Source organism: Heteronotia binoei, chromosome 14, assembly GCF_032191835.1.
Source record: "Heteronotia binoei isolate CCM8104 ecotype False Entrance Well chromosome 14, APGP_CSIRO_Hbin_v1, whole genome shotgun sequence".
Taxonomy (NCBI): domain Eukaryota; kingdom Metazoa; phylum Chordata; class Lepidosauria; order Squamata; family Gekkonidae; genus Heteronotia; species Heteronotia binoei.
The window spans coordinates 67591325-67727238 of NC_083236.1; the positions used below are offsets into that span (position 1 = coordinate 67591325).

Genomic DNA, 135914 nt, shown 5'->3' on the forward strand with positions numbered 1-135914 from the left:
ATACCACCGTATTAATTAAAGCCCAGCTTCGATTTCTTCTTCTCCCGACAAGTTCCTTTTACTTAGAGCCAGTTTGGTGTAGTGGTTAAGTGCGTGGACTCTTATCTGGGAGAACCGGGTTTGATTCCCCACTCCTCCACTTGCAGCTGCTGGAATGGCCTTGGGTTAGCCAGAGCTCTCGCAGAGCTGCCCCATCAACCTCACAGGGTGTCTGCTGTGGGAGAGGAAGGGAAAGGAGATTGTAGGCGGCTCTGAGATGCTGTCCTTAAAAGGGCAGCTGCTGTATGGGCTCTCTCAGCCCCATCAACTTCACAGGGTGTCTTTTGTGGGGGGGGGAGGTAAAGGAGATTGTAAGCCACTCTGAGATTCAGAGTGTAGGGTGGGATATAAATCCAGTATCTTCTTCCAATATCTTACTCATAACAGAATTACTGACCCAAGCAAGGACAGAAATTTCACATGACCAGAATTCAACACACCCTTGATATCCCCAATCCTCCTGGAACTTACAGCCCTGTAAGCTCTTGGAGGACTGGCTACATCAGGGGTGTGTGGCCTAATATACAAAGGAGTTCCTGCTACAAAAAAAAGTCCTGTTCACAACAACAAACAGACAGCAGAGGAGGTGAGGAGGAGGAGAAGAAGAAGAAGATGATGATATTGGATTTATATCCCGCCCTCCACTCCGAATATCAGAGTGGCCCCCAATCTCCTTTATCTTCCTCCCCCACAACAGACACCCTGTGAGGTGGGTGGGGCTGAGAGAGCTCTCAAAGCAGCTCCCCTTTCAAGGACAGAGTCTCAGAGCGGCTTACAATCTCCTTTATCTTCCTCCCCCACAACAGACACCCTGTGAGGTGGGTGGGGCTGAGAGAGCTCTCAAAGCAGCTGCCCTTTCAAGGACAGAATCTCAGAGCAACTTACAATCTCCTTTATCTTCCTCCCCCACAACAGACACCCTGTGAGGTGGGTGGGGCTGAGAGAGCTCTCAAAGCAGCTGCCCTTTCAAGGACAGAATCTCAGAGCGACTTACGATCTCCTTTATCTTCCTCCCCCACAACAGACACCCTGTAAGGTGGGTGGGGCTGAGAGGACTCTCACAGCAGCTGCCCTTTCAAGGACAACCTCTGCCAGAGCGATGGCTGACCCAAGGCCATTCCGGCAGCTGCAAGTGGAGGAGTGGAGAATCAAACCTGGTTCTCCCAGATAAGAGTCCGCACACTTAATCACTACACCAAACTGGCTACCAAACCACTACACCAAGCTTAGGGGATTGGCGGTGAGCCACTCCGGAACACCTGGACCTGAGCAGATGGTCCCCCCTTCTAGGCATTCCGGCGCCAGCCTTGTTACACACACACAGGTTTGGGCTCGATCTGTAAGATTCAAGACACAATACAAGATGAGTCAATGGGAATGGGGGGGTTTATTATTATCTTTCAATGGATCATAAACCTGCATTGCCCAGAGGCTGACAACGATCTTGCAAAGGCTTTTGTATCTGCACATCTCTCTGCTAAACTGGGAGATGGCGTGATAATTTCCCGCAGACCATAGGCTTGCTCGTGATGTATGTTGCAAGCTTTTGAACTCCAGAACCTCCCCGCAGGAAGATCAAGACAAAAACACCTTTTTTTAAAGGCGAGGTTCCCCTCCTCTAAAGCGTTGCGCGACTTGGAACGGTCCTTTTCTATAAAGCAAGCGACGAGCGCTTGCTGGGAACGTGTTGGGCTCGTGGTTCTCACAGGCTCTTGTTTTGCCGAGGCGATTCCTTTGAGGCAGCCCCAGCACTGATGTCAAAAAGGATGCTGGATGTGAAATGCTGGTGACTCCCACATGCAGGGTTTAATTTTTTTTTTTTAGCAGGAACTCCTTTGCCTATTAGGCCAAACCCCCGATGTAGCCAATCCTCCTGGAGTTTACAGTAGGCCCAGCAAGAAGAGCCCTGTAAGCTCTTGGAGGATTGCTGAGCAGACAGGTTAAAACGGATAAAAGGAAGTACTTCTTCACCCAAAGGGTGATTAACATGTGGAATTCACTGCCACAGGAGGTGGTGGCGGCCACAAGTATAGCCACCTTCAAGAGGGGTTTAGATAAAAATATGGAGCACAGGTCCATCAGTGGCTATTAGCCACAGTGTATGTGTGTATATAACATTTTTGCCACTGTGTGACACAGAGTGTTGGACTTGATGGGCCGTTGGCCTGATCCAACATGGCTTCTCTTATGTTCTTATGTTCTTATGATTGGCTACATCAGGGGTGTGTGGCCTAATAGGCAAAGGAGACCCTGCTACAAAAAAAGCCCTTATTGTTGTTATAGTAGCCTTTTTGTAGCCGTACATATTAGGCCACACCCCCTAAGGTAGCCAGACTTGGGGCTTACAGTAGGCCCTGTACTAAGTGCCCTCTAAGCTCTTGGACGATTGGCTACATCAGAGGGTGTGGCCTAATATGCTGGAGGTTCCAGGTTCAATCCCCAGCATCTCCAGTTAAAAGAACCAGACTGCAGGTAATGTAAAAGACATCCACGAAGACAACTTGGCTAGGTTCATTGCAATAGGCGCTCTTCCCATGGCTTCTCTCCCTTCCCAGTCTGTGGCTGATTTGATCAGCACCTCTAGAACCAGAGGACCAGGTCTTCCCAGAGCAGCCACGGGGCCAGAGAGGCTGGGTGTCCCCCCACCCCTGCTTGCAATCGTCTGTGGAGCGAATGGAAAACGAATGGCAGGACCAGATCTCTGCGATAACTCCGTGGCCTTTTTAATCTTTCCTCCTTGAGCTAATTATAGCGTGTTCCAACAAAAGGGAAATCAGCAGCGCTGCCCCAGGGTTCAGGCGGCCTCACCAAAGGGGTTTGCAGGAATCGTGCGCTTTTCTATTGTTGCCGCCCAGGTCCCTTCGCCATCCAATGTTTGCTCTGGATATCTGAAGTTTTCTCCAGGACAGCAAGTGGCAGGACCAGATTTCTGCGTTGGCAGCACTCCCTTCCCCGTGTCCCTGGCACAGAAGAGAACACCCAGGCAGAAGACGCAAGAGACGGGGGTGGGAGGAGGGCGGCCCACAGTGAGACAGGCTGTGCAGAACGGAGGGTGAGAGACGGAGAAAAGAGACGTTGGCTCTGCAAACAGTCCCACCCCCAATAAAGAGATTGAGATCGAATGGCCTTAAAAATAGAGGCTGGTTGAGCTTGAGAACCTAACAGAGATTTACAGGGTTACATTTAGGTAGGAAAACCCCAATGAATGGTTATGCAATGGGGGAGACTTGTCTTTGCAGTAGTATGTGCGAAAAAGATCTTAGGGGTCTTAGTGGACCATACGCTGAACATGAGTCAGCAGTGTGATGCGGTGGCTAAAAAGGCAAATGCAATTTTGGGCTGTATCCACAGAAGTCTAGTGTCCAGATCACGTGATGTGATGGTATCGCTTTACTCTGCTCTGGTAAGACCTCACCTGGAGTCCTGTGTTCAGTTTTGGGCACCACATTTTAAGAAGGATACAGACAAGCTGGAACGGGTCCAGAGGAGGGCAACGAAGATGGTGAGGGGTCTGGAGACCAAGTCCTATGAAGAAAGGTTGAAGGAGCTGGGCATGTTTAGCCTGGAGAGGAGGCAGCTGAGAGGGGATAGGATCACCATCTTCAAGTACTTGAAGGGCTGTCATATAGAGGATGGGGTGGAATTGTTTTCTGTGGCCCCAGAAGGTAGGACCAGAACCAATGGGTTGGAATTAAATCAAAAGAGTTTCCGGATCAACATTAGGAAGAACTTCCTGACAGTTAGAGCGGTTCCTCAGTGGAACAGGCTTCCTCCTCGGGAGGTGGTGGGCTCTTCTTCCTTGGAGGTTTTTCAACAGAGGCTCGATGGCCATCTGACAGCAATGAGGATCCTGTGAATTTAGGTGGAGGGGTTTGTGAGTTTCCTGCATTGTGCAGGGGTTTGGACTAGATGATCCTGGGTCCCTTCCAACTCTATGATTCTAACCTTTGGAAGACATAAATCTGGCAAAAAGGGGAGGTGTCATTTTAATCCATTAAAAATGACATTTCCTGTTCCCTCCATTATATCCCAAACCCAGTGGGACGAGATGTCATCTAAAGGCCATAAAGGGCCTCTGGGGCTGTGACTCACACTGCATGCGGTTGACCACGCATGCAGCTGAGTGGCTGAATTCCCATCTAGGAGATGTCCTTTCCCATTTCGTTCCTCTGCCTGCTCCATATTCAGGCCCTTCCTTTCGCTGAGGATGGGGGAACAAAAGCCCGGCCATGTCTGCGTTGCCAATCTGCAGTTGGAGACAGGAGATCCCCTGGTTTGGAGGCCCTCGCCCCGCTTTAGGGGGGCTTCAATAGCCACTGGGCACCCCGCTATACCCTGCAGAGACCGGTTCCTATACAGTATAATGGAGAATCGATCTGAGGGTATCTGGGGCTCTGGATGGGCTGTTTTTTTTTAGGTAGAGGCTGCATATTTTCAGCATAGCAACTGGTGCTTCTCTGCAACCTGCCCCCCCCCCTCCGCCAAGTTTCAAAAAGATTAGATCAGGGGGCCCAATTCTATGAGCCCCAAAAGAAGGTGCCCCCATCTCCCATTATTTCCAAGGCACTTAAAAGGAGCATGGTCCCTTTAAATGTAATAGCTAGAACTCCTTTTAGAGTTCAATGATGCTTGCCACAACCTTACTTCTGGCTCCACCCCCAGGGTCTCCTGGCTCCACCCTCAAAGTCCTCAGATATTTCCAGAGTCGGACTTGGCCACCCTTGGCCAAGTTGAGTGGCCTAGCTGGCATGCCGTGGGCACCGGTCTGCTGCCCATAAGCCTCACTTGCAAAGCCAGCCAGTATCCTGAGTTAGGGTTGCCAACCTCCAGGTGGGACCTGGAGACCCCCTGGAATTATAATCCACCTCCAGAACACACAGATCTGGACAAAACGCCTGCTTGGTAGGATGCACCGTATAGCATTATACCTCAATGAGGCCCCTCCCCTCCCCAAAACCCACTCTCCCCTGGCTCCACCCCCCAAAGCCTCCAGGAATTTCCTAACGCGCAGTTGGCAACTTTTGCTGCGAGGTGTGGCGCTCCCTTTCAGCTCAGCTGCTTGACTTTTGGCTTCCCTCTGCCCGCCTGTCTCCTTGCCCAGGTGTGGGCCACGCCTTGGTTCTCTGGCAAGAATGCCAAGGGTTGCGTCATTAGCCAAGCTGCAGCTTGCCAAGGAGCGGCCGTCGGATTTGAATCTCAAGTCTGATAGCTGAAGGTCTGAGGATTGCAGCTCTGGGGATTGGGGGAGTGGAGTGAAAGCTACCTCTCCAAAGGCAGGTGGACCAGATCTTCCGAGCCACTGTTTCCCCCAGAGACACGGCCTGGAACCTGGCAGAAAGCCCCCAGTGTGAGAGAAGAAGAAGAAGAATTGCAGATTTATATATCCCGCCCTTCTTTCTGAATCAGAGACTCAGAGCGGCTCACCATCTCCTATATCTTCTCCCTCCACAACAGACACCCTGTGAGGTGGGTGGGGCTGAGAGGGATCTCACAGCAGCTGCCCTTTCAAAGACAATTCTTGTGAGAGCTATGGCTGACCCAAGGCCATTCCAGCAGGTGCAAGTGGAGGAGCGGGGAATCAAACCCGGTTCTCCCAGATAAGAGTCCACGCATTTCACCACTACACCAAACTGGCTCTCCTTGGGTCTGCCATAGCTCTCACAGAGTTGTCTTTGAAAGGGCAACTTCTGTCAGAGCTCTTTCAGCCCCACCTACCTCACAGGATGTCTGTTGGAGGGTGGGGGGAGAAGATACAGGAGATTGTAAGCCGCTCTGAGTCTCTGATGCAGAGAGAAGGGCGGGGTATAAATCTGCAATTCTTCTTCTCCTCTCTGGTTCCAGAGGTGCTGATCAAATCAGCCACAGGCTGGGGGAAGAGATACCACCACCAGATGGAAGCCCTTCTCCGCTTCCCAGACTATTGAACTTAGCGTTGCCAATCCCCAGGTGGGGAGAAAAAAGTAACAGCTTCGTGCACAAGGTGCCTCTACTCAAATAGCCTTTCTTTCAATCCCAATAAAGACCACTTCACCAGACATTCTTTGTAAGTCCAATTTCTTTACTAATGGCAAAAAAATTTGACAAACCCAGGTTTGCTCAATGTATGCAGGGGATACTTCAATGCCGGTTTGAAGCACCAACGCCAGTTTACAGGCATAACCGGTAAGTGTTTGGAGGGAAGTGCAAAAGCAGAATACTTGCATGCCCTGCCCTCCCCCCGCCCCCGACTCTGCAGAAGGAAGAAAAGGCCCTCATCCAGAAGCCCTGCCCCTCTTGCTTTCTGCTGCTCCCAGGGAGAGAAGAACGGAGAATCTCACCTTGCTATGGAATCAGCAGGATTAGAACTGGCACCCTTGTCTTGTAGGGTTGCCCGCTCTGGGTGGGAAATTCCTGGAGATCTGGGGGTGGGCCAAGGTTTGGCGAAGACAGAGAGAGCTCGGTGGCTTAGAATATCATAGAACCACCTCTCTCAAGCAGCCAGCTTCTCCAGGGAAAGTGTTCTCGGTTGGCTGGAGACCAGCGGTCCTCCCAGGAGATGCCCAGGCCCCGCCTGGAAGGTGGCAACCCCACTCATCTGTCTCCATGAAGGGGAAGCAGAGGGAAACCAGGAAGATTCACCACCACAACCATCATTTCAGTTGGGCAGCCATGTTGGTCTGAAGCAGCAGAACAAAATTTGAGTCCAGTGGCACCTTTAAGACAAGAGAGTCTAATTCTGGATATAAGCTTTCCTGTTCATGCACACTTCAGACTGTGATTTGTTACCCAGAACTGAACTTTGTTGGTCTTAAAGGTGCCACTGCTCTTAAACTTCTTCTTTTTCTTCTTCTTGTTGTTACAGTATGTGTTTAGATAGTGCTTCGTGCTCACATTCTCTGGCTGGTTCCATTCGCAGCCAGCTCCCCAGTAAGAGATATGTAGATTTCCCTAATTGTCAATTTAGGAAGGTTCATCCAGCACCCAGAACCTCTCCCCCACCTTGTGTTTCTGAGGTCAGTCACATTTTTATCACTCTTTTTTCTTTCCTTTTAAAAAGGGCAACCAAATCTTTGCTCCTTGTTCTTTGCCAGCAGAAGGCAGCCGCCCGCCCCCCCTGCCCCCGGGTGTGAGATTCCTGGCAGCGCTTCAGTTCTCCCAGGGCACAGCTGCATTTTTTCAAGAGCCTCTCTCAAATACCTCTGGGAAGCCTCATATTGTTTTCCTGCACCCATGTGCTGAATTCCCCTCCAAGAGGTGAAAAAGCTGCTGGCACTTCCTTGCTGAACTGCACCACGGTGACATTCGGTCCACAGGTGGGGCCACGTGAGCCACAACTTGCCAAGAGTGGAACAGACGGTGATCCAAAGGCCCAGGGGGCAACTCACTGTAGGCCCCAACTGTACAACCATTCTGAGGTGCCCACCCAGCAGTTTGGCATACTTGTTGCCACTCATTCTAGGGTTACAGGTCCTCCCTGCCACCAGTGATAAGGAGGACCTTTACAAGATTTTGGTCAACACAAAAGGACAGAATCCATCTCTACAAGATGGAGGAGGAGGTGGAGGAGGAGAAGAAGGAGGAGGAGAAGGAAAAGGAGGAAGAGGAGGTGGAGGAGGAGGAGAAGGAGAAGGAAGAGGAAGAAAAGGAAGAGAAGGAGGAAAAGGAGGAGGAGGTGGTGGAGGAGGAGAAGAAGGAAGAGAAGAAGGAGAACGAGGAGGAGGAGAAGGAAGAGGAGGAAAAGGAAGAGGAGGAAAAGAAAGAGGAGGAGGAAAAGAAGGATGTGGTGGTGGAGGAGGAGAAGAAGGAAGAGAAGAAGGAGAACGAGAAGGAGGAGGAGAAGGAAAAGTAGAAGGAGGTGGAGAAGAAGAAGGAGGAGAAGGAAAAGGAAAAGGAGAAGGAGGAGATGGAGGAGGAGAAGAAGGAGGAGGAGGAGGAAAAGGTGGAGGAGGAGAAGAAGGAAGAAAAGGAGGAGGAGGAAAAAGAGGAGGAGGTGGAGGAGGAGGAAAAGGAGGAGAAGGAGAAGGAGAAGGTGGAGGAAGAGGAGAAAAAGAAAAAGGAAGAGGAGGAAAAGGAGGAGGAGGTGGTGGAGGAGGAAGAGAAGAAGAAGGAAGAGAAGAAGGAGAACGAGAAGGAGGAGGAGGAAATGGAGGTGGAGGAGGAAAAAAAGAAGAAAGAGGAGGAGGAAGTGGTGGTGGTGGAGGAGGAGGAAAAGGAGGAAGTGGAGGAGGAGGAAAAGGAGAAGAAAGAGAAGAAGATATTGGATTTATATCCCGCCCTCCACTCTGAAGAGTCTCAGAGCGGCTCACAATCTCCTTTACCTTCCTCCCCCACAACAGACACCCTGTGAGGTGGGTGGGGCTGGAGAGGGCGCTCACAGCAGCTGCCCTTTCAAGGACAACCTCTGCCAGAGCTATGGCTGACCTAAGGCCATGCCAGCAGTTGCAAGTGGAGGAGTGGGGAATCAAACCTGGTTCTCTCAGATAAGAGTCCGAACACTTAGCACTACACCAAACTGGCTCTCCAGAGGAAGAGGAGGTGGTGGTGGAGGAGGAGGAGGGAGAGGAGGAGGAAAAGAAGAAGGAGGTGGAGGAGGAGAAGAGGAGGAGGAGAAGAAGGGAAAGGAGAAAGAAGAGGAGGAGGAGAAGAAGGAAAAGAAGGTGGTGGAGGAGGAGAAAAAGAAGAAGAAGCTGGACAGATAATGCTCTGCATCTCAGATGACAAAGCTAGGAGACGCCTTTCCCTGGGATCCTGGAGAGCCGATTCTAGCCTGATTCTGGGTCTGGTTGAAGATGAGACAGCTTTGTGGGTCCCTGTAGCCACTGGGAGACTATATGTCTGGATCATCCCCCTGAGATATGGGGAGACACGACTTTCCATCAACACCACAGGACTACCTGAGAACCAGATTTAAGCATGTCTAAAGGCACCTTTCCTGGGAACAGAACTATTATGGAGGAGGAAGAGTTGGTGGCGGGGAGAGGCTGGAGGAAGGAGACGGGCCCGGCATCAGCCAGAGAGCAATCAGATCTGCACATCTGAAGAAAATGGGGAGGGGGGACCCTGATCCTCACTAAACATTTGCATTGCCTGTTCATTAAGAGAGCGTGGGGTGGAGAAGCAAAACAAACAACGACCGAGGAGAAGGAAATGCCCTTTAGTGGCAGCTTTGCTTTGCCTGTTTTGCGGATGGGACTTCACTTGCATAACCGGCACCAGCTCTTTTATCTGGGATGTTTGTGTTTTCTTTGGCTCCATGAGAAAGGGCCCGTTTGTGATGACAAGGGGGGTAATTTGTGAGCTGCGGGACTGGGTGGGGGTGGCACAGAGCCAGCACACAGGCCAACCCAAACAAGCTCCCGGGACTTTGACGGCAAACAGCGGTGACATCTGCCATGCTTACCCAACGAAGGTAATCCTTTTCTACAACTAGTTCCAGCCTAGGTTCAGGTGGTATGTCAAGACAGAGAGCTCACAGGTATGAATAGGCAAAAAATATATATATTCTAGAACACTCTGTGAGGGTTTTTACTAATGCATGTAATACCAAAACAATTTTTTACTAAACAATATTCAATAGTATAAGAGCCCCGTGGCGCAGAGCGGTAAAGCTGCAAGTACTGCAGTCGGAGCCCTCTGCTCACGACCTGAGTTCGATCCCAGCGGAAACTGGTTCAGGTAGCCGGCTCCAGGTTGACTCAGCCTTCCATCCTTCCGAGGTGGGTCAAAGGAGTCCCCAGCTTGCTGGAGGGAAAGCGTAGATGACTGGGGAAGGCAATGGCAAACCAACCCGTAAAAAATCTGCTGTGAAAATGTGAAATCAACGTCACTCCAGAGTTGAAAACGACTGGTGCTTGCTCAGGGGACTACCTTTACCTTTAAGAGCCTCATGGCGCAGAGTGGTAAAGCTGCAGTACTGCAGTCGGAGCCCTCTGCTCACAACCTGAGTTCGATCCCAGTGGAAGCTGGTTCAGGTAGCCGGCTCCAGGTTGACTCAGACTTCCATCCTTCCGAGGTCAGTCAAAGGAGTCCCCAGCTTGCTGTGGGGAAAGTATAGAGGACTGGGGAAGGCAATGGCAAACCACCCCGTAGAAAAGTCTGCTGTGAAAATGCTGTGAAAGCAACGTCACCCCAGAGTCAGAAACGACTGGTGCTTGCGCAGGGAACTACCTTGACCTTTTCACTCAATAGTATTCCAAAAATTCTTTTTTATAAAAAATTGTACAATATTCCCTCTTTGTCTGCAGAGCTATACAAAGCCCAAGAAATTCCAAAACAGATATGACTGCTTCCCAAACCAGGTGTGGCTGCAAATGGATTGCACTTCTGTCCTCTTTTCGGAGTGTCCTTCTTCAGGCAGCTCACCAAAAGGGTAAATTATTTCAATTGGCTGTGCTCTTGTCTCCAATGGGTCTGGCTCAATGCTCCTATTAGCCCTATTCTCTTGCAGTAGTAAAAACCTTCACAGAGTGTTCTATATTTTTTTTGCCTAGGTTCAGGTGGTGGCTGGAGAGCTCCTGCTATTGTGACCGATCTCTAGGCGCCAGAGATCAGTTCACCTGGAGGAAATGGCTGCTTTGGGAGGTGGTATACCCCAATGAAGTTTCTCCCATCCCCAAACCCCAGCCTCCTCAGAGCCAGTTGGGTATAGTGGTTAAGCGTGTGGACTCTTCTCTGGGAGAACCGGGTTTGATTCCCCACTCTTCCACTTGTACCTGCTAGCATAGCCTTGGGTCAGCCATAGCTCTGGCAGAGGTTGTCCTTGAAAAGGGAGCTGCAGTGAGAGTCCTCTCAGCCCCACCCACCTCACAGGGTGTCTGTTGTGTGGGACGAAGATATAGCAGATTGTGAGCTGCTCTGAGTCTCTGATTCAGAGAGAAGGGCGGGGTATAAATCTGCATTCTTCTTCTTCTTCTTCCTCAATCGCACAGGAGCTACAGAGCAAAGCCTCTATCTTCTCCATTGGCCGAGGCCTTAGGGAGGAAGGCGGGGAGGGAGAGCTTGCTTTGCCATACTCTCTCAATCACACAGCAGAGCTACTGAGTTAAGCCCCTCTTCTTTCCGAGAGCCAGTTTGTTGTAGCGGTTAAGTGTGCGGACTCTTCTCTGGGAGAACCGGGTTTGATTCCCCACTTCTCCACTTTGTTAAGCCAATTGCTCTAAAAATAGGATTTGGGGGGATTTAGAGTGGAGGGCAATCAGCTTTCCAGCGAGATCTAAAACCTATTTATACAGAATAACTTGCAGCTGCTGGAATGACCTTGGGTCAGCCATAGCTCTTGTAGGAGTTGTCCCTGAAAGGGCAGCTTCTGTGAGAGCTCTCTCAGCCCCACTCACCTCACAGGGTGTCTGTTGTGGGAGAAGGAGATAAAGGAGATTGTAAGCCGCTCTAAGACTCTGATTCATAGAGAAGGGCAGGGTATAAATCTGCAGTCTTCTTCTTCTTGTTGTCATTTCCTCCTTGAGAGCCAGTTTGTTGTAGTGGTTAAGTGTGCGGACTCTTATCTGGGAGAACTGGGTTTGATTCCCCACTCCTCCACTTTCAGCTGCTGGAATGGCCTTGCATCAGCCATAGCTCTGGCAGAGGTTGTCCTTGACAGGGCAGCTTCTGTGAGAACTCTCTCAGCCCCACCCACCTCACAGGCTGTCTGTTATGGGGGAGGAAGGGAAAGGAGATTGTGAGCTGCTCTGAGATTTGATTGTGGAATGTAAATCCAATATTTTTTTCTTCCTCCTCTTCTCCACCCCAAAAATCTCCAGGTATATCCAACCCAGAGCCAGTAACCGTAGTGGGAACTACAATCCTAGATTGTAGATCATAAAGATCACTTTTAATCTCTAGGAGGCAACTGGAGACCGTTTCATTCATGATGGCATTTGATTAGCTTCCATTCTTCTGCCCAGCAGCAGTTTTAAATGGGTGAATTAAATTGATTTTGGGGTGTGTGCGTTTCATTGTGTTTGGTCGCTGGTTGCCTTGTAAACTGTCTTGAATTCCTGTAAGGCGGAAAGGCAATGATTCAATGCTTTCAATAAATAAATAAAATAATAAAACCCCTGCCTTCAAGCTCACACAGCTCTTTTTTGGCAGGAGGAATGAGCATGGTTTGAATTATTTCCTTCTCTGAGCGTGAGAGGAAAAATGGGCATGCCCTCAGGATGGGCGCAGACAATGAGGAGCCAGAGAAGATGGCCAATATTTCTGACTCTGTTGGGAACAGCGTCATGGGGAAAAGCTCCATACCAGGGTACCTGTGTTAGGAACACATGTGCTCATGTGCGTTCTTATACACTGCTGCTAGAGCTGCCCCAGTTTGGAGGCCCTCCCTCCACTTCAGGGTCATCAGAAAGCTGGGGGTGGGGAGGGAAATGTCTGCTGGGCCCTCCATTTTTCCCTATGGAGACCTATTCCCATTGGGTATAACGGAGAATTGATCTTCGGGTATCTGGGGTCTTGTGGGGGGGGGGCTGCTGTTTAAGATAAAGGCACCAAATTTTCAGCATAGCATCCAGTGCCTTTCCTCAGAATACCCTCCAAGTTTCAAAAGGATTGGACCAGGAGGTCCAGTTGTATGAGCTCCCAAAGTAGGTGCCCCATCCTTCATTATTTCCAGTGGAGGGAAGGCATTGAAAAGGTGTGCAGTCCCTTTAAATGTGATGCCAGAACTCCCTTTGGAGTTCAGTTATGCTTGTCACAGCCTTGATCTTGGCTCCACCCCTAATGTCTCCTGGCTCCACCCCCAAAGTCCCCAGATATTTCTTGAATTGGTCTTGGCAACCCTATCTGTTACAAGTTCCTTATGAAACTTTAAGACAGTTGTGACGCCTGAATTAGTGCTCCTGAATTTCTGGGATAAGTCTCATCTAAATATTGTGCACCAAGATTTAAAATTTTGCTTATAGCTGTGGCACATCTCACAATAGCGTCAGCTTGGAGATCTCTTTTACCGTCTTCCAAACAAGAATAGCATGATAGAATAGGGGAGCATTTCATGATGCACAAGATCTCCACCTTTGTAAACCATACTTTTACCAAAAAGAGACATAACAAATTTATTTCAACATGGACACCGTTGTTAAAATACATGACAGAATGTAATCTTCTCCCTTCCAATCATTCTTTTCGCATTTGGTTACATATCTAACTTTATTCGCCCAGGAAAACTCACCTCTGAGTATTCGTCTTGCTTCCAAATCTTTGCTCTCGTAGATGGCTTTAATAAGCTTATAGATAGATTTATACGTTTTCTTTCTGAGATGTAATAATTTTCAAGGTGCTCTTTGTACAGTGTTTGGTACATGATTCATTTACCTTGCCTGATAGGTTACTACGTTGTTGTTTTTTATATTTTGCTTGTATGCATTCATCAGTTTATCTCAATAAAAAAAATATTTAAAGGAACTTAAGACAGTTGCTGGTTTGGGGGGCCGGGGTATAAGGCAGGGGTCCCCACCCTTTTTGAACCTGTTTGGAATTCTGACACAGAATGGCGGGCACAGCCACAAAATGGCTGCCGTAGGAGGAAGGGCCAGCCACAAAATGGCTGCCAGAGTTTACCGTCAGTCATCTAGTGAAGAACCTCGTGCTATGGTGGCAGTTGCTGACAAATCAAAAGTTTAAAAAATCTGCACAGCCAATCAGAAACTGTGCTGGGCAAAAGCCCCCCGTGGTCCTATCTACTTTCTAAAAATATTTGACAGACACCAGGAATGCTGAGGGGGTCAGGGCACCAATAGGCATTGTGTTAGGGACTTTGGTGTAAGAGAAATACTGTCTTTTTTGAAGTCACTCATCAAAGGGAAAATACAGGATGCAAACATAACATCCAAACGGCAAGGCAGTGTGGTGGAGTGGTTAGAGTGTTGGATGGGGTCTGAGGAGATTTCAAGGCCTCACTCAGCCATGCCACTGGATATCCTTGAGCCAGGCTACCTCACAAGATTGTTGTGAGAATAACACAAAGGAAGGAGAAACAGGGGCCACCCAGAGCCTCTTGCCAGAAGAACAGGACAACATACAAATGCAAATCTGCGCCGCATCAGAACGATGCAAGGATCGTGCCAGGGACAGAACACCTTTGGTGACGTCTTGGAAATATTGGCCTGGCTTTTATGTTGCAGCACTAAACAAACTGCATAAGGGTGCCCCACTGCCTGGCACCGTTCCTTTGCCACAAACAGCCTCCCGAACTCTCTCACCCATTGCTGGAGACGATCTTTCTTCATTTCGTGGAGCAGGTGGCATTTGTATGCAAAAGGTGGTTCGGAGTGGCACAAAGAGCACCTGTTTAAACGTGTGTGTCTTTTAGCACCTGCGTCAGTTTGCCTCTTTCCCACCCCCCACCCCCCCAACAGCGTGGTCACACCTTTTCTCATCTGCAAGACTCTTTGCCCCGATAAACTGCAAAGCTCTGAATTCGAAGTTCACTCTTTGCCCTCGTGGCTCAGTTCTCCACAAACTCAGGCCCCTCTTCTCTCGTCCTTTGCCTGTCGCTTGCCTGGCTTTGGCACGCTGCTTTGCGGTTCGCCTGCACACAACACCACGAGCAGTGAGAGCAAAGAGCTCACAAGGGGCCTGTTGCGAGGAGGGGAAGGAAATTATAAGCTGCTTTTAGTCTCCTCAAGGTAAAGAAAAGCAAAATATAAAAACCTCCTCTTCTGCTTAAGGCTCAGTCCTCCTCTATCCTACTCACTATTCATTTTGCAGCCTTGGGCCAAACGAGATGGCCCAGCACATCTTGCGTTCATCTCTCTGCAGCAGAAAGCAGGTTCTTATGGCCTTCTTGTCATTCATCGTGGAGAATAACTAGCAAGAAACCTGCCTCCTGGACTAGCGACATGCCTAGTGATTATTTGGTTGCCTCCGGCTGCCCACGGCTCTTCTGCTATCCAGTCATTTTACTTGTCCTTCCGCAGGGTTTCCAGAGGCAACCCCGAGGGAGCAGGTAGAAGCAGCTGTCTTTTGATGGCTTGCTAGCCTTTGATCTCCAGGAAAGGAGAGAGTTCTGACCTGTGACTGATCTGCTAGGAATTTTACAGACAACTCTCTTGAGTAGTCTTGCTAAGACGCTCCAGAGGAGTTCAGACAAACCTTGTCACAGTGTATGCGATGGTGGTAAATACCTATGAATCGCAGCTGACTTACAAGACCAGGGGTGTCAAGCGTCCTTTGGTTTCTAGCTGAATTTCACCCCTTTAGGACTTGGCTCTTGATCCTCCCAACGCTATCCTCGTTGCCTTAAATCAGCCGATGACAAGTTATGTATCCACACAAGCAAATGTATCCTCATTTATTATGAGGGCCAGATCTGACATGAATGAGACCTTGTCGGGCCGGGCCATGTCGGGCCGGGCTGTGTGTGTTCCTATTTAAGATTAGGTAACAGAGATAGAAACTTGATAAAAGACAGACAATTAAAGATTTTAAAAAAACCCCTTAAAATATGCTTTAAACGTTAGCCCTCGCAGGTCTTAAAGGTGCTTTCTTTGTATTTCTCCCATGGGATCTTGGGAAACTGGGCAAAGGAAGCTCGGGCTCTTTCCTTCCTTCCCCAGGGGACCAGGAGGGGGAGGAGCTTCAGCCAATAGAAGGAAGAGAGGCTTGGCTCAGTAGCTCTGCTGTGCGTTTGAGAGAGCCTGGCAAAGCAAGCTCTGCCTCCCCCCCCCTTTCTTCCCAAGGGAGGACCCTCAGCCAACAAAGAAAATAGAGGTTTTGCTCTGTAGCTCCTGTGCAATTGAGCAAGCCTGGCAAAGCAAGCTGAGATGCAGAAGGAAGCAAGAGAGAGGGAGAAGGAAGCAGATGGCAGCCAGTTGCTTGGGGGGCTGGTAGAAACCCTCCTGGGGGCTGATTTGGCCCCTGGGCCACACGTTTGACCCTCCTGCTGTAGGGCTTTCAAGGCCTCTGTAGATGCTTGGCCATTGCCTACCTCTGCGGAGCGACCTGGGTTTTCCTCGGTGGTCTCCCGTCCAAAAAACCTAAGCAGCTTCTGAGACGGAATAAGATCAGGATCCCGAGCCACAGTTTGGCCACCCGTTCTCTAGGGTGCTACCAAACTGGAAACCAACATGGCTGCCCTCTGAAATGCACTTTATCTGTGCAGCTCCTCTCGCATAGCTTGACCTTCCACGCCTCTCTTTTTTGCTTGTGTGGATACATAACTTGTCATCGGCTGATTTAAGGCAACGAGGATAGCGTTGGGAGGATCAAGAGCCAAGTCCCAAAGGGGTGAAATTCAGCTAGAAACCAATTGCCACCATTGCCGAAAGATGAGAATTCCAAACCACTGGCTGTAATGCATTTGGCAGTGGAGCACAGGACCTGCGGGCCCAGGGAACACCTTTCTTCAAGGAGGGGGGGCGGCTGTTTCCCAGGCTCTGCCGTTAGATTGGAATGGTGCCTCTTCACTGCTTCTGGCATCAGATAAGTTGATCACCGCAAGAGCTTGGGGGTGTGGGAACCAAAGCTGCACTCTGCAGAGTGTCAGATGAGTGCGTGGCAGAATTAACTGGGCTTGGATGAGCCCCAAAAGGTGCCCCCAGGTGCTCTCAATTGCCTTGCCAGTTTGGTGTAGTGGTTAAGTGTGCGGACTCTTATCTGGGAGAACCGGGTTTGATTCCCCACTCTTCCACTTGCAGCTGCTGGAATGGCCTTGGGTCAGCCATAGCTCTGGCAGAGGTTGTCCTTGAAAGGGCAGCTGCTGTGAGAGCCCTCTCCAGCCCCACCCACCTCACAGGGTGTCTGTTGTGGGGGAAGAAGGTAAAGGAGATTGTGAGCCGCTCTGAGACTCTTCGGAGTGGAGGGCGGGATATAAATCCAATATCTTCATCTACCTCACAGGGTGTCTGTTGTGGGGGAGGAAGGTAAAGGAGATTGTGAGCCGCTCTGAGACTTTTCGGAGTGGAGGGCGGGATATAAATCCAATATCTTCATCTACCTCACAGGGTGTCTGTTGTGGGGGAGGAAGGGAAAGGAGATTGTGAGGCACTCTGAGACTCTTCGGAGTGGAGGGCGGGATATAAATCCAATATCTTCATCTGCCTCACAGGGTGTCTGTTGTGGGGGAGGAAGGGAAAGGAGATTGTGAGCCACTCTGAGACTCTTCGAAGTGGAGGGCGGGATATAAATCCAATATCTTCATCTACCTCACAGGGTGTCTGTTGTGGGGGAGGAAGGTAAAGGAGATTGTGAGCCGCTCTGAGACTCTTCGGAGTGGAGGGCGGGATATAAATCCAATATCATCATCTTTTTCTTCTTCTTCTTGCTGGCCCTTTCCTTCCAACTTTTTTGGGGTATTTTTAAAAATACGTGCATGTGTAAGTGTGAGTGTGCACCTGGACGTCATGGCGACCTCTGGTGACAGACCCCTACTGGAGGATATTCAGAGATCTGGTTCTCCACTTACAGCTGCTGGAATGGCCTTGGGTCAGCCGTAGCTCTCGCAGAGCTGTCCTTGAAAGGGCAGCTGCTGTGAGAGCCCTCCCAGCCCCACCCACCTCACAGGGTGTCTGTTGTCGGGAGGAGAAGATATAGGAGATTGTAAGCCGCTCTGAGACTCTGATTCAGAGAGAAGGGCAGGGTATAAATCTGCAGTTTTCTACTTCTTAGAAAGGCTGCCCGCTGCCTCCAGTATTCCTCCTATCTGAGCACTTGCCACAACTTACTCTGCTCGGATAAGACCTCACCTGGAGTATTGTGTTCAGTTTTGGGCACTACATTTTAAGAAGACAAGCGGGTCCAGAGGAGGACGGGTCCAGAGGAGGACGATGAAGATGGTGAGAGGTCTAGAGACAAAGTCCTATGAGGAAAGGTTGAAGGCGCTGGGGATGTTTAGCCCGGAGAAGAGGCGGCAGAGAGGTGATAGGATCACCATCTTTAAGTCTTTGAAGGGCTGTCCTTGAGAGGATGGTGCGGAATTGTTTTCTGTGGCCCCCAGAAGGTAGGAGCAGAACCAATGGGTTCAAATTAAATCAGAAGGGTTTCCGGCTCAACATTAGGAAGAACTTCCTGACAGAGAAGTTCCTCAGTGGAACAGGCTTCCTCCTTGGGAGGTGGTGGGCTCTCCTTCCTTGGAGATTTTTCAACAGAGGCTAGATGGCCATCTGACAGCAATGTGAATCCTGTGAACTTAGGGGGAGGTGTTTGTGAACTTCCTGCATCATGCTGGGGGTTGGACGAGATGACCCTGGAGGTCCCTTCCAACTCTATGGTTCTATGCTTAGCTTCCAAGATCTGACAAGATCGGGCTTGCCTGGGCTATTCCAGTCAGAAGGACCCCTTCCCTCCACCTTGATGTGACAGCAGCCACTTCGGCATTAGCAAACAACAAGCAACCAGGCCTGGAACTAAATGAGACCATTACCGTGGAAGAACAAACTGGCCCCAGCATGTGGAAAAGAATTAAACCAAAGGGAGACCAGGCTGTGGTTTGCCTGTTTTTTGATTAAAGGACTGACAAACGCTTTGTAGGGGCAGGGTGGAGGGGCTGAGCATGTGAGTGCACCAATCCGTTCCTCTCACTCATTTCTCAACCCCCCCTTTAATATATGTGACATTCCAATCTTGGGCCAAGAACACTCTGTGACACAGAGACACCCAACGCTTCACTTTGCAAATCAAAGAGAATTTTCGAGGCTGGGCTTGGTGTTCAACACCCCTGTCCCCTCCTCCACACACTCTCACAGCAGAACCATACTTTGGAGGGGCTGTATCAGTAGGTTCAGCCGATCTTCTCAATCTTTCTTGATGCAGGGCAGCCAAGATGTCTACACACCATGTGATGTGTGTGAGAAACCACCACAGGTACAAGCTGCACATGGGGCCCACTGCTTTCCCATAGAGCCAGAAACCCTTGTGTGAAAAAGCCCTCTAGAATTTGTGTGCATAGGAACATAAGAGAAGCCATGTTAGATCAGGCCAACGGCCCATCCAGTCCAACATTGTGTCACACAGTGGCCAAATAACCCAGGGGCCATCTGGAGGTCTACCAGTGGGGCCAAGACACTAGAAGTCCTCACACTGTTGCCCCTCCCAAGCGCCAAGAACACAGAGCATCACTTGCCCCAGACAGAGAATTCCAACAACAGGCCGTGGCTAGGAGCCCCTGATGGAGTTCTGCTCCATATGTTGATCCAATCCCCTCTTGAAGCTGGCTATGCTTGTAGCTGCCACCACCTCCTGTGGCAGTGAATTCCACATGATAATCACTCTTTGGGTGAAGAAGCACTTCCTTTTATCAGTTTTAACATGACTGCTCAGCAATTTCATTGAGTGCCCACGAGTTCTTGTATTGTGAGAAAGGGAGAAAAGTACTTCTTTCTCTACCTTCTCCATCCCATGCATAAGCTTGTAAACCTCTACCATGTCACCCCTCAGTCCATGTTTCTCCAAGCTAAAGAGCCCCAAGTGTTTTAACCTTTCTTACAACCCTTGAATCATTCTAGTTGCCCTTTTCTGTACTTTTTCCAGTGCAAGGTGACACTATGTGGAAAAGAAGAGATTTTGCTACTGAGGGCCAGAAAGGATGCTCACCAGAAGATCTGGGATGCTTCCTCCAGAGCCTTCTATTTTATTGTCAAGCAGTGGCCTGTTATTCTATTTCGACGCCATTTCCCCAGTCAAAATGGCCTCCTCATGAGAGGTGCACTGGACGGGCGTGAGATGGGGAAATATCCATTTTGGCCAAGCGAACAAGGAATCATAGCTAGTCTTGACTCTCTGCATGTGGCTAAGGTGTTGTGTCCGGGGTTTTGTGCGCTCCTGCTCAGTGGAACTGGCAACTTGAGCTTGGGACTATACGGACAAGGGAGAACGAGAATCCTGTTCCTGCGCTTTCCTGACCTATCATGGGTTCCCTGGCTGGTTCAAACTGGCCTATGGCGCGCCAGTGCAGGAAACCGAGGTGTATATAGTTGACCCTTAGTCCTCAGTTCAGTTCATGCCTAATATGCCGTTATCACAATAAAGAGATGCCAAGAGCCTCGTGTATCAAACCCAGCGTTTAACATGTTAGACAGATTCATGGAGGATTTATTAGAGAGATTCGTGGAGGGCAGGTCTACCAGTAGTTACTAGCATAGTGGCTAAAAGGAACCTCCGTGTCCAGAGGCAGTCAGCCTTTGAATCCCAGTGCCAGGAGAAGGCCTCGGCCTCTCTGCCCTGTTGTTGGGTGTCCAGAGGAACTGGTTAACTACAGTGTAAGACAGGATGCTGGACTAGATAAGACTACTGATCTGATTCAGCAAGGCTCTTCTGATGTTCTGCCGAAGAAGAAAAAGATTTATACCCTGCCCTTCTCTCTGAATCAGTCTCAGAGCAGCTTACAATCTCCTTTATCCTCTTCCCCCACAACAGATATCCTGTGAGGTGGGTGGGGCTGAGAGAGCTCTCCCAGAAGCTGGCCTTTCAAGGACAACTCTTGCGAGAGCTATGGCTGACCCAAGGCCATTCCAGCAGCTGCAAGTGGAGGAGTGGGGAATTAAACTTGGCTCCCAGATAAGAGTCCGTGCATTTAATCACTGCTCCATACTGGCTCTTCTTTTGTTCTTAATGCTTTCAAAGCCCCTTTTATTGTGTTCACCATGTTTAAGTGTACTCCTAAGCAAGGAATGCATAAAGGCAGCGTGAAGCTGGGCATCCAATTTGTCACCTGCTCTTTTTTACTAGGAAGGCAGATTGGGGAGGGATGGTGGCTCAGTGGTAGACCATTTGCTTGGTAAGCAGAAAGTCCCAGGTTCAGTCCCCGGCATCTCCAACTAAAAAGGGTCCAGGCAAGTAAGCATGAAAAACCTCAGCTGGAGACCCTGGAGAAAGAGCCGCTGCCAGTCTGAGTAGACAAGACTGACTTTGATGGACTGAGGGTCTGATTCAGTAGAAGGCAGCTTCATATGTTCAAGGCAGATTAGTTCAGAAGCACCAAGAGGCAAGAACTGGAAACTTAGAAGCGAAAGATTGCTTTGGAAAAAGAAACAAGCAAACAAAAACAGGGTTTAAAATGAAAAAGTCTGTGAGCCAAGAGAACCAGCAACAGCAGAGTTGTAATTCAGAATATTTCACTTAAAATAAAATCAGGAACATTCAAAATGCAACAGAACTGGTTAACCACAAGCAATGGAAAAGAAGGGGGAGAGGAGGAAAGAGTCCAAGGGAAAAACGGTTAAGGAACAACAACAGAAAAGTACATTGTATTATACATCATTTTACGCAGCGGCATTGACCGAGTTCCCTACGAAAGAAAACTCATGACAGAAACCAAGAAGCAAAATCACAGATCTTGACTTGACTAAAAAATGAAAACGACGCAATAAAAACCGAGCTTTCTGTACTGAAACGCTAAGGGTTTTAGCCGTTTAAACATCTAACCACAACTGTTAAATTAATAAAATATCTATTTTTTTTACAAGTATAACAAAAACCATTTAAACTCTTCTTATGTTAATTAAAAAAAAAAACTATGTTAAACAAAACAATAGGATTTCTAAGGAGCCAAACTGTTCTCCCTAGGCATAAAAGTATTGGTTTAGGGAGCCCGGAAACAACGTCCACCCAATGGCTTTTCATTCCCATTTTGAGAGTTCAAGATGGTACCCCCATCTTCCCCACTGCTGACCTCTGGACAGAAAAGGAAGGGATCGCCTCTTCCATACTGAGGGACCCTGCTGAGACGATGTTTCCTAAGAACCTTTGGAGATGCTCCAGGGGCTGGTTCTATGGGTGGAGCCCCGTCCCTATCTAGGCAATGTGGAGCGCCGTGCTCAGCGAACACAAAACAGGGATCCCCCACTGTAACGGCGAAACAACCAAAACTCGTAAAATGCAGCATCTGATATGCAACGAGGAATGTGGGTATTCCCCAAGGGCTGCCACAAGGTTCTATCAGCCGAGGAAAAAGGAAAGGTCCCCTGTGCAAGCACCAGTCGTTTCCGACTCTGGGGTGACGTTGCTTTCACAACGTTTTCACGGCAGATTTTTTACGGGCTGGTTTGCCATTGCCTTCCCCAGTCATCTACCCTTTCCCCCCAGCGAGCTGGGGACTCATTTGACCGACCTCGGAAGGATGGAAGGCTGAGTCAACCTCGAGCCGGCTACCTGAAAACCCAGCTTCCGCCGGGGATCGAACTCAGGTCGTGAGCAGAGCTTAGGACTGCAGTACTGCAGCTTTACCACTCTGCGCCTAAGGAGACGTTAAATTCCCCCTCAGCGCTCCTTGGGTCAAAATCACAATCTCAAGATCTAAAAGTATTTCCCACCCCCCCCAAAAAAAATTGCAACTCCCCCGCCCCCATTCCAGAATGAGTATGCATGAGAGTCATTTTCTGAGATTTGCAGAAGATGACTAGGCTAATACATTCCAAAGAAATATATATAACATTCCATAGATATATATAATTTTTGTTCCTAGGCACAGGAGTAATTTGGTGGGCACTCTCGTCTTTGAAACCAAAAGCACACGGGTCTTTAAGCATCCGAGCATCTCAGAACAGCCGCAAGATGAATTTTGTCCCAAAGGGAATTAAATTAACATAGATTAAAGCTGCCAAACTTTAAATCTTTAAAAATATTCTTCTTCCTCTTGGAAAGCGCTTAAATTAACGCTAATACAGCTGAAGACGGTATCCTCGCGAGACATGTCAGTCACAGAGGGACTAGAAAATTGAACAGGAAGCGTGGCTTTTGCAGCACACATAAAACAAGTCTCTCTTTTCCACAGAACTGATTCATTTTGTCAACTTCCTCCACCCCTACCCACCATCCAAGCTCTTTAATGACTGCCTTATATGTAACGGGTCTGGCCACTCATGTATTTGTTTAAATAAATGGAACTTATGCAGGATCAAACCCATATTCCCAAATAGTGTGGCCCTCAGGCAATGGCAAACCTCCCCATAAAAAGTCTGCTGTGAAAACGTTGTGAAAGCAACATCACCCCAAAGTCAGAAACGACTGGTGCTTGCACAGGGGAACTTTCCTTTTCCAGGCATTTTGGTTCCCAGGACAGAAAAGTCTTAACATGGGATGCGGTCCAACATAAAGGTAACTTTCTAGAAACTTGCAAGAGTCCAGCAGCATCTTCAAGTCTAACGAAAATTTGTGGTAGGGTATGAGCTTTCGTGAGTCACAGCTCACCTTTTCAGAGCAGAGAAGGAGGAGGAGAAATTGGATTTATATCCCATGCTATACTCTGAATCTCAGAGTGGCTCACATAAGAACATAAGAGAAGCCATGTTAGATCAGGCCAATGGCCCATCCATTCCAACATTCTGTGTCACACAGCGGCCAAATACACACACACACACACACACACACACAGAGTGGCTAATAGCCACTGATGGACCACAATCTCCTTTACCTCCCCCACCCCCTGCAACAGATTCCCTGTGAGGTGGGCAGGGCTGAGAGAGCTCTCCCAGAAGCTGCCTTTCAAGCACAACTCCTGCGATAGCTATGGCTGACCCAAGGCCATTCCAGCAACTGCAAGTGAAGGAGTGGGGAATCAAACCCGGATCTCCCAGATAAGAGTCCGCACACTTAACCACTACACCAAACTGGCTCTTTCAACCACCCTTTCAAGGACAACCTCTGCCAGAGCTCTGGCTGACCCAAGGCCATTCCAGCAGCTGCAAGCGGAGGAGTGGGGAATCAAACCCGGTTCTCCCAGAGAAGAAGCTGAGCACTTAACCACTACACCAAACTGGCTCTCAAGAAAGCTCCTCCCCGTCACAAATTTTGTCAGTCTTTCAGGTGCTCCTGGACTCTTGCTCTTTTGTAACTGCTACAAAAAGACCAACATGGCCGCCCATCTTGATCTGTCTCAGAAACTTCCACGAGAGGTTCCTGGCCCACTGTGTCCTATGGGGCGGATCCTCTCACTTTCCACTCCGCCAGCCTTGACAACCTCTACACCCAAAGCGAGGGAACACATCTTAACAGCTGTTGTACAGTAGATAATTTTACACAGGTCTCCAAAACGCAAGACAAGATCGCTGTCTCGGCCTGGAGGGGATCCTGTTAAGGGTTACCAAACCAACAGACCAGAAAGACTTTTAAGACGTCTGTTCCAGCTGAGGGAATTAAGAGCTTCCTCTCTTTGGTGCCTTCTTTAATAAAACTTAAAAAGAACCCAAAAGAGAAGTTATTCTCTTTCCCCCCCCTCTCAATTCAGTTTAATTAAGACGTTTTTGTGGCTAATTAGCCTTCATGTTCTGATGTGGTTGGGGGAGTGGAAGAAAGGAAGATAAGTTATGCAAGACTTCTTATGGAAGAGTATTACCAAACAAAGGTTAACAATATTCCACTGTAGCCGAAAAACAGATGTAGAAGGGTCCAAAAAAGAAAGAGACACCGCTTGAAATAACCACGGCGCTCTACAAAAGGGGACTTTCACAAACTAAATGGGCAAGGTATTCCAAAATGCTAGGACAAATTCAGACCCTGTTATTTGCTTCTAAAAGAACGCATCCTGGAAGTTCTCTGTTTCCAACAACTCACCTTAACCTTCCCTGACTCAGGCTCTTTCAGTAGCTGTGTTCCTCCCCACTTTAAGTGGCATGCAATATCACTGGCTCCTCTTCTCGCAGCTTTTTACAACGTGCATAAAGCAAAATCCAGAAAACCACATGGGGTTTCCGTTCCTATTCACCCATTCTCCCGTCCAATCACAACAAAGGGCCCTTTCTTGCTTACATAAAGGCAAAGAGGACCTATTAAGGAAATGTGTGTTGCTTTTACAGATGAATATGACGAGATTTGGGTGGATACCCGTATTGCTTCGAAGCAGCAGGACGAAGTTCGAATCCGGTGGCTTAAAGAATCTTAAAGGCGCCACTGGACTGGAGTTTTGGAGATGGCCAGCTGAAGCTTCCTCGTATCAAGCTGGATGGTTCGGAATGGTGAAAACACACAAGGACTTCCAGGGAGACCCAAAAGGAAGCTTTCAGGCAACAAAACGGTGGATGTCAGTTAAGTGCAAAGCCACGCACATCGGGGCAAAAAAGAAATAATAAAACCACTTAATTTTATGCACAGATCTATTGATCCTGAACTGGGGGTGACAAATCAGGATTTTAAAAAGACCTTGGAGTGTAGTGGGCATTTTGCTGAAAATTCTGGACTTGGTACCAATTTTTAAAGAGTGAATTCCACGTGGGAGATCATCAGGGAAAGGCACAGAGAACAGCTAGTATAATAAGTCCCTGTTGAAAGTCCCCACCGCCCCGTGGATTCTGCCTGGCTCCTGCCAGAAACAGGGCGAGGCCTAGACTAATCCTGGCATGGCTCTTGGCGTCAGAGGACAGGTAGCATCTCTCTAGCACACAGGGATGATACCCCACTGCCCATGCCAGCAGATCTTTTATTAGGATATGCCCGAGACCAAAGTGGGACCTCCTGAAACCAAAGGCAAATTCCCCCTCCCCACAACTAAGCTGTGGCTTCCTCACCAGGAGGCAAAGAACCACTGTCTGCTACAGGGAGAGACAGTCTGGTGTAGTGGTTAAATGCGTAGACTTTTATCTGGGAGAACCGGGTTTGATTCCCCCCTCCTCCACTTGCAGCTGCTGGAATGGCCTTGGGTCAGCCATAGCTCTCTTATCTGGGAGAACCGGGTTTGATTCCCCACTCCTCCACTTGCAGCTGCTGGAATGGTCTTGGGTCAGCCAGAGCTCTCTTATCTGGGAGAACTGGGTTTGATTCCCCCCTCCTCCACTTGCAGCTGCTGGAATGGCCTTGGGTCAGCCAGAGCTCTCTTATCTGGGAGAACTGGGTTTGATTCCCCCCTCCTCCGCTTGCAGCTGCTGGAATGGCCTTGGGTCAGCCATAGCTCTCTTATCTGGGAGAACTGAGTTTGATTCCCCACTCCTCCACTTGCACCTGCTAGCATGGCCTTGGGTCAGCCATCGCTCTGGCAGAGGTTGTCCGTGAAATGGCAGCTTCTGTGAGAGCCCTTTCCAGCCCCACCCACCTCACAGGGTGTCTGTTGTGGGGGAGGAAGGTAAAGGAGATGGTGAGCCGCTCTGAGACTCTGTCCTCGAAAGGCCAGCTTCTGGGAGAGCTCTCTCTCTGCCCCATCCACCTCACAGGGTGTCTGCTGTGGGGGAGGAAGGGAAAGGAGATTGTGAGCCGCTCTGAGACTCTTCGAAGCGGAGGGTGGGATATAAATCCAATATCTTCTTCTACACTGCTGACCTGGGAGCCCCGTAACATGTCAAGTGCACATTCAGACCCATAGTATTAGAGGAGGTGTTACTGCAGGCACCTGGAAGACAACACCCACTGTCTTTGCTTATACTTGCAGATCCTAGTCCAAATAAGACCCAGGACTCTCTGCTTCATATGTGAATGCTTGCCCCCCCCCCCCCCAATACCCATGTCCAACTCGGCCCCAACGTTTTAATAACTGGCTTTATAAGCATGCCCGTGTGAAAAGGGTCAAAGTGGCACCTTCTCCCAGAATCTAAATCGACCATTTCAGCAAAGAAGGGAAGGGAAAGCACAGCTCGGGTGCCTCTTTGCACCAGCCGGGTTTCCTACCCCCTTTGATTGGGTGCTAAGCAATTTTCGAGACAGGGCTCTATATTCTGCCTCGGCCTCAGAAACTAGTCTAATTGCTCCAGTACTGATGTGGGAGGCCCAACAGGTTGCAATTACGAGAAGCGCCACGAAGATGTGAAATCTGCCACAGAGGTGACAAGCTCTCTGCCCGTCAGAAATATGCCAAGTTGGCAGCTATCTGTTTCCTCAAAACTGAAAAACAGCAAAACCACCAGAAGTCGTTTTGCAATATGGAATGCAGATGGAATATCTGCTACAAGGCCACCCCCACAGATGTATTAACCAAGTCAGCATGGAGAAGTGCACCCCATAATAATCCTATTTGCACACACACATTCGAATCTGCCCTTCTTACCACCAGAATGGCCAACAAGTGAGTCTATGAGCTGCCTTCTCTGTTCTGCTAATTTAGCACAAGTCATTGAACTGCTTTGAGAAGAACACTTTAAACAGTATTTTCAACACTGCGGGAGAGTCTTTTACAAGAAAAAAGTTCCCAGAATCTATGACAAAGACTAAGGTTTAACCAAGGTCCCCAGGTGTCCTGCCGCAACACACAACAGGATAGCCTTAAAACACTAGGAAGGAAGTGCCACTGACCATTCCAAAGAACCTAATCCCGGTGGGCCTCAAATTAGCCTCACCTTTCTTCCCGGAGGAACAAAGTAATCATGACGCTGTCCAAAGCAAGAGAAACAGCTCATCCATCTGGACCTTTGCGTCTGCGCACTGCTTCATTTAAACTGGATTGTCCCCCACCCCTGACCAAAGCAGGTACATGCTTCTAACATCGGTGGCACAGCCCCAAGGGGGAGTTTCTCAGGCACAAGAAGTTCACCTGGGTGATGGCAGATGAGTCCGCTGCAAAGAAGACGACGACTTCAGATTTATACCCTGCCTTTCTCTCTGAATCAGAGACTCAGAGCAGCTTACTATCTCCTTTATCTTCCTCCTCCACAAGACCCCCCCGTGAGGTGGGTGGGGCTGAGAGAGCTCGCACAGCAGCTGCCCTTTCAAGGACAACTCCTACGAGAGCTATGGCTGACCCACAGCAGCTGCCCTTTCAAGGACAACTCCTACCAGAGCTCTGGCTGACCCAAGGCCATTCCAGCAGCTGCAAGTGGGGGAGTGGGGGATCAAACCCGGTTCTCCCAGAAAAGAGTCTGCACACTTAACTACTACACCAAACTGCCTCTCAAACTCAAAACAAGAACATAGAGATAGCTTGGATGGTCCACAAAGATGAAAATGGAAAGACCAGCGACAACCAAGAGGTCTTTCCTTAACGGAACGGGCTGGATCGGCAGTCCCTGCTTTTATTTCCTAGAAAAGGCAAGGCTGTTTTCCATCTTGATCTACAGGAGGAGTTGGCTCTCTCCCTAATTTGAGAACATGCAGAAGGGCTCTCCAAGCTCAGTCTTGCTTTGGCCTTTTCCCTCACCGCTGCAACATCTCAGGTTGTTTTGCAACACTCCTTGCCCCCAAATGACAGATGCATGAGCTGCCATAGGATACGGGACTGATCTCCTACTGCATGTTTTGAAAAGGAGATATGGTATTGTTCATGAAGCTTTAACCGATGGCAACAGAAAGGCTTATTTTAAACAGGCACTCTCAACGGCTGAAGGCTAGCCGCATCGATAAAACATGCCAAACGCCTGATCTAAAACCAACGATTCTCCCCGTACGCACCCAAAATACCAGCACCAGCAGTGCAAAAGGGACTGATGTGTTGATTTCTGTTTTGGACATCTGGGCTTATGAAAAGAAAAGAGAAAAGCTGCTTTAAAAGGCTGAGATATTATCCCTGTTCATTAACGATAACAAGCTGTTAATATGACAGCGGAATAATACATTCTTCCTTACAAAATAATCAAGGGTTTCCAGGATACTGGAATGACTGGATTTGTTGAGGGCTCGACCGGTTCAGCGAAGACAGCGACACGGTCTCTCAACAAACATTCCCGTGGGCCAACTTGTTGGCTTACATTCACTTCTAGGAAAGGGCAAAACTTTCTCAACAACTCAAGGCACGTCTACCGTTAACATTTCCCCAACCCCTATGGCTCTCGACGAAGATATCCTGGGACCTGTAGTTCTGTGAAGGGGCTGGGGAGACGGACCCTTCTGAGCACCCTCACAGAACTACAACTCCCAGGGTGCTTTGCGGCAGGGAAGCCATGGCGCTCACATTGGGTTGCCAGCTTTGCAGGGCCAAAGTGATCGAAGGAACCAAGGTTCCTTTAGGATGACTCTGGTCGGCCGGGCTGTGGGCACACAGAAGTGAAACGCAACTGTTTCTGAAGGGGAAGAATTACGGCCTATAGAGGCTGCTCCAAGAAACCACGTTTCTCTCCTCCCAACGAAAGCACGGCTTACCCTCCCGACACCTACTACAAACCCAGGTGAGCTACGGATACTCAGAAGAGAAAAACACAACAGGGCTGCTTCCATGTCTCGAAAACACCTGTTAAGTCAGCCCCAAGGACCAAGTTCTGACGGAACTTTGTGGGTTAATGAGCTTGGGACATACTATGCTCCGGATGGCAGAACCGCCGAGCGGAAGGTCAATTCCAATACTGACGGGTGTGTGGTGAGCGGTGTTCCCTCTCAGCTGAGTAAGCGTGAGCTCGCTCACAGATTTTTAGCCTCCAGCTCACACATTTTTGTCTTAGCTCAGGAAGGATGACCCCCAGAGCACACTCATTTATACAGCAGCTCACAACTTAAAACGCCGGTGGCTCACGAAGTAGTATTTTTGCTCACAAGACTGCAGCTTAGAGGGGACACGGGCGGTGAGACGGCGTTGAAGAACAAAATGAGAGGTCCAAGCATTTCCTCTTCCCCAGGACAATGGAGCAAAAATATTACAATCCTGGTGTACGCAAACCGCAGTTCCTAGGAAGTGCAGATTTCTCCCCCATTCTAACTTACGTGGTCCCAAGTCTGGTGGCAACAAGAAGTAAAGCAAGACGGCAGTTACTAAGAAGAGCAAAAAGAAAAACTACCGTAAGCAATTGCATCGTAACATTCCAAGCCTTTTCTTCTTGCTTATAAGAACCCGCAGTGAGCCTGTGGGAAGGTAAGCATCATGCTCTGTGCATGCTCGAGGCGATGCAGGTACACATTGCTGCCACCGGAAGCAGCCCCCCACCCCTTTGACTTGCCACACATTTTCACTTCCCCCTACCCCAGAGCCTTCTGGGTTGACCAGCGTACAGAAACTTCGTCCCCCACCCACGCCCCAAACCTCCACACCAAGCTTACTGATTGCGTTTAAATTATTTGCAGTTATTTAAAATTTTGCATTCTTCATAGGGAGAAAACGAACAGAGCGCAGGTCGGATTTCTCTTCCGGTCACCAGAGCAAGGCAGCCCGCCGGCACGCAGATCTCAACGGCAGCCACGTCCTTGTGCGTTTGGAGCAAGTCAGGAGGAACACGAGCTTTTTCTGCCGGCGTGCCCGACGTCGACCGGAACCGCTCTAAACAATCGTTAACGTTGCGGACGACATACAAAACATTTATTGCAAGTTGATAACAAAGCGGAACTACATGGGAGTCTCAAAGGGGGGGGGGGAGTTTTTTTTAAAAAAAGAAATCTCTAAAAAAAAAATAACAATAACAACACAAATAAAGAAGTTCGTGTTGGAGTAGCCAAGTCCGTCTGGACTGGAACGATATATCTGCGCTGGTCCGCAAGGCAAGGTCCCATTTTATTGTATTCTGCGAGTCCCCGTCTGTTCGTGTTCAGGAGCGTAACGCTTAAGAAAAACCGTTTTTTTCCCCTGGCATACTCTGCTTCAGCAGGTAAATCAGTAGCCCAGGATATTTCTCTTTTGGCAGATCTGGAGGGGCGTGTGGAATGCTGGAACCTCGTTTTCCTTGGATGGAGAAAATTTAAACTGCTAACAAAAAAGACGAATGACGACGACGAAGAAAAGCCCAATCAAGAACTGACCTAAATGAGCGTAGCCACTCATGTAAACGTTAACAGAACGGATTCTTGTTGGGCCCTCCGGCTCTATGACCGATTGAGACCTCGCGGAGGTTTCCGGCAGACGCTTCTCTTCACGCGAGATTCAAGTTTGTACCCCGAAACTTCTTCTTCTCTGCATTGGTCAGCTGCCTGGAGTGATGTGGATAAGAAGCAAGGGACGGGAGTGGGGTTCGGGGCGCGAGGGCTGTGGAGTTCCAGGGGCTGGTTCCCTCGGAGGCCCCCGACTTGGATTTTTTTTCTTTTTTCTTTTTTGACAAGGAGTCGGAAATACTCGCGTTTTCAAAACTAAAAGGTTGTGCGCTGGCTTCAAACCGTACGCGCAGACGCTTCTCCGGTTCTTTTAAGACTCTTGGGGGACCACTTCCATCAGTTTCTGGCAGAGAACTGTCGTGGAGTCTGGCAAAGGAAAAAAAGGGAGAGAAGGAAATGGGAAGCTTTTTGAGAACTGTGAAGCTCTTTATGCCGCAAAAACACTTCATGGTGTGAAGCTCTTTTGATCTGCAAAGTTTGTTGGTTCCTCTCAAAGCCCCCTGCCCCTCCCATCATCTACATCAGTGATCCCCAATATTTTTTGTAGCAGGGACCGGTTTTGTGGAAGACAGTTTTTCCACAGACCGGGGGGAGCAGAGGGGGGCAGGGATGGTTTTGGGATGATACCATTGTGCACTTTATTTCTATTAGTTTGGTGTGGTGGTTAAATGTGTGGACTCTTATCTGGGTTTGAATCCCCACTCCTCCACTTGCAGCTGCTGGAATGTCCTTGGGTCAGCCATAGCTCTCGCACAGCTGTCCGTGAAAGGGCAGCTTCTGGGGAGAGCTCTCTCAGCCCTATCCACCTCACGAGGTGTCTGTTGTGGGAGAGGAAGGTAAAAGAGATTGTGAGCTGCTCTGAGACTCTGAAATTCAAAGTGGAGGGCGGGATATAAATCCAATGTCGTCTTTATTTATTTATTGATTCGATTTGATTTATATCCCGTCCTCCCCGCCGAAGCAGGCTCAGGGCGGCTCACGACATAAAATCCCACAAACAATTAAATTAATGAGTATTAAAATTACACATTCAGTAATAAAAACAGCTATACAATGATTAAAACAGTCAAAACAACAGAAAAACAGAGTTGGTGCTATTCTGGTGGCGACGGCCTTCTTCCACTTCCGGTGCCAAGTCAATTGAATGTCAGCCAAAAGAGGACAGTCTTGCAGGCCCTGCGGAACTGCACAAGGTTCCGCAAGGGTCTCACTTCATCTGGCAGTTGGTTCCGCCAGCAGGGGGTCTTCTTCTTATAATTACATTGAAATAATGAAATAATTATACAATTCATGGCCCAGTTGCTAACAGGCCACGGACCAGGACCGGTCCATGGCCCGGGGGTTGGGCATCCCTGATCTACATTCATGCATAAAGAAGGGCTGGAGAGGACAAAATAGGCACACACACCCCGCCCCCACATTGAACGGCACAGTTTCAGATGCCTCTGCCATCTGAGGCTAAATGGGACGGCAACCCAAGAAAGGACTTCCAAAAACTCTATAAGACCCTCCCCGCAGGGAGAATCATCGGTTTCCTTCTATTGGTATCTTCCACCAGCAGGCAAAGACTTTTTCGTTTTGTTTGGTATATCCCCCCCCCCCGCCCCGCCCAAAAATAACAGTTCCTGGCTGTCGTTCCTGGCTCTGGTTGTTCCTTGCTGGGATGTCATTGAATTGTTTCGTAGGTTTAAATTATTTGCAATTGTTCAAATGTTTTCATTTTTGCCGCCTTGGGAACCCTGACCAGCTGGAAAGGCGGCGTTACAGTATTGCAAACCAATAACATAAAACGGCACTGTGGATTTATCCCTGGTTAGTTTGTTTGCTTGGGGGGGGGGTGCCTCTCGTTAATCAGGTTTTTCAGGAGTGTGTTGTTTCAGGTATTTGCAGCCCTCATTCTAGAAGCTGCCTGACGCTCAACCAGACCCCTGGTTCATCAAGGTCAGTTCTGTCTACCCAGACTGGTAGTAGCTCTCCACAGTCTCTGCCATGATCCTGGGCCTAGTGTGGCCTGCAGGCCCCAGAGAAGCCTGCTTAGGAGTTACTGGGGAAACCCTACATTTCCCAGGATCCCTTCTGTCCCTCTGATTGGGTGGCAAGGTTTTGGAGGGGCGCTAGCCCAGAGAGGGGTGGGACCTGGGAGGAGAGCATAAAAGGGCCAAGCCCAGACAGGGTGTGTTCTTTCCTGGAGAGGCTGCAGGCAGGGAGGTTCTCTGTCTAGAGAGGTTGCAGGCAGAGAAGGAGGGCTCTCTGAAACAGATCCCTTACCCAAGCGGGGGAGTGTTGGTTAACAGAGTAGGGACTGTATAGTTCAGGGGCAGCCAAACTTGCTTAATGTAAGAGCCACACAGAATAAACATCAGATGCTGGGAGAGCTGCAAGACATGAACGTCAGATGCTGGGGAGCTACGAGGCAGAAGGAAGGCAGGTAGGCAAATAAATGGGGAAGGGAGAGAGAGGTGCAAAGAAAGCAACTTTAAATGCATTCCCCAATCCACCGACTGGCTTGGCGAAGTTTTTTTTAAAGAGACAAATGCCTTCTCCAAAGAGGCCAGCAGGGCAGTGGGAGGTTCAAGAGCCACACAATATGTGTGGAAGAGTCACATGTGGCTCCCGAGCCACAGTTTGGCCACCCCTGGTATAGTTAAACGTGCCAGGGCTTTTATTTCTTTGCACCAACATTTACTGTTTTCATATCCACTTCAGCGCTAAATCTTTGCTACCCACTTATTGTTTAAGAGCACTAATTATAAACTTCTTTTTGTTGTTATACTGCCTGGATTCTCACGTCTCCTTGGTCACAATTAGGAGGTATTTATTAATACGGAAGACAAGGGTTGTTGGGTGCTCTGGTCCCTCCATATAGACCCTTAGCAGAGTGGTGGCAGCCAATAGAAAGCCCTGCTAGGCCCCTGCGATGTGAGTCTCGGGCAGAGAGAGGTCTTTCCCATCACCTTTTGCCTGGTCCTTTTTAACAGGAGATGCTGGAGATTGAACCTGGGCATGCCAAGCCACTGCCACCGAGCCAGGGGCTCAGGTCAAGGTCTTTCTTATCACCTCCTGCCTGGTCCTTTTTAACAGGAGATGCTGGGGATTGAACCTGGGACCTTCTGCATGCCAAGCAGAGGTTCTACCACTGAGCCAGGGGCTCAGGTCAAGGTCTTTCTTATCACCTCCTGCCTGGTCCTTTTTAACAGGAGATGCTGGGGATTGAACCTGGGACCTTCTGCATGCCAAGCAGAGGTTCTACCACTGAGCCAGGGGCTCAGGTCAAGGTCTTTCTTATCACCTCCTGCCTGGTCCTTTTTAACAGGAGATGCTGGGGATTGAACCTGGGACCTTCTGCATGCCAAGCAGAGGTTCTACCACTGAGCCAGGGGCTCAGGTCAAGGTCTTTCTTATCACCTCCTGCCTGGTCCTTTTTAACAGGAGATGCTGGGGATTGAACCTGGGACCTTCTGCATGCCAAGCAGAGGTTCTACCACTGAGCCAGGGGCTCAGGTCAAGGTCTTTCTTATCACCTCCTGCCTGGTCCTTTTTAACAGGAGATGCTGGGGATTGAACCTGGGACCTTCTGCATGCCAAGCAGAGGTTCTACCACTGAGCCAGGGGCTCAGGTCAAGGTCTTTCTTATCACCTCCTGCCTGGTCCTTTTTAACAGGAGATGCTGGGGATTGAACCTGGGACCTTCTGCATGCCAAGCAGAGGTTCTACCACTGAGCCAGGGGCTCAGGTCAAGGTCTTTCTTATCACCTCCTGCATGGTCCTTTTTAACAGGAGATGCTGGGGATTGAACCTGGGACCTTCTGCATGCCAAGCAGAGGTTCTACCACTGAGCCAGGGGCTCAGGTCAAGGTCTTTCTTATCACCTCCTGCCTGGTCCTTTTTAACAGGAGATGCTGAGGACTGAACCTGGGACCTTCTGCATGCCAAGCAGTGGCTCTTCGACTGAGCCACAGCCCTTCTCCAAGAAGTTTGTGTCCCCCTTTTGGCTCTTTTGCAAAGCACCCCTTCCTTCTAACCAAAAGCCTGTATGGCCAACCGCAGAGCTTGTGGCGTCAGTCTCTGGCTGCCCCGGGACACAGAAGAGGGCTGGTCGTGTGCAGTGTGGGACACAAGCGGCCAAGAGGGCTGCGGGTTTTGCGTTAAAGCACGTAAAAGACATCTGACGCCGCATTTCCTCGAAAACTCTCTTCTCTGCAGAAGCAAGCTTGCAGAACGCAGCACTGTGATCTAATTTGTCAGCCGGTGGCTACAGAAGTGGCCGTTCTTGGAACGGAGTGCAAGAACCTGAAATGGGAAGAAAGGAAGCAAAGAAGCCCAGAGTTCTGGAGGGTAGTTCTTGTGTGCTTCAACCCCAAACAGCTGAGAAACTCGGGCTCTTCCGCTGGCCTGCATTTCTTGGCCAGCCCCTTCTGATTGTCTTGAGGGCGCCAGAGATAGATGGTGTCATTTAGTTAGGGAGACTTTTTAAAAAAAAGAACTGATTCTGCCGTTCAAACGAACACAGTTTTCAAGGCTAAAGAGAAGCCACATGGGCCATGAGCCCATGAGAGGTCTGCTCTGGAGTGCACACACATAAACTGTGTTGGATTGCTCATGTTTTAAATGTTCTGCCTCTACTGGGAATGGAGATTGCAAGGAGAGGCCCTACTGAGCGTCCCATCCAGGGGTGGAATTCTAGCAGGAGCTCCTTTGCATATTAGGCCACACCCCCGATGTAGCCAGTCCTCCAAGAGCTTACAAAAAAGAGCCTTGTAAGCTCTTGGAGGATTGGCTACATCGGGGGTGTGGCGTAATATGCAAATGAGCTCCTGCTAGCATTTCACCCCTGGTCCCATCAATCAAAGAAGCTCGCTTGGTGCATGCGCGAGACAGGGCCTTTTCCATGGCAGCCCCACAATCCCGGTACAACCTCCCCAGGGAGGTGGGCCCAGGCCCCTCGCTTTCAATCTTTAGCAGGCAGCTGAAGACGGTCTTATACGGCACCACACTTGATCAATGCAGTCCTAAACTGTGGTTTTTTAAATTGTGGTTTAGATATTTTAATGTACACGTGCTATTTTATTTGTATGGTTAAGTCGCCGTGAGCTCTTGTCAGGAAGAAAAGCTGGGTAAGGAACGTTCTAAATAAATAAATAATGGAGTTAATTACATCTGCAGTTTAATTGCATGCATTTATTGAGTTGGATTTTTTTTCCTCATAATGCCTTTTCAGGAATCTGCCCAAGGCGACCTAAGAATTAAAAGAACCAGCCCCCCGCAAATTTTTTTTAATTAATTAAGATTAATTAAGATATTTTAAAAAGGTCAAGGTAGACCCCTGTGCAAGCACCAGTTGTTTCCGACTCTGGGGTGATGTCACATCACGACGTTTTCACGGCAGACTTTTTTACGGGGCGGTTTGCCATTGCCTTCCCCAGTCATCCACACTTCCCCCCCAGCAAGCTGGGTACTCAGTTTACCGACCTCGGAAATGTGGAAGGCTGAATCAACCTGGAGCCGGCTACCTGAACCCAGCTTCTGCTGGGATCAGGTCGTGAGCAGAGCTTGGACTGCAGTACTGCAGCTTTACCACTCTGCGCCACGGGGCTGCTAGTTAAGATATAAGGTAAAACTAAAACCGTAGCTTTTGCTGTTTAGGAATTGTGGGCAAGGTTTTTCCTTTGGTTCTGGAAAACCGAACAGCAGCTTGGAGAATCAGCTACAAGATCTAGGATATTTAGGCCTCACTAATGCCTCAAAGTCAGTTGGTGGCCTCGGACACGCCACTCTCTGCTTCACATGGGGATAACGATAGTGGCCTCCCTTAGAGCTGTAAGTAGTACACTACAGGCATGCACCCGAAGGGTTTTAGATACTGCATAAATGCTAAGTCAGCCAGCTTTTAATGCAGTATGTCCAAGCCTTGAAATTGCACTGAAACCCAAAAGGGGTCTTTTCTGTACACTCTGAGCCAGAGAAGTTGAACTCATTTGTAATGAGGTCCGGATCTGATATAAATGTGACCATTGTCGAGCTGGGCCATGAGCGTCATAAAAAAGAGCCTTGTAAGCTCTTGGGAGGATTGGCTACATCATGGTAATGCCAGGTAGTCGAGATATAAAAGAACGCAGACAAACACAATTAAAGATTTAAAAAAACCCTGAAAACATGCTTTAAAACATTAGCACTTCTTGGTTTTAAAGGTGCTTTCTTTGTTTCTCTGCCGTGTGATCCAGGGAACTGGGCAAAGGAAGCTCTGGCTCCTTCTTTCCTTCCCCAGGGGACCAGGAGGGGGAGGAGTCTCAGCCAATAGAAGGAGGAGAGGCTTGGCTCAGTAGAAGAAGAAGATGATATTGGATTTATATCCCGCACTCCACTCTGAAGAGTCTCAGAGCGGCTCACCATCTCCTTTACCTTCTTCCCCCACAACAGACAGCCTGTGAGGTAGGTGGGGCTGAGAGAGCTCTCCCAGAAGCTGCCCTTTCAAGGACAACCTCTGCCAGAGCTATGGCTGACCCAAGGCCATGCTAGCAGGTGCAAGCGGAGGTGTGGGGAATCAAACCTGGTTCTCCCAGATAAGAGTCTGCACACTTAACCACTACACCAATCTGGCTCTTACACCAAACTGTGCGATTGAGAGAGCCTGGCAAAGCAAGCTCTTCCTCCCTCCCTTCCTCCTCAAGGGAGGAGCCTCAGTCAATTCGAAGAATAGAGGCTTTGCTCTGTAGCTCCTGTGCGATTGAGCAAGCCTAGCCTAGCAAGGCAAGCTGTGATGCAGAAGGAAGCAGATGACAGCCAGTTGCTTGGGGGGCTGAGAGGAGCCCTCCAGGGGCCTGATTCAGCCCTCAGGCCACATGTTTGACACCCCTGATTGAGGTTACTGTTTGACCCAATGCCGGCACCCTAATTCAGAGCACAAACTCATTCACCTTGAAATCACGTGCCCCCCTCCCCGTGTGTGGCCCCCTGACCCGCGAGCCCCCAGCTGTACTCACATATCAGCTGCAGCAGCCACTTTGGTTTGTTTTGCCACCAGACGCCAATGTAGTAAATCGGGAGCCCGCTGAGGACAATGGTGAAGCCGATGCCGCACTCCTTGGGGGTCATCCAGAAGGAGACCACGATGAGGAAGACGCAAGCCAGGATGAAGAAGATGGGCAAGGAGAGGTTGACCTGCGTGTGGGAAGGCAGCGAGGGAGAGGAGATGAGGGTCCGGCTTGGGGAAACGTCACCCCTCCACCCCCAATTCCCCGTGCTATTTCACACAGTTTCCCATGCCCTGGGGCTTCCTCCACAGAGAGGGGAAGGAGAAGGAAGGAGGAAGAAGAAGAAGAAGAAAGAAGAAGGAAAAAGAAGAAAGAAGGAAAAAGGAAAAAGAAGAAGGAAGAAGGAAAAAGAAGGAAGAAAGAAAAAGAAGACAGAAGGGAAAAGAAGACGATGACATTGGATTTATATCCTACCCTATACTCTGAATCGCAGAGCTGCTCACAATCTCCTTTACCTTCCCCACCCCGCAACAGACACCCTGTGAGGTGGGTGGGGCTGAGAGAGCTCTCCCAGAAAATGCCTTTTCAAGGACAACTCCTGCCAGAGCTATGGCTGACCCAAGGCCATTCCAGCAGCTGCAAGTGGAGGAGTGGGGAATCAAACCTGGTTCTCCCAGGTAAGAGTCCGCACACTTAACCACTACAACAAACTGGCTCTTTCAACCACCCTTTCAAGGACAACCTCTGCCAGAGCTCTGGCTGACCCAAGGCCATTGCAGCAGCTGCAAGTGGAGGAGTGGGGAATCAAACCCAGTTCTCCCAGGTAAGAGTCCGCACACTTAACCACTACACCAAACTGGCTCTTTCAACCACCCTTTCAAGGACAACCTCTGCCAGAGCTCTAGCTGACCCAAGGCCATTGCAGCAGCTGCAAGTGGAGGAGTGGGGAATCAAACCCGGTTCTCCCAGATAAGAGTCCAAGCACATCACCACTACACCAAACTGGCTCTCTTGGATCTAACTTTTCTAGCTGCAAGCGCAAAACTCTTGACTACTACACCTTTATGGGTCTCTCCAGCTCCGGCTTCTTGTAGCGCAGCCACAGCATGCCGATGATCGCCAGCGCCACGCACAGCCAGTTGAAGAAGCTGAAGAAGTTGATGACGGAGAAGATGTCGTTGGAGAAGGCATACATCAGGGTCATGATGCACTGGAAGGGAAAGGAGAAGGTAAGCCGCTCTGAGATGCCGACTGAAGGGCGGGATAGGCATCCCATCTCTTCTTCTCTTCTATGGCCGGAGGTGGGAGGCAGAGAGAGGAGCAACGGTTGAAGCGACTTGCAGCAGGACGGCTGGAAGCAACCATGGCGTGGAGCACGGGGCTCGAATTCATTTGTTATGAGGGCCAGATCTGACATAAATGAGACCATGTTGGGCCGGGCCATGTGCGTACCTATTTAAGATTAGGTAGCAGAGACTGAAACTTTATAAAGGACACAAACACAAAGATTTTTTTTTAAAACTTAAAATAAAACATGCTTAAAACATTAGCACTTGTTGGTCTTAAAGCTGCTTTCTTTGTATTTCTCCCATGGGATCTTGGGAACTGGGCAAAGGACGCTCTGGCTCTGTCCTACCTTCCCCAGGGGACCAGGAGGTAGAGGAGCCTCAGCCAACAGGCTTGGCTCAGTAGCTCTGCTGTGGGATTGAGAGTGCCTGGCAAAGCAAGCCCTCCCCCCCTTTCTGCCCAACGGAGGAGCCTCAGCCAATAGACACTTTGCTCTGTAGCTCCTGTGCAACTGAGCAAGCCTTGCAAAGCAAGCTGTTCCGCAGAAGGAAGCAAGAGAGAGGGAGAAGGAAGCAGATGACAGACAGTTGCTCAGGGGCCTGATAGGAGCTCTCTGAGGGGCTAATTCGGCCCCCGGGCTGCATGTTTGACACCCCTGGCCCATAGAGGATCCAGGTTCAAATCGCCATGGAAGCTGCCTAAGGTTAACTGGGGCCAGCCCCACACTCTCAGCCAAGCTTCTTGCAGACTGTGATGAGGAAAAAAACAGAGGGATCGGTTTTGCCTTCCACAAAACCGATCCCTGGTGCCAAAAAGGTTGGGGAGCACTGTCCGAGGGGTTTTTTTTGTTTTTTGTTTTAAATAAATTTAGTCGTGTTTTTCTGTGTCCTTTAAAAAGTTTCTATCTCTGCTACCTAATCTTAAACAGATGGCCCGGCCCAACACGACTCAGCCTGGCCCGACACGGTCTCATTTATGTCAGATCTGGACCTCATAACAAATGAGTTTGACATCCCTGCCCTAAAGACTGGTAGTATATCTCGTAGGGCCTAGATCTCCACGGGGAGCTGATTTCACCGGGTCAGGGCCAGGGCCGAAAAGGCAAGTCAGACATCCTTTGGGCCAAGGATGGCCAAAAAGTGTTGATTAGCAGATCGCAACAATCTTCAGGGCTCGTATGGAGAGAGGCACTTTATACACAGACGGCACTTTATATACCCTTTATACACAGACCGTCAGGGTCCCCGCATCCCGGTGAGCGTCCTTACCGTGAAGATGAGTGAGGGGAGGGGAGTGAAGAGCCGAGGATGGATCATGGAGAGGAGGGAGGGCAGGTGGCCTTCGCGAGCCCCCACGAAGAAGAGCCTGGAGAAAGCGTGGAAGAACCAGCATCAGTGAAGTGCCAACCAGCTGCGCTTTTGGCACCGAGTTACAATGCTGCAAGGGGCGTTTGTTAAGAGCCAGACCAATCCCGTTCAAAGGGAAAGGGTGGTGACTTCTTCACCCCTTAGAAGAATGCCTCTGTCCGTCGCAGGAAGGAGCCCGCCACGCTGGGCCGTTCTCACGTACCTCCCCCTTCTCACGAGGAAGGCACTCCAGTGCAAAGAGCACGTGTGAACACAGGACAGAGGGCAGGCCAACGTTCTCTGGAATTGCCTGAAGTATTTTCTGCTGGAGCCCTTTCCTTCGGAAGGTGAGAGAAGGCAGAAGCGATTCCCTCACGCCCAGCCCCAAGTCTTACCGAAAACCCCCTCTTCGCATGCGTATTTCGCAAATCAATGTTTTTATGCTAGGTTTTAAGTGCCCGTTAGCCAATCTTCAGTTGAAACGTGTGGGGAGGTGTGTGTTCAAATTTCAACTATTGAAATAATTCCCATTCTCTGATCGCTCTAACCGCCTCGGCTCACGGCTGCGAGAAGCCTACCTGGACGAAGTGAAGAGGGACCCATTGACAGAACCAAAACACGACAAGCCGACAAAGACTGGGATGATCCACGCCATGACTCCCAGGTGATAGTTCCCAAAATCCTACAGCCAAAAAAGAGGGAGAAGAGCACGTCAAGTTTCCTAACAACAAAATCGTGTGTGTGTGTGTGTGTGTGTGAATATGGAAATGTGGAAGAACAGGGACAGAAGAAAATGAGTTGGTTTTATACCCTGCCCTTCACTACCCAAAGGAGTCTTCGAGCGGCTTACAATCTCCTTCCCTTTCTATTCCCACAACAGACACCCTCGGGCTGAGAGAGCCAGTTTGGTGTACTGATTAAGTGTGCAGACTCTTATCTGGGAGAACTGGGTTCGATTCCCCACTTGTCCACTTGCAGCTGCTGAAATGGGCTTGGGTTAGCCACAGCTATCGCAGGAGTTGTCCTTGAAAGGGCAGCTACTATGAGAGCCCTCTCAGCCCCACCCACCTCATAGGGTGTCTGTTATGGGGGGAGAAGCTAGAGGATACTGTAAGTCGCTCTGAGTCTGATTCAGAGAGAAGCATAAATCTGCAGTCTTCTTCTTCTGAGAGAGCCGTGACTGACGCAAGGTCACCTAGCTGGCTGCATGTGGCAGAGGAGTGGGGAAACAACCGCTCTGAGCCCCCTTGGGGAAATGAGCAGAATATAATTAAACTAATAATAACAATTTTAAAAAGACTTTGGGGTTGGTTCCACAACCCGACTTTTATTGCACTGCTTACTGAATGTCCCAACCTGTGAATCGGATCGACTCCCTCTGTGTAATCCGCCTGAGTCCAAGTGAGAATAAGACAAATAAGTAAAAGGAACGCAGAAAGAGAGAAGAGGACTTTCCCTTAACAAGGATTCAAACCAGCGACTCCATGGCCCCAGGACAGTCTCATATCCATTACAAGAAGCTGCCTTTACAAATTAAAACCCGTTGCCAGCGCCAACGGTTTAAAATTACAACCAATAAATAAGGCTGCAAAAGGATCCTTTCAACAGCCGGCATTGCAAAATAAATAAATAAATAAATGATTTAAAAAAAATTAAAAAGGGACATCTCAGATCCATATTGACAGATTGCTTTTTCCGCAAGGCGTCGCTCTGGCAACGGATCACGAGATTACGCAGCCGGTGACGCCGCCTTCTCGCTCGCCACCAGAGAGCAGCTGGCAGACAAGGCCTCTCTTATTGTCTCCGCTCTTCGCCGTGTGAATTGTGAGCGGCCCTTCCCAGGGGAGGAAAAAAAGAGACCAGGGCTGGCTGAATGACGAAGATGGAGACCCGAGATAACACCACAGGACGGGACGGAGTGTGCCTGAAAGGTGGAAGCCATTTCCCAATGACTCATCTTACCACGGCAACTGCTTCTGACGACAACATGTCATCTACCGACAGGGTGGTGAAATAAGCCAGGTTGGTGAGGACGTAAACCAAGGTCACGATCGGCAGAGAGATGATGATGGCCAGGGGCAGGTTTCTGGAGAAGGAAGACACAGAAGGGGTGTCAGCATGCGACCAAGGATGTTTTCCAAACCATGCCATCCTTGTACCTTCAGGGTAGATTTTAAAAAAAAACCCAAACAAACCTGTAAACCAGCATCTTTGTTGCTGCGGTGCCAGTCAGATAGAAGATATTGCTCACTGTATTCTATCCTGTCCATTCTATGGGGTCCATTCGAAATAAACTGCTGAATCAATTTCTCTCAAGGTTTAAATCAGAAGAGGAATGTATTAAATGTTTATTGGCTGATGCCGTTCCAGATGTTACCCTTAAGGTGGCTACTGTCATCTTTTTAGCAACAAAAATAAGGAAGAAGAAAACCACAGCCACCCATGCAAGAATTCTGGCCACGTTATAGTCTCATTCTGTCACGTTGTGTTTTATTATTTATGTTTTAAATCTTAAAACATAAGAACATAAGAGAAGACATGTTGGATCAGGCCAAGGGCCCATCCAGTCCAACACTCTGTGTCACACAGTGGCCAATATATGTGTGTGTATACACACACACATATATATATACTGCGGTTAATAGCCACTGATGGACCTCTGCTCCATATTTTTATCCAATCCCCTCTTAAAGCTGGTTATGCTTGTAGCTGCCACCACCTCCTGTGGCAGTGAGTTCCACATGTTAATCACCCTTTGGGTGAAGAAGTACTTCCTTTTATCCGTTCTAACCTGACTGCTCAGAATGAGACTTTGAATAAAGGTTAAAACGCTTGGGGCTCTTTAGCTTGGAGAAACGTCGACTGCGGGGTGACATGATAGTGGTTTACAAGATGATGCATGGGATGGAGAAAGTGGAGAAAGAAGTACTTTTCTCCCTTTCTCACAATACAAGAACTCATGGGCATTCAATGAAATTGCTGAACAGTCAGGTTAAAACGGATAAAAGGAAGTACTTCTTCACCCAAAGGGTGATTAACATGTGGAATTCACTGCCACAGGAGGTGCTGGTGGCTACAAGCATAGATAACTTCAAGAGGGGATTGGACAAAAATATGGAGCAGAGGTCCATCAGTGGCTATTAGCTACTATATATATATGTGTGTGTGTGTGTGTGTGTGTGAGTATACACACACACACACACATATTGGCCACTGTGTGACACAGTGTTGGACTGGATGGGCCATTGGCCTGATCCAACATGGCTTCTCTTATGTTCTTATGCAGCTTGAGAGCCACATGTGGTTCTTTCACACATATTGTGTGGTTCTCAAAGCTCCCACTGCCCCGTTGGTTGATTTGGACAAGGCATTTGTCTCTGCAAATCACTTTTCCAAGCCAAGTCAGAGGATATATTTATAGTTAAAGTTGCTGTCTTTCCACCTCTCGCCTCTTCCACATCTATTTGCCTTCCTTCCAGCTCTCAAACATCTGACGTCTATTCTGTGTGGCTCTTAACGTTATGCAAGTTTGGCCATTCCTGCCTTACAGGGTTCTCCTAAGTCTGCGCTTGGATGGGAGACCACAGAGGAAGTCCAGGGTTGCTCTGCAGAGTGAGATGATGGCAAACCGCCGCTTGACGTCTCTTGCCTCGAACAGAGCTGCCATGAACCGGCTGCGACCAGACACCCCTTTCCACCACCAGCAACGAAGAGAAACCATGAAGCCAAGCCTGCGTTGGAGCAACGCTGCTGTCTCGCCCAAGAGGTGGGAATTTTAAATCTCACGCTCCGTGACGAAGCCTTGTGATTCAGGCAGCCGGACACGGTGCGCGGAGGGGGAAGGACCTGTGTGTGTGAAAACGCCACGCGCACCCTTTCCATGGTTGCTTTGTAGCTCTCTGCAGTATTTATTCTATAAAAAGTAAAGGTAGACCCCCTGTGCAAGCATCAGTCATTTCCGACTCTGGGGTGACGTTGCATCACAACGTTTTCACGGCAGACTTTTTATGCCATGCTGGGAATTATTAGGAAGGGAACTGAAAACAAATCAGCCAGTATCATCATGCCCCTGTATAAATCTGCGGTCTCATTTGGAATACTGTGTGCAATTCTGGTCACCGCACCTCAAAAAGGATATTATAGCATTGGAAAAAGTGCAGAAAAGGGCAACTAGAATGATTACAGGTTTGCAACACTTTCCCTATGAAGAAAGGTTAAAACGCTCAGGGCTCTTTAGCTTGGAGAAACGTTGACTGCGGGGTGACATGAGAGAGGCTTACAAGATGATGCATGGGGTGGAAAAGGGAGAGAAAAAAGTACTTTTCTCCCTTTCTCACAATACAAGAACTCGTGGGCATTCAATGAAATTGCTGAGCAGTCGGGTTAGAACGGATAAAAGGAGGTACTTCTTCACCCAAAGGGTGATTACCATGTGGAATTCATTGCCACAGGAGGTGGCGGCGGCTACATGCATAGCCAGCTTCAAGAGGGGGTTAGATAAAAATATGGAGCAGAGGTCCATCAGTGGCTATTAGCCACAGTGTGTGTGTGTGTGTGTGTGTATATATATATATATAAATTTTTGGCTACTGTGTGATACAGAGTGTTGGACTGGATGGGCCATTGGCCTGATCCAACATTGCTTCTCTTATGTTCTTACGGGGTGGTTTGCCATTGCCTTCCCCAGTCATCAAGCTGGAGACTCATTTGACCAACTTCGGAAGGATGGAAGGCTGAGTCAACCTTGAGCTGGCTACCTGAACCCCAACTTCCGCCGGGATTGAACTCAGGTCGTGAGCAGAGATTGGACTGCAGTACAGCAGCATACCATTCTGCGCCATCGGACTCCTTACAAAGGGAAAGGTAGTTCCCTGTGCAAGCACCAGTCGCTTCTGATTTTGGAGTGACGTTGCATCAGGATGTTTTCACGGCAGACTTTTTATGGGGTGGTTTGCCATTGCTTTCCCCAGTCATCTACACTCCCCCACCCCACCCCGCAGCAAGCTGGGGACTCATTTTATCGACCTCAGAAGGATGGAAGGCTGAGTCAACCTCGAGCCGGCTACCTGAACCCCAGTGTCCGCTGGGACCGAACTCAGGTCATGAGCAGAGAGCCTGGACTGCAGTACTGCAGCTTTACCACTCTGCGCCACGGGGCTGCTGTATTCTATAATAGAGGCCTAAAAGTAAACCTGATACTTCGCCCCCCCCCTTAGAAAACCTGTTCAGGAACTCAGGATATTGTTACAAAGAAGCTTGCCATGAGCCTTCTCCGTTAAACAATTCCACCCACATCCTTTCAGAGAGCACGATGGGAGATTGCTGGATTTGAGATTATTCGCAAATGCACAACAATGGAACCCCCAGGGCTGAATAGGGACCTAGGATTCTTAGCTCACGACAGATTCTGATTTCCTGCCCTTGAGCATTTCTCTGCTCTCGTGAATCTGATAACATTCTGCATTGTACCTTGGCCTCTTCATGTCCCTCCTTGGCAGCAACCCCCTCCCCCCCCACACACATATACACCTTCTGATTATGACACAAGGACTCCGAGATCTCAAGTCCTACTTGTATCTGGAGAAAGTAACTTTCACTCTCGAAAGCTCAGAGCCCTCAAAATTCTTGGTGGTCTCCAAGGGGCTTCTGGACTCGAATTCAGCTGCTCCATTGATCAGATGAACTATTTGCACAAGCAATGCTAATGTGCTGTTGCACTTTCCACAATGCAAGGTGTATTCTAGCTGATACTGATATTGGATTTTGATGATATTGGATTTATATCCCGCCCTCCACTCCGAATTTCAGAGTCTCAGAGCAGCTCACAATCTCCTACAGCTTCTCCCCTCCACAACAGACACCCTGTGAGGTGGGCGAGACTGAGAGAGCTCTCCCGGAAGCTGCCCTTTCAAGGACAACTCTGTGAGAGCTATGACTGACCCAAGGCCATTCCAGCGGCTGCAAGTGGAGGGGTGGGGAATCAAACCTGGCTCTCCCAGATAAGAGTTCGCGCACTTAACCACTATACCAAACTGGCTCTCTGTGGCCTTGCACAACAACTCAGAAGAATGATCGAGCCGACTTCAACGCAGGGATGTCCCCCATGACTCTCGGTTCCAACTCAGGCTCTGCTAGCTTTGTTTTCATAAAACTAGCTGGGGAAGGGCTGTGGCTCAAAGGTAGAGCCTCTGCTGGGCATGCAGAAGGTCCCGAGTTCGATCCCCGGCAGCTCTAATTAAAAAGGACCAGGCAGGAGGTGATGGGAAAGACCCTTGTGTGCCTGAGACCCTGGAGAGCTGCTGCCACTCTGAGTAGACAAGATTGACGATAGACCCAGGGTCTGATTCACTATAAAGCAGGGCTTTTCTGCAGCAGGAACTCCTTTGCATATTAGGCCACACCCTCCTGATGTAGCCAATCCTCCAAGAGCTTACAGGGCTCTTTGTACAGGGCCTACTGTAAGCTCCAGGGGGATTAGCTACATCAGAGGTTTGTGGCCTAATATGCAAAGGAGGTCCTGCTAGAATTCCTTACAGGGCTCTTCGTACAGGGCCTACTGAGAGCTCCAGGAGGATTGGCTACATCAGGGGTGTGTGGCCTAATATGCAAAGGAGGTCCTGCTAGAATTCCTTACAGGGCTCTTCGTACAGGGCCTACTGAGAGCTCCAGGAGGATTGGCTACATCAGGGGTGTGTGGCCTAATATGCAAAGGAGGTCCTGCTAGAATTCCTTACAGGGCTCTTCGTACAGGGCCTACTGAGAGCTCCAGGAGGATTGGCTACATCAGGGGTGTGTGGCCTAATATGCAAAGGAGGTCCTGCTAGAATTCCTTACAGGGCTCTTCGTACAGGGCCTACTGAGAGCTCCAGGAGGATTGGCTACATCAGGGGTGTGTGGCCTAATATGCAAAGGAGGTCCTGCTAGAATTCCTTACAGGGCTCTTCGTACAGGGCCTACTGAGAGCTCCAGGAGGATTGGCTACATCAGGGGTGTGTGGCCTAATATGCAAAGGAGGTCCTGCTAGAATTCCTTACAGGGCTCTTCGTACAGGGCCTACTGAGAGCTCCAGGAGGATTGGCTACATCAGGGGTGTGTGGCCTAATATGCAAAGGAGGTCCTGCTAGAATTCCTTACAGGGCTCTTCGTACAGGGCCTACTGAGAGCTCCAGGAGGATTGGCTACATCAGGGGTGTGTGGCCTAATATGCAAAGGAGGTCCTGCTAGAATTCCTTACAGGGCTCTTCGTACAGGGCCTACTGAGAGCTCCAGGAGGATTGGCTACATCAGGGGTGTGTGGCCTAATATGCAAAGGAGGTCCTGCTAGAATTCCTTACAGGGCTCTTCGTACAGGGCCTACTGAGAGCTCCAGGAGGATTGGCTACATCAGGGGTGTGTGGCCTAATATGCAAAGGAGGTCCTGCTAGAATTCCTTACAGGGCTCTTCGTACAGGGCCTACTGAGAGCTCCAGGAGGATTGGCTACATCAGGGGTGTGTGGCCTAATATGCAAAGGAGGTCCTGCTAGAATTCCTTACAGGGCTCTTCGTACAGGGCCTACTGTAAGCTCCAGGGGGATTAGCTACATCAGAGGTTTGTGGCCTAATATGCAAAGGGATTCCCGCTACAAAAAAAGCCCTGGCTATAAGCACCTTCACGTATTCATTTGTGCTTTCGCTCCCACCCACCCCATTCTTACGGGAGTAATGGCCAAGCAAGAAACCAACCCAGATACGGGCACAATTCTTCATGCCAGCGGTGGGGGAGGGGGGGGGGACACAACGGGGAGGCTTAATGAGACTTTTGAAGAGTCTCTTGCCGTCTTGGCTGGCGGGGGCTGCGTTCGCTCTTGAACAGATTAATTCAAAGGGATCTGCAATTGCCCTGAACCAGCGGGGTGGGGGGGGGGGAAAGGGAGAGGGGGAAAGGGGAGGATTAAATGCTGCAAAGCCACCCGAGCTCCAGATTAAGAACATGTCCCAGTTCTGCTACAAAAAGAAGGCTGTGTTAACACAAAGGAAAAGGACCGGCTGGGTTAGCTACGGCCCACAGGAAATCAAGCAAACCCAACAATCCAGAAAGCTCAAACAAAAGGCAGGTCTGTCCCTCCCAGTAACACAATAAACTTGGAGGGGGGAAGAGGGGAGGAGGGAGGAAAGATCTTCCCCGATGCGGCGTGGGGCCGACCTGCTGACTGAAAAGCCACAAGAGGCCGAGCGGCTGCCGCATTTGCCGATCGAGGACAGCCGCAGCAATTCTACTCGGTCAGTAATAAAGCACCCTGGAATCTCTAGCTGGGCCGAGAGCTCTGGGAACCATGAGGGCTCTGCTCTTAGCAGCACAGCATAGTGACAGAGAATCTTTGCCTTAGCAGGGCTGGGGAGGGAAGGCTTGGACCTCTGTCGTCTTTCCTAACAAGAACATCACTATCCAATAGATCCAAGCAGGCAGCCGTGTTGGTCTGAAGCAGCTGAACGTCAGCTTTCGTGTGCTCTTAAGCACCCTTCCTCAGACGAGGAATCCAACACAGTGAGCAAAGCCATACAGAGCTGAGCAAAGCCACAAAGAGCTGGTAGGCAGTGGCCCAGAATGCAACATGGTACAGATTTAAGAACCAATGACAGTGAAGTAAAATTATCTGGTAGGCAGAAGAATGTAAAATGGTGCAATGACAGAACCGGTAAAATTAACAAATTGAGCAAACCTTTGATCTGAGTAGCACGCTGCTGTTTTGTTGCTTTCGCATGCTCATATTACTCAGATCCAAGGTTAGCTCAATTTGTTAATTTTACTATTCTGTCATTGTACCCTTTTACATTCTAAACCGCTGCCTACCAGATAATTTTACTTCACTGTCATTGGTTCTTAAATCTGTACCATGTTGCATTCTGGGCCACCACCTACCAGCTCTGTGTGGCTCTTTTCAGCTATGTATTGGCTTTGCTTTGGATTCCTCGTCTGAGGAAGTGTGCTTAAGAGCACACGAAAGCTGACGTTCTCAATAAAAATTGGTTGGTCTTAACGGTGCCACTTGACTCCAGCTTTAATCACTATCCAATGTATTTCTCCTTTAGCTCTACAGACATACTCAAATAGAGATATTGGCTGTTTATCTCATGACGTATACTAAACCCATCTCCTTCCACTATATTTTAATGTATTTTTCTTCTAATGGCCAACTATACATACATTAGAGAGCCAGTTTGGTGTAGTGGTTAAGTGTGCGGACTCTTATCTGGGAGGACAGGGTTTGATTCCCCACTCTTCCACTTGCACCTGCTGGAATGGCCTTGGCTCAGCCATAGCTCTTGCAGAGGTTGTCCTTGAAAGGGCAGCTGCTGTGAGAGCCCTCTCCAGCCCCACCCACCTCACAGGGTGTCTGTTGTGGGGGAGGAAGATAAAGGAGATTGTGAGCCGCTCTGAGACTCTTCGGAGTGGAGGGCGGGATATAAATCCAATATCTTCTTCTATCCAATTATATGTTAAAAGGAATAGTTGGATGGGAAAAACTTCTGAGAAAATAATGCCGTCTTTTTGGCCCAGGCTTATTTAATAGAGCGACTGACAGACATTCTCACATTCTGACATATTGCTGTTTTATTGCTTTCGCATACTCCTGCTACCCAGATCAAAGGTTTGTTCAGTTTGTTCATTTTACTATTCCGTCTTTGGATCTTAAATCTGTCCCGTTTTGCATTCTAAACCACTGCCTGCTACTGGTTCCCTCTAAACTGCAGAGTCTTGTGAGCAAAAAATTCTACTTCGTGAGCTACTGGCACTAAAGTTGTGAGCCGCTGCATAAATTGTTCTGCTTCGGGGGTCGTCCTTCCTGAGCTAAGACAAAAATGTGTGAGCCGGAGGCTAAAAATCTGTGAGCTAGCTCATGCTAACTCAGCTTAGAGGGAACACTGCCTACCAGCTATATGCAGCTCTGCCCGCTGTACCTGATTCTTCGTCTGATGAAATGTGCTTGGAGCACACGAAAGCTTACGTTCTGAATAAAACTTCGTTGGTCTTAAAGGTGCACTCGACTCCTACTTTGTTCTACTGCTTCAGACCAACACGGCTGCTCACTTGGATCTCTCATTCCCAACAGATCATGCCGCCAGAGATCTGCAAAATTCGGCTCTGCCTTCCAGCTAGTTACTGGCAATACAGCGCTAGTGAATTGACCCAGGCTGCCTGCGACGATACCTTGCGGTTTTCAGGCTTGGAGAAATGGATGCACCTCCCACGTGGTACGCACCAAGCTACACAATGAACGATGGCCGACTTTTTGGATTGCCAACTTTTCCCTACTAAAGAAGGCTAAACGATACAGGAGAATCACGGACAGGAGGAAAACATGCGCTGCGATACCGTGATTGAACAAAACTGCCGCTCTCTTGAAAATTATTATAAACAGTGTAATAATTTCGCTAGATCCAGGTGGGCAGCCGTCTTGGTCTGAAGCAGCAGAACAAAAGAGTCGAGTTGCACCTTGAAGACCAACAAAGTTTCATTCAGAATGGAAGCTTTCGTGTGCTCTAAGCGCCCTTCATCAGACAGCAGTGTGGAATGGCCAGCAGTCCCAAATATAGAGAAAGGGGGCAGTTGAGTTAGTCTGCAGAGTCATGGAAATGTTTTTTAGCGGATTAAAAGAGTCACAAGTTGGGGTCTGGTGTTTGTGGAGTTTATGTTAACTGGGCTGAAACAACAACGAAGGGTAATTCAGTTGGAATAGCCGATTGATGTCCATGTATTAAACCCATTAAGTATCCTGGGTGTGAAGTTCAATACATGAGAGTCTGTTGCAATGTTCGCTCCGGGTTAAAATTTGTAAGAGGGTGGCAGTTTTGTTTAATCACGGTATTGTAGTGTGACTTTTTCAAAGTGGCAAAACTCCCATGCCTTCTAACTGCAAACAAGCAAAAACCCAGCCGCCTCCCCACCCCCACCCCGCCGCAGAACGATCTGGGAGAGAATTCTTTCCTGCCGAGTCCGGTTAAGTCACACAATTGCTAAAATGCACAGGAGCACTACTAGAAGGCAGCGCCGGCAGCCCTCGTAGCGGAGAAAACTTGAATTTTATTCGTTTTGTTCAGGGCTTTTTTTCTGCGGAGTCCACAGGAGTGGAGCTCTGCCTGGCTCGACCTCCCATGCGGCAACCACGTGCTCCCAGGACAGACGGTGGAGCCTAACATGAAAAGGAGCTCCTGCTGGGCTTTTTCTACGGAAGGAAGGAAGGAAGGAAGGAAGGAAGGAAGGAAGGAAGCAAGCAAGGAAGGAAGGAAGGAAGGAAGGAAGGAAGGAAGGAAGGAAGGAAAAGAGAGAGAGAAAGAAAGAAAGAAAGAAAGAAAGAAAGAAAGAAAGAAAGAAAGAAAGAGAGAGAGAGAAAGAGAGAGAGAAAGAAAGAAAGAAAAAAGAGAAAGAGAGAGAGAGAAAGAAAGAGAGAGAGAGAGAGAAAGAAAGAGAGAGAGAGAAAGAAAGAAAGAGAGAGAGAAAGAGAGAGAGAAAGAGAGAGAGAGAGAGAAAGAGAGAGAGAGAGAAAGAAAGAGAGAGAGAGAGAGAAAGAAAAAGAGAGAGAGAGAGAAAGAAAGAAAGAAAGAAAGAAAGAAAGAAAGAAAGAAAGAAAGAAAGAAAGAAAGAAAGAAAGAAAGAAAGAAAGAAAGAGCAAGCATTGGTTTTGTTCGGTAAACTAGGAGCTTGTATACTGAAAAACCGTTGTAGCTAACTCATAGTTAATCACTGTATTGTAGGAGTCTTAAGGCAAAAGTCCAACAGAGATGGTTTGCCGCTGCCTGCCTCTGTACAGCAACCCTACTCTTTCTCTGTAGTTTCCAACTCAAATACTACGTGGGGCTTTTCCCCTGTTTAGCTTCTAAGGTCAAACTAGCCTGGGCAATATGATACCAGCCAGGCCAGGTCATGGCAAGTCAATACAAGCACACAACTTTAAAGGTAAAGGAAAGGTCCCCTGCACAAGCACCAGTCGTTCCCGACTCTGGGATGACGTTGCTTTTACAACGTTTTTCACGGCAGGCTTTTTACAGGGAGGTTTGCCATTGCCTTCCCCAGTCCTCTACGCTCCCCCCCACCAGTAAGCTGGGGACTCATTTTACCCACTTCGGAAGGATGGAAGGCTGAGTCAACCTCAAGCCGGCTACCTGAACCCAGCTTCCACCGGGATCGAACTCAGGTCGTGAGCATACGGTGGACTGCAGTACTGCAGCTCTACTGCTCTGCGCCACGGGCTCTTGCACACAATGCTCCCTCTAAGCTGTGGAGTCTTGTGAACAGAAATTCTACTTTGTGAGCTCCTGGCATTAAAGTTGTGAGCTATTGCATAGATGAGTTTGCTCTGGGGCCATTTTTCCTGAGCTAAGACAAAAATGTGTGAGCCGGAGGCGAAAATTTTTTGAGCTAGGTCACACTAACTCAGCTTAGAGGGAACGTTGCCTGTACACAAATTTTTACAAACTTGAATTATTTTCAGCCAGCAGAATACTCCTTTGTTCAGTAAATCAGGAGTTTGTGTATTGAAAACTGGACAACGCAGCGACAACGTGGCTTCCATACTTTACTGGTCTTTCCAGTAGGTAACTTCTTCCACCTGAAGAGCGTACTACTCTGGGAAAGGTAAAGGAGGAGGAATGGGATTGTCTTCCTTTAAAAAAAAATTTAAAAAGGTGTTTACAGCCGCCTATCTGGAATGCATTTCATTTCCTCAGTTGCTTCGGGGCTTTCCTCTTCTCTAAATGGAAAGGGGCAGTGCCGGATTAAACCCTGTGGAGGCCCCTTAGGCAGTTGAAATCTTGGGGGTCCCCTCGCAAATTATTTCAGAGTCTGAATGCCCGCCCCACCACCCATGGCCCCCGCTGCAGGCACCTTCTCCAAAGCCCCTTGGACAAGGTTGCGGGGGAGAGGCAGAGAGAGGCAAACTTGGCGACGATTCTAGCAACAGCCTCACCAGGCAAGTCGGGCAAAGAGGGGCTCAGTTGCTGGCTGCACATACAGGCTCCAAGGGCTGCACGCAGGGGAGAAACTGGGGGGGGGGGGGAAGCCCGCCTGGGCCCCCTAAAGGCATGGGGCCCCATAGACCAGCGCCTACTTGGCCTAATTGTTAATCCAGCTCTGGACAGGGGTGCCTCCGACAGTGCTACTGGAGCACTTGCAAGATGAACATTCCTGGAGCAGTCACAAAATGATAAAACCAAGGATAACATTCGGCTGCATATACAAATACCATCACTAACTCTTCATCTCTGGCAAAAAAGAAATAAATCATGCCCTCGGGGTGACCGGTCATTTCTCTCAAGATGACCAATGGGTTAGTTAGCCATTCACATGGGGGAGGGGAAGAGAGGGCAGCGGTGGTCAGAAGTCTTACACTGAGAAAAAAGAGCAGACTTTAAAAAAACAAAGGGCAGATGGAATTCTTTCTGCTCCCTCCCCGCTGGGCAACACGTTGCTTCAGGACAAAGCCTACCTGTACGGGTTGATCATCTCTTCGGTCACGAAATTCAAGTAATTCCTGCAATTTTCAAAAGCAAAGAGCAAAAAAAGGGTCATTGGGTCGATGCGTTCGCACGACAATACAATCTGTCCATCAGCAGACCTGAGTCAAAATAAAAATGGAGGAGTGTTTTTATGGGCCATTTTGGGGAGAAAGGAGAGGTGGAAAAGGAGTAAAACAATTTTTAAAAATTGTTGGAATACTAGGAAACAGAAGGGATGCTAGATAACAGAAGGATCTGCACACCTAACGGCATTTCCTCCAGATGCCCATAAAAGAAACCAACCAACCAACCAACCCCGGCTTTCTGAAAGCCGAATATTCCACCACAACATTTCTATCCACATGTAGTCCCCACTGTAGGCTGGCCACGGGAGTTAAATCCCGTGATTAAAGAGTTGGAACACTTTCCCTATGAAGAAAAGGTAAAACACTTGGGGCTCTTTAGCTTGGAGAAGTGTCATTTGAGGGGTGACATGATGGAGGTTTTCAAGATTCTGCATGGGATAGAGGTGATAGAGAAAGAAGGACTTTTCTCCCTTCCTCACAATACGAGAACTTGTGGACATTCAATGAAATTGCTGAGCAGTCGAATTAGAACGGATAAATGGAAGTCCTTCTTCACCCAAAAGATGATTAACATGTGGAATTCACTGCCACAGGAGGTGGTGGCGGCTACAAGTCTAGCCAGCTTCAAGAGGGGATTGAATAAACATCTGGAGCAGAGGTCCATCAGTGGCTATTAGCCACAGCGTATTGTTGGAACTTTCTGTCTGGGGCAGTGATGCTCTGTCTTCTTGGTGCTTGGGGAGGGCACAGTGGGAGGGCTTCTAGCCACACTGGTGGACCTCCTGATGGCCCTTGTGTTTTTTGGCCACTGTGTGACACAGAGTGTTGGACCGGATGGGCCATTGGCTTGATCCAGCATGGCTTCTCTTATATTCTTAAATCCAAGCCAAGTAACTTGACCCATTTTTCTTTTCTTTTTAAAAAAGTAATAGATTGTGATGTCTTGAACAAAGCATGCCCCATTAATAAAATGGTAGCTTAGGTAATAAAAGTGTTTGCGCCTTCTCTCTCCCTTTCTTCCTCTTGAACATACATACATGAGGCAGAGCCCAAAGGGAATGCATGGACCCTCCCTTTGGTCTTGGGAGATCTTGTGAGCTCTGAACTCACATGAAGCTGCCTTACACTAAATTGGACCTTTGGTCCAACAAGGCCAGCACTGCCTACTCAGACGGGCAGCTGCGCTCCAAGGCAGGGGTGGCCAACTGTGGCTCTTTCACACACATTGTATGTCTCTTGAAGTCCTCAACGTCCCATCAGCCAGCCTGGAGAAGGTATCTCTCTCTGTAAATCACTCCTCTAAGCTAAGCCAGCCAGTGGCTTCAGAATGCATTTATAGTTAAAGATGCTTTCTTTCCACCTCCACCCATCTATTTTTCCTTCCTTCCATCCTTCCTTCCTTCCTTCCTTCCTTCCTTCCTTCCTTCCTTCCTTCCTTCCTTCCTTCCTTCCGGCTCTCAAACATCTGGCATTTATTCTATGTGGCTCTTAAATTAAGCAAGTTTGGCCATTTTAAATCACTCCTTTAAGCTAAGCCAGACAACGGCTTCAAATGCATTTATAGTTAAAAGATGCTTTCTTACAACTTCCACCCATCTATTTTCCTTCCTTCCTTCCTGTCATGCAGCCCTCTGACATTTATTCTATGTGGCTCTTGCATTAAAGCAAGTTTGGCCACCCCTGCTCCAGGGTCTCAGGCAGAGGTCTTTCTCATCATTTCCTGCCTGGTCCTTTTAACTGGAGATGCCGGGGATTGAACCTGGGACCTTCTGAATGCCAAGCGGATGCTCTGCCAATGAGCTATGGCCCTTCTCCATGGCTCTCCAGGGTCTCAGGCAGAGGTCTTTCCCATCACCTCCTGCCTGGTCCTTTTAACTGGAGATGCCGGGGATTGAACCTGGGACCTTCTGCATGCCAAGCGGATGCTCTGCCACTGAGCTATGGCCTTTCTCCATGGCTCTCCAGGGTCTCAGGCAGAGGTCTTTCCCATCACCTCCTGCCTGGTCCTTTTCACTGGAGATGCCGGGGATTGAACCTGGGAGCTTCTGCATGCCAAGCGGATGCTCTGCCACTGAGCTATGGCCCTTCTCCATGGCTCTCCAGGGTCTCAGGCTGAGGTCTTTCCCATCACCTCCTGCCTGGTCCTTTTAACTGGCGATGCCGGGGATTGAACCTGGGACCTTCTGCATGCCAAGCGGATGCTCTGCCACTGAGCCACAGCCCCTACTCCCTGAATCTCCAGGACAGACGCAAACACACACGCTTACCAGCCTCCGTAAGCAAAAAGGCCGCTATACAGGGCCAAGACGATTTTCCCGACTTCGAGGTTTGTGCCCTCAAAGGAGTGTTCAGTGCTCAGGTTCACTACATCACCTGCAGGGGACAAAACAGAAAAGGCAAGAAATTCAGATACAACATGGACCCTTTCTGGTGCTGAAATGGCGGGCGTGTCTATACTAAAAGAGGGGGCATACAGTTAACCGTCAGAGTGCCCCCCCACCCCGTCAGTCAGATTTTCCAGTGACATTTTTCAGTACCTTCACAGAAGGACAGTTCCCATGACCCTTGGCCAGAGGTCACTGGAGAAACCCACTGCGGGGATGTCCGCTTGCGGAGAGGGCGAGATATAAATTGAAAGTAATAAATAAATAAAATAAATAAATAAGAAGTGAAGCCCTACCTCAACCAAAAAGGCCAATTCAAGTGTCAACATGTGACTCCACGCCAAATCGTCTCTGCCTCATGCAAGGAATTATGAAGCATTTACAATAATGCTTAATTAAGCCACATGTTCCTAAATATTCAAAACGAAAAATGCTGACTGGTTTCATTTTAACCGATGTGCGACTGTTGCAATTTTTTTTGGCCACTGTGTGACACAGAGTGTTGGACTGGAGGGGCCATTGGCCTGATCCAACATGGCTTCTCTTATGTTCTTCTGTGACACAGAGTGTTGGACTGGATGGGCCATTGGCCTGATCCAACATGGCTTCTCTTATGTTCTTCTGTGACACAGAGTGTTGGACTGGATGGGCCACTGGCCTGATCCAACATGGCTTCTCTTATGTTCTTCTGTGACACAGAGTGTTGGACTGGATGGGCCACTGGCCTGACCCAACAGGGCTTCTCTTATGTTCTTATGTGACACAGAGTGTTGCACTGGATGGGCCACTGGCCTGACCCAACATGGCTTCTCTTATGTTCTTCTGTGACACAGAGTGTTGGACTGGATGGGCCACTGGCCTGATCCAACATGGCTTCTCTTATGTTCTTCTGTGACACAGAGTGTTGGACTGGAGGGGCCACTGGCCTGACCCAACATGGCTTCTCTTATGTTCTTCTGTGACACAGAGTGTTGGACTGGATGGGCCACTGGCCTGATCCAACATGTTTTCTCTTATGTTCTTCTGTGACACAGAGTGTTGGACTGGATGGGCCATTGGCCTGACCCAACATGGCTTCTCTTATGTTCTTCTGTGACACAGAGTGTTGGACTGGATGGGCCACTGGCCTGATCCAACATGTTTTCTCTTATGTTCTTCTGTGACACAGAGTGTTGGACTGGATGGGCCATTGGCCTGACCCAACATGGCTTCTCTTATGTTCTTCTGTGACACAGAGTGTTGGACTGGATGGGCCACTGGCCTGATCCAACATGGCTTCTCTTATGTTCTGAAGGGGAGAGCAGCATTATAACCAAGGATGAATATAAACAAATCACCAGTGCTTGTAGAGAAAAAGTTAGGAAAGCTAAAGCTTAGTATGAGCTTAGGCTGACCAAAGATGCTAAAAACAACAAAAAAAGGGTTCTTTTCTTATGTGAAGAGTAAGAAAAAGAGCAAGGACATGGCAGGCCCATTGCGAGGGCAAGAAAGTGAAATTTTAACAGGTAATGAAGAGGGCGGAACTACTCAATTCGTACTTTTCCTCAGTCTTCTCTTCTGAGGGAAATGGTGCTCAACATGGCAAAAAAAGAACATATAAGGAGGGTATGAAGTTCCAACCTAGGATCAGCATAGTATGGGTAGTACATAAACACCTAGCTTCTTTAAATGAAACTAAGTCCTCAGGGCCAGATGAATTGCATCCAACAGTTCTAAAAGAGCTTACGGATGTAATTTCTGAACCCCTGGCTATTATTTTTGAGAATTCTAGGAGAACAGGAGAGATGCTGGAAGATTGTAGGCGGGCAAATGTTGTCCCCATCTTCAAGAAGGGGGAAAAAAAGAGCATCCGGGTAACTACTGACCCATCAGCTTGACGTCTATACCTGGAAAAGTTTTAGAACAAATCATCAAAAAGTCAGTTCTGGAACATTTAGAAAGAATGGATGTGATTACTAAGAGCCAGCATGGTTTTCCCAAGAACTGGTCATGTCAGACTAACCTGATCTTTTTTTGAGAAAGTGACTACCTTGCTGGATTAGGGGAATGCTGTAGACATCGTATCTGGATTTCAGTAAGGCTTTTGATAAAGTTCCACATACTGTCCTTGTTGACAAGTTGGTAAAATGTGGTTTGGATTCTGTTACAGTTAGGTGGATCTGTAACTGATTGACAGATCGCACCCAAAGAGTGCTTGTGAATGGTTTCTCATCCTCTTGGAGAGGAGTGACAAGTGGAGTGCCTCAAGGATCTGTCCTGGGACCTGTTTTGTTCAACACCTTTATCAATGATTTGGATGAAGGAATAGAAGGAATGCTTATTAAATTTGCAGATGATACTAAATTGGGAGGGGTTGCAAACATAGAAGAAGACAGAAACAGGATGACCTTGACAGGCTGGAAAACTGGGCTAAAAACAATAAAATGAATTTTAACAGGGAGAAATGTAAAGTTCTGCATTTAGGTAGGAAAAATCCAATGCATGGTTATAGGATGGGGGAGACTTGTCTTAGCAGTAGTATGCGTGGAAAAGATCTAGGAGTCTTAGTGGATCATACGCTGAACATGAGTCAACAGTGTGATGCGGTGGCTAAAAAGGCAAATGCAATTTTGGGCTGTATCAACAGAAGTATAGTGTCCAAATCACATGATGTGATGGTATCGCTTTACTCTGCTCTGGAAAGACCTCACCTGGAGTACTGTGTTCAGTTTTGGGCACCACATTTTAAGGATATAGACAAGCTGGAATGGGTCCAGAGGAGGGCGACAAAGATGATGAGGGGTCTGAAGACCAAGTCCTATGAAGAAAGGCTGAAGGAGCTGGGGATGTTTAGTCTGGAGAGGAGGCAGCTGAGAGGTGATAGGAACACCACTTTCAAGTACTTGAAGGGCTGTCATATAGAGGATGGTGTGGAATTGTTTTCTGTGGCCCTGGAAGGTAGGACCAGAAGCAGTGGGTTGAAATCAAATCAAAAGAGTTTCCAGCTCAACATTAGGAAGAACTTCCTGACTGTTAGAGTGATTCCACAGTGGAACAGGCTTCCTCGGGAGGTGGTGGGCTCTCCTTCCTTGGAGGTTTTTAAACAGAGGCTAGATGGCCATCTGACAGCAATGAAGATCCTGTGAATTTAGGGGGAGGTGTTTGTGAGTTTCCTGCATTGTGCAGGGGGTTGGACTAGATGACCCTAGAGGTCCCCTTCCAACTCTATGATTACTTTCAAGGGTTCAAATGTCTGAGAACTACCAGCCTTTGAGTTTCAGTGAGAAATCACACGGCCTGTGTCTACTTGAAAATTCGGGGACAGGATTCGTCCTGTTCTTTCGGTGGCCAGAGACATCCTCAAATGGTCACGTCCCTCTGAACTGTGGAAAAGGCCTGGATATCCAAGGCTTCCTGTTATTTACTAATTTTTGACGGAAAACAGCCCAGGAAAAGAGGGTGGAATAAAGGGGTTTTTTTTTTCCTTCTTCAATTGTGCATTCGTTGAAGACGCTTCCACTGCATTCAGTGTTTATTTTCATTACAAAAATGCCTTAGGAGAAATTTCACTTTATGCTTTTTGATCTGAAGGCCAAGCCCAGCCTCTGGAAAAGGGTGGGAAGAGGCTGAAATCTCGTTTCCTGGCATGAGCATGCCCCGAGGAGAAGGAAGAGATTGGGGGAAGGTCTCCGACAGCCGTCTGACCTCCAGGCCGCAGTCCATGTGATTCGTCTCAGGGTGCTAAGAGCCGGGATAGCCTGGTCACATGGGTGCTTCTGCTTCAGTGGAGCTTAAACCCATCGCCCTTTTCCCGAGTCGGCATTCCAGCCGCTCACAACGAGGAAAGAATGGGGAGAGGGAAGAAAGGGGAGGGAGCGCTCCCAAGAGAAACTGCTTTCTTCCTACCACCACAAAGCCCCATGTTTCCGTTTGCCAAGCGGGCTGCTACCGGCATCACCGAAACGGGAACACCACGCGAGGACCCAGATGAGCCCACTCCCACAGAACGCTTTGTCAAAGGAGACATGAACGTGTGAACTGCCTTCTACTGAACCAGGCCCTTGCTCCATCAAGAGCAGTATTGTCTACACAGGCTGGCAGCCGCTCTCCAGGGACTCAGGTGGAGGTCTTTCACATCACCTCCCGCCTGGTCCTTTACCTGAAGGTGTTGAAGATTTGACCTGGGACTTTCTGCATGCCAAGCACATGCTCTACCACGAACCTCCACAAACGGGGATGGAATTCAAGCAGGAGCTCCTTTGCATATTAGGCCACACACACCCTGATGTAGCCAATCTTCCAAGGCTCTTTTTTGTAAGCTCTTGGAGGACTGGTTCTATCAGGGTGTGTGTGGCCTAATATGCAAAGGAGCTCCTGCTAGAATTCTACCCCTGTCCGTGAGGATTGTGCCTCTGGAGACCTCCTCATGGTCCTACTGGCCAGTTTCCACCTTCAGCTGCAGACAACTCCTATGTCCCTGCTCCCAGTTTCCGAACAGAATGGGACCCATGGGCTCAGTGGCAGACTGTAAGATGTACACTCAGACAGCCCCTGGTTCTTCCTCAGGCAGGGAGAGCTCTCTTCTCCCTCTTACTCTCAAGACCTGGCGCCATTTTAGGGATGTCGATGACAAACCTGAACTTTTCTAAGTTAGGGGAGGTTTTGTAAGTTTAGGGAGGGATGCTGGCTCAGTGGTAGAGCATCTTGGTAAGCAGAAGGTCCCAGGTTCAATCCCCGGCATCTCCAACTAAAAAAGGTCGAGGCAAACAGGCGTGAAAAACCTCAGCTTGAGACCCCGGAGAGCCGCTGCAAGTCTGAGTAGACAAGACTGACTTTGATGGACCCAGGAGGGTCTGACTCAGTACAAGGCAGCTTTATATGTTCATATAAGGGGAGGAATGGTGGCTCAGTGGTAGAGCATCTGCTTGGTAAGCAGGAGGTCCCAGGCATCTCCAACTAAAAAGGGTCCAGGCAAGTAGGCGTGAAAAACCTCAGCTGGGGGCCCTGGAGAGCCGCTTTGATGGACTGAAGGTCTGATTCAGTATAAGGCAGCTTCATATGTTCATATGTCTAAGGGCTGGGATGGTGGCTCAGTGGCAGAGCATCTCGGTAAGGTCCCAGGTTCAATCCCCAGCATCTCCAACTAAAAAAGGTCGAGGCAAACAGGCGTGAAAACCCTCAGCTTGAGACCCTGGAGAGCCGCTGCCAGTCTGAGTAGACAAGACTGACTTTGATGGACCGAAGGTCTGGTTCAGTAGAAGGCAGCTTCAGATGTTCAAATGTTTAAATTCCATTCAGCTAAGTGGTTGTCTTTATGCTGTAGTCTTCTTTGGTGGTTGTTGTTTTTTTGTAGTAGGAACTCCTTTGAATATTAGGCCACACACCCTTGATATAGCCAGTCCTCCTGGAGTTTACCATAGGCCCTACACATAGAGCCCTGTAAGATCTTGGAGAACTGGCTACACAAGAGGGGTGTGGCCTAATATGCAAAGGAGTCCCTGCTACAAAACAAGCCTTGGTCTACAAGGTTAATTCTAGGAAAATAACCACAGAGGAAGGCTTTTTAAGAATATCTTCTGAGGAAGATTCACCACAAATGGGCTTAACATCTGGATGTCTGACGATTCGTTACAGAAACTGATGGCATTGGGGGGGGGCGGGTTTTGGCCACTGTGTGACACAGAGTTTTGGACTGGATGGGCCGTTGGCCTGATCTGACAGGGCTTCTCTCATGTTCTTACATCTGGGGCAGTGATGCTTTGTATTCTTGGTGCTTGGGGGGGCACAGTGGGAGAGCTTCTGGTGTCCTGGCCCCACCGGTGGGCCTCCTGATGGATTCTGGGTTTTTTGACCACTGAGTGACACAGAGTGTTGGACTGGATGGGCCACTGACCTGATCCAACAAGGCTTCTCTTATGTTCTTCTGTGACACAGAGTGTTGGACTGGATGGGCCTCTGGCCTGATCCAACAGGGCTTCTCTTATGTTCTTCTGTGACACAAAGTGTTGAAGTCTGGGCCACTGACCTGATCCAATAAGGCTTCTCTTATGTTCTTCTGTGACACAGAGTGTTGGACTTGATAGGCCTCTGGCCTGATTCAACAAGGCTTCTCTTATGTTCTTCTGTGACACAGAGTGTTGGACTGGATGGGCCATTTGCCTGTTGCAACATGGCTTCTCTTATGTTCTTCTGTGACACAGAGTGTTGGACTGGATGGGCCATTGGCCTGATCCAACAAGGCTTCTCTTCTGTTCTTCTGTGACACAGAGTGTTGGACTGGATGGGCCATTGGCCTGATCCAACAAGGCTTCTCTTATGTTCTTATGTAACACAGTGTTGGACTGGATGGGCCACTGACCTGATCCAATATGGCTTCTCTTCTGTTCTTATGCGACACAAAGTGTTGAACTCTGGGCCACTGGCCTGATTCAACAGGACTTCCCTTATGTTCTGATCCAACTCACGGCCCGATTGCTAACAGACCACAGACCAGTACCAGTTCACGGCCTGGGGATTGGGGACCCCTGAAATAAAGAATGCAACTGAACATAACATAAAACAGGCACATCACCTTGACAACGGACACACCAGACTAGGCAAGGCTGGAACATTCCAAAACAAGTCGCCAAGACCCAGCTGGCATACGACGCAGCCAAGGGCAAACCCTCCCCAGGGGCACTCTGTCCTCACACGGTGTCTTGTTTGAACTGGGCTGCCACTCAATGCAAAAGCAGCTACAAGGCACAGGAGTGCCAAATCCTGCAGGTGAGGCACCTTTGCCTCACCCAGAGGTACGCTTCAATCAGGCCCTGAAGGCTGCAACGTGCTTGGTTCACCCTGCTGAATGCATCACCGACAGTTGCCTCCTTTCTACGCACAGCTTTTAGAGTTCACGCACCGGCCGGGTGGCTTACGCTGTTGCCCTCCTGGGTTTGGCAGAGAAGATGCTGCTAGCGACTTGGCAATTAAGAACATGAGAAGCCATGTCGGATCAGGCCAATGGTGCGTCCAGTCCAATACTCTGTGTCACACAGTGGCCAAAAAACCCAGGCGCCATCAGGAGGTCCATCAGTGGGGCCAGGACACTAAAAGCCCTCCCACTGTGCCCCCACAAGCACCAAGAATACAGAGCATCACTGCCGCAGACATAAGAGAAGCCATGTTGGATCAGGCCCATGGCCCATACAGTCCAACACTCTGTGTCACACAGTGGCCAAAAAACCCAGGCACCATGAGGAGGTCCATCAGTGGGGCCAGGACCCTAGAAGCCTTCCCATTGTGCCCCCGCAAGCACCCAGAATACAGAGCATCACTGCTGCAGACATAAGAGAAGCCATGTTGGATCAGGCCAATGGCTCATCCAGTCCAACACTCTGTGTCACAGAAGAACATAAGAGAAGCCATGCTGAGTCAGGCCAATGGCCCATCCAGTCCAACACTCTGTGTCACAGAAGAACATAAGAGAAGCCACGTAGGCTCAGGCCAATGGCCCATCCAGTCCAACACTCTGTATCACAGAAGAACATAAGAGAAGCCACGTAGGCTCAGGCCAATGGCCCATGCAGTCCAACACTCTGTATCACAGAAGAACATAAGAGAAGCCATGTAGGATCAGGCCAATGGCCCATCCAGTCCAACACTCTGTGTCACAGAAGAACATAAGAGAAGCCATGTAGGATCAGGCCAATGGCCCGTCCAGTCCAACACTCTGTGTCACAGAAGAACATAAGAGAAGCCATGTAGGATCAGGCAATGGCCCATCCAGTCCAACACTCTGTGTCACAGAAGAACATAAGAGAAGCCATGTTGGATCAGGCCAGTGGCTCATCCAGTCCAACACTCTGTGTCGCATAAGAACCTAAGAGAAGCCATGTTGAATCAGGCCAGTGGCCCATCCAGTCCAACACTATGTGTCACAGAAGAACATAAGAGAAGCCACGTAGGCTCAGGCCAGTGGCCCCTCCAGTCCAACACTCTGTGTCACAGAAAAACATAAGAGAAGCCATGTTGGATCAGGCCATGGGCCATCCAGTTTAACACTCTGTGTCACACAGTGGCCAAATAACCCAGGTGCCATCAGGAGGTCCACCAGTGGGTCCAGGACATTAGAAGCCCTCCCACTGTTGCTCCCCCCAGGCACCAAGAATACAGAGCATCACTTGCCCCAGACAGAGAGTTCCAACAATATCCTGCGGCTAATAGTCACTGATGGACCTCTGCTTCAGATGCTGCCATCAATTGTTATCAGTAGGTCTGAACTGGACCTCCCGACCCTAGGAAGTGTGCCCCTTCTGAGATCAGGTGAGCGGCAATCTGGAAGAGGGCCTGCTCAGTCATGGCCCCAAAGTTCTTGAACTCTCTCCCCAGGGAGAGCCATCTGTCCCCACTCTGTTGCCATCTTCCACCAGTCAGTGAACCCTTTGCTGTTTCATTCGGCATTCCATCAACGACCCCTCCTTCCTAACCAAACTTTTCAGGCTTTATATGTATTTTAACAGCACTGTACATATTTTAACTCTTTAAAAAGTTTTAACGATGTACGTTTGAATAACAGTTTTAACCAGGGTGCTTTTTTTGTAGTAAAAGGCCCAGCAGGAACTCCTGGGCATATTAAGCCACGCCCCTGACATCACCAACATTTCACACAGGGCTTTTCTGTAGAAAAAGCCCAGCAGGAACTCATTTGCATTTTAGGCCACACCCCTTGATGCCGAGCCAGCCGGAACTGTGTTCCTGCTCAAAAGAAAAAAGCACTCTGATTTTAATAACGCAACTATGCTTTAAATTGTTAGCTGCCTCGGTAATCCCTGTACGGGCGGAAAGATGGGATGGAACTTCCGTGAATAAAATAAGTATTTGGTCGTTAAGTGAAGTTCTTGCATTGCTGACAAGGAAGAGAGGGGGCAAAGGACAGGTGCTGTTCGAGACGCGCCACGCAGCCCTAGAACTCGATGCCCCCAGGTGGGCGTCAGTCCTTCCCCCCCATCCCGGCCAGCTGCTCCTGCCTAAAGCAGTCTTCTCTATTTATACTCCGCTGCATTCTCTCTCTCCTCCATTCTTCCCAATTAGTGCCAGCCTCCTTCTAAATTCCGCCCATTCACCAAACATCCCCTTGGGACACGGCGGCAGCTGCCCCAGTGGGCTTACACTCCCCACGCCATGGCGCCGACCTCAAATGCCTCTTCAACCACACTCAGCTCTAAAATTAAACGAATTAAAAGGAGCGTGTACTGACGCTAGGCACCCCTCCTGCCGCCCATCCGTGGCTCTTAGGTAGCCAAATTCTTGGTGAGGCTGACTTGCCCCCTTTTCATCACCCGGGGGCTCTTTGCGAGGGGAGAAACAGCAGAAACGTGGCTCTGTTGCATGCTGGGAACCCTTAATTTTTAGCTCACGCACGTCCAAGTCCAAGCAGGACCGGATAATCTGCAGGAAATGGCTATTAACCGTGATTATTAAAAGGTGGATAAACGGCAAACGTGCAAGGACTGGAGACCGGCCGCGTAAATCACAGGGGAGGGAGGCAAAGCCAGGCAGGGCTCCAAGGAGCGCTCGACGGGGCTGGAAAAAGCTGCAGCCCCAGAAGCGAAGCAAGTTTCAGCCTGACCGGATCCTGGCCCCCAAATCTAATTGAGCTCATTTTGGCTCCTCGGAGAGGAGGGAATCCGAGAACTCAGGGTTGCCTTGCCTCAAATTTTTTTTAAAGATTAACATACAACATAAACCTGGGGTGTATTCATTGCATATCTGTCAAGATTCCCTCTCTAAACCAGTAACTAAAATTTTGATTTGCGCAGTAACTTCAGCGAGAATGGTATATGTCAGGGATGGCCAACAGTAGCTTTCCAGATGTTTTTTTGCCTACAACTCCCATCAGCCCCAGCCAGCATGGCCAATGGCTGGGGCTGATGGGAGTTGTAGGGGAAAAAACATCTGGAGAGCTACCGTTGGGCCACCCCCGGTAGATGCGAAACGGTGGAAAATGCAAAAAATACCTAAGCAAGAAGAGTTTATACAGAAACTTCTAGAGATAGCAGAAATGGACATGCTTTCTATGAAATTAAAAGAAGGGAATATACAAGAAAATAAGACGACTTGGCACTCATTATATGATTGGTTGGATGTAAAAATGTAAAAATGGGCACGGAATATAATATAATTATGTTTATTTTATTTATGTATTTAATTCCATTTATATCCTGCCCTCCCCGCCAAAGCGGGCTCAATGTTGCGACGCGACTGTATATAAGAATGTAAATATATGCCAAAGATTGGCTTGCGAAACGTGGGCATGGTATAAGAGATGAATGGAATGGAGAATTTATAAGGTTACTTAGATTGTAGAATAGAAAACGAATTTTTTTTTTTAAAGAATGGAACCTCTTTTAAAGAATGGAACCTCTTTCAAACCAGTTTGTTCCCTTAACCTCTCCCTCCCGTGTTCCCTTATATGAAAGTTAATAAAACTTTTAAATGGGGAACTCAGGATTGCTGTCAACCTTCAGGTGGGAGATGGAGAAAGATCTCCCAGTATGACAGCTACAGAGATCAGCTCTTCTGGAGAAAAGGGATGCTTTGGAGGGTGGATTCTACAGCATTCTGCTCAGATGAAGTCCGCCCTCTCCCCAGGATATGGCTCCCAAATTTGCGCATTGGCAGTATCGTAGCCAATGAGGTTAATTTGAGGCCCCTCACCGTTGCTAGTTTGCCATCAAATAATTCTCCCCTCCCCCTGTTTGACCCCGGCAATACCCACAGAACTCTTATCTGGGAGAACCGGGCTTGATTCTCCACTCCTCCAATTCTCCAATTTAGTGACAGCCGATTGACTTAGGTGACCCTGAGTTCTGCACATGAAAGCTGAGTCACGCTGAATCACTCTCACCAGCCCGCTAAAGTTAGTCTTGTCTATTCGGACTGGCAGCAGCTCTCCAGCGTCTCAGGCAGAGAACATTCACGTCATCTACTGCGTGGTCCTTTTAAACGGAGATGCTGGGGATTGAACCTGCAACCTTCTGCCTGCCAAGCAGATGCTTTATCTCTGAGCCGTGGCCCTTCTATGGAAAGTGAAAATGTCTGCCAGTGCTTCAGGAGTGGCGGGGGGGGGGGGAATCCCCTTTCTCCACACCATACAGAGTTTTAGAAACCCTTTGGTGTGTTCTAAACAGAAAAGCTAAAACCCTGTAGTCCCTTTACAGTTTCAGCAAAGGCACCTAGATCCTGAACATACGTGCATGCATCTGTTTGTAAGAAAGAGCCAAGTACGTGTTCATTTTACAAACAAAACTGGGGACCGTTCCCTGGCGGAATGGCCCGTTTCGATTGCACGTTCAGCCTGACATTCATTGAATGGGATGTGAGAATCGCCCCGCGTATGTAGAAATACCAATTGCATGGGTATTCTGTGTCACTTGTGAATAGGGTTACCGGAGCTGTTCCTCATGGAGGAGGTGTTCCAACTCCTTGACGGTTTTGGTTTCCAGATCTCCAGTTTTATTTCCTTTCTGAAATGGGGCAGCCAGAGCTGGGCCCAGAATTTTATTTATTGGATTTATATCCCGCCCTCCCTGCCGAATTCTGTGAGCAGCTTCACGACACCTCTGTGTCATGTTGTGTTATGATGAGGGGCTCTTTTATTTTTGTCTGTTTCCTAATAATCCCCAGAATGGCCTTGATCATTTAGCTGACATTTTCATTTGTCCATTTGACTCTTTGCTACGACCCTTAGATCTTTCTGGGCTTAGAATTATTGTCTGTTTGGATTGTACATGCAGTTAGAATTCTTTCTTCCTGGAGTGTATCGCTTGCTACTTACGCTGAGTCATCTATCCACAAAACAAGCATCAGTTTTCTGCATTTTGCTTTGTCCCACCTCTGGCGGCGTCCTGCAAGAAAACAAGAGCGGACACGCCACTTCGACTTTGCCGATTTCCAAGCCATCAAAGAGGTGCGTGGCTTTGCTCTTAGTTTCTTGGCTCCGTTGCAAAGCAAGCCAACCTTTAATTGGCGCTCATTCAGCCCATAGGCAAGTCTGTCTGGATGGCTTTTAATGTATTTTTAAAAAATTTTCCTGAAAAAGAAGATACTGTATTTATATCCCGCCCTATACTCTGAATCTCAGAGCGGTCACAATCTCCTTTACCTTCCCCCCCCACACACACACACAACAGACACCCTGTGAGGTAGGTGGGGCTGAGAGAGCTCTTACAGCAGCTGCCCTTTCAAGGACAGCTCTGCCAGAGCTATGGCTGAGCCAAGGCCATTCCAGCAGCTGCAAGTGAAGGAGTGGGGAATCAAACCCGGTTCTCGCTGATAAGAGTCCAAACAGTTAACCAGTACACCAAACTGGCTCTCTAGCACCATAGATGATAAAGAAGAAGATACTGGATTTATATCCCGCCCTTTACTCTGAATCTCGGAATGGTCACAATCTCCTTTACCAGCCTTCCCCGCCCACCCCTGTGAGGTGGGATGGGCTGAGAGAGCTCTTTCAGAAGCTGCCCTTCCAAGGACAACTCTTGCGAGAGCTGTGGCTGACCCAAGGCCATTCCAGCAGGTGCAAGTGGAGGAGTGGGGAATCAAACCCGGTTCTCCCAAACCCACTTCACCACTATGCCAAACTGGCTCTCGAAATGCTGGGCGTTTCTGCAGCCTCAGGTTAAATGGTCTGAGCTGCCCGGATGTAATAGGCTTAGGGGAAAGTAAGCCTTGCCTCAAAGGGAGCTCAGAGAGTGCGCGCAGTGCGGGAACCTGCATCCCTGCCTCTTAAAAAAGGGGCGAGGAAACTGGGCAGACCTGGGAGTAATGCCACTGTGCCTTGGCACTTCCTCTTGAGGTGGCTCAAGGGGCAGACTGTCAAAGAGGAGGAACTTCTTTGGGCCCGGTGCGTCGGCCGAGGTGGGACTCACCCCGCCTCGCTCATGAAAATCCTTCAAAGTTATGGTTTTGGAGGGGGGCAGACTGGGACAGGAAGGCCGCTGCTTTTTCCCAGGCGCTGGACGTGTACAAACACCGTCGCCTCTTCGCTTTGAGTTAATAATGCGTTTTTTAGCCCAGCGGGGAAGGAGGAAACCTGGCAGCCGGCCGCCCCTTTTGTGTCTCTCAACTTTAGCAATTAATAATAATAATAATAATCTTCATGGACGTTTCGTAACACGCTTTGCCCACGTTTCCTCATCTGAGGGAAATAATTATTTTTTTTATGAAAGAGAGAGACGAAGGCGAGGGGGGGGGGATGTCAGGCCTTCTGATGTCACTCCCTTCCTGCAGTTATGTAAGCCTAGCCACATTTTTGGCCTGTGGTTAGAGAAGGGTCCTTCAGCCTCTCTTCCCCGCATCTTCCTCTCTTGCCCTCATCTTAGTCTTCAGTGCACTTTATGGCAGGAGCGTCAAACTCATTTGTTATGAGGGCTGGATCAAACATGAATGAGACCTTGTCGGGCCGGGCCATGTCAGGCCAGACCGCACGTGTTCCCATTTAAGATTAGGTAGCAGAGATAGAAACTTTATAAAGGACACAGAAAAACACAAAGATTGGGGAGGGGGGGCAAACCCTTAAAACATGCTTAAAACATTAGCACTTGCTGGTCTTAAAGGTGCTTTCTTTGTATTTCTCCCATGGGATCCAAGGAACCGGGCAAAGGAAGCTCTGGCTCTTTCCTTCCTTCCCCAGGGGACCAGGAGGGGGGAGGAGCCTCAGCCAACAGAAGAAAGAGAGGCTTCTCTCAGTAGCTCTGCTGTGCTATTGAAGAATACTGGCAAAGAAAGCTCTGCCTCCCCCTCCTTCCTCCCCAGGGGAGGAGCCTCAGCCAATGGCAAAAATAGAGGCTTTGCTTTGTAGCTCTGCTGTGCGATTGAGCAAGTCTTGCAAAGTAAGTTTTGAAACAGAAGGGAGCAAGAGAGAGGGAGAAGGAAGCAGACGACAGCCAGCCAGTTCCTCGGAGGCCTGATAGGAGCCCTCTGGGGGCCACGTTTGACAACCCTACTTTATGGAGAGGCATGTTTGCGCACTTAACCACTACACCAAACTGGTTCTCTATTAGAGCTATGGCTGACCCAAGGCCATTCCAGCAGTTGCAAATGGAGGAGGGGGGGAATCAAGTTCGGTTCTCCCAGATAAGAGTCTGCGCACTTAACCACTACACAAAACTGGCTCTCTATTAGAGCTATGGCTGACCCAAGGCCATTCCAGCAGGTGCAAGTGGAGGAGTGGGGAATCAAACCCGGTTCTCCCAGATAAGAGAGCTATGGCTGACCCAAGGCCATTCCAGCAGCTGCAAGTGGAGGAGGGGGGGAATCAAACCCGGTTCTCCCAGATAAGAGAGCTCTGGCTGACCCAAGGCCATTCCAGCAGCTGCAAGTGGAGGAGGGGGGAATCAAACCCGGTTCTCCCAGATAAGAGTCCGCACACTTAACCACTACACCAAACAGGCTCTTTCAACCACCCTTTCAAGGACAACCTCTGCGAGAGCTACGGCTGACCCAGGGCCATTCCAGCAGGTGCAAGTGGAGAAGGGGGAATCAAACCCGGTTCTCCCAGATAAGAGAGCTATGGCTGACCCAAGGCCATTCCAGCAGCTGCAAGTGGAGGAGGGGGGGAATCAAACCCGGTTCTCGCAGATAAGAGTCTGCGCACTTAAACCGCTACACTAAACTGAGTACTTCTTTGCAGAATATGTACCGGATTGGCAGCACTCACTGGCCCCAGAGTGTGGGGCAGCCGCAGCTTGCGTCGACGGCTTTAAAGGGGGACTGCACAAACCCCGCAGATGCTACGGAGATTCCATCAGCAACCTGGTCACCTCAAGAATTCCAACTCAAGATTCCATAAGCAACTCGGCCACCTCAAGAATCGATTACTGTCACGCTCTCTACATGGGGCTGCCCTTGACTCAGATCCGGAAGGTGCAGCTGGTGCAGAATGCTGCAACCAGGCTTCTAATGGGGCTTCCCCATCAGGAGCACATTCAGCCTGTGCTGAGAGCGCCGTGCCGGCTGCCTGTTGCGTACCAAATCCGTTTCAAGGTCCTGGTATTAACCTTCGAAGCCCCTATACGGCCTAGGACTGTACCTATCTGCGGGACCGCCTTGCCCCACATGTTCCCCAGAGAGCACTGCGGTCAAGCTCTCCAAATCTTCTGGCTGTCCCTGGGCTAAAGGAGGCCAGGCTCAACTCCACCAGAGCAAGAGCCTTCTCGGTGGCGGCCCCAATACTTTGGAACACCCTCCCAGAAGCCATCAGGGCCCTGCGGGATTTCTCGCAGATCCGCAGGGCCTTCATGGCTGAACTGTTTCGAATGGCACAGAACATCTAATGGGAGAGGGCTTGCCACCGCATCTGGATCCATAGCGCTTTCATTACTAACTGCCCAGGATCTGTGCACGTGAGAAAGAAAATATTATATGATCTGCCTGAAGTAGCACCATTGTTATTATCCGATTGTTTTATTGTTTTAATATTGTTTTGTTTGCTGTCTATTTTATGCTGCTAACCGCCTTGAGTCTGTATGGAATGGGCGGGATATAAATATAATGTAAATCAGGGGTGGCCAACAGTAGCTCTCCAGATGTTTTTTGCCTACAACTCCCATCAGCCCCAGCCAGCATGGCCAATGGATGGGGCTGATGGGAGTTGTAGGCAAAAAAACATCTGGAGAGCCACCGTTGGCCACCCCTGATATAAATGAATAAATCTTTAGCTTGGAAAAATGTCGACTGCGGGGTGACATGATAGAGGTTTACAAGATGATGCATGGGATGGAGAAAGTAGAGAAAGAAGTCCTTTTCTCCTTTTCTCACAATACAAGAACTCGTGGGCATTCAATGAAATTGCTGAGCAGTCAGGTTAGAATGGATGAAAGGAAGTCCTTCTTCACCCAAAGGGTGATAAACATGTGGAATTCACTGCCACAGGAGGTGGCGGCGGCTACAAGCATAGCCAGCTTTAAGAGAGGATTGGATAAAAATATGAAGCAGAGGTCCATCAGTGGCTATTAGCCACAGTATGTGTATGTGTGTGTGTATATATATATAAAATACGTGTGTGTGTGTATATATACGTGTATATTTGTATGTATGTATATATGTGTGTGTGTGTGTATATATATATATATATATATATATACACACACACACACATATATTGGCCACTGAGTGACCCAGAGTGTTGGACTGGATGGGCGATTGGCCTGATCCAACATGGCTTCTCTTATGTTCTTAAAATAAACCCGCTAACAATCAAAAATAGAACTTCCACTTTCGGAGGCAGAGTGGCTGTGCAGCAAACAGCATTCAGTGCAACAAGCAAAGAAGCCATTCATGCCCGATCCCCTGGATTTCTAGAATTAGGGGAGGGCCGCCAAATGTCCCCCCTCCCTCCCTCCTTATTAGAAAATCTGCAACGAGGATTTGTGCCTTTTCTGTGCCAGCCGAAGAAGTGAGAGAATAAGTCTGCAAAGGCGAGGGGGGGGGGGGGAGAAGAGAAGAGGAAGCCGTACAAAAAAAGAGAGAGAGAGAAATTCCAAGTACAATACAGATACAGGCACAGCCAGTCAAGAACTTTGCCTGCCAGCTGAATCAGACAAGGCAGCCCTTCTCCTGAGGGGAGGGGGGAGGGAGATAACCGCTTCTCTCGCAATAGCACGCAAGGTAAGGCATTTCCTCGAGTGGGGGGCACAGCCAGCCCGACTGGCAGAGTAATTAATTGCTCGGGTTGGCATTTGTTTTGGGGGCGTAGATCAGATCGGCAGAACCGCAGGGCACGCAGAGGGGCACGGCCGGGTTGCTGCAGTCCTTACCAAAGATCAAGGCAATTGAAACCTCTCCTTTTGCACGCAAAATCTCCCTCCCCTCTGCTTTGATGGGAGGGGGGAAGGCAGCGTGCAAGATCAGTTCCCTTGGTATTTCCCTGCTTAGCGGAGAACTGACCACTCCTGGACAAGCCTGCAAAGTCAACCAGATTCCTAAATTAAGCAGAAAAGGCGTTCCATGTGAGTTTGGGGTTGGCCCTGCACCTTCCCTGAAAAGCAATTGTTGCTAAGGCCATTTGCAGTGTCCTTAAGGAAAGGAAAGGTCCCCTGTGCAAGCACCAGTTGTTTCTGACTCTGGGGTGATGTTGCTTTCACAACGTTTTCACGGCAGACTTTTTAAGGGGTGGTTTGCCACTGCCTTCCCCAGACATCTACGCTTTCCCCCCAGCAAGCTGGGTTCTCCTTTTACCAACCTCAGAAGGCTAGAAGGCTGAGTCAACCTGGAGCCGGCTACCTGAACCCAGCTTCCACCGGGATCGAACTCAGGTCATGAGCAGAGCTTAGGACCGCAGTAGTGCAGCTTTACCACTCTGCGCCACAGGGCTGTTATTGGGATTGGCTATTAGCAGGCGTGAAATTCTAGCAGGGGCTCGTTTGCGTATTAGGCCACACACCCCGGATGTAGCTAATCCTCCAAGAGCTTACAAAATAGAGCCTCGTAAGCACTTGGGAGGGCTGGCTGCATCAAGAGGGTGTGGCCTAATATGCAAAGGAGCTCCTGCTAGAATTCCACCCCTGGCTGTTAGGATGCTGAATGGTTTGCGGCCTCCTCACTGACTTCCAGGTACAATTGAAAAACAACGGCATGGCCTATGTCATAATCTCCCTTTTCCCATTTGAAGCGACTTATCCGAAAATTATTGCCAGCAAATAAGAAGAGGCCTTGATGGATCAGACCAGTGGTCCACTTAGTCCAGCATCATCTCACACAGTGGCCAGTTGGCTCCTCTGGAGTTCCAACAACAGGACACGGAGGCTGAGGACTTAAGAACATCGGAAGAGCCCTGCTGGATCAGACCAAGGGTCCATACAGACCAGCCTCCTGTTTCACACAGTGGCCAAACAGTTCCTCTGGAGGGCCAACAACAGGGCAGAGAGGCTGAGGCCTTCATAAGAACGTCAGAAGAGCCCTGCTGAATCAGACCAGTGGCCCATCTAGTCCAGCCTCCTGTCTCACACAGTGGCCAACCAGTTCCCCTGGAGGGCCAACAACAGGGCAGAGAGGCTGAGGCCTTCCCCTGAGAAGAACATCAGAAAAGCCCTGCTGGATCAGACCAGGGAGGGTCCATCTAGTCCAGCCTCCTGTCTCACACAGGGGCCAACCAGTTCCTCTGGAGGGCCAGCAACAGGGCAGAGAGGCTGAGGCCTTTCCCTGAGAAGAACATCAGAAAAGCCCTGCTGGATCAGACCAGTGAGGGTCCATCTAGTCCAGCCTCCTGTCTCACATAGGGGCCAACCAGTTCCTCTGGAGGGCCAACAACAGGGCAGAGAGGCTGAGGCCTTTCCCTGAGAAGAACATCAGAAAAGGCCTGCTGGATCAGACCAGGGAGGGTCCATCTTTTCCACCATCCTGCCTCACACAGGGGCCAACCAGTTCCTCTGGAGGGCCAACAACAGGGCAGAGAGGCCGAGGCCTTCATAAGAACAACAGAAGAGCCCTGCTGGATCAGACCAGTGAGGGTCCATCTAGTCCAGCCTCCTGTCTCACCCACTGGGCAAGCAGTTTCTCTGGAGGGCCAACAAGAGGGCCTAGAGGCCATGGCCATCCCCTGATGTTGCCTCCTGGCACTGGGATTGAGGTTGACTGTCTTCGAACATGGAGGTTCCCTTTAGACACCATGGCTAATAGCCACTGATGGACCTCTCCTCTACGAATCTTTTAAAGCTGTCTATGCCTGTGGCCATTACTGTGTCCTGTATGGTCACCCACACCCTGGGGCACTGCTGACAGACGGTATGCGACATGGCCTTCTGGGTAGTGGTACCAAACTCACTGATCTCCCCTTCCCCGAGGATATGTTCCTTCAGCTCCGTCATTGCTGGCATTATCCTGGAGGGAGTTAGACACGCGATGTTCTTTCCTCTGGCCATGCTGTCCTTTCGGTAGTGACAACTAACCAATTTCTTTCATCGTTTCTGTTTTTTATTTCACAACGTGCTTCATCTCAGCAACCTGCTTTGAAGAGCTGGTTTTTGAAAGAACTTTGAAAGACCTTTTGAAGGATCTTTGAAGATTTGTTTTTTCCCCTCCCATAAACAAAGCAAGTAGAGCGTTTCACATCTGGGCGCAGCATTCAGAGAATTCCGGCGCCGGTTATAGTTTTAAAAGCAAGCTTCCGGTGCCAAAAAGGCCACAAAGACGAGCACCTGGAAGCGTTTGGCGACGCCTCAAGAGAACGGACGGCAAGTGTTCCTGCCGGCCCGCATGCTGAGGAGCGTGCACGGACTCCAGAACCTGTGCTTGCGTCACTGTAGCCAGAAACCTGGGAAAGACCTCAGCGGCAGATTCCTGGGGTCACAATCGGCACCCACATTAAAAAGGCAAATGCAATTTTGGGCTGTATCAACAGAAGTATAGTTCTGCATTTAGGTAGGAAAAATCCAATGCATGGTTATAGGATGGGGGAGACTTGTCTTAGCAGTAGCATGTGCGAAAAGGATCTAGGGATCTTAGCGGATCATACGCTGAACATGAGCCAACAGTGAGATGCAGTGGCTACAAAGGCAAATGCAATTTGGGGCTGTATCAACAGAAGTCTAGTGTCCAGATCACATGAAGTGATGGTATCGCTTTACTCTATTCCGGTAAGACCTCACCTGGAGTATTGTGTTCATTTTTGGGCACCACATTTTAAGAAGGATATAGACAAGCTGAAATGGGTCCAGAGGAGGGTGACAAAGATGGTGGGGGGTCTGGAGACCAAGTCCTATGAGGAAAGGTTGAAGGAGCTGGACATGTTTAGCCTGCAGAGGAGGCGGCTGAGAGGTGATAGGGTCACCATCTTCAAGTACTTGAAGGGCTGTTATATAGAGGATGGTGTGGAATTGTTTTCTGTGGCCCCAGAACGTAGGACTAGAACCAATGGGTTGAAATTAAATCAAATGAGTTTCCGGCTCAACATTAGGAAGAACTTCTTGACCGTTAGAGCGGTTCCTCAGTGGAATAGGCTTCCTTGGGAGGTGGAGGGCTCTCCTTCCTTGGAGGTTTTTCAACAGAGGCTAGATGGCCATCCGACAGCAATGAAGATCCTGTGAATTTAGGGGGAGGTGTTTGTGAGTTTCCTGCATTGTGCAGGGGGGGATTGGACTAGATGACCCCGGAGGTCCCTTCCAACTCTATGATTCTTTTAGCCTGAGGTTCTGGGATGGGCCCAGCTCCCCCGGGGAGGAGGAAAGCAAGCAGGGCCAAGCAGCCCTGAGGAAGTGGGGAAGGGGCAGGAGGCACTCCAGGCCACAAAGAAACCCTTCAAGCAGGAGCCATGCGGGGGAAGAAGCGCACCTCTGGACAAGCAAGGGTGCAGAGTGAGGGCAAGAAAAGGCCTTTGGATTGTGCTGGACGCGCTTTCTGCTTTGGTCTCCCAAAGGAGGGCAGCATTGTTGCCTTCTGTCCAACCGAAAGAGTTCTGCTTCCCTCAAAAATTCCCACCCGCTTTTAAAATCTATTTATTAATCAGTTAAAAAACAAAAAAAAAAACCGTGCTGAGCACACGTTTTTGGCTCCAGAGGCCAGTTCTCCCTCATGGCTGGACATGCCCAGCAGTTTCTGTCATGAGGCCTCATCATTAGGAGGAAACGCAAACAATTAACAAAAGTCGGCTTTCTTCTTCCAAAGGGGGGCTGGGGGGAGAGAGCCGAAACCAGAAAGAAGAGGACGAACTTCCCACTCGTAAAAATCGCCTGAGAGCCGGAATTTGGGCACAAGGGCAGAACGTGAACGGACGCTCTGACGCTCCTGCGGCAGCGCAAAGAGAAGAGCAGGGGCTGCTCGCGCCACCCTAGAGCTAGGATCGGAGCCCAACAGCAACCCTGGAGGAGAGGCCAGAAGAGGGAAGCCGGTGACTGGTTCATTCGGAGGACTCTCCACAGACGACCACTTGTCACTCTGTGTCACGAGGGTGAGCCACACAACGTGGTCTCTGGGGGAGAACTGACATCGCTAGGAGGCCTGAGTGTGGGGCCAAGACGACCCCTTTCTGCTTTCCAGGCGTTTTCTGCATAGCATCCCACGTTCTCTGCAGCCTTCCGCTAAACTTCTACACCGGAAGCTCGTAATAAGATGTAACGGCTGCTGGAGAAGATGCTAGTGAGGGAGGAGGGAACAAAGGTCACCATCAGCTTTTTTTTGTAGGAGGAACTCCTTTGCCTTTTAGGCCACACACCCCTGATGTAGCCAACCCTCCAAGAGCTTACAGGGCGCTCCTTACAGGGCCTACTGCAAGCTCCAGGAGGATTGTCTCTACATCAGAGGGGAGTGGCCTAATAGGCAAAGGAGTTCCTGCTACAAAAAAAAAAAGCCCTGGTCCCTGTTACCCATACACGTTCCTTGTACTGAGAGCATGTCTGTGTGTGCAGAGACTTTTTTTAGCGTGCAACTTTGACTCGTGGCCAAACCAGACGTTACTTTTTTATAAAAAAAAGAGTTGGTTCTTCATAACTTCCCTCACGGGGTTGTTGTCAGGACAAAATGGAAGAGCAGAGAATGAGCTAACTGGTTTGGGACCCCGCTGGGGAGAAAATCAGGGGATAAGCGAAGCCAGAAAAATATTTAATAGCCTTCATGCATTTTATTACGGTCAAAGCTTGTTCTCGCACACTCTCTGAAGTGGGTTTTGTCTTCTTTCCTCGCTCAGTTTGCTGACTAATAGCGATGCTGCGAAGTTCAGCAACATTACAAACTGTTTTTTCCTGGTTGAAAACAATACCGGGAAGGTCTGTCTCTTCTTCCCAAAATACGTTTCTTTTACAACTCTAATTGCCAGATCCCGTTTAAAGCAAAGGCTCTGCCTTTCCCCTTTTTTTCATTAGCTGTGTTGTCATCCACACTGCAGCCTCTGCCAAGAGGTTTACAAGTCAAATAATCTGCAGGAAAACACAGTCCTGATAGTTAAAGGCTGACTGCGTGTGGGGCTGGACTTTTGGTAATGAGAAGAAGAAGAAGATCACAGATTTATACCCCGCCCTTCTCTCTGAATCAGAGTCTCAGGGCGGCTCACAATCTCCTATATCTTCACCCCCCACAACAGACACCCTGTGAGGTGGGTGGGACTGAGAGGGCTCTCACAGCAGCTGCCCTTTCAAGGACAACCTCTGCCAGAGCTCTGGCTGACCCAAGGCCATTCCAGCAGCTGCGAGTGGAGGAGTGGGGAATCAAACCCAGTTTGAGGTGGCCTAGGATTTTTTTTTTAAAAGCGTCTGTTTCCCCTTCTGCATTTTTAAAAATGTATAGATAAAACCACATATTTCTCTCCTGCGGTATTCTACAATTATCACTCCTCCGCATGTCCGGGACACCAATGCAAAAGCATTCAACTTTCCCCACGGGCCAGGAGGGGGCGCAGTCTCATCAGGTAGTGTATGTGCAGCCATTGCTTTCCCTCATTTCCCTGGGAATACCCAGGAGGTGGGAACAGAAGAGGGCACGCATGCATGGTAGTTCACACCAACTCCCCTTGGGTATGAGCGAGCAGCCCAAAGGAGGAAAAAACTACACTTGATCTGCTCCCAGACAGGAGCATGCAGTTGGAAGAGAAACCCTGTGACCTGCTGCTGAAAGCCTTGTTTAACTGAGTGATGTGTTCAGGTGCGTGCATCCCACAAGGGCAGGCATGGAGTTCTAGCAGGAGCTCCTTTGCACATTATGCCACACACCCCTGCTGTAGCCAATCCTCCGAGAGCTCACAAAAAAGAGCCTTTCTTCCTTCAGCAGGGGTGTGTGGCCTAATATGCAAAGGAGCTCCTGCTAGCATTCCACCCCTGCTCAAGGGCAAAGCGCACATGGAAAGCAGGAAAAGGAAAGGTCCCCTGTGCAAGCACCAGTTGTTTCCGACTCTGGGGTGACGTCGCTTTCACAACGTTTTTCACGGCAGGCTTTTTACAGGGTGGTTTGCCACTGCCTTCCCCAGTCTTTTACACTTTCCCCCCAGCAATCTGGGTCCTCATTTGACCGAACTCGGAAGGATGGAAGGCTGAGTCAACCTCGGGCCGGCTACCTGAATCCAGCTTCCGCCGGAATCGAACTCAGGTCGTGAGCAGAGAGTTCAGACCACAGTGCTGCAGTGCTGCTGCTTTACCACTCTGTGCCACGGGGCCGCACGGAAAGCAGAGGGTGCAGGTAAGTCAGGTGGCAAGAAAAGATCCCGACTGGGAGGGTGCAATTTCTCAAGGAGAATGTGGTTCAACTCAAGAAGGTGTTGTGCCGGGAATGAACGTAAGAAGGGCCTTGCTGAATCAGACCCGTGGTCCATCTAGCCCAGCATCCTGTCTTGAGAGAATGGCTCTAAGAGAAGAAGAAGGTATTGGATTTATATCCCGCCCTCCACTCCGAAGAGTCTTAGAGCGGCTCACAATCTCCTTTCCCTTCCTCCCCCACAACAGACACCCTGTGAGGTGGGTGGGGCTGGAGAGGGCTCTCACAGCAGCTGCCCTTTCAAGGACAACCTCTGCCAGAGCTATGGCTGACCCAAGGCCATGCTAGCAGGTGCAAGTGGAGGAGTGGGGAATCAAACCCGGTTCTCCCAGATAAGAGTCTGCGCACTTAACCTCTACACCAAACTGGCTCTCCAAAGAGAACTTGTGACTGGCCCAAAGTCGCCCAGCTTGCTGCATGTGGAGGAGGGAGTGGGGAGTCAAACCCGCTTCTCCCAGATTAGAGTCCGTGCACCTAACCACTACATCAAACTGGCTCTTGAGGCAAAGCAGAAGGTAAGAAAAGTTCATCTCGGAAAAAGAAAGCCAAAAAACTGAGTCATGGCTGCACCCTGATTTTTTTTCCCTTAAAGATTCAGCGTTGTGTAACAGTTAATAATTTCTGACTAGAATCTGGCACACCCACAGGTCTGAATCCGCACTCGGCCACGGAAGCTGGCTGGCTGACCCTCTGAGATAGGTGAGGCTGCAAATGCACAACTGGCCCGAGGTCCCCCCAGCAAGCTTCCATGGCAGAGTGGGGATTCGAACCCGGGTCTCCCAGATCTTAATCCAACAATCTAACTATTATGCTACACTGTCTTTCAGAGATAAGAGCAATACACCTACATCTCCCCCTACCCTGCCAGAGTTAAAAGCAGCTGGTGGGAAATGTCACAGGGGTATGAGGGGGCAGAAGAAGAGGCTGGGTTTACACCCCACCCTTTGCTCTAAGCGGCTTATAATCTCCCTACAACCCTGTGAGCTGGTGGGGCTGAGAGAGGTCTGAGAGAACTGCTCTAGAGAGAACAGTTCCAAGAGAACTAGGACTGATCCAAGGTTACCAAGCAGCTGCATGTGGAAGAGTAGGGAATCAAACCCGGTTCTGCCAGATTAGAGTCTGTGCTCTTAACCACTACACCAAACTGGCTCTCTCAGGAATTAAAACCCCTTTCCTCAAAATAGCCCCGGCGAGCCCGATCTTGTCAGATCTCAGAAGCTAAGCAGGGTGGATTCCGGGAAGTGCTTAGATGGGAGACCTCCAAGGAATACCAGCAGTCAGGAGGGCAGGGGCAGGCTTTATTCAGCCACCTCCTTGAATATACTCCAGTTTCCCAGTAGGGGTCAGCCACCAGAGGTTGCCATGACATCCAGACACACACACGCAAAATGCAGAACAATAAGAATTCCAAAGGTTTGGCCCTCAACCCTGCCTGCTTCTCAGGGCTGTTGCGAAGGTACAGCCGCATGCCTGCTCTGCGGCAGAAGCGCCTACTGCTCAGAGGGAGAAAACCAGGGCTTCTTTTGTAGAAAAGGCCTTGCAGGAACTCATCTGCATATCAGGCCACACCCCCTGATGTCACAATTACTCCACACAGGGCTTTTTTCAAAGAAAAGGCCCTGCAGGAACTCATCTGCATATCAGGTGACACCGCCTGATGTCACTATTCTGTCACACAGGGCTTTTTTCAAATAAAAGGCCTTGCAGGAACTCATCTGCATATCAGGCCACACCCCCTGATGTCACCATTACTCCACACGGGGCTTTTTTCAAAGAAAAGGCCCTGCAGGAACTCATCTGCATATTAGGTCACACCCCCTGATGCCACCATTACTCCACTCAGGACTTTTTTCCAAAAAAGGCCCCGCAGGAACTCATCTGCATATCAGGTCACATTCCCTGATGTCACCGTTGCGTCACGCAGGGCCTTTTTCAAGGAAAAAGCCAAGCAGGAACTCGTTTGCATATCAGGCCACACCCCCTGACGCCAAGACAGTCGGAACTGCTTTCCTGCTCGAAAAAACCCCTGGAGAAAACTCTTCCCTGCAACACATCTGCAGCTCCATAAAGCAAGAGGAAATTAAGGCGGGGGATTGAGGGGGCAACGAACTCACCTTTTCCCAGCTGCACAAAGCCGAGGATGATGATGAGGGTGAGAGCCAAGAGCTTGGCAGCCGCAAAGGCGTCCTGCACCCGGGTGGCAGCCTTCACGCTGTAGCAGTTCACCGCTGTGAGCAACACTGGAAGAGAGCAAGGAGGAGGAGTTAGCGGCTGCCGCAGGGGGGGGGGGCTTCAAGCCAGGGCCCTCCTTACAGGGGCAGCCTTGGGGCTGGGGGTCCCTTAGCCCAAAAGGCCCCCTGCCTCTTCCTGGCACAAAACGTCACACTGAGCGGCCAAGAGACCAAACGGCCCCCTTTCCCGTCCAAGAAGAACTGCAGATTTATTCCCTGCCCTTCGCCCCGAATCAGAGACTCAGAGTGGCTTACAATCCCCCATGTCTTCTCCCCCAACAACAGACACCCTGTGAGGTGGGTGGGGCTGAGAGAGCTCTGCCACAAGCTGCCCTTTCAAGGACAGAGTCTCAGAGGCCTACAATCTCCTCTACCTTCCCCCCCCCCCGACAATAGACACCCTGTGAGGTGGGTGGGACTGAGAGCTCTCCCAGAAGCTGCCCTTCCAAGGACAGAGTCTCAGAGCGGCCTACAATTTCCTCTACCTTCCCCCCACCCACACAACAGACACCCTGTGAGGTGGGTGGGAATGAGAGCTCTCCCAGAAACTGCCCTTTCAAGAACAGAGTCTCAGAGCGGCTTACAATCTCCTATTTCTTTTCCCCCCGACAACAGACACCCTGTGAGGTGGGTGGGGTTGAGAGAGCTCTCCCAGAAGCTGCCCTTTCAAGAACAAAGTCTTAGAGTGGATTACAATCTCCTTTATCTTCTCCCCCCCCCCCACAACAGACACCCTGTGAGGTGGGTGGGGCTGAGAGGGCTCTCCCAGCAGCTGCCCTTTCAAGGACAACCTCTGCCAGAGCTATGGCTGACCCAAGGCCATTCCAGCAGCTGTAAGTGGGGATGTGGGGAATCAAACCCGGTTCTCTCAGATAAGAATCCACACACTTAACCACTACACCAAACTGGCTCTCAGCAAGAGGGGTACATTGCTCTTTGCAAATGAAGAGATGCGCTCTGGGGTTTTTAGATGGGCAAGGAACATGGCGGCCTGCAGCCACTGAAATTCGGCTTTGGCACTTGAGAGCTGGGTATCCCATTTGCTGGCCTGATCCAGATGGCCCTGGATAGCCCCATCGCCACGATGGCATTCTCCTTCTATTGCCATCCTATTCAGATGAGGGCGAATAGATATAACAGGAAACCACCCTGACCCGGAGATCCCAGGCAAGCCCGATCTCCTCAGATCTCAGAAGCTAAGGTCAAGTCGTTGGATGGGAGACCTCCAGGGAATACCAGCATTTGGGAGGCAGGGGCAGGCTTGATTCAGCTACGCAGTCTGCACTGGCTACCTATCGAGCACCGGATCCGCTTCAAGGTTTTAGTATTGACGTTTAAAGCCCTGCGCAGCCTGGGACCGGCATACCTGCGGGACCGTCTCTCCCTATATGAGCCCCGAAGGCTATTGCGATTGGCCAACATCTTCTGATCATCCCTGAACCAAAGGACGTCTGGCTTGCCTCGATCAGGGTCAGGGCCTTTTCGGCCCTGGCCCCGACCTGGTGGAATCAGCTCCCTACAGAGATTCGGGCCCTTCCGGATTTGTCACTGTTCCAGAGGGCCTGTAAAACGGAGCTGTTCTGCCAGGCCTATGGTTGAGGCAAGCGGGCGTCCTCACCCTACTACACCATCCCGCTGGCCTCCCAGCAATGACGGACGCTTCATCTGGGGCCAAGACTGCTGCCATCTCAGGGCAACTTAGGCTGCCCAGGATCATTACGCCTCAAGTACTTAGACCATCCATGCCGTCTTAAATAATTGACTTAATGTATTGCTTTGTTTTAACTATTTTGATGCTTTATTGTTGGTTTTAATGTTTTAGCTTGTTGGAATCCGCCCTGAGCCCTTCACAGGAAAGGGCAGGCTATAAGTGTACAAAATAAAATAAATACAAATAAATAAATCCCTGAATATGCTCCGTGCCCCTAGTAGGGGTCAGTCACCAGAGGTCACCATGACTTCCAAGAGGAAGGAAGGAAGGAAGGAAGGAAGGAAGGAAGGAAGGAAGGAAGGAAGGAAGGAAGGAAGGAAGGAAGGAAGGAAGGAAGGGAACAGAGGGAGGGAAGGGAAGGAGGGAGGGGAGGAAGGGAGGGAGGGGAGGAAGGAAAGGGAAGGGAAGGGGAAAGGAGGGAGGGAAGGGAAGGGAAGGGAGGAAGGGAGGGGGTGAGGGAGGGAGGGAAGGAAGGAAGGAAGGGGAAGGAAGGGAGGGAGGGAGGGGAGGAAGGAAGGAAGGAAGGAAGGGAGGGAGGGAGGGGAGGAGGGAGGGAAGGGAAGAGAGGGAGGGAAGGGAGGGAGGGGAGGGAAGGGGGGAAGGGAGGGGGGGAGGGAAGGGGGGAAGGGAGGGAAGGAAGGAAGGAAGGAAGGGAGGGAGGGAGGGAGGGGAAGGGAAGGGAAGGGAAGGGAAGGGAAGGGAAGGGAAGGGAAGGGAAGGGAAGGGAAGGGAAGGGAAGGGAAGGGAAGGGAAGGGAAGGGAAGGGAAGGGAAGGAGGACAATCCTGTTCAGGAGTTTCCTAGGGCTGAGCGATATCAACTGACATGGGTTTTATTTAAGCAGCGTTCCAGAATTGGGGATGCTTTGTATTTAAATAACAATGTTTGTTCAAGCTCCAAGGTGTTGGTGTAAATCACCAGAACAAAGTCTGAGTCCCGCGGCACCTTTAAGACCAACCCAGTTGTGTTCTGGCCATGTGTGCACACACTTCCCCATGAAAGCTCATACCCCGAATAAAACTTCATGTGTCTTAAAAGCGCCCCTGGGCTCAAACGTTTGTTTAAAACATTCTATTAAAAATGCAGTAAAACCTGGAGTCACTTAGAGACCTCTTGAGTTAGTGACTCAAAGTTGCAGAAATGAAAAGTTGACATCTTCGGGGTGGGGGGCGGACCTTCCATGAGCTGCCCCCATTTCCCTTTGCTGGACCCACAAGTTGCCCTCCCCGCTCTTCCCTTCTCACCCTCCACCACTTCTTTCTCCACCTCCAACTTCTTCCCATGTTACATAAGCTCAGAGCCTTTAAGTCAAGAACCCCCCCTCCCGGCTGTGTGCGCACAAGTGCGTCTTCCACACCTCTAAGCGAAAAACGCTCCTGGAGGAGCATAGGGCGACACTCCAGAGCTGACCTGGCAAAATAATTCAAAACGCCACCCGGGGCTTGAAGCTGGGGTGGGGGGAGGGAAGGTTTTATCAGTCCCACCCAGGTGGCTTTTCTAGCAAGGGAGCATGGCTGCGGAGCTCAGATACGAGCAGCATGCTGCCCATGGAGTAGTGAAAACGCACGCTTGTGGGCGCGGAGGGGAAAATGCACTCCACTCTGTGACTCACGAGAGCGAGAATCTGCGCTCTCTCCTCTCTGCCTTTTCTTTTCTTTGAGTGATTCAAGCGAATGAATGGGGGGGGGGGGTGTCTCTGATTTCCCGCCCGGATGACTCAAAGCTGGGCCAGGCAAGAGAAGGAGGCCATTGCATCATCCAGCCGAGCGCTTTTTCCGGCAGCTGCCATGCGCTGGCAGCCCCGACCAACCGGTGGCGCGGGCCAGAAGCAGACAGGGAGCAGCCGCTCTGAAGAGGCCGGGCAGCACCTTGTTTGCGGAAGGAAGCCTCCACCCCACACGGCCCGGGCAGCAGGAATATAAATAGAACCCTCCGTGCTCGGACCCCCCACCCTGCCCTGAAAAACCTGCATCGCTTGCTGGAGACGCGCTGGCTGGTTTATATTGTATAATTCATTCCGTTTTAAAAACTGCACAGGCAGGAACTCAAAGGCAGATGAGACAAATGAGCCTCTAGCAGTCCCATGTTAAAAACAGCCCTGTAAAATGAGGCAAGCTCTGATTCACAAAAGCTGACGCCGACATGAGTTTTTGCCAGCCCTTTCGGGTGCCACTGGACTCCAGTTTTGTTTTGGGTCCGCTTGGACACTTCCAGGCTTTAACCATTTTCTCCTGTGGAGCAGAGATCCATCAGTGGCAATCAGCCACAGTGTATTGTTGGAACTCTGTCTGGGACAGCAATGCTTCGTCTTCTTGGTGTTTGGGTGGGGGGATACAGTGGGAGGGCTTCTAGTGCCCTGGCCCCACTGGTGGACCCCCTGATGGCACCTGGGGGTTTTGGCCACTGTGTGACACAGACTGTTGGACTAGATGGGCCATTGGCCTGATCCAGCATGGCTTCTCTTATTTTCTTAAGATGGAAGAGATATGAAGCAGAAGTCCCTCAATGACTCTTAGCCACAGCGTATTGTTGGAACTCTCTGTCTGGGGCAATGATGCTCTGTCTTCTTGGTGCTTGTGGGGGGGGGGGGGGAGACCCAGTGGGAGGGCTTCTAGCGTTCTGGCCCCAATAATGGGCCTCCTGATAGCACCTGGGTTTTTTGGCCACTGTGTAACACAGAGTGTTGGACTGGATGGGCCACTAGCCTGATCCAACATGGCTTCTCTTACGTTCTTATGGAACTCAGTCTGGGGCAGTGATGCTCTGTATTCTTAGTGCTGGGGAGGGGCACAGTGGGAGGGATTCTAGCATCTTGGCCCCACTGATGGACCTCCTGATAGCACCTGGGTTTTTTGGCCACTGTGTGGCACAGAGTGTTAGGCTGGATGGGCTACTGGCCTGATCCAACATGGCTTCTCTTACGTTCTTATGGAACTCTCAGTCTGGTGCAATGATGCTCTGTCTTCTTGGTGCTTGTGGGGGGGGGGGGAGACACAGTGGGAGGGCTTCTAGCGTTCTGGCCCCAATAATGGGCCTCCTGATAGCACCTGGGTTTTTTGGCCACTGTGTAACACAGAGTGTTGGACTGGATGGGCCACTAGCCTGATCCAACATGGCTTCTCTTACGTTCTTATGGAACTCTCAGTCTGGGGCAGTGATGCTCTGTATTCTTAGTGCTGGGGAGGGGCAAAGTGGGAGGGCTTCTAGCATCCTGGCCCTACTGATGGACCTCCTGATGGCACCTAGATTCTTTTGGCCACTGTGTGACACAGTGTTAGACTGGATGGGCCACTGGCCTGACCCAACATGGCTTCTCTTACGTTCTTATGGAACTCTCAGTCTGGGGCAGTGATGCTCTGTATTCTTGGTGCTTGGGGAGGGGCACAGTGGGAGGGCTTCTAGCGTCCTGGCCTCACTGATGGTCCTCCTGATGGCACCTGGAGTTTTTGGCCACTGTGTGACACAGTGTTAGACTGGATGGGCCACTGGCCTGACCCAACATGGCTTCTCTTACGTTCTTATGGAACTCTCAGTCTGGGGCAGTGATGCTCTGTATTCTTGGTGCTTGGGGAGGGGCACAGTGGGAGGGCTTCTAGCGTCCTGGCCTCACTGATGGTCCTCCTGATGGCACCTGGAGTTTTTGGCCACTGTGTGACACAGAGTGTTGGACTAGATGGGCCATTGGCCTGATCCAACATGGCTTCTCTTACGTTCTTATGGAACTCTCAGTCTGGGGCTGTGATGCTCTGTATTCTTGGTGCTTGTTGGGGGCAACAGTGGGAGGGCTTCTAGCGTCCTGGCCTCACTGATGGACCTCCTGATGGCACCTGGGGTTTTTGGCCACTGTGTGACACAGAGTGTTGGACTGGATGGGCCACTGGCCTGATCCAACATGGCTTCTCTTATGTCCTGGTGGCCAAGATTCTACCCAAGAACATGTGAGTAACACGGGGACCTCTGGGCATGTGCAGAGCCCCCCCCCCACCTTACCACTCAGTCAGCACAGGTACCCTGAGAATATCTGAAGCACATTCACACCAGAGGGGTGCTAAGCCTCAAATCTCATTTTAAAAGTTAAGCGCCATGTGGCAGAAGTGTTGCAAGCTGCCCATGGGGCCCAGGGCATGCAGCCAGATGTCTATGCTGTACCCAGGTGGGCAACCTTCTCACCACTCCCGCAAGGTATTCCCAAACCCACCATGCCAGCAGGAACCTCCATGCTCCTCCTTGGGAGTGCAGGAAAGCCAAACACCCAGGCTGAAGTCCAGGCCTCAGGGCCAGGAGAACAGAGAATGGAGGAGGCGGGACAACCACACACCCCGTCCCAGGTACTGACTGGGGCCACCTGACTGGTTTATTACAGCCCAACAGAGAGAGTGGGGGCCAGGGAGAGCTCCTTCCCTAAGCAGCCTCCAAGACAGATGATGATATTGGATTTATAACCCCGCCTTTCATCCTGAATCTCAAGTGTCTCAGAACAGTTCACAGCCTCCTTTGCCTTCCTCCCGCACAACAGACACCCTGTGAGGTGGGTGGGGCTGAGAGAGCTCTGACAGAAGCTGCCCTTTCAAGGACAACTCCCGCGAGAGCTACGGCTGACCCAAGGCCGTTCCAGCTGCTGCAAGTGGAGGAGTGGGGAATCAAACCCGGTTCTCCCAGATAAGAGCCCGTGCGCTTAACCACTGCACCAAAATAGCTCTCAGCTTCACCTGGGAGCATTTCCTTTCCACAGCCCATGCTGGGAGATCCAGGCAGTCTAAAAGTGTCTCCTCCTACCCCATTCCAGCATACTCAGCCACCTCACCCCACCATCTCATCCATCTCTTTCAGTACTGTCTCTACTCCAACAACAGAAAGCAGCTCTCCAGAATCTCAGCTGAAACACTTCCCCCCAGAGACCTTTTTAACTTAGGCATGCCAGTAATCAAACCCAGAATCCTCACATTCTGGTGCTAAGAGAGCTGAAGGCAGAAATGCCAGTTTGGTGTAGTGGTCAAGTGTGCGGACTCTTATCTGGAAGAACCAGGTTTGATTCCCCACTCCTCCACTTGCAGTTGCTGGAATGGCCTTGGGTTAGCCATAGCTCTCTCAAGAGTTGCCTTTGAAAGGGCAGCTTCTGTCAGAGCTCTCTCAGCCCCACCAACCTCACAGGGCGTCTGTTTTGGGGGGAGAAGACATAGGAGATCATAAGCTGCTCTGAGTCTCTGATTCAGACAGAAGGGTGGGGTATAAATCTGCAGTCGTCTTCTTCTGACGGAGCACTAACTCATCTCCAATATTAAAAAACATGCCGCTCATGCAAAACAGCAGCAAGAGAGGAGGCGGGGTGCTCCTGCTGACCTGGCATACATGCAGAAGACTGCTAAATACGCAGACACGCACCCCTTCCAGTGCAGACTCCAGCTAGAAATTTTAATTGCAGAGCATCAGCAGACCCATCCTTGTCCCAGTTTAAAAACCAGCAATGCAAACATGACGAAGTCTTAACTAAGGCTTGGTTCAGACATCGCACAAAAGCCCAGTTTCATTTAGACAGGTCGGGTCAGCAGTGCGCTTTGCATGTGGGCCGGGCAGCTCCGCTAACTACACATTCGAATCAATGGCCTGAAGGCGATTCAGTCACCACTTCCTTTGAACTACAGCTGTGAGTCATATGGAAACGCAGACATCCTAGTGCAGCGATGGCGAACCTTTTAGAAACCGAGTGCCCGAACTGCAACCCGAAACCCGCCTCTTTCTCGCAAAGCGCCGACGCGGCAATTTAACCTGAATGCTGAGGTTTTGGGTTAGAAAAAAAACAACTCATAGTGAAATTAACGAACTGAAAGAACATTTGGTCTGGATAATATTTGCTCTGAGCGCGAACACACACAAGGTGTGATTGCAAGTGGATTGGGTCTACCCAGAAAACGCCTCTGCAGGCCCAACTTCTGGTTGTAACAGGCCACAGCAGAGAACTAAAGGAAATAATGCCCAACTGGCTTCATATGTGCTTGGAAAGCGCCATAGCTCGGAGCACCTGCTCCACATGCAGATCCAAGGTTCGCCCCTCCTCCCACATCTAAAGCACAAGAGTTTTCTCTTTGGAAAGACCTTGGTCTTCCAGAGGCCCCGGAGCCGGCGCGGGGAACCTTTTCTCTGCCAAGGGCCATTTGGATGTTTATAACGTCATTCGCGGGCCACACAAAATTCTCAACTTAAAAAACAGTGCTCCGCCGAGGGAGAACGATTCAGGCTGGCAAAATTAACGCAAATAATTGTTTTTCTATTTGAAGTCATGTGGGGCGAACCTAATTCGGCGCACCCCCTCCCCCGGCCTGCTGCCCTAGGCAAATGCTTAGATCCAACGCTTTGTTTTGTAGAAAAAGCCCAGCAGGAACTCATTAGCATATCAGACCACATCCCCTAATGTTAGCCTGTTAGGTCACATGCTCATTAGCATAGTAGGCCACACCATCTGAGATACTCAAGTGCAAACTGAACTGGTGGTAACGGGCTCCCACCCCTGCCACCCCTCCCTTCAGACCTTTAAAGGCACCCACATATCCCAGCAGCCAGTCCTTCACAATGCGCACCACACAGGCTCCCCGAGGGCCAGATCAAGTGATCTCGAGGGCCGCAAACAGCCCTAGGGCCTGACGTTCTCCACCCCTGCCCTGGAGAGACACTGCAGGCCAGCACAGCCTCTGTTTGGAGCCAGACAGCCCAAGGGCCTTTGGCGGAACGAAGCCGTTTTGTTGATATGTCAGCAAAGGAACCCTGTAAATGGTTTGGCTGTGTCTCTCTCCAACTAGAAACAGAACGCCGGTCAGCCTTTCATTTCCATTAAGTATTTGCATTATTAAATAGCTATGGGGTTACAGGAAAGGCAAGACGAAGTCATAAGAACATAAGAAAAGCCATGTTGGATTAGGCCAATGGCCCATCCAGTCCAACACTCTGTGTCACACAGTGGCCAACATATGTGTGTGTGTATACACACACACACAGAGTGGCTAATAGCCACTGATGGACCTCTGCTCCATATTTTTATCCAATCTCCTCTTGAAGCTGGCTATGCTTGTAGCCGCTACCACCTCCTGTGGCAGTGAATTCCACATGTTAATCACCCTTTGGGTGAAGAAGTACTTCCTTTTATCCATTTTAACCTGTCTGCTCAGCAATTTCATCGAATGCCCACGAGTTCTTGTATTGTGAGAAAGGGAGAAAAGTACTTCTTTCTCTACTTTCTCCATCCCATGCATTATCTTGTCAACCTCTATCATGTCACCCCGCAGTCGACGTTTCTCCAAGCTAAAGAGCCCCAAGGTGTTCCAAACCTTTAATCATTCCAGTTGTCCTTTTTTGCACTTTTTCCAATGTTGTAATATCCTTTTTGAGGTGCGGTGACCAGAATTGTACGCAGCATTCCATGTTGGATCAAACAGGGTGCGTCTCCCCCCCACAAACCTCACATCAATGCAGAGGGCCCGGAAAATCTGGACCGGGCACTACGGGCCGTGGCTGAGTGGCTCAGACTGAGTGGGCTGAAGCTAAATCCCACGAAGACAGAGGTCCTTTGCTTGGGTCGCCGCGGCCCGGGGGGGGGATCCCCCTGCCAGCTTTTGACGGTGCGCCGCTGATGGCGGCGGACAGAGTCAGGAGCTTGGGGGTGCTGTTGGAGCCTTCCTTAAAGATGGAGGCTCAGATAGCAGCCGCTGCCAAGTCCGCATTTTTTCATCTTAGGCGGGCAAGGCAGCTGGCCCCCTTCCTGGAGCGCGACGACCTAGCAACAGTGATCCATGCTACGGTCACCTCAAGGTTGGACTACTGCAATGCCCTCTACATGGGGCTGCCCCTGTCCCGGACTCGAAAGCTGCAGCTGGTGCAGAATGCCGCGGCCCGGCTGTTATTGGGTCTCCCAAAGTGGGGACACATTCGGCCGGGTCTTCGGACTCTGCACTGGCTTCCAGTGATGTATCGAGTCCGGTACAAGGTGCTGGTTATTACCTTTAAAGCCCTATATGGCCTGGGACCTGCCTACCTGAGGGACCGTCTCTCCCCATACGTTCCCCAGAGAGCACTGAGGTCAGGAACACAAAATCTCCTCTCTATCCCCGGGCCAAAAGAAGCCCGCCTGAAAGTCACTCGAGATAGGGCTTTCTCCGTTATGGCCCCCACTTGGTGGAATCAGCTGCCGGAGGAGGTGAGGGCCCTGCGGGACTTGGCTCAATTCCGCAGGGCCTGTAAGACGACCCTCTTCCGGCTAGCTTACACCTAGCCGGGATGGAACCTGACGTAACTGGCCTGCCATCTGTTTATATAAAATGATATGTTATTGGTTTTAAGCTGCATTGTTTTTATGAATTGAAATGTATTGGTTTTAATGTTTAAATGTGAAGTATTTAATTGTTTATATTTAAATTGTTAAATTGTTATTGTTGGAAGCCGCCCTGAGCCACTCGTGGGAAGGGCGGGATACAAATCCCGAATAAATAAATAAATAAATAAATAAAGGGCACAAAGAACAAAACGACTGCGCTTTCCACTCTGACTCCGGAGTTGCCAGACATCTAAGCAGGGGTGGAATTATAGCAGGCGTTTCTCTGCATATTAGGCCACACCCCCTTGATGTAGCCAATCCTCCAAGAGCTTACAAGGTTCTTTTTTTGTAAGCTCTTGGAGGACTGGCTACATCAGGGGTGTGTGGCCTAATATGCAAAGGAGATCCTGCTAGAATTCCACCCCTGCATCTAAGTCTGCTCTTTTTTTACATCTGGAGCTGGTTACATCTAGGTCTTCTCTGTTGCCTGGAACAAAAGACGTCAGAAGGAGTTTCTAGCTGCGTCAGTCTGTCTGCAGCGGCCGAATGGAACAACAGCCCAATAGTGCCTTAAAAGACTAACAAAACTGGTGGCAGAGTAGGCGCTTTCGTGAGTCACCATCAGTGAGCCTTTAAGGTGCTACCGGGCTCTCGCTCTTTTCTACTTCTAAAGAATGAAATGTGACCCAAGCAGCTCCGCCAGGAAGATGTGATGCAACCGGGTGATGAAACCTGAAGCGGAAGCAAGACTTGAGTTCCTAGAAGCAGGAAACAAGATGCAGAGTGCAGGATGTGGCGGAGGAAGAAGAAGAACTGCCGATCAACTAAAACTCCAAACGGGCTGGGCAGATCTGGAGACCGCAACTATTCCCGTCTGCAGGAATCAAGTTGCACCTTTATGACCGACCGAGTTTCATTCAGAACGCAAGCTTTCGTGTGCCAGAAGCACGCTTCAGCAGACAATAGGATGGAATGGCAAACAGTCCTAAATATAGAGAAAGTGGGCAGTGAGTTAGTATGCAAAGTATGCAAAGTCATGGAAACAATGGTCACACAGTGGCCAAAAAACCCAGGTGCCATCAGGAGGTCCACCAGTGGGGCCAGGACACTAGAAGCCCTCCCACTGTGGCCCCCCCAAGCACCAAGAACACAGAGCATCACTGCCCCAGACATAAGAACAGAAGAGAAGCCATGTTGGATCAGGACAATGGCCCATCCAGTCCAACACTCTGTATAAAATAATGGCCAAAACCCCAAGTGCCATCAGGAGGTCCACCAGTGGGGCCAGGACACCAGAAGCCCTCCCACAGTTGCCTTTCCTAAGCACCAAGAACACAGAGCATCACTGCCCCAGACATAAGAACGTAAGAGAAGCCATGTTGGATCAGACCAATGGCCCATCCAGTCCAACACCCTGTGTCACGTAAGAACATAAGAGAAGCCATGTTGGGTCAGGCCAATGGCCCATCCAGTCCAACACTCTGTGTCACATAAGAACATAAGAGAAGCCCTGTTGGATCAGGCCAGTGGCCCCTCCAGTCCAACACTCTGTGTCACATAAGAACATAAGAGAAGCCATGTTGGATCAGACCAATGGCCCATCCAGTCCAACACCCTGTGTCACATAAGAACATAAGAGAAGCCATGTTGGGTCAGGCCAATGGCCCATCCAGTCCAACACTCTGTGTCACACAGCAGCCAAAAAACCCAGGTGCCATCAGAAGGTCCATCAGTGGGGCCAGGACACTAGAAGTCCTCCCACTGTTGCCCCTCACCCAAGCACCAAGAACACAGAGCATCACTGCCCCAGACAGAGAGTTCCAACAACACGTTGTGGTAATAGCCACTGATGGACCTCTGCTCCAGATGTTGATCCAATCCCCTCTTGAAGCTGGCTATGCTTGCAGCCGCCGCCACCTCCTGTGGCAGTGACTTCCACATGTTAATCACCCTTTGGGTGAAGAAGGACTTCCTTTTATCCGTTTTAACCTGTCTGCTCAGCAATTTCATCGGCTGCCCACGAGTTCTTGTATTGTGAGAAAGGGAGAAAAGGACTTCATTCTCTACCTTCTCTATCCCATAATCTTGTAAGCCTTGAAAATCCTATGGTGCTACCATAAGCCAGTTGCAACCTGACAGTACTTTGCACCATCAAGATGCATTAACTACAGAAGCGGGAAACAAGCAGGAAGCATTAACCTCTCCTCCACACATGGCACATCTGAGTTTAAGCAGCTGGGTTTCTAAACTAGTGGGTAGTTGTTCCAAACAACCACAGCCCACGGCCACTCCCTCTCTCCTGCCAGACAGCTCTCAACAAGCCAGGTTTGCCTTCAGAACGCTGTCATCTTGTGACTCAAAACGCGTGGAAGGTCAGTCTTTTAAGCGAGCGATTCTCGCAGCATCAATGGAAAAGAGAGAGAGAATTCTGGGGAAACGCAGCCTGAATCCCCTTAGGCAGCCTGACAGACAGGGATGTACCCAGCTGGCAAAAGGTGACGCTGCTTTCCACTTGGCTTATATCTGCAACACGCCCTGGGACTTCTGCCAAGGCAGGGAAACCGATCTCTCAGGTCTCCTAGCACTTGTTAGCGCTTCCATGATCGAAAACTTGGCCCGTTCTCGAGTGTGGTGTCATGCTTGAATCAGACAGAACAGCAAGCTGGGGTTCTTTTCTGGCCTACAGAACCAGGAACCCACAGCGCAGGTTGGCAAGGTGAAGAAGACGACGACTACAGATTTATACCCTGCCCTTCTCTCGGAATCAGAGAGGCTCACAATCTCCTGTATCTTCCTCCCCCGTGGTGCAGAGTGGTAAAGCAGCAGTGCTGCAGTACTGTGGTGTGAACTCTCTGCTCACAACCTGAGTTTGATCCCAGCGAAAGCTGGTTCAGGTAGCTGGCCCAAGGTTGACTCAGCCTTCCATCCTTCCGAGGTGAGTCAAATGAGTACCCAGCTTGCTGGGGGGAAAGTGTAGAGACTGGGGAAGGCAATGGCAAACCACCCTGTAAAAAGCCTGCCATAAAAACTTTGTGAAAGCAACGTCACCCCAGAGTCGGAAATGACTGGTGCTTGCACAGGGGACCTTTCCCTTTCCTTCTCTCAGAATCAGAGAGGCTCACAATCTCCTGTATCTTCCTCCTCCGACAACAGACCCCTTATGAGGAGGGTGGGGGGCTGAGAGAGCTCTGACAGAAACTGCCCTTTCAAGGACAACGCTGCGAGAGCTACGGCTGACCCAAGGCCATTCCAGCAGCTGCAAGTGGAAGAGTGGGGAATCACACCTGGTTCTCCCAGATCAGAGTCTGCACACTTAATCACTACACCAAACTGGGTGCTTTGCCAGCATGATGCCCGAGTAGAGCCAAAGGCAGCAGAAACCTGCGCCTGTGGAAGCCAGCTCAGGCACACCACAGACCATGCACCTCCGCAGAGACACCTCCTTTTGCAGGTGGGAACAACCGAGAAGCCAGCAAACGAGACGGGGAGCCCAGAAAACCTGCAAGGAGGGCGCCACTGATTAACGAAGGATTAGCGTGCCCAATGAAGCAAGGGAAACAATGATTTTTAAGAAGCTGGGAAAGCCAGCCCCAGATCTGGCGTTTCATTCTACAGCCTGGAATAAGCGTGCCGGACAAAACCTGTTAAGCAAAGAAGCAAGAAGTGCCAGGAGTTGGAAGTTTAAGCACACAGAGAACCAAAAGGTCATTTCCTGAAACACGTTCAGGCCCACGTGCGTGGGTGCAAGAAAAGGCGCACGCCGTGCTACTTGTACACAAGGACAGGCTGGGGGAATTTGGGGATGCCAGTCCTGCAGGAAGCGGCAGTTGTCTACATTCTCACAATCAACCCACCTTGCGTGCAAACTACATAGTAAACTTAACCAGTTGGGGCTCTCCCTTCCTCTTTGGCAACCTCACTGTCGATCAAAAAGCGCCCCACGTGTTACCAGACTAAGCAAGACAGTTTTGCCCTTCTGGTTATGCCCTGGGAGAAATCTGCTGGTGCCAACTTTCTCCAAACAGTTCCCTGGCAGGAAAAAAAAGGAAGAAGGAGAAAAGGGGCTTCCACACCATGAGCTAGGAAAGGAGCAGGCCTTTAAACAGTCCAGGGGAAACCTGAGCGGAGCGGCACACAAATGTTGGGGACCCAGATGTTGGGGACTCAGCCTCACCAGCTGCCTCTCCACAAGCTGCCCTGGGGGGGGGGTCCACCCCAAAAGGCCACTTGGCTTGCTTTTGCCCCCCACCTGGAAAAACATCAGGCAAATTAAAACACCAACCCCTCTGCCATTCAACGAGCAGCTGAGACAGCAGAGAGGTGTTCCCACTAAATAAAGCGCTAAAAAGGGATACAGGCCAGTATATTTCATTTTCACATTTATGGGGGGGGGGAGGCAGCTTCCTCCGTCCCCCCCCCCCCCAGCCAGATCTCATCCCAACTTATTTGCAAGGGCCTGTTTGGTCTCTCCTATCTCACTTCTTAGAAAAGCTGGAGCACTTACATGAGTGGTTAACAGTGCTGGGCTAGAATCTGGAAGAAGATATTGGATTTATATCCCGCCCTCCACTCCGAAGAAGAGTCTCAGAGAGGCTCACAATCTCCTTTCCCTTCCTCCCCCACAACAGACACCCTGTGAGATGGGTGGGGCTGAGAGGGCTCTCACAGCAGCTATCCTTTCAAGGACAAGCTCTGTCAGAGTTATGGTTGACCCAAGGCCATTTCAGCAGTTGGAAGTGGAGGACTGGGGAATCAAACCCGGTTCTCCCAGAGAAGAGTCTGCGCACTTAACCACTACACCAAACTGGCTCTTTCAGCACCCTTTCAAAAACAACCTCTGCCAGAGCTCTGGCTGACCCAAGGCCATTCCAGCAGCTGCAAGTGGAGGAGTGGGGAATCAAACCCAGTTCTCCCAGAGAAGAGTCCGCGCACTTAACCACTACACAAAACTGGCTCTTTCAGCCACCCTTTCAAAAACAACCTCTGCCAGAGCTATGGCTGATCCAAGGCCATTCCAGCAGGTGCAAGTGGAGAAATGGGGAATCAAACCCGGTTCTCCCAGAGAAGAGTCCGCGCACTTAACCACTACACAAAACTGGCTCTTTCAGCCACCCTTTCAAAAACAACCTCTGCCAGAGCTATGGCTGATCCAAGGCCATTCCAGCAGGTGCAAGTGGAGGAGTGGGGAATCAAACCCGGTTCTTCCAGAGAAGAGTCCGCGCACTTAACCACTACACCAAACTGGCTCTCTGCTCTGCCACAGAGGCCTGCTGGGTGACCTCGGGTCAGTCACATTCTCCACCTAATCTACCTCACAGGGTTGTTGTGAAGATAGAATGGAAAAGAGAAGAATGATATAATGCGCTTTGGATTCCCAAGTGAATAAAGACATGCATAAGCACTGGAGGAATCTTTTTCTTACCCCTCCCTTTCTGCCCAGGATGGGAGACATGGAGCTTTGAAGGGGACTTGTGGTCCAACACTTCAAGCCCAGTAAGGCACCTTGAATACCAACAAAAGCTTATTCAAGGTACAAGCTTTCGTGTTGCAAGCACACTTCTTCAGCAACAAGGACGATACCTGAAGGAGTGCGCATGCCCACAAAAGCTCACATCTTGCATAAACCGTTATTGGCCTGACTGGACTCCCAAGTCTGAGTAGATGATTCTGACCATGATGGACCATTGGTCTGATTCAGCAGAAGATAGGTTCATGTGAAAGTTCCTCCCAGGAGAGGGCCTGTGGCTCAGTGGTAAGAACATAAGAACATAAGAGAAGCCCTGTTGGATCAGGCCAATGGCCCCTCCAGTCCAACACTTTGTGTCTCATAAGAACATAAGAGAAGCCATGTTGGATCAGGCCAATGGCCCATCCAGTCCAACACTTTGTGTCTCATAAGAACATAAGAGAAGCCATGTTGGATCAGGCCAATGGCCCATCCAGTCCAACACTCTGTGTCTCATAAGAACATAAGAGAAGCCATGTTGGATCAGGCCAATGGCCCATCCAGTCCAACACTCTGTGTCACAGAAGAACATAAGAGAAGCCCTGTTGGATCAGGCCAGTGGCCCCTCCAGTCCAACACTCTGTGTCTCATAAGAACATAAGAGAAGCCATGTTGGATCAGGCCAATGGCCCATCCAGTCCAACACTCTGTGTCTCATAAGAACATAAGAGAAGCCATGTTGGGTCAGGCCAATGGCCCCTCCAGTCCAACACTCTGCATCACAGAAGAACATAAGAGAAGCCATGTTGGGTCAGGCCAATGGCCCCTCCAGTCCAACACTCTGCATCACAGAACATAAGAGAAGCCATGTTGGATCAGGCCAATGGCCCCTCCAGTCCAACACTCTGTGTCACAGAAGAACATAAGAGAAGCCATGTTAGGTCAGGCCAATGGCCCATCCAGTCCAACACTCTGTGTAACATAAGAACATAAGAGAAGCCCTGTTGGGTCAGGCCAATGGCCCCTCCAGTCCAACACTCTGCATCACAGAAGAACATAAGAGAAGCCCTGTTGGATCAGGCCAATGGCCCATCCAGTCCAACACTCTGTGTCACAGAAGAACATAAGAGAAGCCCTGTTGGGTCAGGCCAATGGCCCCTCCAGTCCAACACTCTGCGTCACAGAAGAACATAAGAGAAGCCATGTTGGATCAGGCCAATGGCCCCTCCAGTCCAACACTCTGTGTCACAGAAGAACATAAGAGAAGCCATGTTGGGTCAGGCCAATGGCCCATCCAGTCCAACACTCTGTGTAACATAAGAACATAAGAGAAGCCATGTTGGGTCAGGCCAATGGCCCATCCAGTCCAACACTCTGTGTAACATAAGAACATAAGAGAAGCTATGTTGGATCAGGCCAGAGGCCCATCCAGTCCAACACTCTGTTTCACATAAGAACATAAGAGAAGCTATGTTGGATCAGGCCAATGGCCCATCCAGTCCAACACTCTGCATCACAGAAGAACATAAGAGAAGCCATGTTGGATCAGGCCAATGGCCCCTCCAGTCCAACACTCTGTGTCACAGAAGAACATAAGAGAAGCCCTGTTGGGTCAGGCCAATGGCCCCTCCAGTGCAACACTCTGCATCACACAGTGGCCAAATTTTTATATATATATATATATAAAAAGAGCATCAGCTTGGCATGCAAAAGGTCCCAGGTTCAATCCCCGGCATCTCCAGTTAAAAAGACCGAGAGGGAGGTGACTTCAGAGAATGGTGGAAGACAGGAGTGCCTGGCGTGACTTGGTGGTCCGTGGGGTTGCAAAGAGTCGGACTGGACTGTGCGGGGTGAACAACAACAAAGGAGGTGACGGGAAAGACCTCCTCCCCCTGAGACCCTGGAGAGCTGCTGTCTGTCTGAGTAGACAAGACGGACTGTGACGGACTGACAAGTCCAGTCATTCAATATAAAGCAGCTTCGTGTGTCCAATCACATGCTCAAATATTGACAAGCAGCCTGCCAGCGAAGGAAGCAGCCAACCGATGCAGGCAATTCCCCACTTTCTACAGCTGCAAGAGCATCAAAGGCAGATTCAGTGGTGTAAAACCTGGAAGCGCTGACATTTTGATCTAGTGCAGGGGTGGCCAAACGGAGGCTTACATGTGGCTCTCTCACATATATTGTGCGGCTCTCAAAGCCCCACCGCCCCGTCAGCCGGCTAGGAGAAGGCTTTTCTCTCTTTAAACCACTTCACCAAGCCAAGCCAGCCGGTGGCTTGGAGAACAGCGTTTAAAGTCTCTGAGGATAGTGCTTAAAGTCGCTTTCTTTCCATCTCTCTGAGGATAGTGTTTAAAGTCGCTTTCTTTCCATCTCTCTGTGAGTAGTGCTTAAAGCTGCTTTCTTTCCATCTCTCTCCCCCATCTATTTCCCTTCCTTCCTTCCTGTTCATGTCTTATGGCTCTCAAACATCTGACATCTATTCTATGTGGCTGTTACATTAAGCAAGTTTGGCCCCCCCTGATCTAATGCGTGTGTTGAGGGGGGGGGGAAGGAGCTGCAACAGCTCAGCAGCTGACGGATCGCGGCTCCCACCCCCCACCAGCCCCGAATACAATCCGGGCTGCATCGCTGCAGCTCCATAGAGACGGACAAATATTTACCCGGGTTGCAAGAGCTGTCCCTATGGGGGGGGGGGGGGAACACAAGGGAGATTGTGGGTGCGATTTGTTCCGGAGCTGTAAAGCAAGCACACTAAAACAGTCGTTAAAAGAGCCACCGAGATGCTTGGGAGGATGAGAAACGGCTCCGGGTACAAAGTCTACAGAAGGAAAGCAGCCATGGATTCCTTCATAAAGCCTGTTATGACAGGGCAGGGTCAGAGAGCCTTATGGGATGGAGGTTTCAGAATTTCAAGGGGGGAGGTGCACCGAACGCAAGGAGCCCGTGGTTTGGGGGGGGGGCCTCATCACAGCATTTCCTGGAGCACCGTTCAAAGACACTCCGAACTCGCCCCACGGAGGTCTTCATCACCACTCAGCTGCACTCTGGAAGAGTCGCTGGATTTCCAAATATAAACAGGCACAGCACAGCCCCCCCCCCCCTGACATTTACTACCGCCGAGAGGGGGAGGGAGGGCTACGCACCCTCAGCAGCCAATTCGGGCTGGAGTAAACATTTCTCTGGCTGGCCCTGCAAGACAGAAAGCGTCACACCCCGGCAATCCAGCCAGCTGCAAAACGTTTGGGGGAGCGAACTTGACAAGTGAGATGTTTGCAGAGAGAAATGAGCAGAAGAGGAACCGGCTTGGAAGAGAATGTTGTTGCTTTGCTTTGGAGTAGAACACAATCGGAGATGAAAAAGGGCCCCGTGAGCTGCGTTCCCTCGAAGTTAAGTTAGCGTGAGCTAGCTCAGTTTCTTAGCTTCTGGCTCACACTCTTTTTTGTCTTAGCTCAGGAAAAATAGCCTCGGAGCAAATTAATTTATGCAGTAGCCAAATCGCTGGCTCACAACTTTAACGCCAGTAGCTCACAGAGCAGAACTTGTGCTCACAAGACTCCACGGCTTTAGAGGGTTGAAATTAAATCAAAAGGGTTTCCAGCTCAACATCAGGAAGAACTTCCTGACCGTTAGAGCGGTTCCTCAGTGGAACAGGCTTCCTCCTTGGGAGGTGGTGGGCTCTCCTTCCTTGGAGGTTTTTAAACAGAGGCTGGATGGCAATGAAGATCCTGTGAATTTAGGGGGAGGCGTTTGTAAGTTTAGAGCGGTTCCTCAGTGGAACAGGCTTCCTCCTCGGGAGGTGGTGGGCTCTCCTTCCTTGGAGCTTTTGAAACAGAGGCTGGATGGCCATCTGACAGCAATGACGATCCTGTGAATTTAGGGGGAGGGGTTTGTGAGTTTCCTGCATTGTGCAGGGGGTTGGACTAGATGCCCCTGGAGGTCCCTTCCAACGCTGTGATTCTGTGAACTGCCTGACCGTTAGAGGGGTTCCTCAGTGGAACAGGCTCCCTTGGTGGGCTCTCCTTCCTTGGAGGTTTTTAAACAGAGGCTGGATGGCCATCTGACAGCAATGTGGATCCTGTGAATTATGTGGATCAGGGGTGGCCAACGGTAGCTCTCCAGATTTTTTTTGCCTACAACTCCCATCAGCCCCGGCCAGCATGGCCAATTGCTGGGGCTGATGGGAGTTGTAGGCAAAAAAAATCTGGAGAGCTACCGTTGGCCACCCCTGATGTAGATCATGAGAAGGAGGGCAGGAAGGGTTGCATCAGCGCTTACTTCTCGTGGCCCTTTCTTACACGCCTAGGGAAATGCTGTTCGCCACTTTGGGGAAATGTATTTGTGAAGTTCTTGCACTGTGCATAAGGTTGGACTAGATGACCCTGGAGGTCCCTTCCAACTCTATGATTCCATTTGTACGACTGTCCAGTCATGGGGGGGTGGGGAGAATGGGATACAAAAGACGTGCACCAGAAAGCGAAGGCAACCTTGCAAGAACCTCCTTAATGATCTGCAAGGGCCTTTTTGGTCTAGATTCCCGCTAGATTCCCCTCCACGCACCAGTTTCCTATTTCCGGCCCTGCAGTGGCTAAAATGAAAACAGCTGCAGTACAAGGGGGAAAAACCGCACCCACGACACTGTATTTTTTTTGGGGGGGGGAGAATAGCTCAGGGATGGAGGGTCACTTTGCATGAGGAAGTCGCAGGTTGGACAACACCCGATATTTCCTGTTTAGGAATCGAATGTAGCAGAGCTGGGAAAGGTCCCTGGATGAGACTCCGGAGAGCCCACATCTGTGTCCATCAGCGGAGACTCCCCAAAGGTTCGTATCCTGCAAAGGAGGCGACGTCCCAACTAACTAAAAAGGTCAAGGTAGTCCCCCTGTGCAAGCACCAGTCGTTTCCGACTCTGGAGTGATGTTGCTTTCACAACGTTTTCACGGCAGACTTTTTACGGGGTGGTTTGCCACTGCCTTCCCCAGTCACTACACTTTCCCCCCAGCAAGCTGGGGAGTCATTTGACCGACCTCGGAAGGATGGAAGGCGGAGTCAACCTCGAGCCGGCTACCTGAAAAACCCAGCTTCCACCGGGGATTGAACTCAGGTCGTGAACAGAGCTTAGGACTGCAGGATTGCCGCTTTAACACTCTGCGCCACGGGGCTCTAACGAGAGGGTCTTAACTGCGTTCTGAGCTAGCCTGGGCCTTCTTTCCACGCGTGTGGGCAGCTGGCATAGAAGAGTTTGGGCACTAAGACCAGCGGCGTGGGGGACAAAGATCCAAGCCACAGGCACAAACCCCACCCCCCACCCGAGAAGTTATCCTGGGCAAGCCTTGGTGAAATGAACAGGAACATCCCAGCAGATTATGGGGCAGATTCCCTGGCCTGTGGACAGGACAGATTTTGGAGAAGCAAAACGACGAACCCAACGTTTTGAACCGTGTCCTCTCGCTTTCCTTCTTCTACACCAGGGGTGGCCAATGGTAGCTCTCCAGATTTTTTTTGCCTACAACTCCCATCAGCCCCAGCCAGCATGGCCAATGGCTGGGGCTGATGGGAGTTGTAGGCAAAAAACATCTGGAGAGCTATCGTTGGCCACCCCTGCTCTTCACGATCGCAACAGGCAGGCTTGCAAGGAAGCTTGCACTGCCAACCTCCAAGGGCTCTGCCCGCCCCCTCATTTCAACAGTTTTGTATAGTGGTTAAGTGCATGGACTCTTATCTGGGAGAACTGGGTTTGATTCCCCACTCCTCCGCTTGCAGCTGCTGAAATGGCCTTGGGTCAGCAGAGCTCTCGCAGTTGTCCTTGAAAGGGCAGCTTCTGCCAGAGCTCTCTCAGCCCCTCACTGGGTGTCTGTTGTAGGGGAAGGAGATAGAGGAGATTGCAAGCTGCTCAGAGACTCTGACTCAGAAAGAAGGGCGGGGTATAAATCTGCGATCTTCTTCTTATAATATCCCAAAAGCAGAGAGCTAATTTGGTATAGTGGTTAAGTGTGCGGACTCTTATCTGGGAGAACCGGGTTTGATTCCCCAGTCCTCCACTTGCAGCTGCTGGGATGGCCTTGGGACAGCCATAGCTCTTGCAAGAGTTGTCCTCGAATGGGCAGCTGCTGTGAGAGCTCTCTCAGCCCCACCTGCCTCACAGGGTGTCTGCTGTAGCAGGTGCGGGGGGGAGAAGGTAAAAGGAGACTGTGCCCACTCTGAAATTCAGAGTTTAGGGTGGGATATAAATCCAATATCATCATCATCTTCTTCTTCTCTTTTAAAAGCCCCAGAAGGCAAATAATTGGTGCTGCAAGCCTCAAAATTCCCAGGTGTGGGAACAAGTAATGGTAGGTTTGCGGTAATCCCTTAAAGAACTAACTTGTTTGCAACCAGCCAAGAGATTTTACTGTTAATACTTTGGCTCTGTCAAGCACGTACTAGGGGGGGTGGAAGGGAGGAAGGCGGGGCGGCAGGAGAACACATCAAAAGGCACCAATTAGGCAGGAGACAAAAAAAAAGTTAGTAGATGCAGAGCTACATGCAATAATCTCCCTAAGCCAATGAAACGCATAAAAAGACTTAACTCAAAGCTTTTTTTTAAAAAAGGGAGGGGAGAGAGACAGCCACTAGAGAGAAGTTAAATGTGCCGTGCGCCGATGTGACACAAATCCCCCTCCCCCCCCACACACACAAAAAGCCAGTTTGCAGTTTTCTCATAGTCTGTGCAGCCGGTGGGGGGGGGGGGGGAAGAGTTCTAGTCCAGACGTTCTCCCCAGGAATCTAACTGCATGTGTGGGAAAGGAGTTTGAGCAGCACTCTCAGGGTAGGAGAGAACGGGGCTCGCAGACGTGGTTTCAGTAGTCCATTCCTGCTGTGCCACTGACAGTACTGCTGGCTATGGGTGTGACACTTAACCCCTTGCAACGATTTCTTAAATCTGCTCAGTAATCCCAATGTAAAAGAACACGGGGAGCTCTCGCGCCCGTCTCCAAGTGTTCTTGCTCTAGAACTCAGTACAAGAAGATCATCAGGGAAGGGGGAAGGCTGCTCTGGCTGAAACGACTCTCTTTGCCCAGTAGTGTTCCCCCCAACCTAGTCCTGCCCTTATTCTAAGGCAGGGGTGTCAAACATGCAGCCCAAGGGCCAAATCAGGCCCCCAGAGAGCTCCTATCAGGCCAGTGAGCAACTCACTGTCATCTGCTTCCTTCTCTCTCTCTCTCTCGCTTCCTTCTGCAGCAGAGCTTGCTTTGCCAGGCTTGCTCAATCGCACAGGAGCTACAGAGCAAAGCCTCTATTTTCTCCATTCGCTGCCCAGTACATGAAGCAACTTATGTACAAATCTCGCCATGCCCAGCCATTTTGTGTTCTCCCCTCCTTAGGCTCAAAGCACTGACCATGAGATTTCTGTACTCAAAAGTAGGTTTGCAACTTACACACCTGAACAGCATGCTCAAGATTACTACAGCACAGACATTTTCCTCCAGATTTCGAGGCAATAATTCCGAGCAAGAGGCATCAGCTATCAGAAACTGTTAAATAAACTAACTATTGCGAGAGCGCTAATCTTTTACGCATATTTTAAGTTTTAAAAAAATCTTTTAAATTGTGTTTTTGTCCTTTATAAAATTTGTATCACCATAGGTCTCCAGACTCTTTTTTGTTGGGATTGCAAATGGAAAGTTTTCCGAAACAAGATAGAACGATGGTGTGGTACCTGCTTTCAGCTGCAAAGACATCGTACGCGCAGTCATGGAAGCAAGATAAAATACCAGAGAAATGGGACTGGGTTTTTAAAGTTTTGTCATGGAGTGAGATGGACAAAACTTACAAGAATCTTAAAAGATTATGATTTGGAGAAGTTTAGGAAGGACTGGGAGAAATTTCAAAACTATGTTGAAAAACAATGGAAAGTAAGGGGAAACTTAGTGATTTTTGGCTAAAAGTTGAATGGAGTAATGGACTATAGTTTAAAAAGACTATAAAGGGAAAATTTCTCTTTGAAAAATGAATTTTTTTTATGTTTTAATTTCTTCCGTATTGGCGTAAGGTTTTAAAATGGAGATTCTTGATTTGTGAAGTTACCTTTCTTTCTTTCTTTTTTTCTTAATTTAGTAAACACCGGCGGAGGTGAAAAAAGGGGGGGGGGGAGTGGAGAGGGGGAAAAGCGATGTATTGTTTATATTTGGTTTTATTTTTAAAAACTTTTTAAAGATTATTGTAACAATATATTGCAAATGAATAAATTGTTTGAAACTAAAGTTTGTATCACCACTCCCCCCGCATGACATTTTATGACACTCACGTCGGATCCAGACATCATCCCAAAAGAGTTTGACACCCCTGTTTAAAGGCATGCAAGAAGATGCAACACCTTCCAGAAGCAGCTCAGGAAAAGAGATTATATGCCCATTAAATAACCTTCTTCCATTTTCCTCAACAATCCTGCAAGGTAAATCCTGGAGAGAGAGAAAGTTTGTGTGTTATGATTGCCCCGTCAGTAAAAACGATATTCACAAGATCTCATGCCACCTTGCTTCCAATTTTAGGAGAGGTGATGTCGGAAAGGATCGCGTTACCTTCTGCAGTAAACATCACAACTGTTGCTTCTTCCCTTCCAAAAAGAAGTTTCCCCAGCCTCCCTCCCACTGCCGATCGCTTTAACAGCCCTGCTTCTCCCCTGCCCCCCCCAATGTCAATATGCCCCCCTCGCACTTTGCTTTCTTTCGCACAACGTGGCTAAAACCCGAGGACCCGGAACTTCCACCCCCAGGGCTGGAGAGCACTGCAGTCGGCAAACATTTAAGTGTTTGCAGGAGCAAAGAGGCTCAGACGCTTCAGCGACCAGACTGGGCTTCATAACCCTTATTTATTGTAGCTGCCTGAGAACTTCCAGACGCCCGCCGAGCCGCACGCAGTCCAGATTATTTCACAATCCAAAAGCTGCCGCTTCCAGAGCAGCTGGTTCCTCAGGAGCTGGCTGCCCCAAATGGCAAAACGAGGACGCTTATTCCCATGCACAGCCCTTCTCCAGAAACACCCCCCCCAGTCACATCTTTCAACTTCTTGCAAGGTTTGGAGCCACTAGAGATCCTTGTACAGACCCTTCTGCGGGATTTTTTTTTTAAAAAAAACTGCAAACAGCAATGATAGGGGACCCCCACAGCAAGAGAGAACAATTATCTCAGTGTCCGTATGTTCCCCGCCCCCCCCACAAGGCAGAGAGCAAAAGGGAAGGGGTGCCTGTATGCAAGATGGGGATGACTTGACTTAGCAGTAGTCTGCGCGAAAAGGATCTAGGGGTCTTAGTGGATCATACGCTGAACAACAGTGTGATGCGGCGGCTAAAAAGGCAAATGCAATTTTGGGCTGTATCCACAGAAGTCTAGTGTCCAGATCACGTGATGTGATGGTATCGCTTTACTCTGCTCTGGTAAGACCTCACCTGGAGTCTTGTGTTCAGTTTTGGGCACCACATTTTAAGAAGGATATAGACAAGCTGGAACGGGTCCAGAGGAGGGCGACGAAGATGGTGAGGGGGTCTGGAGACCAAGTCCTATGAGGAAAGGTTGAAGGAGCTGGGCATGTTTAGCCTGGAGAGGAGGCGGCTGAGAGGTGATAGGATCACCATCTTCAAGGACTTGAAGGGCTATCATAGAGAGGATGGTGCAGAATTTCTGCGGCCAAAGAAGGTAGGACCAGAACCAATGGGTTGCAATTAAATCAAAAGAGTTTCTGGCTCAACATTAAGAAGAACTTCCTGGCTGTTAGAGCAGTTCCTCAGTGGAACAGGCTTCCTCAGGAGGAGGTGGGCTCTCCTTCCTTGAAGATTTTTAAACAGAGGCTAGATGGCCATCTGACAGCAATGAAGATCCTGTGCATTTAGGGGGAGGCGTTTGTGAGTTTCCTGCACTGTGCAGGGGGTTGGACTAGATGACCCTGGAGGTCCCTTCCAACTCTGATTCTATGATTCTATAAGAACACCAAACCGGGACAAAGCAAGCGTGCCCTTGCAATGCACACCAGATCCAAGCACCCCACCTCACTTCAAAAGGAAATCCGGGGTGCAGTCATGGATTCTAGCAATGCCCCAAGAACGAGGTTCCTCTCTGCCGCTTCCTCATTCTTTCTCTGAACAGCAAGCCCGAAACTTCCCCAGTTAAAAAGGTCAAGGTGGTCCCCTGTGCAAGCACCAGTCGTTTCCGCCTCTGGGGTGACGTCACTTTCACAACGTTTTCACAGCAGACTTTTTACGGGGTGGTTTGCCATTGCCTTCCCCAGTCTTTTACACTTTCGCCACAGTAAGCTGGGGACTCATTTGACCGACCTCGGAAGGATGGAAGGCGGAGTCAACTGCAGCTTTACCACTCTGTGTCACAGGACTCACCACAGTTACAGATGTGTTAATGCTTGTTCCGCTACTACCACGGTGTATGAAATCCGTTTTTCTCTAAGAGGAAACCTGCAATGCAAACAGTGCCATAAGTCTAAAGCAACTGACAAGAGAGCTCTCCTGCCCGGTTTTTAAACTACCGAAACCACAAACAAAGTGCAAAAGCAAGCGTACAACAATAAACATTCGCAACAGACAACAAGGCGTCTATTAAAGTGCTGTCATCTGTTGGAAACAGTTATTGTTGTACGACTCCTTTTGCACATTGTTTGTGGTTTCGGCGCCATGCAGCGTGCTTCCAGTTTTTGTATTTGTGACCGTTTTAAACGACCGGTGGATTTCTCTTTGCATTGTTTGTGTGCTTTCAGACTCCCTGGCAAAAGCACGGGGGTGCTCCCCCACCCCCCAAAAAACAAGAAGTCTCGACTGTGACACAAAAGAACACTTGATCTTCCACCCCTCACCTCACTGCTTGCTTGCAGAATGTGAGGGCGGCTGCTAGGCCCAGATTACCTGCACCAGGGAGGAAATCTAGAAGCTCAACAGCAAGCCACCCCAAAGAGGAAATACTGAGGGGACTGGGGGGGGGGGGGAGGAAGATGCGCAATGAGACTTCATCAAGGCGGCCAGGGGTCATTTAATAGAAAAAGAGGTACTGGAGCTCATCGGCATACCTCATTTGCCTATGCCACACACCCCTGACATATCCAGAAGGTGTACGCAATTATATCAGCTCAGCATCTACCTTAAAATGCTTCTTGGATTATAATTGTCATAATAAAACCTGACTCCCATCATACTTTTTAAAATCCTTTCTCCTCTGTGGCCACAGTGGCATGAGGAAGATTTCCATCTGTCTGCTTTAGATGTTTTGGTGATTTCCCCATTTTTTTGTGGGGAAAAATATTAGAAAGTCTGTCGGATCTTAAGAGTTCAGCAAAATTCTCAGAGGGTTTGAACGATGGAGCCCAGAAGCAAGTATTTTTTTGGGGGGAGGGGGCACAATAAAAAAATTCGGAGGGGGCACAAGAAAACAATAAAATTTAGAGGTTCCGGAACTCCACTCCTGTGAGCTCCTGCCCAAAATGAGGCTTGAGGCGACCAGTATGAGAAGACCTGCTCAGGGAGCACATAATTTGCCCCCAGGTGCAGTTAAAGGCTGCAAAGTATTGCAAACAAGGACAATCTTGGACTAGGCAGGTGAGCCTAAGAGAGGGACTCGCTGAAGAACTCTCCTTCGGGAGAGATTCTCAAGACGATCTGCGACCACAAGGTCAGGGCAGGTGGGCCCAAAAGAAGAGGCAGATCACCACTTTTAGAAGCAGCCTTCCCTAGAAACATGCCCGCTGGAATTCCCACTGGCCCAAAGGCATCACCGCCAGGCTTTGCATCACACAGATGTGCACAAGATGGAAATTAGGGGGGCTTTTGGCCAGAGCCAGGCCAAACCGGTTCACAGCGCTGGACTTGAACACGCACACCCAGCCTCCCCCCAAAGCCCCCTCAGTTCCAGAGGCAGGAACTGTATTCCAACATATTTCTTTTTTAGGATAGTGTATCAGAATAATGTTTTTTGCACTGATACTCAAACAAGGGATGTCGGCTGTTTATCTCATTACATATACCAAACCCATCCTCCACTATATTTTAATGTATTTTTTTTTCCTAATGGCAAACTAATATGATATATATATATTTATGTTACATGTTAAAAGGTAAATTATTTGGACAGGAAAAACTTCTGGGGGGGGGGGGAAATGACTCAGGCTTATTAGCAATAGAATAATTAACAGGCATTCTCACATTCTGACATGTGGCTGTTTTATTGGTTTCCCGCACTAACGCAACCCAGATAAAGGTTTTCTGAATTTGCTAATTCTACTATTCTGCAATTGGATTCTAACTTTGTCCCACTTCGCATTCTAAACCGCACCAGCTATACGCATCTCTGCTTACTGTACCCCATTTCATCGCCTGAAGAAGCGTGCACGCACACGAAAGCTTACATTCTGAAAAATATATATATATATTGGTCCAAAAAGCGCTACTGGATTCCTGCTTTGTTCTATTGATTTAAACCAACGCGGCCGCCCACCTGGATCTATCTAGAGGCGGGAACGCTCGGCTCCAGATTCTCTGAATTGGCTCCCGAATCAGTGGGCCGATCTCAGCCCAAACTCCTCTTGGTTGTGCAGAGGTCAGTTAAGGAAGAACCAAGAGACGCTGGGCAGCTGACGTAAAGACAGACAGATCTCAGCCAGGCTGCTAGATCAGAATTTCTCTCCCCCCCCCCCCCCCCCCGGAAACAGCTCTGCAATGTCACCTGACGCGCTTCATCCTGGGGAACGGGGCCTTCTGAACTCTGTGATAACCCACCCCCAACTCACACCCACTTGCTGGCTGGGCTTAAAACTCCCAGACACAGTTCATGCATCAGACAGGCAAAAAGCAAACTTCCTCCACGAGACATTCATTAATCTTTAAGGTGCTATTTGATGCTCACTGGGGCCATGCCCACGCTGCATAGCAAGGTTAGGAGACCTGATCTGTGGCTGGCTCTGCCGCTGGGCAAACTAGGCAACTGCCTAGGGCGCCGATTTTATGGGGGCACCAAATTGGGTGCCCCCCCATGTGACTGGGTGATGTTATCAGTGCAATGGGGGCGCCAGAAGTCAGCCTCGCCTAGAGTGCCGGACAATCTAGGGGCAGCCCTGGGTGGAACGGCCTTCAAACCAGGCATGTGACCCTCAAAGAGAAAGGTCCTTTCAAACACCGTGACCCTGCCCAAACAAGCAGAGACATTTGTTTCCAGTGGCTGGAGAGGATGGGTGCTGGTCATCTAAGGATTAAGGCTGAACTTCATGGAGATGTACCTTGAGGGCGCTTCTTCAAAACAAAAGCCTTCTCTCTCTCTGTGTGTGTGTGCTTCTAAAAAAGCCTTATGATAGCTCCGATAGCTCCGTCAGGCCCCACCCTCCGGTTATCCTCTTTCCACGGACCAGATAATGCCTCGGTGACCATGCAAGATCTACAACTCACACAGACACGTGGCTCGCACACTGTTTATCTGCCGTCGTCACGCTCTGCTCCAGAGCGCCCCCCAAAACTGCTCCTCGCACACCATTCATTCTACCTGCTTTCTTGGCATGGCAGGCTGCCCGAGAACAGGCAGCGTTTTTCTCTGGCTTTGGGCCAGCTCACAGCTTTTGTGAGCAGCTTTCCCTAGAAAACACTCTCGCCGTCCAAAACCCCTCCACTGGCCCAGAGGCGTCCCCATCAGGCTCCACATCTGCAGGGAGAGGAGTCATGCACGCACAAGGAGCAAACCCACACTTCCCATTCTTTTCAGCGGATGGCACAGGGATTTCAAGCAAAAAGAGACAAGTAGAGGAGGTTTTGTCCTTACCCATCCCTGCATAGCAACCGGGAGCTTCCGTGGGGATCTCCTCGCCCAGGACGATCTTGAGCTGACCCAGCTTAGTTTCTGAGACCAGACATGGCTGGGCTCACTTGAGCCATTCAGGTGAAAGCAAGAGACGAACAGAGTGCGGTTTGCCACAGCCTGCCTCTGCAGAGTCTTCCTTGGTGGTCTCTCATTTAAGTACTAACTGGGGCTGACCGGGCTTAGTTTCTGAGATCTGACCTGACTGGGCTAGCCTGGCCAATCCAGGTCATGGCAAGAGACGAACAGAGGCGGTTTGCCACCACCTGCCTCTGCAGAGTCCTCCTTGGTGGTCTCTCATCCAAGTACTAACTCTGGCTGACCCAGCTTAATTTTTGAGATCTGACCACCCAGGTCAAGGCAAGAGGCAAACAGGCGATTTGCCACCACCTGCCTCTGCAGAGTCCTCCTTGGTGGTCTCTCATTTAAGTACTAACTGGGGCTGACCTGGCTTAGTTTCTGAGATCTGACCTGACTGGGCTAGCCTGGCCAATCCAGGTGAAGGCAAGAGACGAACAGAGGCGGTTTGCCACCGCCTGCCTCTGCAGAGTCCTCCTTGGTGGTCTCTCATCGAAGTACTAACTCTGGCTGACCCATCTTAATTTTTGAGATCTGACCACCCAGGTCAAGGCAAGAGGCAAACAGAGGCAATTTGCCACCACCTGCCTCTGCAGAGTCTTCCTTGGTTGTCCGAGTACTAACTGGGGCTGACCCGGCTTAGTTTCTGAGATCTGACCATCCAGGTGAAAGCAAGAGACAAACAGAGGCGGTTTGCCACCGCCTGCCGCTGCAGAGTCTTCATTGGTGGTCTCTCATCCAAGAACTAACTGGGGCTGACCGGGCTTAGTTTCTGAGATCTGACCACCCAGGTCAAGGCAAGAGGCAAACAGAGGCGATTTGCCACCGCCTGCCTCTGCAGAGTCTTCCTTGGTGGTCTCTCATCCAAGAACTAACTGGGGCTGACCGGGCTTAGTTTCTGAGATCTGACCACCCAGGTGAAAGCAAGAGACGAACAGAGGCGGTTGGCCGTTGCCTCCCACTGCAAAGCCACCCCTAGCCCCTTGGGAAATGTCCCCTTCAAGCACTAACCAGGGTTGGAGCCCTGCTTAGCAGCCAGGATCGGGCCCCAGCTGGGCTAGCCTGGGTCATGCGGGGCCGGGCAACGCCAGGCTAGGGCTGGTTCCAGTTCCTGGGGGGGGGGGCGAGGTAGGTAAGGCACTCTGCACATGCTCGGGGGGGGGCGCATACTCACGGACGCAGAGGCAGGCGACGAGCTTGGCGGCGGCGTCGGGGACGAGGCAGGTGGGGAAGAGGGGCTTGAGCAGGTAGGTGGCGAAGACGAAGGCGACGATGTACTGGGACGAGGGCCGGATGATGAGCAGCTCGACCCAGAGCTTGAGGAAGGCGGGCAGGGGCCCGTAGACCTCCAGCACGTAGGCGTAGTCGCCGCCGGACTTGGAGATGGTGGTGCCCAGCTCGGCGTAGCAGAGGGCGCCCACGATGGAGAAGACGCCGCAGGCCGCCCACACCACCAGCGACAGGCCCGGCGAGCCCGCCTCCCGCAGCACGCCCGTGGGCGCCACGAAGATGCCCGAGCCGATGATGGTGCCCACGATGATGGCCACCCCGTTCACCAGCGTGATGGTCCGCTTGAGCGCCACCTCCTCGCCTTCCCCGCCGCAGGCCGGCGCCGCCGCGCACCCGTTCTCCTGCGCCGGGCCCCCCGCGCCCGCGCCGCCGCCGCCGCCCGCCAGCATCTTCTCCTCCTCCGGCCCCGCCGAGCCGCGCTTCTTCACCCCGCCGCCGCCCGACATGGCCGGCGAGGAAGGAGGCGAGCTGCTGCCCTGCGCTTGGAGGAGGGCGCACGGCTCAGGGCGCACGGCGCAACGCGCGTCCTCCTTTCCTCCCGCCGGGGAAGGGCGAAGGTGGCAAGGAGGCCGCGCCGAAACAAGCCCCGCGCCGCGCTCGCCCCACCGGCTCGGCCGCCTTCTCCAACCGCCGCCTTCTTCGCGCCGCCTTATAAGGCCGGGAGGCCGGCCCCGACCCGGCGCCGCCCCCAGCACCACGTGCGCCCTCGCCCGCCAGCCGCGCGTTGGAGAGCTGGAGACCAGAGCGCCTCGCCTCGCTTGGCACCTCTGCGCCTGCGGGAGCTCTGCGGCGCGCTTCTCGGCTGCTCGCCTCCCCGCGCTGGACGAACCGGATCGCGCCGGTCAGGGCAGCCAGCCGCAGCCCCGCAGGTGTCGCCGGCCCAGGGGTTGGTCGGAGGAGCCGGGGGCCCTGGACACCTGCCGGCCCGGCTCACGCGTGCAGGGGCGGATTGCAGCCGCGCGGCGCGCGCCCCGAGGACGCCTCCTTCGGAAGGCTCCACGCGGCCGGGGAAAGTCAGCATCGGCCACGGTTGCCAACTCGGAGTTTGGGGATCCCGGGAGAGTTGGGGACGGCGCCAGGGGGAGGGAGGGGGGGTTTGAGGAGAGACCTCGGCGGGGTCCAGTGGCCCTCCCAAACAGCCTTTTTAAAAATTAGTATTGATTAGATTTCATTAATTGCCCCATCCTGGCTGGGGCCCGGCTCTGGGCAATTTACATAAATAATACAAAATTACAAAAAATATCGATAATAATAAATTTTTATTTATATCCCGCCTCCCCGCCGAAGCGGGCTCAGGGCGGCTAACAACATTTTCATATAGTTATACAGAGTTTCAAATCACATTAGCTTTAAAACATTCCAGTTAACCAAATACAATACAGATTTCCAGGCGCTAATTCCATTTATAAGATGATAGTAGCGAAAGTCACCCAACAGCGGTCTCTCAGCCAGCAAAGGCCATCCTGAAAAGGGTGGTCTTGCAGGCCCTGCGGAACTGGTCAAGGCACCGCAGGGCTTGTACTTCTTCCGGGAGCTGGTTCCATAGGTGTGGAGCTGCGATGGAGAAGGCTCATGTACGGGTATTTTGAAGTTTGGCCTCCTTTGGTCCAGGGATAGTCAGCTGGTTCTTCCCTGCTGACCTCAGTGCTCTCTGGGGTTTGTATAACCTCCGAGGTTGCGCTGTTGGGAGATTTCCAGGCCGACCCTGGAGATTGGCAACCCACACACGGGGAGAAAAGCCTTTCCACTGCTTGGCTTGAGGAGAGTTTGTGACACAGTGAAATGCTGTTCCCCAATGCAGTCTTGCACCGGCAGTTTGAATGGGTGCAGGTCTTTTGGCCACCTCCTTCTCTTGGATCTGTGCCTAGGGGGCACCTTTCAATGCCCCTGCCCCCCACAAGCAGGAATGAGCCTGGGAGCAAAAAACAACAACAACAGCCTGAGCCTCTCTTCCTGATGTGCATTTTTCAATTTGTACAACAGGGGCGGGGAACCTTTTTTCTGCCAAGGGCCACATGGATATTTATAACATCATTTGTGGGCCATAAAAAAATTAACAACTTAAAAAACAGCGCTCTGCCAAGGGAGAATGTTTCAGGCCTGAAAAATGAATGCAAATAATTGTTTTTCTATTTGAAGTTATGTGGAGAGAACCTAATCTGGCACGCAAACATACACCTGGTCCGCCACCCTAGAAAATGCATAGGTCCAGGGCTTTTTTGTAGAAAAAGCCCAGCTAGAACTCAGTAGCATATTAGACCACATCCCCTAATATTAGCATATTAGGTCACACACTCATTAGCATATTAAGCCGTACCATCTGGGATAATCAAGTGCAAATTGAACTGGGACAGTAACTTTTCCAGGCCCTGCAGCAATTCTGGCCGGCCAGCCAGGCCCCAGGGAGGCTGCCGCACAGTACATCTGGGCCCACCCAACTTGTGGAAGGAGGGGATTTCACATAGGGCTTCCCTGCAGTCTGAAATATCCTCTCTGCCACTGCATGTGGTTTCACATGTAGGTGAGTCCTCAGTAAAGCTTCATATTTAGCAGTTACCTTTCTACCTGCAAGGTGCACCCCACCCTTTCATTCGGCTCCACATTAGGAAGAACTTCCTGACTGTTAGAGCGGTTCCTCAGTAGAACAGATTTCTTCAGGAGGTAATGGGTCTCTCCTTCCGTGGAGGTTTTTAAACAGAGGCTAGGAGGCCATCTGACAGCAATGAAGATCCTGTGAATTAGGGGGAGGTGTTTGTGAGTTTCCTGCATTGTGCAGGGGGTTGGACTCGATGACCCTGGAGATCCCTTCCAACTCTGTGATTCACGGTGCTCATACATGAAGCACATGCTCACTTGCTACCATAGTCTAGTAGTGTAATCAGTTTTAGCTGATGTTTTAACTTGCAATTGACGGCATTTTTGATTGTAAGTTTTATATGTCGTTACCTGCTCTGAGCCCATTCTTGGGAAGGGCAGGTTATAAATCACGTTTTACCATGACTGTTCCGCTCTGTGCCCGTATGGGAAAGGACGGAATATAAATCAACCAAATAAATAAAATAAAAGGTATTTCTATATGGTCTCTGCCTTCTGAAATCACCAGGGGAGTAGATTAATGGGTGTTAGAAAGACATCCACCAGGGATAAAGCAAACCCCATTCATTGGGCAGTTTATTCTATTCCTATTCCAGCAGCAGCCGGACCTCTCCAACATTATTTTTTGTGGGGTTTTGCCTGATCGCGTTATGCCCTCTAGTGGCTCTGGTGCAGATCTCAGGGTTGTGAGAACAACTGACCGGCATCCCCATTCAAGGCGCATGCACAAAAGTTCCCCTCTGCACCTAGAAGCTGTCCTTGGCCATTTTGGGGGCACCCTAGAGAAATGCCATGTGTGGACTGGCTGATCCTGGATCAAAACAACAGTCACTGCAGTGGTCCGTATTCCTGCTGCAGTTTTGGTGCTGGATATTCAACTTCCTAGTTTACCATTAGCTTATCCTTGTGAAAGTATAACTGCTGGAGACCATTGTTAGAACTGCTCACAGAAAAAACAAATATTTTGCACGAGCAAGCCTGTAACCGGAAAAAAGTTCTAAAATACGCTTGCACCGTGAAATAAATAGACTGTGGCAAGGACTTCAAAGTAGGTGAAGACGGGAAAAAGCAATTTCTAGGATGTACTTTCAACTGCTTTACTTGCTAACTGCTGAGAAACACAGCTGTTTACTATGCAAACCAGTGAGGACTCCCAGAGTCAAGAATCCCAACATTACGGACTTGCACCACTTCCATTTCACACTCATTCTCCCTCCCCTGCAGTGTTAAAGGAGGTACGGTATTTCCACCTGCAAAGGATCCAGCCAGCCTCTTAACTACAAGGGGAAATCCCCATCAAACTTAAAATTCATTATAATCCAGACTAGCCATTTTAGCCACGCACCACACAAAGGTGACCAGAGCTGAGTTCTGCCCCTCACTGGTTCCCTTCCCATTCTGACATATGGGTAGGAAAGGCAGATAGATGTCTTCGGCAAGAAGTAAGCCAGTTTGGTGTAGTGGTTAAATGTGTGGACTCTTATCTGGGAGAACCGGGTTTGATTCCCCACTCCTCTACTTGCAGTTGCTGGAATGGCTATGGGTCACCCATAGCTCTCACAGTATTGTCCTTAAATGGACAGCTTCTGGGAGAGCTGTTTCAGCCCCACCCACCTCACAGGGTGTCTGTTGTGGGGGGAGATAAAGGAGATTGTAAACCGCTCTGAGATTCTGACTGAGAGAAGGGTGGGGTATAAATCTACTATCTTCTATCACTCCTTAAAACTTGGTTTGCCAGGCTGGTCAAATAGAATATTTATGAGAGGTACATGAGTCAATCTATGATGTACAAGAGGCAGAAATCAGCATTGGTGGATTGGGCCTTCTCTTTCCAATATGCAGCAGACTCCACATTTAAAAAAAATAACAATTGAGACTAAAGTAAACCACCAAATAGGACACATCCTGCCCTCATGTTACAAATTCCCCTACCTACCGCTCCGTCTCGATCTGATGTTGGGGATTTCTAATAGAGAGGGGTTCAGTCTATCCACTACCCATTTATAATGGTTCCATCAAGGTTACACTGGCGAGGTTCCCCTCCCCGCAGACGAAAATCCTTCTACTTTGAAAATGCTAAGAAAGTCTCTGGACAAGCCATAAGCCTCCAAACTACAACTCCCAAGTTCCTTAGGGAGAAGGAAGAGTAGTTTAGCCATTGCTGAACTACTTGTATTTCATGGCTTTTTGCTTCTGTTTACAGCTGTTTTTATCTGCATGTGTGACATTTTTTGGAGGGAGGGGTTGCCTCCAAAGAGGATGAAGGTTCCTGGCTTTGACCTTGAGACAAGTTGAAGCCATGGTCTCCTGGGCAACAGAGAAAGAAGAAGAACAAGAAGAAGACTGCAGATTTATACCCTGCCCTTCTCTCTGAATCAGAGACTCAGAGCGGCTTACAATCTCCTAGATCTTCCTCCCCCACAACAGACACCCTGTGAGGTGGGTGGGGCTGAGACAGCTCTCCCAGAAGCTGCCCTTTCAAGGACAGAGTCTCAGAGTGGCTTACAATCTCCTTTATCCTCTTCCCCCACAACAGCACCCTGTGTGAGGTGGGTGGGGCTGAGAGAGCTCTCCCAGAACCTGCCTTTTCAAGGACAACCTCTGCGAGAGCTATGGCTGACCCAAGGCCATTCCAGCAGGTGCAAGTGGAGGAGTGGGGAATCAAACCCAGTTCTCCCAGACAAGCGTCTGCACACTTAACCACTACACCAAACTGGCAGTTTGGCCCACTTCTGACCACCAGAAGAGCACTAGAGGATTGTTTGGGTAACCTTCTCTCCGCTCAGACTCTTTGACTTGCTTCTTTTATAAGCACCACCTTTCACACCTGCTGTTCTTTTGCGGGGAAAAGCCACATCTCTTTGGCCTTCCTGGTGCTGTAGAAAAGAGACGCATGCACTTTCTGCACCTTGTTTCTTCTCAGGAAGTGGGCTGTGTTAGTATCATACCAGTAACTTTATTCTGCTTTAGCAGTTCATTTCCAGCTTGAGACTAATTAAAACTTGTATACAACAGTTCAGATTCTGCTTGGGTTCAAAATATAAACTTGTTTAAGGTTCAGTTGAGAATCCCTGGCTACCATCACAAGCTCGCTAACGCTGGTCCCGATTCGTTTTGACTTTGTGGATTGCGTTTGTGTAGGTCGGCGGGCTATTACATTACCTGAGGCTCAGAGCAAGCAGCGCATTTTAAAACCCATGTCAGCTGCCTCCAGTTTCGTGGAGAATTACAGGGTTGATATATATCAGTATCATAGAATTGTAGAGTTGGAAGGGACCTCCAGGGTTATCTAGTCCAACCCCCTGCACAAAGCAGGAAACTCACAAATACCTCCCCCTAAATTCACAGGATCTTCATTGCTGTCAGATGACCATCTAGCCTCCAAGGAAGGAGAGCCCACCACCTCCCAAGGAAGCCTGTTCCACTGAGGAACCTCTCTAACGGTCAGAAAGTTCTTCCTAATGTTGAGTCGGAAACGCTTTTGATTTAATTTCAACCAATTGGTTCTGGTCCTACCTTCTGGGGCCACAGAAAACAATTCCACCCCATCTTCTATAGGACAGCCCTTCAAGGACTTGAAGATGGTGATCCTATCACCTCTTAGCCGCCTCCTCTCCAGGCTAAACATCCCCAGGTCCTTCAACCTTTCCTCATAGGACTTGGTCTCCAGACCCTTTACCATCTTCATCGCCCTCCTCTGGACCCGTTCCAGCTTGTCTATATCCTTCTTAAACTGTGGTGCCCAAAACTGAACACAAGACTCCAGGTGAGGCCTTACCAGAGCAGAGTAAATACAATAGCTATAAAAGTTTCCTTGTCTGATTTCCCTTGCGGTGAAGGTCGCTGATTCCAGTCTTGCAGCTGAGAGAGTAACCTGATACAGGATACTTCTTGTGTCCCTTGGCAGGGATTTGAACTCAGGTCCAGCTCTCTACCCACTGGGCCAAATTGTCAAAAATAAGGCTCTGCTCATTACCAGGCTATTCAGAGTTTCATTTTCTGCTTTACAAGGGGAACGGGTATGTTGGGGTCAGGGCTGGCTGTAGACTGTCCAGCACCCTAGACAAGGCTAACTTCTGCACCCCTCCCCCCGCGCGGATAATGTCACTGAGTCACATGGCGAGGGCACAAAGGCGTCCCCAGAAGGCTGGCACCCTACGCGATCGCCTAGTTTCCGTAGTGGAAGAGCCAGCCCTGGGTGGGGCTGAGGAATTATTTTGCACTCTGGAGCTTTGATGTGGTAATGCAAGATGTGGGAATATCAGCTGGGACCGTGACTTGCCTCCATTATCGCTGCTCTGGCCTTCCTCTTTGGCCACAAACCCTTTGAAGAGGATGTGATTATGAAACCAGGTTCCATGTGCGAACACTCAGAGCCTGTCACATCAAAGAGACTCCAGGCTCAATTATACTCGAACGGAAACTGAAACGGGCCCAAGACCAAGAGACAATGCATCGCCTGCTTCTGAACGCAGCCGTCTGGGACAATCGACTTGATTCTAAAGGTAAGTTCTTTGTTGCACACACATATGCGGGAGCTTCTTTTCTGGACAACTCCTTGAGTGGCATCACCCCCGGCGGCTAAATCAAGTTAAATCAAGGATGTCGAATTCATTTGTTATGAGGGCCAGATCTGACATAAATAAGACCTTGTTGGGCCGGGCTATATGTGTACTTATTTAAGATTAGGTAGCTGAGATAAAGAACACAAACACAACTATATATATATATTTTTTTAAAAAAGTGAAAACGTTAGCACTCATTGGTCTTAAAGATGCTTTCTTTGTATTTTTCCTATGGGATCCAGGAAACTGGACAAAGGAAGCTCTGGCTCTTTCCTTCCTTCCCCAGGGGACTGGTGTGGGGGGGAAGCCTCAGCCAATAGAAGGAAGAGAGACTTGGCTCAGTAGCTCTGCTGTGCAATTGAGGGAGCCTGGCAAAGCAAGCTATTCCTTCCCCCTTCCTCCCCAATGGAGAAAATAGAGGTTTTACTCTAGCTCTGCTGTGCAACTGAGCAAGCCTGGCAAAGCAAGCTGTGATGCGGAAGGAAGCAAGAGAAAGGGAGAAGGAAGCAGGTGACAGCCAGTTGCTTGGGGGCCTGATAGGAGCCCTCCGGGGGCCTGATTCAGCTCCCGAACTGCATGTTTGACACCCCTGAACATATGAAGCTGCCTTATACTGAATAAGACCTTTGGTCCATCAAAGTCAGTATTGTCTTCTCAGACTGGCAGCGGCTCTCCAGGGTCTCAAGCTGAGGTTTTTCACACCTATTTGCCTGGACCCTTTTTTGGAGATGCCAGGGATTGAACCTGGGACCTTCTGCTTCCCAAGCAGATGCTCTACCACTGAGCCACCGTCCCTCCTGAGTTAAATACTTCCTTCTGGATACGTGCCACCAACATATTCACATGGAATAGGACCATCGTCTGTTGCAGACCTCATTGGCATGCGAGCTAGACTCATTCTGATGCTTTATTCGGCTAGTCTCTGACCTGAAACAAATGATCGATTGATTCAAGTTGTTGTTCATAAAGTAGATGTTTCATAGCTGAGCGGGCTGGGTTTCACACACACACCCTTGAATTTCTTCCACCTACGACAGTCATTACAATATTTGGTAATGTGAAAAATTTATGTATAAATGGTTTAGCACTGAAGAAGAGAAATGGGAGGCAGAATGAGAGGCTGAGATGGGGGTCAGATTTCTTCAGTGCAAATGAGGGCTTAAAGAAGCATGCGGCGTTTTAGATTTCTGCCCCGTGGAGCAGAGTGGTAAAGCTGCAGTACTGCAGTCGGAGCTCTCTGCTCACGACCTGAGTTCTATCCTGGTTGAAGCTGGTTCAGGTAGCTGACTCCAGGTTGACGCAGCCTTCCATCCTTCCGAGGTCAGTCAAATGTGTCCCCAACTTGCTGCAGGGGAAGTGTAGATGACTGGGGAAGGCAATGGCAAACCACCCCATAAAAAGTCTGCCGTGAAAACGTGAAAGCAACGTCACCCCAGAGTCAAAAACGAGTGGTGCTTGCACAGGGGACTTTACCTTTTATATTTCTAGGATCAAGCAATAGGAGGTGGTGGCGGCTACAAGCATAGCCAGCTTCAAGAGAGGATTGGATAAAAATATGGAGCAGTATATATATATGTGTGTGTGTGTGTGTGTGTATATATATGTGTATATATATGTGTGTGTATATATATATATATATATACACACACATATACATATATACACACACACACATATTGGCCACTGTGTGACAGTGTTGGAGTGGATGGGTCATTGGCCTGATCCAACATGGCTTCTCTTATGTTCTTCTGTGACACAGAGTGTTGGACTGGATGGGCCATTGGCCTGATCCAACAGGGCTTCTCTTATGTTCTTATGTAACACAGAGTGTTGGACTGGATGGGCCACTGGCCTGATCCAACAGGGCTTCTCTTATGTTCTGTGACACAGAATGTTGGACTGGATGGGCCACTGGTCTGATCCAACGGGGCTTCTCTTATGTTCTTATGTGACACAGAGTGTTGGACTGGATGGGCCACTGGCCTGATCCAACAAGGCTTCTCTTATGTTCTTCTGTGACACAGAATGTTGGACTGGATGGGCCACTGGTCTGATCCAACGGGGCTTCTCTTATGTTCTTATGTGACACAGAGGGTTGGACTGGAAGGGCTACTGGCCTGATCCAACAGGGCTTCTCTTATGTTCTTATGTGACGCAGAGTGTTGGACTGGATGGGCCACTGGCCTGATCCAACAGGGTTTCTCTTATGTTCTTCTGTGATACAGAGTGTTGGACTGGATGGGCCATTGGCCTGATCCAACAGGGCTTCTCTTATGTTCTTATGTTACACAGAGTGTTGGACTGGAAGGGCTACTGGCCTGATCCAACAGGGCTTCTCTTATATTCTTATGTGACACAGAGTGTTGGACTGGATGGGCCCTTAGCCTGATCCAACGTGGCTTCTCTTATGTTCTTATGTGACACAGAGTGTTGGACTGGAGGGGCCATTGGCCTGATCCAACAGGGCTTCTCTTATGTTGTTCTGTGACACAGAGTGTTGGACTGGATGGGCCATTGGCCTGATCCAACAGGGCTTCTCTTATGTGACACAGAGTGTTGGACTGGATGGGCCATTGGCCCGATCCAACAGGGCTTCTCTTATGTTCTTATGTGACACAGAGTGTTGGACTGGAGGGGCCACTGGCCTGATCCAACAGGGCTTCTTTTATGTTCTTATGTGACACAGAGTGTTGGACTGGATGGGCCACTGGCCTGATCCAACAAGGCTTCTCTTATGTTCTTATGTGACACAGAGTGTTGGACTGGATGGGCCACTGGCCTGATCCAACAGGGCTTCTCTTATGTTCTTCTGTGACACAGAATGTTGGACTGGATGGGCCACTGGTCTGATCCAACGGGGCTTCTCTTATGTTCTTATGTGACGCAGAGTGTTGGACTGGATGGGCCACTGGCCTGATCCAACAGGGCTTCTCTTATGTTCTTATGTGACGCAGAGTGTTGGACTGGATGGGCCACTGGCCTGATCCAACAGGGTTTCTCTTATGTTCTTCTGTGATACAGAGTGTTGGACTGGATGGGCCATTGGCCTGATCCAACAGGGCTTCTCTTATGTTCTTATGTTACACAGAGTGTTGGACTCGAAGGGCTACTGGCCTGATCCAACAGGGCTTCTCTTATGTTCTTATGTGACACAGAGTGTTGGACTGGATGGGCCCTTAGCCTGATCCAACGTGGCTTCTCTTATATTCTTATGTGACACAGAGTGTTGGACTGGAGGGGCCATTGGCCTGATCCAACAGGGCTTCTCTTATGTGACACAGAGTGTTGGACTGGATGGGCCACTGGCCTGATCCAACAAGGCTTCTCTTATGTTCTTCTGTGACACAGAATGTTGGACTGGATGGGCCACTGGTCTGATCCAACGGGGCTTCTCTTATGTTCTTATGTGACACAGAGGGTTGGACTGGAAGGGCTACTGGCCTGATCCAACAGGGCTTCTCTTATGTTCTTATGTGACGCAGAGTGTTGGACTGGATGGGCCACTGGCCTGATCCAACAGGGTTTCTCTTATGTTCTTCTGTGATACAGAGTGTTGGACTGGATGGGCCATTGGCCTGATCCAACAGGGCTTCTCTTATGTTCTTATGTTACACAGAGTGTTGGACTGGAAGGGCTACTGGCCTGATCCAACAGGGCTTCTCTTATATTCTTATGTGACACAGAGTGTTGGACTGGATGGGCCCTTAGCCTGATCCAACGTGGCTTCTCTTATGTTCTTATGTGACACAGAGTGTTGGACTGGAGGGGCCATTGGCCTGATCCAACAGGGCTTCTCTTATGTTGTTCTGTGACACAGAGTGTTGGACTGGATGGGCCATTGGCCTGATCCAACAGGGCTTCTCTTATGTGACACAGAGTGTTGGACTGGATGGGCCATTGGCCTGATCCAACAGGGCTTCTCTTATGTTCTTATGTGACACAGAGTGTTGGACTGGAGGGGCCACTGGCCTGATCCAACAGGGCTTCTTTTATGTTCTTATGTGACACAGAGTGTTGGACTGGATGGGCCACTGGCCTGATCCAACAAGGCTTCTCTTATGTTCTTATGTGACACAGAGTGTTGGACTGGATGGGCCACTGGCCTGATCCAACAGGGCTTCTCTTATGTTCTTCTGTGACACAGAATGTTGGACTGGATGGGCCAATGGTCTGATCCAACGGGGCTTCTCTTATGTTCTTATGTGACGCAGAGTGTTGGACTGGATGGGCCACTGGCCTGATCCAACAGGGCTTCTCTTATGTGACACAGAGTGTTGGACTGGATGGGCCATTGGCCTGATCCAACAGGGCTTCTCTTATGTTCTTATGTGACACAGAGTGTTGGACTGGAGGGGCCACTGGCCTGATCCAACAGGGCTTCTTTTATGTTCTTATGTGACACAGAGTGTTGGACTGGATGGGCCACTGGCCTGATCCAACAAGGCTTCTCTTATGTTCTTATGTGACACAGAGTGTTGGACTGGATGGGCCACTGGCCTGATCCAACAGGGCTTCTCTTATGTTCTTCTGTGACACAGAATGATGGACTGGATGGGCCACTGGTCTGATCCAACGGGGCTTCTCTTATGTTCTTATGTGACGCAGAGTGTTGGACTGGATGGGCCACTGGCCTGATCCAACAGGGCTTCTCTTATGTTCTTATGTGACGCAGAGTGTTGGACTGGATGGGCCACTGGCCTGATCCAACAGGGTTTCTCTTATGTTCTTCTGTGATACAGAGTGTTGGACTGGATGGGCCATTGGCCTGATCCAACAGGGCTTCTCTTATGTTCTTATGTTACACAGAGTGTTGGACTCGAAGGGCTACTGGCCTGATCCAACAGGGCTTCTCTTATGTTCTTATGTGACACAGAGTGTTGGACTGGATGGGCCCTTAGCCTGATCCAACGTGGCTTCTCCTATATTCTTATGTGACACAGAGTGTTGGACTGGAGGGGCCATTGGCCTGATCCAACAGGGCTTCTCTTATGTGACACAGAGTGTTGGACTGGATGGGCCACTGGCCTGATCCAACAAGGCTTCTCTTATGTTCTTCTGTGACACAGAATGTTGGACTGGATGGGCCACTGGTCTGATCCAACTGGGCTTCTCTTATGTTCTTATGTGACACAGAGGGTTGGACTGGAAGGGCTACTGGCCTGATCCAACAGGGCTTCTCTTATGTTCTTATGTGACGCAGAGTGTTGGACTGGATGGGCCACTGGCCTGATCCAACAGGGTTTCTCTTATGTTCTTCTGTGATACAGAGTGTTGGACTGGATGGGCCATTGGCCTGATCCAACAGGGCTTCTCTTATGTTCTTATGTTACACAGAGTGTTGGACTGGAAGGGCTACTGGCCTGATCCAACAGGGCTTCTCTTATATTCTTATGTGACATAGAGTGTTGGACTGGATGGGCCCTTAGCCTGATCCAACGTGGCTTCTCTTATGTTCTTATGTGACACAGAGTGTTGGACTGGAGGGGCCATTGGCCTGATCCAACAGGGCTTCTCTTATGTTGTTCTGTGACACAGAGTGTTGGACTGGATGGGCCATTGGCCTGATCCAACAGGGCTTCTCTTATGTGACACAGAGTGTTGGACTGGATGGGCCATTGGCCCGATCCAACAGGGCTTCTCTTATGTTCTTATGTGACACAGAGTGTTGGACTGGAGGGGCCACTGGCCTGATCCAACAGGGCTTCTTTTATGTTCTTATGTGACACAGAGTGTTGGACTGGATGGGCCACTGGCCTGATCCAACAAGGCTTCTCTTATGTTCTTATGTGACACAGAGTGTTGGACTGGATGGGCCACTGGCCTGATCCAACAGGGCTTCTCTTATGTTCTTCTGTGACACAGAATGTTGGACTGGATGGGCCACTGGTCTGATCCAACGGGGCTTCTCTTATGTTCTTATGTGACGCAGAGTGTTGGACTGGATGGGCCACTGGCCTGATCCAACAGGGCTTCTCTTATGTTCTTATGTGACGCAGAGTGTTGGACTGGATGGGCCACTGGCCTGATCCAACAGGGTTTCTCTTATGTTCTTCTGTGATACAGAGTGTTGGACTGGATGGGCCATTGGCCTGATCCAACAGGGCTTCTCTTATGTTCTTATGTTACACAGAGTGTTGGACTCGAAGGGCTACTGGCCTGATCCAACAGGGCTTCTCTTATGTTCTTATGTGACACAGAGTGTTGGACTGGATGGGCCCTTAGCCTGATCCAACGTGGCTTCTCTTATATTCTTATGTGACACAGAGTGTTGGACTGGAGGGGCCATTGGCCTGATCCAACAGGGCTTCTCTTATGTGACACAGAGTGTTGGACTGGATGGGCCACTGGCCTGATCCAACAAGGCTTCTCTTATGTTCTTCTGTGACACAGAATGTTGGACTGGATGGGCCACTGGTCTGATCCAACGGGGCTTCTCTTATGTTCTTATGTGACACAGAGGGTTGGACTGGAAGGGCTACTGGCCTGATCCAACAGGGCTTCTCTTATGTTCTTATGTGACGCAGAGTGTTGGACTGGATGGGCCACTGGCCTGATCCAACAGGGTTTCTCTTATGTTCTTCTGTGATACAAAGTGTTGGACTGGATGGGCCATTGGCCTGATCCAACAGGGCTTCTCTTATGTTCTTATGTTACACAGAGTGTTGGACTGGAAGGGCTACTGGCCTGATCCAACAGGGCTTCTCTTATATTCTTATGTGACACAGAGTGTTGGACTGGATGGGCCCTTAGCCTGATCCAACGTGGCTTCTCTTATGTTCTTATGTGACACAGAGTGTTGGACTGGAGGGGCCATTGGCCTGATCCAACAGGGCTTCTCTTATGTTGTTCTGTGACACAGAGTGTTGGACTGGATGGGCCATTGGCCTGATCCAACAGGGCTTCTCTTATGTGACACAGAGTGTTGGACTGGATGGGCCATTGGCCTGATCCAACAGGGCTTCTCTTATGTTCTTATGTGACACAGAGTGTTGGACTGGAGGGGCCACTGGCCTGATCCAACAGGGCTTCTTTTATGTTCTTATGTGACACAGAGTGTTGGACTGGATGGGCCACTGGCCTGATCCAACAAGGCTTCTCTTATGTTCTTATGTGACACAGAGTGTTGGACTGGATGGGCCACTGGCCTGATCCAACAGGGCTTCTCTTATGTTCTTCTGTGACACAGAATGTTGGACTGGATGGGCCACTGGTCTGATCCAACGGGGCTTCTCTTATGTTCTTATGTGACGCAGAGTGTTGGACTGGATGGGCCACTGGCCTGATCCAACAGGGCTTCTCTTATGTTCTTATGTGACGCAGAGTGTTGGACTGGATGGGCCACTGGCCTGATCCAACAGGGTTTCTCTTATGTTCTTCTGTGATACAGAGTGTTGGACTGGATGGGCCATTGGCCTGATCCAACAGGGCTTCTCTTATGTTCTTATGTTACACAGAGTGTTGGACTCGAAGGGCTACTGGCCTGATCCAACAGGGCTTCTCTTATGTTCTTATGTGACACAGAGTGTTGGACTGGATGGGCCCTTAGCCTGATCCAACGTGGCTTCTCTTATATTCTTATGTGACACAGAGTGTTGGACTGGAGGGGCCATTGGCCTGATCCAAAAGGGCTTCTCTTATGTGACACAGAGTGTTGGACTGGATGGGCCATTGGCCTGATCCAACACGGCTTCTCTTATGTTCTTATGTGACACAGAGTGTTGGACTGGAGGGGCCACTGGCCTGATCCAACAGGGCTTCTCTTATGTTCTTATGTGACACAGAGGGTTGGACTGGATGGGCCATTGGCCTGATCCAACAGGGCTTCTCTTATGTTCTTATGTGACACAGAGTGTTGGACTGGAGGGGCCATTGGCCTGATCCAACAGGGCTTCTCTTATGTTCTTATGTGACACAGAGTGTTGGACTGGATGGGCCTCTAGCCTGATCCAACATGGCTTCTCTTATGTTCTTCTGTGACACAGAGTGTTGGACTGGATGGGCCCTTAGCCTGATCCAACGTGGCTTCTCTTATATTCTTATGTGACACAGAGTGTTGGACTGGATGGGCCATTGGCCTGATCCAACAGGGCTTCTCTTATGTGACACAGAGTGTTGGACTGGATGGGCCATTGGCCTGATCCAACAGGGCTTCTCTTATGTTCTTATGTGACACAGAGTGTTGGACTGGAGGGGCCACTGGCCTGATCCAACAGGGCTTCTCTTATGTTCTTATGTGACACAGAGGGTTGGACTGGATGGGCCATTGGCCTGATCCAACAGGGCTTCTCTTATGTTCTTATGTGACACAGAGTGTTGGACTGGAGGGGCCATTGGCCTGATCCAACAGGGCTTCTCTTATGTTCTTATGTGACACAGAGTGTTGGACTGGATGGGCCTCTAGCCTGATCCAACATGGCTTCTCTTATGTTCTTCTGTGACACAGAGTGTTGGACTGGATGGGCCCTTAGCCTGATCCAACGTGGCTTCTCTTATATTCTTATGTGACACAGAGTGTTGGACTGGAGGGGCCATTGGCCTGATCCAACAGGGCTTCTCTTATGTGACACAGAGTGTTGGACTGGATGGGCCATTGGACTGATCCAACAGGGCTTCTCTTATGTTCTTATGTGACACAGAGTGTTGGACTGGAGGGGCCACTGGCCTGATCCAACAGGGCTTCTCTTATGTTCTTATGTGACACAGAGTGTTGGACTGGATGGGCCATTGGCCTGATCCAACAGGGCTTCTCTTATGTTCTTATGTGACACAGAGTGTTGGACTGGAGGGGCCATTGGCCTGATCCAACAGGGCTTCTCTTATGTTCTTATGTGACACAGAGTGTTGGACTGGAGGGGCCTCTAGCCTGATCCAACGGGGCTTCTCTTATGTTCTTCTGTGACACAGAGTGTTGGACTGGATGGGCCCTTAGCCTGATCCAACGTGGCTTCTCTTATATTCTTATGTGACACAGAGTGTTGGACTGGAGGGGCCATTGGCCTGATCCAACAGGGCTTCTCTTATGTGACACAGAGTGTTGGACTGGATGGGCCATTGGCCTGATCCAACAGGGCTTCTCTTATGTTCTTATGTGACACAGAGTGTTGGACTGGAGGGGCCACTGGCCTGATCCAACAGGGCTTCTCTTATGTTCTTATGTGACACAGAGTGTTAGACTGGATGGGCCATTGGCCTGATCCAACAGGGCTTCTCTTATGTTCTTATGTGACACAGAGTGTTGGACTGGAGGGGCCATTGGCCTGATCCAACAGGGCTTCTCTTATGTTCTTATGTGACACAGAGTGTTGGACTGGATGGGCCTCTAGCCTGATCCAACATGGCTTCTCTTATGTTCTTCTGTGACACAGAGTGTTGGACTGGATGGGCCACTGGCCTGATCCAACAGGGCTTCTCTTAGGTTCTTAATACATTTAACACAAATGGAGGTTCTTGCGCAGGAACACACGTGAAGCTGCCTTATACTAAATCAAAGAGAGTTGCCAGGTCTGACTCAGGAAATATCTGGGGACTTTGGGGGTGAAGCCCGGAGCAAGGGTGTGACAGGCACAATTGAAGTCCAAAGGGATTCCTGGCCATCACTTCTAAAGGGACTGTGCTCCAAAAAAAGAATGCTTTCATTCGAAATAATGGAGAATGGAGGCACCTTCTTTGAGGGCTCATAGAATTGGACTGAAACTTGGGGGCTTTGTTGAGAAGAGGCACCAGATGCTATGCTGAAAATCTGGCACCTCTACCTCAAAAAACAGCCCCCCCAAGCCCCAAATATCCATGGTTTGATTCTCCATTATACTCTAGGGCAGGGGTGGGGAACCTCCGTCCCGAGCGCTGTATACGGCCCTTGAGGTCACTTGGGGTAGCCCTCGGGGATTGCTGGACAGATACACAGATTGCCATGTGGCAGCCTCCCTGGGGCCTGGCTGGCCAGCGAGGATCGTGGGGCCCCGCCGCACTGTGCGGCCAGAATTGCTGTAGGGCCTGGAAAAGTTACTGCCACAGTTCAGTTTGCACTTGATTATCCCAGAGGGTGTGGCCTAATATGCTAATGAGTGTGTGACCTAATATGCTAATATTAGGGGATGTGGTCTACTGAGTTCCAGCTGGGCTTTTTCTACAAAAGATATTGGATTTATATCCCGCCCTCCACTCCGAAGAGTCTCAGAGCGGTTCACAATCTCCTTTTCCTTCCTCCTCCACAACAGACACCCTGTGAGGTGGGTGGGGCTGGAGAGGGCTCTCACAGCAGCTGCCCTTTCAAGGACAACCTCTGCCAGAGCTATGGCTGACCCAAGGCCATGCTAGCAGGTACAAGTGGAGGAGTGGGGAATCAAAGCCGGTTCTCCCAGATAAGAGTCCGCACACTTAACCACTACACCAAACTGGCTCTCAGTTAGTTTGCCCTCTTAATCAACAAACTGCATGTATTCCAGCCACAATACCTGATCCTCCCGACTGATGAAGTGTGCTTAGAGAGCACACGAAAGCTTACGTTCTGAATAAAACTTGGTTGGTCTTAAAAGGTGCAAGTTGACTCCTGCTTTGTTTAACTGCCTCAGACCAACACGGCTGCCCACCTGGATCTATAAGAACATAAGAGAAGCCATGTTGGATCAGGCCAATGGCCTATCCAGTCCAACACTCCGTGTCACACAGTGGCCAAAAAACCCAGGTGCCGACAGGAGGTCCATCAGTGGGGCCAGGACACTAGAAGTCCTCCCACTGTGCTCCCAAAGCACCAAGAATACAGAGCATCACTGCCCCAGACTGAGAGTTCCATAGGAACATAAGAGAAGCCATCTTGGATCAGGTCAATGGCCCATCCAGTCCAACACTCTGTGTCACATAAGAACCTAAGAGAAGCCATGTTGAATCAGGCCAGTGGCCCATCCAGTCCAACACTCTGTGTCACAGAAGAACATAAGAGAAGCCATGTTGGATCAGGCCAATGGCCCCTCCAGTCCAACACTCTGTGTCACACAGTGGCCAAAAAACCCAGGTGCCAACAGGAGGTCCATCAGTGGGGCCAGGACACTAGAAGTCCTTCCACTGTGCTCCCAAAGCACCAAGAATACAGAGCATCACTGCCCCAGACTGAGAGTTCCATAGGGACATAAGAGAAGCCATCTTGGATCAGGTCAATGGCCCATCCAGTCCAACACTCTGTGTCACATAAGAACCTAAGAGAAGCCATGTTGAATCAGGCCAGTGGCCCATCCAGTCCAACACTCTGTGTCACAGAAGAACATAAGAGAAGCCATGTTGGATCAGGCCAATGACCCATCCAGTCCAACACTCCGTGTCACACAGTGGCCAAAAAACCCAGGTGCCATCAGGAGGTCCATCAGTGGGGCCAGGACACTAGAAGTCCTCCCACTGTGCCCCCTTCAAGCACCAAGAATACAGAGGATCACTGCTCCACTCAAAAAGGAAGGCAGGATATAAATAAAAGAAATACATTTGCCAACTTTTTGAAAAATCGTTTATATTGGTCACGTCTCCTGTGCCCAGCAGTTCTGAAAGAAGCCGATATTTTTGCAAAAAAACAGCTGCTTGGATCCCTTGCCGGGATTAGTGCCACTCCGTTCTCACATCCTGAGGCAGCCAAATTCTTGCAGGAATCTTCACGACGTGACCATGACATTCCATCAGGAAGGGGGGAGTCAGAAGGCCCGGCCAACCCAGGGACTGTCCCACGTTCCCTGGGGGGAGGGGCCCTCACGCTTCATGAACCACCGATTTGCGGAATTGAACAAGACGCGAAGCAGACAGTTGGCTTAATATTCTTTGTAGCCGCTGCTCCAATGAAGAGGCAAATACACTGGCATTCAAAACACACCAGTTTGCTTTTGAAGCGCATGTTCTGTGCCATCCAAGGGCATAATGAACCGTCACATTATCGGCAGTGAGTCTGGCTGCCGCTCACAGTGGGCCATTGTTCCTCCAGTCTGAGCACAATGCTGTTCAGTATGGTTGTTATCTAGTTACGGGGTTTGGGGGGTTTTTTAAAGAAGGAAACTGAAAAAGATTTGGGCTGCAGAACGCAAGGAACTCATAATTATTTATTAGGATTAAGAGCTACAGCAACGTAAATGGTTTTTTGTTTTTTTTTAAGTGTAACAGCTGGAACTTTTTTCTTTTTTTTCGCCCCGTTTCTAATCTGACATAAATTCCACAAAAATCAGCACCTCCCGGTTATTAAATCTGAAGACGATACATGTAGCAAAGCGAGGAGCAGGAATGCAAAACAGATGGGCGTATACAGCAAGAATACACAGGCCTTCCAAATGACCTGGAAAAAGAAACCCTGTTTGACAGAAGCACAAACCAGAAAGACAGTCCTGAGGTATGGTTACATACACCAAATCAGGGGTGTTAAACAAGTGGCCCAGGGGCCGAATCAGGCCCCCAGAGGGCTCCTATCAGGCCCCTGAGCAACTGGCTGTCATCTGCTTCCTTCTTCCTCTCTCTTGCTTCCTTCTGCATCACAGCTTGCTTTGCCGGGCTTGCTCAATCGCACAGGAATTACAGAGCGAAGCCTCTGTTTTCTCCATTGGCTGAGGCTCCTCCCTTGGGGAGGAGGGGAGAGGGAGAGCTTGCTTTGCCAGGCTCTTACAATTGCACAGCAGAGCTACTGAGCCAAGCCTCTCTTCCGTCTATTGGCTGAGGCTCCTCACCCTCCTGGTCCCCTGGGGAAGGAAGGAAAGAGCCAGAGCTTCCTTTGCCTAGTTTCCTGGATCCCAGGGGAGAAATACAAAGAAAGCACCTTTAAGACCAATGAGGGCTAATGCTTTAAGCATGTTTTAAGCTTTTTTAAAAAAAAACCCCATTGAATTGTGTTTGTGTGCTTTATAAAATTTATATCTCTGCTACCTAATCTTAAATAAGTACACACATGGCCCAGCCCGACAAGGTCTCGTATACGTCAGAATCGGCTCTTGTAACAAATGAATTCGACACCTCTGCACTAAACGGTGGCTCAGTGGTAGAGCATCTGCTTGGGAAGCAGAAGGTCCCAGGTTCAATCCCCGGCATCTCCAACTAAAAACTGGCAACATCTAGTTGGAAAGTGCTTCCAAAGTGGATTGAAGGTGCATTAGCTAGCAAGCGGGACTGCGCTCCTGATGTACGCCAAGCGATCCTGTTTCTCGACAGCAGTATGAATGCAACCATGAGCACATCTGCGGCACCCGAGGTGCTGCAACTGAGCTCCTGTTCTCAACCCTTGCTACGTCTCAAAATACATTCGTCGGAGGGTACGTAAGACGGCCTCAGCTGCTTTCTAGTTTCTGCCACACTTGAGCTATATTTGGCACCAGAAGATCGCCAGCCCAGGTCAGAAGAGGGGAAAACAACCTGTCAGAGCAGAGGATCGGTCCGATGACCACTTTGCAATGCTTCATATAATTTCAGACACCTAAACAAAAGTTTTACATCAAGCGATCCTGGCCACAAACGGTTCCCAGTTTGCTTTCATTTAAATGCGTTTTACCAGACATTTAACGAGAAGCTGAAAGCCCCTGAAGTAAAGTTTGTTTCCACTTTGATGTTTCCTACACAAACTGTAACACAAGATTCCCCAATAAGGCACGAAGAAATGCATTTTTTCCCTCTGAGGTTTGAAATCAGCCAAAAGTCTACTTTGCGTTTCCACCCCCTTTGGGCAGAGAAGGAGCTGGGAAGCAAGTCAGTTAATGGCTTTCCAGAGGTACCTCAGCTTACCTCCATACAAATACAAATAGATCTAGCAGGCAAAATAATGGATGGGTCAAGCTCTGTCTCTCTCCAAAGAGCCCCATGGCGCAGAGTGTTAAAGCTGCAGTACCGCAGTCCTAAGCTCTGCTCACGACCTGAGTTCGATCCCCAGCGGAAGCTGGGTTTTCAGGTAGCTGGCTCCAGGTTGACTCAGCCTTCCATCCATCCAAGGTCAGTAAAATGAGTACCCAGCTTGCTGGGGGGAAAGCATAGATGACTGGGGAAAGGAATGGCAAACCACCCCGTAAAAAGTCTGCCATGAAAACGTGAAAGCGACATCACCCCAGAGTTGGAAACATCTGGTGCTTGCACAGGGGACCTTTCCTTTCTTTCCCAAGCTCTCTCCCACCCCCCCCCCCTGCTTCAAGCAGGGAACAGAGATTTGGAAGGACAGAATACTAGATAGTCTGCAGGAAGGAAATTCCTGGGGATCTCCAGGAAATGTTTCTTTGACCTGGTATGACCTAGTCAGTGGGAGGGGAAACAGATATGATTTTTGAAAAACTACTTATGAAGCAGGAAGGAGATCTCTTTTCCTTGAATGCGGAGTCTATGAGAGAAGGCAGATCTCTCCCCTGAGACGCCAGCCATTTCTGTACCATGGGCTCACCTGGAAAGAGCTTCAAGGTAAAGAAAAGTTTATAAGGATCTGTAACATCCTAAGCAAAAGGAGCCTGTCCTGTTTTAACATCTGATAGGCTCTGGCCAAACCTGCTTAACGTAAGAGTCACACAGAATAAAGGTCAGATGTCTGAGAGCTGCAAGACATGAACATCAGAGGAAGGAAGGAAGGAAGGAAGGAAGGAAGGAGGGAGGGAGGGAAGGAAGGAAGGAAGGAAGGAAAGAAGGAAAGAAGGAAGGAAGGAAGGAAGGAAGGAAGGAAGGAAGGAAGGAAGGAAGGAAGGAAGGAAGGAAGGAAGGAAGGAAGGAAGGAAGGAAGGAAGGAAGGAAGGAAGGAAGGTGCATCCCTGGCATCTCCTGTTAAAAGGACCAGGCAGGAGGTGATGTGAAAGACCTTGACCTGAGACCCTGGCTCAGTGGTAGAGCCTCTGCTTGGCATGCAGAAGGTCCCAGGTTCACCCCCTGGCATCTCCAGGTTCAACCCCTGGCATCTCTAGTTAAAAGGACCAGGTTGGAGGTGACGTGAAGGACTTTAGCCTGAGACCCTGGAGAGTTGCTGCCAGTCTGAGTAGACAGGATTCACCTTGATGGACCAAGGGTCTGATTCCATATAACAGGGGTGGCCGACAGTAGCTCTCCAGATGTTTTTTGCCTACAACTCCCATCAGCCCCAGCCATTGGCCATGCTGGCTGGGGCTGATGGGAGATGTAGGCAAAAAACATCTGGAGAGCTACTGTCGGCCACCCCACACTTCATGTGTTCGTGTGCTTTAAAACGACATGAACTCCCACTGACAGAGTGGAGGAAAACAGTATTTTTATAAGCTTGGAAATCAAGCATCTGCTGGTTAAGTTGTACGCACGATAATGCTAAGAATGCCAATTGGGGTGTGTTCAAACACAACTTAATAGTCCAAACCCTGTCCCTGGAAGTCACTCCCACTGATGTTAATCAACCTGTTCTTCTAAGGAACTGTGCTTCAGAGGATGTTCTAGAGTCCACTGGAAACTAAGTCTTTGCTAGTTTACAGAGGAAACATTCTAATTTCCTTCCCCCCAAACAGCAAGAAAAACAGTGAAGAGGAAGCCGCGCACCAATAGGCAATGGGAAAACACACACCACATGGTTAGAAATTACTGAGGTATTCAATAATTGAAAAGTAGCAATTGATAAAGTAGAGACATCACCCTGCCAACAAAAGTCCATATAGTCAAAGCGATGGTATTCCCAGCGGTAATGTATGGCTGTGAGAGTTGGACCATAAAGAAGGCCAAGCGCAGAAGAATAGATGCTTTTGAGCTGTGTTGTTGGAGAAGAAGAATCTCGAGAGTCCCTTGGACTGCAAGAAGATCCAATCAGTCAGTCCTCAGGGAAATCAACCCAGACTGTTCCCTGAAAGGTCAGATGCTGAAGCTGAAGCTCCAATACTTTGGCCACCAAATGAGAAGAGAGCACTCCCTGGAGAAGATCCTGATGCTGGGAGAGACCGAAGGCAAAAGAAGAAGGGGACGGCAAAAGATGAGATGGCTGGACAGCGTTACTGATGTAATTAACACAAATTTGAGCAGACTTCGGAGGACGGTGGAAGGCAGGAGGGCCTGGTGCATGCGGTCACAAATAGTTGGAGTCGACTGTGAGACTGAACAACAAAGCAATTTATAAAAGTCTAAAGATAGTACATAACATACGTCTTATTAAGCCTTCTAAATGTGCAAAACTGCACGTTCAACAAAGCCTGAATTGTCAGAAAAACCGCAAAAAGTGGAAACAAATGTCTGTGCTCCAAGTCCACTGAATACTTCCGAATTTTAAATGAGGATCAACACCCCTCTTGATATGGCAGTGGAAATGCGGAAAGAACCCCAAAACCTTCCAATCCGATGAGGGGGCCGCGGGCTGGAACCAGCCATTTCACAGTTGAGCTTCTTTGGATATTCATACAGGGGTATTATTCTGCGCAAAGCATTTTACAGTCCATTCATAACTTACGATGAATCGACCATGCTGGCTCCTCCCAGGACGTCCAGTTACATACTATGTTTATACTTTTATAAATTGCTCCTTTTCAGTGATTGAATATGCCAGTCATTTCTAGCTGTGTTGTGTGGATATGGCCCCGTGGCGCAGAGTGGTAAAGCAGAAGTACTGCAGTACTGTGGTCT

The 135914-nt window shown here is 49.8% G+C and overlaps 1 protein-coding gene across 1 annotated transcript; it reads right to left on the minus strand.

Annotated features, from left to right (window-relative positions):
• Positions 1 to 30068: 30068 nt before the first annotated feature.
• SLC7A5 (solute carrier family 7 member 5) lies at positions 30069 to 112649 on the minus strand. The gene is made up of 10 exons (XM_060253859.1): positions 112088 to 112649; positions 81444 to 81569; positions 56020 to 56125; positions 53657 to 53701; positions 42155 to 42278; positions 40771 to 40874; positions 40115 to 40211; positions 38620 to 38769; positions 37569 to 37746; positions 30069 to 30954 (listed from the first exon to the last, which is right to left on the minus strand). The coding sequence occupies exons 1-10, from the start codon at positions 112647 to 112649 to the stop codon at positions 30899 to 30901; spliced, it is 1548 nt and encodes a 515-aa protein (XP_060109842.1). The 3' UTR covers positions 30069 to 30898.
• Between the last annotated feature and the right edge of the window lie 23265 nt (positions 112650 to 135914).

What these genes read in the sequence shown, in the direction of transcription:
- SLC7A5 (XM_060253859.1), bottom strand. Translation starts at nt 112,649, where the DNA reads ATGTCGGGCGGCGGCGGGGTGAAGAAGCGCGGCTCGGCGGGGCCGGAG. An exon ending in TCCCTCTTCACTTCGTCCAG is followed by an intron (nt 40,212 to 40,770) that starts GTAGGCTTCTCG and finishes CGCTTTCTCCAG; the next exon opens with GCTCTTCTTCGTGGGGGCTC. An exon ending in TCCCCTCACTCATCTTCACG is followed by an intron (nt 38,770 to 40,114) that starts GTAAGGACGCTC and finishes TTTCCCTTCCAG; the next exon opens with TGCATCATGACCCTGATGTA.